The sequence below is a fragment of the Pseudophryne corroboree genome, chromosome 1 (genome assembly GCF_028390025.1).
Source record: "Pseudophryne corroboree isolate aPseCor3 chromosome 1, aPseCor3.hap2, whole genome shotgun sequence".
NCBI classification, from domain to species: domain Eukaryota; kingdom Metazoa; phylum Chordata; class Amphibia; order Anura; family Myobatrachidae; genus Pseudophryne; species Pseudophryne corroboree.
In genome coordinates this window covers 547463289-547607467 of record NC_086444.1, presented here as the reverse complement: position 1 = coordinate 547607467, position 144179 = coordinate 547463289, and the positions used below count along the sequence as shown (strand labels likewise).

The 144179-nt window shown below is 46.6% G+C and overlaps 1 protein-coding gene across 3 annotated transcripts; it reads right to left on the bottom strand.

Annotated features, from left to right (window-relative positions):
* Nucleotides 1-24689: 24689 nt before the first annotated feature.
* C9orf72 (C9orf72-SMCR8 complex subunit) lies at nucleotides 24690-137488 on the bottom strand. 3 transcript variants are annotated; one of them, XM_063914091.1, is made up of 10 exons: nucleotides 137187-137486; nucleotides 118502-118979; nucleotides 105109-105204; nucleotides 97611-97675; nucleotides 97040-97112; nucleotides 93268-93384; nucleotides 92074-92309; nucleotides 91404-91461; nucleotides 87859-87968; nucleotides 24690-25539 (listed from the first exon to the last, which is right to left on the bottom strand). In XM_063914091.1, the coding sequence occupies exons 2-10, from the start codon at nucleotides 118943-118945 to the stop codon at nucleotides 25353-25355; spliced, it is 1386 nt and encodes a 461-aa protein (XP_063770161.1). In that variant the 5' UTR covers nucleotides 118946-118979; nucleotides 137187-137486; the 3' UTR covers nucleotides 24690-25352. The 3 variants fall into 3 exon arrangements, with proteins under 3 accessions (XP_063770161.1, XP_063770160.1, XP_063770162.1); XM_063914090.1 differs by having other exon boundaries at nucleotides 137273-137485; XM_063914092.1 differs by lacking the exon at nucleotides 87859-87968 and having other exon boundaries at nucleotides 25423-25539; nucleotides 137273-137488.
* Between the last annotated feature and the right edge of the window lie 6691 nt (nucleotides 137489-144179).

Sequence of the window (144179 nt, the reverse complement as noted above, 5' to 3'; positions counted from 1 at the left end):
GAGATTGTGCTACGGTGTCTAGCTGAGCGCTGTAATAGGCTACCGGCCTGCTGGCATCACCATGTTTCTGGGTTAAAACACCTGCCGCACACCCAGCACTTTCCGTTCCGTAGAGTTCAAAGGGTTTCCCATAATCTGGCATACCTAATGCTGGTGCCTGCGATAGGCACTGTTTGAGTCTCTCAAATGCCAGTTCGGACTCATCTGAGTGCGAAATCCGATCTGGTTTGTTTGATGAGACCATCTCTTGTAAAGGTAAGGCTAGTATGGAAAACCCTGGGATCCAGTTGCGGCAGTACCCACACATTCCTAGGAAAGTGCGGATCTGTTGCTGGGTTTGTGGCAGAGTCATGTCGCGAATCGCCTGTATTCTATCAGCGGTGAGGTGTCTCAGTCCTTGTGTCAAACAATGTCCCAAATATTTTACCTTGGTCTGGCATAACTGTAACTTATCCTTTGAAACCTTGTGTCCCGTATTAGAAAGATGAAACAGAAGCTGTTTCGTGTCTCTCAAGGATGCTTCGAGTGAATCAGAACACAGCAGTAAGTCATCTACATACTGTATTAATACTGATCCGCTCTCAGGTTGAAAGGATTGTAAACAATCATGCAAAGCCTGTGAGAAAATACTTGGGCTGTCTATGAAACCTTGTGGTAAACGAGTCCAGGTGTACTGTACTCCTCTGTATGTAAATGCAAACAAGTATTGGCTGTCAGGGTGCAGAGGAACCGAAAAGAAAGCGGAGCAGAGGTCAATAACAGAGAAAAATTTCGCAGTGGGAGGGATTTGCATTAGGATGACAGCTGGATTTGGCACTACGGGGAATTGGCTCTCAACTATTTTGCTGATCCCCCTTAAATCCTGCACTAGTCTGTAACCCGTCCCCCCACTCTTTTTCACAGGGAAGATGGGACTATTGGCAGTGCTGGACGTCCTAACCAGAATGCCCTGTTGTAGTAAGAGCTCTATTACTGGGTAAACTCCTAACTCCACCTCTGGTTTCAGAGGATACTGTGGGATTTTTGGAGCTATCCTACCATCTTTAACTTGAACTACTACAGGAGCTACATTTGCCATCAATCCAGTGTCTTGTCCATCCTTGGTCCAAAGTGACTCCGGTATCTGGGAGATCATTTCCTCTACCTTGGATGGACACCTGTTTGTAACAGCAGTGTGTGACATTAACCTTTGAGGGGAGTCTAGCATATCCTGCACTTCCTGAGCGTGATTCTCGGGTATATCTAAGAACACACCTCCAGGTGTACAATATATGACACACCCCATCTTGCACAGTAAATCTCTTCCAAGTAGATTAGTCGGAGCCGATGCAGCTAGCAAAAAGGAGTGCTTGGTCTGCAAAGGCCCTATCGTAATCTCTGCTGGTTTGCTTAAAGGGTAGTGTTGTACTACTCCTGTTACTCCCATGGCTGGAATTGTTTTACCAGTGGTTTTCATACCCACTGTTGAATTTAACACTGACCTGGCCGCCCCCGTATCTACAAGGAAAGGTAGTGATCTACCAGCTACATCAATTGTGACCTCGGGTTCACTTCCAAGGCTCGCAATTAATTTCACTGGCTGCAGACTACAGGTGTGGCCTGACCCCTATTGTAAGTTGTGGCCCTCCCGCAGCGCGTTGGCAGCTACAATATGTGAGGGGGGTAACAGAGAAATTTCAGAGACCTGCCAGTCTCTTTTTGGTGGGTACCTTTTGGTTTCCCCTGCATGTGGCTCATAACTCCTCCTCTGCGGTCCCTGATCCCAATTACGTGTTTCGTGTTGTTGTCTAGGGGGTTGATATACCTTATGTGGGTTTCTATAGGTGCAGTGTCGTGCAAAATGTCCTTCCCTCTGACAGTTATAACATTTCACCACATACGACTTACCGTCAGGGGTCTGGGGCTTAGGATGAGGTGGCCTTGTTGTAAGGGCCTGTATACTCACTGCCATCAGTTTATCGCCCTGTGACTCCATGTGTCTAATGATGTTCCGATCATGCCCGACAACGGTCTCTCTCAAAGCAGCCACCGACATACCTCTCCAGTTTGGTTGAGTGGTTTGTGTCCTATTTCTCAACACTTCCTTTAAACCGTCCATTAATACGGACACCGCTACCTCTCTATGGTGCACATTTTCTTCAATGTCTACAACTCCAGTGTACCTAGCCATTTCCTCTAATGCCCTATGGAAGTAGTCAGAAGCATTTTCCCCTTCTTTTTGTCTTATGGAGAAAATTTTGTTCCACTTGACAACAGTTTGGAAATATACTCCTAACTGCAGGTTGATCTGTTTAACATTTTCCTGATTGTAAGCATCAGTGAGGGGTTTCTCTTCATCTAACTTACAATCAGTAATGAATTTCAAAGGGTCAATGGTAGAGGGCAAGCATGCCCGCAGTACTGTCCGCCAATCCTTGTTAGTGGGTTCGGCGACGTTACCTAGTTCTTTAATGAACTTTTGGCATGCGGCTAGATCTTTCCTTGGATCTGGAAATTCAGACATAATTGTCCTCAATTCTGTCCGGGAGAAGGGACAATGCATTGCAATGTTCCTGACGGGAGTGACTCCCAGAGCATCAGTCTTTCCATTTGGGACTGCGATCACCCTGACAGGATTGAGTTCAATTACATCACTCTGTGTTTCTTCTACAATGCGAGGTGTAATTGTTTCCGCATAATGTACAGTTCCGTACTTACCCGTGGACACGACCTCACCTATCCCTCCACTAGGGGCCTTCGCTACTCCTCTTACTGGTTGGGCCGTGCCTACTGTAGTCTCTTGTATGGTGGCTGCTAAAGAGAGTGCTGATATCGTTGTGGGCTCATCTTCCTGGTCGCAGTCCTGAGAGAAGTTTAGGATGGGATATAACTTGCACGGGTTAGCATTAGCATCAATACACTTATCTACTTTACTCTTATCACTAATACATTTATTAAGTGCACTTATATCATATACCAGTATGCCATTCTCTGTAGCCATTTTCTCTCCTGTTATGTATGGTGGTGGTGGTGCTGTGGCTATCAGTTTTCTGATAGGGTTGGAACCAGCTGCTTGAGCTAATCCCCTTTGTATCTCACCTTCCTGTTGCCATAACTGTAAATAATCATAATGTCTAATCCGTTGCTTTCCGGATTTAATCAGACATATCCTTCTCCTCAAATTTTGCAAAACCTCAGGATTAAAACTGCCTACCCTGGGGAACTGTTCCCCATCGTTCACAGTCATACGTTCCCACTCATTGCACAAGACCTCTGCGTGTGATCCATATTTCTCACACATTATGTACCTCGCCGACCCTTTGGGCCGACAAATATCAACGTGAACCCTTGTTGATCGTCCCCTACTTGAGCAAGTGGCCCCCATTCTTTGCAGGTATTGCCTTCTCAGCGAACCCTTACAAAAACCAACTTACTCAGTGGTAAGGCGACGGTGAAAGTTCTCCGAGCACTTTCACCCACTCACGCCCCTGTTGGCCTATACACCAGCCCTGTGTCCGTAACCAGTTGCCAGTGCCAGTAGTACCCAACCTCGGGATCTTTTATAACCTCTATTTACTGAGAGAGTGTGGGAGTATGCTACCCCTCCCAGTAAATATCAGTTGTTGGAGATTTCCTGAGTGAACAGCGAAACTCCCTTAAAATAAAAAAAACCTACACAAATCACGTTTACCTGTACAATTAGCGTCTATGATCCCGCAGCAAATTTAGTGGGTATCAAGGTGAACTAACTAATGTACACAGTAGCGTGCGGTCCAGTCGCGCTGCGTATAAGTAACTATTACTTATCCACTGCACGACCAACGGAATCGGTTGTTTAGGCTGCGAAACCTCAGCCGGAGCGTATTCTCAGAACGGGCCTATATGGGTACTACGCAAACCCCCGGGGCTGCGCTCACTACCTCTGACTTTTCTCAAGTCAAGGTTTTCAGAACTTCGCTAGGTGCCTTTAACGATTTTTCTGACTTCGCCGACCTTTTGGTCTGCTGTATTGCTACCTTGCTCCTTTATACCTTATACAATGTTAACGTGATAAAGCCACTCCCACGCCACCAAGTGTCCACTCACCTGATGTGGTCTCCGACGGGATCCCGAATTATGGGTTCACAAAAAACTTTATTTTTCACACTCACTCCTGCTCACTCATATGCACTTTGATTTTTCTGTACAGAAAATTACTTTCATTCAGGTAAAACAGGCTAATCCCAGAGGTGATGCAACAAGAGGAGGATCTTTTAAACTAAAATTTTGGAAACTGAACAAAATTTGTGCTATTATCGCTTGCCTTCCGTATCACTTAAACTAAAACAATGTTATCGTGTGATTTGTATTTAGTGGGCGTATCCATACGCACGTTGCGTAATTTACGCCACGTGTGTAGGCCTTTGCGTTGCGTACGCTGTCTCGCACTCGGTCAGAGACACGTGTACACAGGCCGGATACGTCCGCAATAACACAAAATAACACGCTTCTATAAATGCAAACGATATTTAACTATAATCGTTTACCAAGCACCACACAGTATCTCCTGTTATAACCTTTATAACTGGGTCAGGCTGCGTGTGTGCTTTACAATTACTCCCTTAAATATTAATCTTACTTTTAACTAAATAGCAACAAATTTTCTCAGCACGTGATCAATGCTAATGGCAAACAGAAAGCTAGATATGTGAAAATACACAAATGAAAATACAGGTGTGTGCGTGTGTTGCGTGTGCAATTTGCACCAATACAGAAATTAAAACAGATTTAAAAGACAATAGCTTAACGTTCTTACCTTTCGGATCCGGATCCCACCAGCATCCCTACAAACCAAGCGGAGCAGACGCTTATCTAATCAGCACTACCGTATCCCCGACCACCGAACGGTTAACAGGGGATACTACCTTCCCGCCCTTTGCTGATGGATAAAGTCTGCCTTGTCCCGCTAGGCTGTGGATATGAGGAGGCCCGGACGATGCCCCCAATTGATAATGACAATTATTACCTTTAAACATGAAGCTATATACTATTTACGGACTAAGTACGCTATTGGCGCACAGAGTACCGTAAGGGTACGCACTTAGCGTAGCAGGCGCTAGGCCGTGGGCGCGACGCACGAGCGACACGTACGCTCACAGACTCACGCTTAGTATCGAACACGCTAAAGGCGTCCTGAGTACCGTAATGCTACGCTATCGGCGTAGCGGACGCTGCGCCGTGCGAGTGAGACACGAGCGGCGCAGACGCTCACAGAATGACACACAGTAAACCTTGTTAACAACACACAGTAAGGGTATGCTTATACTCGAAACCTTAGCAATGTAATACTACAATGATGTAACGCTTATTAACCTTGATAATATGAAAGCTGTTTGAGCGATTGAGACGCTAAGAAAACCCTTTACAGTAATTAGTGAAAACACAAGACCTGGTTTGGATTTAAAAACCACTCCGGCTCTAACACCTTCGTGGATGATTCTTTAGAGTAAAAAGGGAAAAACAGTACAGCTTATACACTACAAAACTAACATCAAAATCTAAACAGAATAACAAGGAATAATATGAACAATAGCATACAATTACAAACACAAGCAAACAGAATGAGAATAAATGGCAAACACTAAGGATAATAAAATGGCTACAGAGAACAATACATACGTGGGAATGATTCGCAAGCGCGTCCTAGATCCAGCCCTCAGCATTCAATGAGAAAGCCTTTCAGAGAGAGTGAGTGACTGGCCCAGGCAATGGTGGTCCTTATATACACAGCATACAGTAACAATACAATGGTCCCTATAATCTCATTGTTCATTGGACACAGGAATGTGTCTCTGCATTATAACAAAAGGTCATAGGTGGGTCTGAACAGGTGGGCTGTGTCTTTCTCCAACTGCTCAGGTGGGAGGTATCCTCAGGATTCCCGCCGCATGGATAATGAACAGCAAATACAGTAAATGTCCATAAACTACTTTTGTACATAACTATACGCAGGAGCGAGCAATCTTTTCCTAACCAACACCGAAATGTTACCATTAAAATACTCTACAGCTGGATACTAGACACCACTGTTCAACCTTTATCTGACCCTTCCTATCATGCAAAGAGGGATCTCTCTGTCCAAGAACCGTTTAAACTAAACATACTTGCTGACATTGTTAAGGGGAATATTATCTATAAAACACACTATATGGGTTAAATATGTTGCGATCGAGTCGCTCGCTAGACGCTTACAAACTCCGCCGTAAATACACATCTCCATGCGCAGGAGACGTTGGAGCGTCCCCTACGCAACCTGAGGGGATGCGTACGCACGGGGGAGTGGGTGCACGAGCAGCGGGCATGTGCATTGGGGTTAGTACAAGGCATGTGAATCATATTTTTCGACTTTGACATCCTGTAATCCATTTATCACATTCATTTAATATCAATCATTATCCTAACCATCACTGTCCCCATAATATTCATATATATATCAGCATATACTCAATAGTAAAATGACATCTAATGTGAGAAGTACCTATGTACTCCTCCAGTGTATAGCTTACTTTTTTTTTTTATATACAAAATGGTTTGTGTCCCTCATGTGAGATTCTAGAGCTATCAACCATGGCTATAAAAGAGGGTCTAAATAAAAAGAAAGATTTGAAGTAAGTGAATTTACCCCAGAAATTATAGGACCCACAGGAGGTACTGTGATGGATTTGTGCAATTTTGGTAAAAAATAAAAAATAGGAATTGTGGGATATGGGTTAAATACATATCTACGTTCTTACCTGGATATTGCCCCTTTTTCCAATGCTGTTTCCAAAATATTTAGACATTCCTAGAAGGTTCTGATGGGATTATTAGAGTAATTTAAAATTTATTTTTTATACCGTAGCTGTTGTAAGGAACCTTTGGTGTAGTCTAATGTATTCTAAACAACTTGTCCTCTGTCTTTATCAGCTTATTTTATCATGGTCAAACTGTCTTTTGTAAGGTTCCTTAGTGCGCTCTTTTTCCAACTATTAAGATTCTATTTGTTGAGTTCCCCTGTTGTTGTACAAGTTCTTAAAGTCTTCCACTGTAGCTTTATAGAAGCTACAATGGAAGACTTCAAGAAATTTTTTTTGAGGAAAATAATTCAGATTTATTATTAAATCTGTCTTTCTTATTGACGTTGAACAAAGGCACTAAAGAGTCCCGTGGAGGGGTAGAGATGGAGATATCCTCAGAGGTACCAGACTCCTCTTGGAGATCTGTAATGAGCTTTAGAATATGAGAATCTTTTTGATCAAGCACTGTGGGTATTGCATCTTACTTATTTTTCTTGATATTCTTATTGGAAAAATACATTTTACGGCAGAGTGTTCTTAGAAAACTGTTGAGCTCTACAAAGGGTCAAGCAGATTACGTTCTGCAGTAAGAGACAATTTGAGACTTTTTCCAAAAAAGGAAAGTTCATCTGTACTTACATTTTTTGGATGATACTGTAGTTTGAAAATACCCAAACTATTTCTCTTTAATAAATGTATGTTCTTTTCCTATTGCAGCTTTCTGCCACCTCTGGATCTTCATAATTTCTCTAACGTCCTAGTGGATGCTGGGGACTCCGTAAGGACCATGGGGATAGACGGGCTCCGCAGGAGACATGGGCACTTTAAGAAATAATTTAGGTTCTGGTGTGCACTGGCTCCTCCCTCTATGCCCCTCCTCCAGACATCAGTTTGATACTGTGCCCAGACGAGCTGGATGCTGTTCAGTGAGCTCTCCTGAGTTTGCTGAGAGAAAGTATTTTGTTAGGTTTTTTATTTTCAGGGAGCTCTGCTGGCAACAGACTCCCTGCATCGTGGGACTGAGGGGAGAGAAGCAGCCCTACTCTCTGAAGCTAGGTCCTGCTTCTTAGGCTACTGGACACCATTAGCTCCAGAGGGATCGTACGCAGGATCTCACCCTCGCCGTCCGATCCCAGAGCCGCGCCGCCGTCCCCCTCCCAGAGCCGGAAGACAGAAGCCGGGTGAGTATGAGAAGCAAAGAAGACTTCACAGGCGGCAGAAGACTCCGTTCTTCACTGAGGTAACGCACAGCACTGCAGCTGTGCGCCATTGCTCCCACACACCTCACATACTCCGGTCACTGTAAGGGTGCAGGGCGCAGCGGGGGGGGGGGGGGGGGGGGGGGGGGCGCCCTGGGCAGCATTTGGGACCTCTTTTGGCAAAAGTTAAACATATATACAGCTGGGCAGTGTATATATGTATGAGCCCCCGCCAAAAAATTGCATATTTAAGCGGGACAGAAGCCCGCCGCCGAGGGGGCGGAGCTTCTTCCTCAGCATTCACCAGCGCCATTTTTTCTCCACAGCTCCACTGAGAGGAAGCTCCCCAGGCTCTCCCCTGCAGATACACGGTAGAAGAGGGTAAAAAGAGAGGGGGGGCACATAATTAGGCGCAAAAAAAAAAAAATATAAACAGCAGCTACTGGGTTAACATTAAGTTACTGTGTTATTCCTGGGTTTATAGCGCTGGGGTGTGTGCTGGCATACTCTCTCTCTGTCTCTCCTAAGGGCCTTGTGGGGGAACTGTCTTCAAAAAGGGCATTCCCTGTGTGTGTGGTATGTCGGTACGCTTGTGTCGACATGTCTGATGAGGAAGGCTATGTGGAAGCAGAGCGGGAGCAAATGAATGTGGTGTCTCCGCCGACGGCGCCGACACCTGATTGGATGGATATGTGGAAGGATTTAAATGATAATGTTAATTCCTTGCATAAAAGGTTAGAAAAAGCTGAAGCCTCAGGACAGTCAGGGTCCCAACCCGTGCCTGATCCTATGTCGCAGAGGCCGTCAGGGTCTCAGAAGCGCCCACTATCCCAAATTGTTGACACAGATACCGACATGGATTCTGACTCCAGTGTCGATTACGATGATGCAAAGTTACAGCCAAAATTGGCTAAATCCATCCGTTATATGATTATAGCAATTAAGGATGTGTTGCACATCACAGAGGAAATCCCAGTCCCTGACAAAAAAAACAAAAAAACTGCAGATTTCCAAAAGGATTCTTATGGCGTATCCTTTCCCGCCAACGGACAGGTTACGCTGGGAATCCTCCCCTAAGGTGGACAAAGCTTTAACACGCTTATCCAAGAAGGTAGCCCTGCCGTCACAGGATATGGCTACCCTCAAAGATGCTGCGGATCGCAAACAGGAGGTTACCCTGAAGTCCATTTATACACATTCAGGTACCTGAGGCCGGCGATCGCGTCGGCCTGGGTGTGTAGTGCTGTAGCAGCATGGACGGATACCGTGTCTGAGGAAATTGATTTGATACCTTAGACAAGGATACTATATTGTTGACCTTGGGGCATATTAAAGACGCTGTCCTATATATGAGAGATGCTCAAAGAGACAGTCTACTGGGTTCTAGAATAAATGCTATGTCAATTTCTGCCAGAAGGGTCCTGTGGACTCGGCAATGGACAGGTGATGCCGACTCAAAAAGGCATATGGAGGTTTTACCTTACAAGGGTGAGGAATTGTTTGGGGAGGGTCTCTCGGTCCTGGTCTCCACAGCTACTGCTGGAAAGTCAAATTTTTTGCCATATGTTTCCTCACAGCCTAAGAGAGCACCGTATTATCAAATGCAGTCCTTTCGATCACAGAAAAACAAGAAAGTCCGAGGTGCGTCCTTTCTTGCCAGAGGCAGGGGCAGAGGAAAGAAGCTGTACAACACAGCTAGTTCCCAGGAACAGAAGTCCTCCCCAGCCTCTACAAAATCCACCGCATGACGCTGGGGCTCCACAGGCGGAGCTAGGCCCGGTGGGGGCACGTCTTCGAAATCTCAGCCACAAGTGGGTTCACTCCCAGTTGGATCCCTGGGCAATAGATATTGTGTCTCAGGGATACAAGCTAGAATTCGAAGGAGATGCCCCCTCACTGATACCTCAAATCGGCCCTGCCAGCTTCCCCCCATGAGAGGGAAATAGTGTTAACTGCAATTCACAAATTGTATCTTCAACAGGTGGTGGTCAAGGTTCCCCTCCGTCAACAAGGAAGGGGTTATTATTCGACCATGTTTGTAGTCCCGAAACCGGACGGTTCGGTCAGACTCATATTGAATTTAAAATCCCTGAACATATACCTGAAAAGGTCAAGTTCAAGATGGAATCGCTGAGAGCGGTCATCGCAAGCCTGGAAGGGGGGGATTTTATGGTGTCTCTGGACATAAAGGATGCATACCTTCATGTCCCCATTTATCCACCTCATCAGGCGTACCTCAGATTTGTGGTACAGGATTGTCATTACCAATTTCAGACATTGCCGTTTGGTCTCTCCACAGCACCGAGAATATTTACCAAGGTAATGGCGGAAATGATGGTACTCCTGCGGAAGCAAGGAGTCAAAATTATCCCATACTTGGACGATCTCCTCATAAAAGCGAGATCAAGAGAGCAGTTGCTGATCAGCGTAGCACTTTCTCTGGAAGCGGTACGGCAACACGGCTGGATTCTAAATATTCCAAAGTCGCAGTTGGTTCCTACGACTAATCTGCCTTTCCTGGGCATGATTCTAGACACAGACCAGAAAAGGGTTTATCTCCCGATGGAGAAAGCTCAGGAACTCATGACACTGGTCAGGAACCTATTAAAACCAAAACAGGTGTCAGTGCATCACTGCACTCGTGTCCTGTAAAGATGGTGGCATCATACGAGGCCATTCCCTTCGGCAGGTTCCATGCGAGGACTTTTCAATGGGACTTACTGGACAAGTGGTCCGGATCACATCTTCAGATGCATCGGTTAATCACCCTATCCCCCAGGGCCAGGGTGTCACTCCTGTGGTGACTGCAGAGCGCTCACCTTCTCGAGGGACGCAGATTCGGCATTCAGGACTGGGTCCTGGTGACCACGGATGCAAGCCTCCGAGGTTGGAGTGCAGTCACACAGGGAAGAAATTTCCAAGGTCTGTGGTCAAGTCAAGAGACTTGCCTTCACATCAACATCCTGGAACTAAGGGCCATATACAACGCCCTACGTCAAGCAGAGACCCTGCTTCGCGACGAACCGGTTCTGATTCAGTCAGACAACATCACCGCAGTGGCTCATGTAAACCGCCAAGGCGGCACAAGGAGCAGAGTGGCGATGGCGGAAGCCACCAGAATTCTTCGCTGGGCAGAGAATCACGTAAGCGCACTGTCAGCAGTGTTCATCCCGGGAGTGGACAACTGGGAAGCAGACACGACCTCCACCCGGGAGAGTGGGGACTTCATCAGGAAGTCTTCGCACAGATTACAAGTCGGTGGGAACTGCCACAGGTGGACATGATGGCATCCCGCCTCAACAAAAAGCTACAGAGGTATTGCGCCAGGTCAAGAGACCCTCAGGCGATAGCTGTAGACGCCCTGGTGACACCGTGGGTGTTCCAGTCGGTCTATGTATTTCCTCCTCTTCCTCTCATACCCAAGGTGCTGAGGATAATAAGAAAAAGAGGAGTGAGAACAATACTCATTGTTCCAGATTGGCCACGAAGGACTTGGTATCCAGATCTGCAAGAAATGCTCACAGAGGACCCGTGGCCTCTTCCTCTAAGACAGGACTTGTTGCAACAGGGGCCCTGTCTGTTCCAAGACTTACCGCGGCTGCGTTCGACGGCATGGCGGTTGAACGCCGGATCCTAGCAGAGAAAGGCATTCCGGATGAGGTCATTCCTACGCTGATAAAGGCTAGGAAGGACGTGACAGCGCAACATTATCACCGTATATGGCGAAAATATGTTGCTTGGTGTGAGGCCAGGAATGCTCCTACGGAGGAATTCCAGCTGGGCCGTTTCCTTCACTTCCTACAGTCCGGAGTGAATTTGGGCCTAAAATTGGGTTCCATTAAGGTCCAGATTTCGGCCCTATCCATTTTCTTTCAAAAGGAGTTGGCTTCTCTACCTGAAGTTTAGACGTTTGTAAAGGGAGTACTGCATATTCAGCCCCCTTTTGTGCCTCCAGTGGCACCTTGGGATCTTAACGTGGTGTTGAGTTTCCTGAAATCCCACTGGTTTGAACCACTCAAAAGGGTGGAGTTGAAATATCTCACATGGAAGGTGGTCATGCTATTAGCCTTGGCTTCGGCTAGGCGTGTGACAGAGTTGGCGGCTTTGTCACATAAAAGCCCCTATCTGGTTTTCCATGCGGATAGAGCAGAATTGCGGACCCGTCCACAATTTCTGCCGAAAGTGGTTTCATCCTTTCATATAAACCAACCTATTGTGGTGCCTGTGGCTACTACTGACTTGGAGGATTCCGAGTTACTTGATGTGGTCAGGGCTTTGAAGGTTTATGTAGCCAGAACGGCTAGGGTCAGGAAAACAGAGTCTTTGTTTATCCTGTATGCTTCCAACAAGCTTGGTGCTCCTGCTTCAAAGCAAACTATTGCACGATTCAGCAGGCGCATTCTGCGGCTGGATTGCCGCTGCCAAAACCGGTTAAGGCCCATTCCACTAGGAAGGTGGGCTCTTCTTGGGCGGCTGCCGAGGGGTCTCGGCATTACAGCTTTGCCGAGCAGCTACTTGGTCAGGTTCAAACACTTTTGCAAAGTTCTACAAGTTTGATACCCTGGCTGAGGAGGACCTTGTGTTTGCTCAATCAGTGCTGCAGAGACATCCGCACTCTCCCGCCCGTTTGGGAGCTTTGTTATAATCCCCATGGTCCTTACGGAGTCCCCAGCATCCACTAGGACGTTAAAAAAAATAAGATTTTACTTACCGGTAAATCTATTTCTCGTAGTCCGTAGTGGATGCTTGGCGCCCGTCCCAAGTGCGGACTTCTTCTGCAATACTTGTATATAGTTATTACTTCAATAAGGGTTAAGTTATGGTTGCATCAGGGTTTGACCTGATGCTCTGTTATTTGTCATACTGTTAACTGGTTGTTATCACATGTTATACGGTGTGATTGGTGTGGCTGGTATGAATCTTGCCCTGGATTAACAAAAATCCTTTCCTTGTACTGTCAGCTCTTCTGGGCACAGTTTCTCTAACTGAGGTCTGGAGGAGGGGCATAGAGGGAGGAGCCAGTGCACACCAGAACCTAAATTCTTTCTTAAAGTGCCCATGTCTCCTGCGGAGCCCGTCTATCCCCATGGTCCTTACGGAGTCCCCAGCATCCACTACGGACTACGAGAAATAGATTTACCGGTAAGTAAAATCTTATTTTTTCTTGTTCTTTTTGAGGATCCTAGATTTTGGTATGGATTTGGACGAGTCTAATTCCTTCAGTTTACTTCTGTCTTGGAGCTAAATAAAAAAAGGGAGTGGTACGGGTTCCACGGTTATAACGGATGTTTTTTGGGCGTGCATCAAAATCTGTCCTAGAATAAGAGCTCGGAGATTCAAAGTGTTCAGTCCTATTTTGTGCTTTCCTATTGGGGGGGTGGGGGGTTTGTAAGAAAGAATCTCAAGATCTGTTGTAAGTAGTTTTTTGGGGGCTTTTATTAGCGTTGATATTAAGTTGGCCTAGGGTGGGAATAAGTCCTTGGGGCTTTTTTTCATATGATCTAGTTTCCCCTCTTCTATAGTCCTCATGGTCGCTGAGGAAATTCATCTGTTTACTTTCTACCAGTGATCTTTCATATTCTTCCACCCTTTTGTTAATTAGCAGGTCCCTTTCCTTATAACCTTCCTGATTCTTACAAAAATCCAGCTTGTTTTGAGAGCATCAATTTCATGTTCTAATTTAACGTTGTAGCTTCTGTATTTCACTAGAAGACCCTTAAGTTTTAAGGAGTAGTTATCTAATACTTGATTCTATTCCTCTAATAAATCTCTATTAAAAGAGACTGGTTAGTCTCAGACCCCTCGGGATCATTTTGTTATCAATGTATTTTTTGAGGTTAACACTCACTCAGTGCATTTACACTTTTAAAAGGTAGATAAAAATCCTTAGAGGTCTGAGGAATATCCAGATTTTCCATTAGGTGTATTTGAGATCAGAAGATATTTATACATTTGTCTCCAACTGTTCCTATATATAATATGCCTGAAATTGGAATACATATGATATCCCGGAGTCCGGGATGCTGGCTATCAATATACTCACCTTTCCCGCAGCCTAACCCTCCCCATTGGTGCCTAACCCTAACTCCCTCCCCAGCAGCCTAACCCTATCCCACCCCGGGGGTGCCTAACCTTAACACCCCTACCCGCAGCCTAACCCTAACCCTCCCAGCCTAATCCTAAACCTCCACCCGTATCTTAAACCTAAGTCCCCCCATCTGCGGCTTACCAGCAGTGAAGTCTGCGCGATCAGGATTCCAGTGTTCAGCATCCCGGTGCCGGCATTTTCAATTGATGTTGGGATGCCAGCGTCGGCATTTCCGATTAGTGTCAGGATTCCGGTATCAGCATCCCAACTGGACGGATGCCGGGAGCCAGTATCCCCTCAAATGGCCTATGAATGCTGCCACATAAAGGAGTAAAAAAGTGTAGCTGAAATTATAGAATAAAACCTGCTGGCGCTGTGGGGTCTCTTAGGTTTTATATATATATATATATATATATATATATAAATTTCCCAAAATTGCCCCGTCACTCCTCCAAAGCAGCTGGCTGTGGTGCCCTTCCTTGTGGACCAGCCGGCCCACCAATGTAGAATCGAAGAAATCAGGTGGCACTCACAGACTTGTAGCTTGTAGTGAAAACAAACTTCACTCCGTGAAGATATTTATTGTGAAACAGGTAACGTTTCGGGGACGTATCCCCTTCCTCAGACAATTCAACAAAGCAAAATACAGTGTATAAATACCATAAAATGACCCCACTTACCCCCACCATCACGACTCCCAGCTGCGTGGACCACGGCGTGTCTCGGCGTCTCCCGGCCCGCACTTCCGGCTTCGACGTCACCGCCCGACCGGATGTGACTCATTCAGGCTTCGCCAGTCACCATGGCAACGCGCTGGGAGCACTGTGAATACAATCAAAACACGGCACGAGTCCATTAGTATTAGAAAACTGAACATGTGTAAAAAGTGACACACTTCTCAAAGGCGCTCACTTGGAGCTGGAGTGTGTCAATAAAAGCGTGCATATAATAATCAAACATATCACAATAAGACAAACATCTAAAATACTTGAGAATTATTTAAAACCAACTTTACAACACCCAGTCTAGTGCAGATGGACATGGTATATAATCAACACCCACGTGTAACAAATTCATAAATAAAAACAACATTCGCTGGGGGTCACAAGACATGGATGGCTCTATTAATGGGGGAACCATGATGGCTATCAAAAGCTATACTCCTGAACATTACCCCACCGAGTGTAATGATTATACTAGAACCATTTGATCAGACTGAGCAGGGCATTCTCACTCTAGGACCTAATTCATTGGCAGGGGCTGATTTTTTGTTAAGAACATTTAAAAAAAAACATCTTTAAAAAAACATTTTTCCAAAAAAAATGTGAATTGATGTATGGACTCACATATGTCTTTGATGACCTAGAGGAAATTGATTAGTCCTAAGGAATCGTTTAGTCCTCTGGGGGCTAGGCAATCCAGGCGAAAAATCCACCTGGATTCTAGCTGTAACAATTTTTTCCCCCGGTCACGACCCCTTATGGACGCTGGAACGTGATCAATGGCCCTATACCTTAAGCTTGCCAACGTATGGTGCTGTATGGCAAAATGCCTAGCCACAGGTTGGTAACTGGTCCCTGCTAATAGGGCTGCCCGAATGGCAGACCTATGTTGGGTTAATCGGACCTTCAATTGGCATTCAGTTTTGCCCACATAATAGAGCCCACAAGGGCACACTTATGTAGACCACAAATCGGGAAGTGCAGGTGAGTGGCCACCTAATTTTCAATCGTTGGCCCGTATGTGGATGAGGAAAGGTCTCGCCAACTAAAAAGAATGAACAAGTCGTGCACCCCAGACATTTAAAACAACCGTTTTTCTTACTTAAAAAATGCTTGGGTGCACTCTTGGCGTCAAAGCCCGTGATATCGGTCTTGACAACTAGGTCCTTCAAGTTTTTCCCTCTCGCAAAGCTCGCCATGAGTCTGCTATTTTGGAAACATTTTAAGTCGGGGTCAGTGGTGACCATTTGCCACATACCCCTGACTTGCTTAACCAGAGCAGGACTATTGGCGTTATACTCCGTCACCCATGGAATAGTCTCCCTGGGCAGTGTTTTATGGCGCTGCTTGGTGTGTTTCTGAAAATTATTCAGAGCTCTATCTCGTGCTTTTTTTAGTTCTGGTAATGCATACCCTCTCTCACTGAATTTCATTATCATCTCCTCTAGCTGCACCTCCCGTATGGTGGGATTGGTGTTATTCCTGCAAACCCTAAGCAGTTGAGAATAGGGCAAACTGCGGATCATCGCTTTGGGGTGGGTGCTCTCTGCCCGAAGCACGGTATTCCGATCCGTGGGTTTTTTATAAAGGGCTGTCTCAACCCGCCCCTCTACCAGCTGAATCCGAACATCTAGATAGCAGATGTCAGTTTTGCTCAATGCCCAAGTCAATTTAATGGGACCATTAGTGTTATTATGTTTCATAATGATCTCTATTAATTTTTGTATGTCATCATTCCACAGGATCAGGAGGTCGTCGATGTAGCGGAAATATAATAAAATTTTACTTGAAATACTCATGTCTACATAGAACAAATCCCTCTCCACCTCCCACATAAAACAGTTGGCAAACGATGGGGCCACCGGGGACCCCATCGAGCAGCCCGTTAGTTGTCTGTAAAACTTCCCGTTAAACAAAAAGAAATGATGCGTCAATGTGAAGGTAAGAAGCTCAATAAACAGATCAATGTCAGGACCCAAATAGAGGCCATTGCCCGTAATCAGCCGTCTAACCGCCTCCAACCCAGCCTCATGGGGGATACATGTATAGAGGCTGGTCACGTCCAACGTCACCATGGTGGTTTCACTAGGGACTAATCCCAACCCTGCTAATCTCTCTAACAACATGTTCGTATCCTTTAAATAAGAGAAGGTGGCTTTAATACATGGCTGCAGGAATGTGTCAAGAAACACAGCCACTGGCTCGCACAGAGACCCCCGGGCAGAGATGATGGGTCTCCCCGGTGGTCTCTGTGCGTCCTTGTGGATCTTAGGCAGGGTATAGAATAATGGCACCACAGGCCATTTTGTGGATAACTTGTCACAAATTACCTGTGATATCAAACCCTTCATCAACCGCTCGTTTCAATAACAAATCAAGCTTCTGTTTAAAGACCGGTGTGGGGTCATGATCAAGCCGACAGTATGTCTTGCTATCACTAAGTAATCTATCACATTCTGCGACATAAGAGGACGTGTCCTGAATGACTACTGAGCCGCCTTTATCGGCGGCCCTGATGATGATGTCAGTCCTCTGTTGTAGATTTTTCAATGCTTGTCGTTCATCACTGGACAAATTATGCTTCACCGCTGGTGCTCTAATTCCAGTAGCGCCATCCATTAACCTATGGAAGGTTTTCAGGGTGGCGTTGTTGGACTGTGGGTCAAATCTGGAACGATTCCCCAGTTTGGAGATGCGGCTAGGTAGTGCTGGTTCAGTATTCACCATGGGATGTTTGAAGAAGTGTTCTTTGATTTTTAGTGAGCGTGCCAATTTAAACGATTCCACTTTCCATTTAAATGGATCCATGTAATTGGTGGGAATAAAAGGGAGTCCCTTACTGAGCAGTCGTTGTTCAGAGTCCTGAAGGGTATATGAGGACAGATTAAAATTAAGTGGCTCTGTTCTTGGGTGGTCTTCCCACTGTTCTGCCTCCTCGTTTGGCCTCCCCGTCTGGTTTTGGTCTTCCCCGGGTAGAGGCCACCGCCCGGGTGTTTGCCGCTAAAGGGGTCGCGGTATGTCTAGCTTCAGTACCCGTGACTCCAATTTCATCATTATCGCTTGCAGAGGTGCTCGAGAAGCGGACCCGTTGTGGTCTTCTCAAGTTGCCGGCACCCCGGCCACGTCCACGGGTCTGATTGCCCTGCCCAAGCCAGGTGTAAACTCGGTGTTGAGCATAATCAGTGACCACCTTCCTGTGTTTTTCTTTCTTGTATTTCACCAAGTTATTTTTGTATTCGTCCAGTTGGGTCTGTAATTTGGATACCCAGTCTATGGACTTGTCAGATGTCATAGTAGTCAGATGTTCCTTTTCGAATGCGCCGATCTTCTCTGTTGTTGATCTTAGCTCCCTCGTGGATTCCTCAATGACCAGCAACATGAGGTCCATGGAGCATTTATTGAGAATTGATATCCAGCGCTTGCAAAAGATGGTGTTGTATCGACCAATCGTTGGTATATTATGGACCCTGAACCCCCGGGGTATTTGTTTTGCCCGGTAGTAATCAGATAAGGTGCGACTGTGGTAGAGAAAATCCATTTCTCTTTTTTTCATTTTAAATAATTCACGGTATACGTCAGCACAAGAATCCACATAATCTTCAGACAATGCCCTGTCTTTGTGTAAAATTTTCTCAGCATCTATATCTGAGAAACTGAGAGTCTCATAGATGTCACATTCTAGTAGGAATGATGTAAAGTCTCCTTCACCTTCTGAAGTGGCCATCCTTTGTCTCTGTGACCATCCAGATGCTGCGCCAGACCGAGTGTATGTTGTAAGTGTCACCGACATGCCCAATACGTGCAAATAAAGTGCTCCAAGTGAATTAATAAAATCAGTTTAAAACTCCGAGGGAGGAGGTCTTGTGGGAGGGTGCCATGGGCTGGTTCGACGAACTTATCCACCGCAGCAGGGCGTGGAACCAAATATTTTCCAAAATTGCCCCGTCACTCCTCCAAAGCAGCTGGCTGTGGTGCTCTTCCTTGTGGACCAGCCGGCCCACCAATGTAGAACCGAAGAAATCAGGTGGCACTCACAGACTTGTAGCTTGTAGTGAAAACAAACTTCACTCCGTGAAGATATTTATTGTGGAACAGGTAACGTTTTTATATTTATGAATTTGTTACACGTGGGTGTTGATTATATACCATGTCCATCTGCACTAGACTGGGTGTTGTAAAGTTGGTTTTAAATAATTCTCAAGTATTTTAGATGTTTGTCTTATTGTGATATGTTTGATTATTATATGCACGCTTTTATTGACACACTCCAGCTCCAAGTGAGCGCCTTTGAGAAGTGTGTCACTTTTTACACATGTTCAGTTTTCTAATACTAATGGACTCGTGCCGTGTTTTGATTGTATTCACAGTGCTCCCAGCGCGTTGCCATGGTGACCGGCGAAGCCTGAATGAGTCACTTCCGGTCGGGCGGTGACGTCGAAGCCGGAAGTGCGGGCCGGGAGACGCCGAGACACGCCGTGGTCCACGCAGCTGGGAGTCGTGATGGTGGGGGTAAGTGGGGTCATTTTATGGTATTTATACACTGTATTTTGCATTGTTGAATTGTCTGAGGAAGGGGATACGTCCCCGAAACGTTACCTGTTTCACAATAAATATCTTCACGGAGTGAAGTTTGTTTTCACTACAAGCTACAAGTCTGTGAGTGCCACCTGATTTCTTCGGTTCTACATTGGTGGGCCGGCTGGTCCACAAGGAAGGGCACCACAGCCAGCTGCTTTGGAGGAGTGACGGGGCAATTTTGGGAAATATTTGGTTCCACACCCTGCTGCGGTGGATAAGTTCGTCGAACCAGCCCATGGCACCCTCCCACAAGACTTCCTCCCTCGGAGTTTTAAACTGATTTTATTAATTCACTTGGAGCACTTTATTTGCACGTATTGGGCACGTCGGTGACACTTACAACATACACTCGGTCTGGCGCAGCATCTGGATGGTCACAGAGACAAAGGATGGCCACTTCAGAAGGTGAAGGAGACTTTACATCATTCCTACTAGAATGTGACAACTACGAGACTCTCAGTTTCTCAGATATAGATGCTGAGAAAATTTTACACAAAGACAGGGCATTGTCTGAAGATTATGTGGATTCTTGTGCTGACGTATACCGTGAATTATTTAAAATGAAAAAAAGAGAAATGGATTTTCTCTACCACAGTCGCACCTTATCTGATTACTACCGGGCAAAACAAATACCCCGGGGGTTCAGGGTCCATAATATACCAACGATTGGTCGATACAACACCATCTTTTGCAAGCGCTGGATATCAATTCTCAATAAATGCTCCATGGACCTCATGTTGCTGGTCATTGAGGAATCCACGAGGGAGCTAAGATCAACAACAGAGAAGATCAGAGCATTCGAAAAGGAACATCTGACTACTATGACATCTGACAAGTCCATAGACTGGGTATCCAAATTGCAGACCCAACTGGACGAATACAAAAATAACTTGGTGAAATACAAGAAAGAAAAACACAGGAAGGTGGTCACTGATTATGCTCAACACCGAGTTTACACCTGGCTTGGGCAGGGCAATCAGACCCGTGGACGCGGCCGGGGTGCCGGCAACTTGAGAAGACCACAGCGGGTCCGCTTCTCGAGCACCTCTGCAAGCGATAATGATGAAATTGGAGTCACGGGTACTGAAGCTAGACATACCGCGACCCCTTTAGCGGCAAACACCCGGGCGGTGGCATCTACCCGGGGAAGACCAAAACCAGACGGGGAGGCCAAACGAGGAGGCAGAACAGTGGGAAGACCACCCAAGAACAGAGCCACTTAATCTTTAATCTGTCCTCATATACCCTTCAGGACTCTGAACAACGACTGCTCAGTAAGGGACTCACTTTTATTCCCACCAATTACATGGATCCATTTAAATGGAAAGTGGAATCGTTTAAATTGGCACGCTCACTAAAAATCAAAGAACACTTCTTCAAACATCCCATGGTGAATACTGAACCAGCACTACCTAGCCGCATCTCCAAACTGGGGAATCCTTCCAGATTTGACCCACAGTCCAACAACGCCACCCTGAAAACCTTCCATAGATTAATGGATGGCGCTACTGGAATTAGAGCACCAGCGGTAAAGCATAATTTGTCCAGTGATGAACGACAAGCATTGAAAAATCTACAACAGAGGACTGACATCATCATCAGGGCCGCCGATAAAGGCGGCTCAGTAGTCATTCAGGACACGTCCTCTTATGTCGCAGAATGTGATAGATTACTTAGTGATAGCAAGACATACTGTCGGCTTGATCATGACCCCACACCGGTCTTTAAACAGAAGCTTGATTTGTTATTGAAACGAGCGGTTGATGAAGGGTTGATATCACAGGTAATTTGTGACAAGTTATCCACAAAATGGCCTGTGGTGCCATTATTCTATACCCTGCCTAAGATCCACAAGGACGCACAGAGACCACCGGGGAGACCCATCATCTCTGCCCGGGGGTCTCTGTACGAGCCAGTGGCTGTGTTTCTTGACACATTCCTGCAGCCATGTATTCAAGCCACCTTTTCTTATTTAAAGGATACGAACATGTTGTTAGAGAGATTAGCAGGGTTGGGATTAGTCCCTAGTGAAACCACCATGGTGACGTTGGACGTGACCAGCCTCTATACATGTATCCCCCATGAGGCTGGGTTGGAGGCGGTTAGACGGCTGATTACAGGCAATGGCCTCTATTTGGGTCCTGACATTGATCTGTTTATTGAGCTGCTTACCTTCACATTGACGCATAATTTCTTTTTGTTTAACGGGAACTTTTACAGACAACTAACGGGCTGCTCGATGGGGTCCCCGGTGGCCCCATCGTTTGTCAACTGTGTTATGTGGGAGGTGGAGAGGGATTTGTTCTATGTAGACGTGATTATTTCAAGTAAAATTTTACTATATTTCCCCTACATCGACGACCTCCTGATCCTGTGGAATGATGACATACAAAAATTAATAGAGATCATTATGAAACATAATAACACTAATGGTCCCATTAAATTGACTTGGGCATTGAGCAAAACTGACATCTGCTATCTAGATGTTCGGATTCAGCTGGTAGAGGGGCGGGTTGAGACAGCCCTTTATAAAAAACCCACGGATCGGAATACCGTGCTTCGGGCAGAGAGCTCCCACCCCAAAGCGATGATCCACAGTTTGCCCTATTCTCAACTGCTTAGGGTTTGCAGGAATAACACCAATCCCACCATACGGGAGGTGCAGCTAGAGGAGATGATAATGAAATTCAGTGAGAGAGGGTATGCATTACCAGAACTAAAAAAAGCACGAGATAGAGCTCTGAATAATTTTCAGAAACACACCAAGCAGCGCCATAAAACACTGCCCAGGGAGACTATTCCATGGGTGATGGAGTATAACGCCAATAGTCCTGCTCTGGTTAAGCAAGTCAGGGGTATGTGGCAAATGGTCACCACTGACCCCGACTTAAAATGTTTCCAAAATAGCAGACTCATGGCGAGCTTTGCGAGAGGGAAAAACTTGAAGGACCTAGTTGTCAAGACCGATATCACGGGCTTTGACGCCAAGAGTGCACCCAAGCATTTTTTAAGTAAGAAAAACGGTTGTTTTAAATGTCTGGGGTGCACGACTTGTTCATTCTTTTTAGTTGGCGAGACCTTTCCTCATCCACATACGGGCCAACGATTGAAAATTAGGTGGCCACTCACCTGCACTTCCCGATTTGTGGTCTACATAATAGTGTGCCCTTGTGGGCTCTATTATGTGGGCAAAACTGAATGCCAATTGAAGGTCCGATTAACCCAACATAGGTCTGCCATTCGGGCAGCCCTATTAGCAGGGACCAGTGACCAACCTGTGGCTAGGCATTTTGCCATACAGCACCATACGTTGGCAAGCTTAAGGTATAGGGCCATTGATCACGTTCCAGCGTCCATAAGGGGTGGTGACCGGGGCAAAAAATTGTTACAGCTAGAATCCACTGGATTTATCGCCTGGATTGCCTAGCCCCCAGAGGACTAAACGATTCCTTAGGACTAATCAATTTCCTCTAGGTCATCAAAGACATATGTGAGTCCATACATCAATTCACATTTTTTTGGAAAAATGTTTTTTTAAAAGATGGTTTTTTTTTAAAATGTTCTTAACAAAAAATCAGCCCCTGCCAATGAATTAGGTCCTAGAGTGAGAATGCCCTGCACAGTCTGATCATATGGTTCTAGTATAATCATTACACTCGGTGGGGTAATGTTCAGGAGTATAGCTTTTTGATAGCCATCATGGTTCCCCCATTAATAGAGCCATCCATGTCTTGTGACCCCCAGCGAATGTTGTTTTTATTTATGAATTTGTTACACGTGGGTGTTGATTATATACCATGTCCATCTGCACTAGACTGGGTGTTGTAAAGTTGGTTTTAAATAATTCTCAAGTATTTTAGATGTTTGTCTTATTGTGATATGTTTGATTATTATATGCACGCTTTTATTGACACACTTCAGCTCCAAGTGAGCGCCTTTGAGAAGTGTGTCACTTTTTACACATGTTCTGTTTTCTAATACTAATGGACTCGTGCCGTGTTTTGATTGTATTCACAGTGCTCCCAGCGCGTTGCCATGGTGACCGGCGAAGCCTGAATGAGTCACTTCCGGTCGGTGACGTCGAAGCCGGAAGTGCTGGCCGGGAGACGCCGAGGTCCACGCAGCTGGGAGTCGTGATGGTGGGGGTAAGTGGGGTCATTTTATGGTATTTATACACTGTATTTTGCATTGTTGAATTGTCTGAGGAAGGGGATACGTCCCCAAAACGTTACCTGTTTCACAATAAATATCTTCACGGAGTGAAGTTTGTTTTCACTACAAGCTACAAGTCTGTGAGTGCCACCTGATTTCTTCGGTTATATATATTATTATTTTTTTTTTATTTGTACCACAAGCAGATACTGTACATTTTCTTTTACAACTTTATGGGCCAGTTGTTCCCAGCATCTTAGATTGTAAAATTATTTTGTCACTGCCGTCTTTAGATTCGGTTTCACGTCATTGTACATACTGTTTGTGTTATATGCAGTTAGAAATGTTATAAAAAAAACATAATATAACGAAAGTCAGCAGCTACCCTAAGTATAACTATGTGAGCAGAGCGGACACTGTATAGAAAGAAGTGGCTGTTATAAAGATAAAAGACATGTGAAGAGCTGCAGTCCACCTACTGTACCTGCACTGGAAGTGGGGGAGTATTTCTCAGCCTCATACAGCAGACTCCAAGTACAAGGGCTCTCTCAGGACAGTGCATTGAAGCCCATGGCAGGATCATGTGCCAACATGGTATTAGTACTTACTAAGACCCTTTTCAGACAAAAATCCCGGCAATTAACTGGCATTTCAGTGCCAGGTCGTGTTGCCGGGCTCTGTCTGACCCCCCCTTTAACACAGAGAAGTAAATTACCGGGTCAAGAATTTCTACCTGGTAATTTGTGGATCAAAACAGGTATTTTATTTGTGTGAAAGGGTCAACCTAGGTTGAAATTCCCGGGTCTCCAACCCTGGTAATTTCCTGGGTCGAGGTCCCGGGAATTTCAACATGGGCTGACCTTTTGTTGAGGTTCAGTGAATGATTCAACACTGAGTAATAAATGATTTAACTGTGAATGTATTTTTATTTTGAAACTGCATGCATTTAATAATTTTGTTATATTATATGTCTGTTCCCTTTGGTACTGGATATATCCACCATAACCAGAGCAACAGCAGGATATTGATACTAATGAGCTGAAAAATACACATTTGGTATTATTACCAACCAGTTCTAGTTCGCTGGTTGCAGTTATGTCTCCTTTTCATATGCAACAGAGTAGATACCAATAAAATAATCAGAATTTCCATCAAATTAACAGCATGGACTCCAAAGTCCTATTTTTATTTTAAATGATAATTTGGAACATGGTCATGTCAAATAAATGGCAAATAAATAATTGTACAGCAGAGAACAGTGATTTGGGAAACGTGATTTGTAAACTTAGGGAAACCGTTCTCATTTTGCTCATATAAAGAATCATCAAGGCTTGTGAGGCAAGGCTTAGTTGGGATAAGTCGTGTATTGCATATGGTGGAATAATCCATAAGCCCCAAATAATAACCTCCAAGCCTGTCAAGAAATTCAAAAGGTATCAACATTTTATCATTACACAAAACTAGTGACAAATATGAAACACACCTGTGTAAGAAAAGACACTTTCTGGGGTGAGTAACACAATGTACAGCCTAACACTTCACAAAATATTTAAGTATATTAGCAAATTCTGGTTTAAATGTAAGCACACACATACACGTAAAGATTTCAAGTTAGTAAACCAACAAAGATTTATAATCAGACTTCCCATAGTAATGGTAACTAGAACACAAATAAACAGGACTCATTATTTTAAGGTCCAGTGTGGAGCAAGTTAGAACAGGCATCAAAACTAATGGCCTCTGATCTCTCTGCAAAGTCTTTAGAGCTTGTATTTACGTGAAATCATCCAATAGATATAGGTATTCAGGAGGTCCAATGTTAAAATGTCATTAGTACATCCCGCTCTTGTACACTGGTGTGAAAAGGTTTCCCAAAAATAAAAGAGTGAAGTCCTGGTTTGATCTTTTCAGCCAAAGACATAATTATGTTGAGATCGCCCTCTGCTGTTAGATCCAGATCCGTTTTCAGGCTACGCAGAGATTTAAACATTTTCTTGCCCTTTTGTCTAGGGGAAAAAAAATTGAAAATGTTCTGTATGTAAACATTTCACACATAAACAATGCTACTGTCCGCATTTATTTTTGCATTACTAATGGAGTAATGGAATAACTTCTACTTTTATTACTTTCAGAAGAAAGATGAAAACATCAAATCGCCATAATGCCAATGTAATATTCTCTTGGGGCTCCTGCCAACTTGTAGACACAACCCTTTCATGTAGAAGATGTGTACAGATGTAAACAATTTACAGTTGTATCCTTTCAATATTTAAGTTTAACACAAACATAACATTTGTAAAACTGTGATTTATAAATACTGTTTCTATTTCGTCCTAGAGGATGTTGGGCCGCTCAAAGAACCATGGGGTATAGATGGGATCCGCAGGAGACATGGGCACTTTAAGACTTTCAAAAGGGGCGTGACCTGGCTCCTCCCTCTATATCCCCCACCAGACTCCGTTTTAGAAATGTGCCAGGACGAGACACAGGGCACTAGGAGGAGCTCCTAGAGTTTCTCTGAAAGACTTAATGTTAGGTTTTTTTATTTTGGGGAGATCTGCTGGCTACAGACTCCCTGCTTGGTGGGCAAGAGGGGAGAGCAGTCTGGACCCAATTCTGATGAGTTCCAGGGCTCTGCTGCTGCTGACAGGATGTCTTCAGCTCCTGAGGGGAGACGAACGCCGGGCTCTCCTGGATGCTCCCTCCCACAGCTTGCCGTCCCCCCCTCTTCAAGCCAGAAGTCAGAAGACAGGCGAGTATAAGAAGAAAGAAGACTTCTCTTCATCTTTCAAGGTGGCATTGTAGAGGTACCGCACAGCGGCTATGCACAGTGCGCGCCATGCTCCCGCTGGGTGCAGGGCATGGGGGGGGGGGGCGCCCTGAGGAGCATATATTACCTCATATATAAGGCTGACATAATCCTATAGTGCCCTGGCACTGCCCGCTAACCCCCGCCGGCAAATAATTAAATAATAAAAGCGGGAAGAAGCGCGCCATGTTGGGGGCGGAGCTTCTTCCTCACTGCTCACTGGCGCCATTTCCTCCTCCACAAACTGAAGTCGCTGGTCCTTCCTCTCCGCAGCAAGTACCAGGGGGCTAAAAAGACATAGAGGGGGCATATTTATTTATGTAAAACAAGCGCAGACAGCTCTGGGACATCTTTGGTGTTCACAGACCTGCCTATTTGGCGCTGGGGTGTGAGCTGGCTTTTTCCCTTTGTGTTGCCTCACTGCTTGGTGTGTGTGCTGTTTCTCAGGTGTCGACATGTCGCAGGCTGATTACTCCTCTCCGGGGGACGATTTGTTGGGGACACCAAATGTTTTGGGAGTGGCCATGTCGGCACCGCCAACTGCAGATTGGTTAAATACTTTGAATGCTTTGCATGCTAGTGTCACATCATTAAATCAAAAGTTTGAGTCTGCGTCTCAATCCCAGGTGTGGAAGAGAACAGTAGAGGACGCTTTATTACAGTTGCAAGACCCTGCAGGGTCACACAAACGTAGTTTTGACCAATTAGTTGACACAGGTACCGTCACGGACTCTGATGCCGATGTCGATTATGCTGATTCCAGATTAGATCCAAGATTGGCTAAGAGTATTCAGTATATGATTGTAGCTGTTAAAGATATCTTGAATATTAATGAGGACCCTATTACACCTGAAACCAGGGTCCTGATTTACAAGGAGAAAAAGCGCTCGGTTACTTTTCCTCCTTGTTTTGAACTGAACGCTCTCTTTGATAGCATTGGAAATAACCCTGATAAAAAGTTTCAGATTCCTAAAAGAATCAACGTGGCATACCCTTTTCCAGAGTCGGATAGGGACCCGTGGGAGAATCCCCCCACTGTAGACAAAGACCTGGCGTGTTTGTCAAAACAGGTAGCCCTCCCTGCAGCTCAGTCGACGGCCCTTAAGGAGCCGGCGGACCGTAAGCAGGAGGCTACCCTGAAGGCTATTTTCACTACTACAGGGACGTTGCTCAGGCCTCTTATTGCGTCCGCGTGGGTCAGTAGTGCTATTGAAAAGTGGGCAGACACTTTATCTTCTGATTGGGAGAATCTAGATAGAGATTCCATCCAGGTGACGCTGGGTTATATGAGAGATGCAGCTGCATACTTGAAAGAGGCTGTACGTGACGCTGGCCTCCTTAGTGCTAAGGCGAATGCTATGTCCATTGCGGCTACACGTGCGCTTTGGACTTATCAGTGGAATGCTGACGCTGATTCCAAAAGGAATATGGAATCCCTTCCCTTCAAGGGAGGAGAACTTTTCGGTGAAGACCTTGCTGATTTAGTGTCAGCAGCTACCGCGGGTAAATCTACCTTCTTGTCCTCGGTTCCTACGCAGCAAAAGAAACAGCCAAATTATCAAATGCATTCCTTTCGGCCCAACAAGTATAGAAGGGGCCGAGGCAACTTCTTTCTGGCTACCAGAGGTAGAGGAAAAGGGCACCCGCCTCCTCGGGTGTCCAGGAGCAGAGGTCCTCCCCGGCTCCTCCTAAACCCACCGCATGACGCCGGGTCCCCATTACAGGGACCCGCTAAGGTGGGGGCACGTCTCAGGTTTTTCAGTCAGGTCTGGGTTCGCTCGGGTCTAGACCCTTGAGTGTTGAAGATTGTATCCCAGGGGTACACACTGGAGTTTCAAGACGTGCCCCCTCGCCGGTTTTTCAAATCAGCCTTGTCAGCTTCACTGCAGGAAAGGGAACTAGTCTGCGGTGCAGTACAAAAATTGTGTCTAAATCAGGTTGTGGTCCCGGTACCCCTAAATCAGCAGGGGCAGGGCTTTTATTCAAGCCTGTTCGTGGTGCCGAAGCCAGACGGCTCGGCGAGACCTGTTCTCAACCTGAAATCTCTCAACTTATTCCTAGAGAAATTCAAGATGGAGTCTCTCAGAGCGGTGATCTCCAATCTGGAGGAAGGAGAGTTCATGGTCTCCTTGGACATAAAGGACGCTTACCTTCATGTCCCCATTTATCCTCCTCACCAAAGATTTCTGAGGTTTGCTATCCAGGATACGCACTACCAGTTTCAGACGTTGCCGTTTGGTCTGTCCACGGCTCCGAGGATTTTTACCAAAGTAATGGTAGAAATGATGGTTCTCCTGCGAAGGCAAGGAGTTACAATTATCCCGTACTTGGACGATCTCCTGATAAAGGCGAAGTCCAAAGACAAGTTGTTACAGGACATTGCACTGTCCATGTCAGTTCTGCAACAGCACGTCTGGCTCCTGAACTTACAAAAGTCACAGTTGATCCCGACAACCCGTTTCGCGTTTTTGGGCATGATTCTGGACACGGTCCAGCTGAAGGTTTTTCTCCCTGTGGAGAAAGCTCTGGAAATTCAGAGTTTGGTAAAACTCTTATTGAAACCGAAAACGGTTTCCATTCATCAATGCATTCAATTGCTGGGAAAGATGGTGGCGGCATACGAGGCCCTTCAATTCGGGAGGTTCCATGCCAGAGTGTTTCAGTGGGATCTGTTGAACAAGTGGTCCGGATCCCACCTGCGTATGTACCGGAAGATAATTCTATCTCCCAACACCAGGATCTCCCTCCTGTGATGGCTGAACAGCTCTCACCTCCTTGCAGGACGTCGGTTCGGGATGCAGGACTGGATCTTAGTGACCACGAATGCAAGTCTCCGAGGTTGGGGGGCAGTCACTCTGGGGGTGACCTTCCAGGGAAGATGGTCAAGTTCAGAAACTCATCTTCACATCAACGTTCTGGAACTGAGGGCCATTTACAACGGCCTTCTACAAGCGGAACATCTTCTTCGAGACCTGCCGGTTCTGATTCAATCGGACAATGTCACGGCAGTAGCTTACATAAACCGCCAAGGCGGCACAAGAAGCAGAGCGGCAATGGCAGAAGCCACAAAGATTCTTCGCTGGGCGGAGGCGCATACAAGCGCTCTGTCTGCAATATTCATTCCGGGAGTGGACAACTGGGAAGCGGACTTCCTCAGCAGACACGACCTAAATCCAGGAGAGTGGAGCCTCCATCCGGAGGTCTTCACGCTGCTGACAAAGCGATGGGGGGTTCCCCATATAGACATGATGGCGTCTCGCCTCAACAAGAAACTTCCGAGGTATTGCTCTTGGTCCAGGGACCCTCAGGCGGACGCGGTGGATGCACTAACAACACCCTGGGTGTTCCCCTCAGTGTATGTGTTCCCTCCGGTTCCTCTCATCCCAAAGGTGCTGAGGCTTCTAAAAAGGACAAGCATTCCGGCGATCCTTGTGGTCCCGGACTGGCCAAGGAGAACTTGGTACCCGGATCTTCTGCCGTTACTGGTCGACGATCCCTGGCCTCTTCCTCTGCGCGAGGACCTGCTGCGGCAGGGGCCGTTCGTCTATCAAGACTTACAGCGGCTACGTTTGACGGCATGGCGGTTGAACGCCAGATTTTAGCCCAAAAGGGTATTCCCAGTGAAGTCATACCTACTCTTATCCTGGCCAGGAAGGGTGTGACGTCGAAGCACTATCACCGTATTTGGAGGAAATATATTTCCTGGTGCGAGTCCAAGAAAGCTCATGTGGAGAAATTTGACCTTGGCCGTTTTCTCCATTTTCTACAAAATGGTGTGGATGAGGGCCTTAAATTGGGCTCTATTAAAGTACAGATTTCTGCTTTGTCCATTTTCTTTCAGAAACAACTGGCCTCACTTCCTGAGGTGCAGACCTTTGTGAAAGGGGTGTTGCATATCCAACCTCCTTTTGTGCCCCCTGTGGCACCTTGGGACCTTAACGTGGTGTTATCATTCCTTCAGTCACATTGGTTTGAACCTTTACGTAAAGTGGAGTTGGAATTCCTCACTTGGAAGGTTGTCATTTTATTGTCATTGGCATCCGCTAGGCGGGTGTCAGAGTTGGCGGCCTTGTCTCACAAGAGCCCTTATTTGATCTTCCATGAAGATCGTGCCGAGTTAAGAACTCGGCAACAATTTCTGCCAAAGGTGGTTTCCTCTTTTCATATTAACCAACCTATTGTGGTGCCAGTGGCTACTGGCGCTTTGGCTGCGGATAAGTCTCTGGATGTGGTCAGAGCCTTGAAAATCTATGTAGCCAGAACGGCTCAATTGCGGAAAACAGAGTCTCTGTTTATTTTATACGCTCCCAATAAGATTGGATGTCCTGCTTCCAAGCAGACCATTGCACGCTGGATTTGTCAAACAATTCAGCAGGCTCATTCCGTGGCAGGCTTGCCGTTACCGAAAACGGTGAATGCCCATTCCACTAGGAAGGTGGGCTCCTCCTGGGCGGCTGCCCGGGGTGTCTCGGCATTGCAACTTTGCCGAGCTGCTACTTGGTCGGGGTCAAACACGTTTGCTAAGTTTTACAAGTTTGATACCTTGGCCGATGAAGACCTTAGTTTTGGTCTATCGGTGCTGCAGAGTCATCCGCACTCTCCCGCCCGTTTTTAGAGCTTTGGTATAATCCCCATGGTTCTTTGAGCGGTCCAACATCCTCTAGGACGAAATAGAAAATAGGATTTTGAATACCTACCGGTAAATCCTTTTCTATGAGTCCGTAGAGGATGTTGGGCGCCCGTCCCAGTGCGTACTGTATCTGCAGTGTAGTTCTGGTTAAACACAGTTGGTGTTATGGTTTTTTCAGCTTCTTGCTGAATCTTGTTCATGTCCGTTGACATGTGTTCAGTTATCTGCCATGTTGTACGGCATGCTTATGGCGTGAGCTGGTGTTGTGCTCACCTTTGTGGTTAAATCCTTTCCTCGAAATGTCCGTCTCGCCGGGCACAGTTCCAAACTGAGTCTGGTGGGGGATATAGAGGGAGGAGCCAGGTCACGCCCCTTTTGAAAGTCTTAAAGTGCCCATGTCTCCTGCGGATCCCGTCTATACCCCATGGTTCTTTGAGCGGCCCAACATCCTCTACGGACTCATAGAAAAGGATTTACCGGTAGGTATTCAAAATCCTATTATTACAGAAACACTGAGAGGCACTTTTCAGATGGTACCGAGCAGCCTCAGACCTATTCCAGTTCCACCCTTGAACCAAAACGTGCATATGTATCTGGCATCAGTGCCTTTAAGATCAATGAAAGGGCCCTGCAGTGATGGTAACCATCTTAAAAAAGGTGTCAGCTTCTGGTTCCCTCCAATGTGCGAGTCCTCCGTTCCCATGGAATGTTTTTAGGGACAAATCTCGTACACATGGAAGAAAAATAAAAAAATATCCAAAATACAGAAGTATAGCAATTAATCTTATCATTCCGGAAATCAATATTTTCTGTTCTATGTGTTTTTTGAATAATTTTTTATCATTCTGGAAGTTTATAATAAATGTGGACGTATCCTTACATGCTACACTATATTTTTTACATATATATTTATCACTTACAAACATATGGTAAGCCACGGCAACGCATCTGCTCTGGAGGTCATACACTTCATAATAGGACCACTTTTGGTCATACATGTAATCCCTAAATTAAGAGCCAACTCACCAGGATTCACCAATATGGCACTACAAGTATCAACATACCGTGGAAGAGAGTATTGTAATTTGGTTGTTCTCTTCCCTATTCTGTTTCCCCAGAGCTAACCGTCTTAGTTCTGCTCTAAGTTATCCCACCATCTCCAACTTGATTTAGAGTTTGGAATAGTGTGAACACAAAAGTCTAATAGACTCCATCACATGCACCATTTATTCAATAATAAGGATTTTCTACTAGGTTGTAACCTTTCAGACTCAGAACCATGGCTGACATAAGAGAGGTGGAGGGGGTGAATTAAATACCATTAATCAATATTTCCTAATACTCTACCTCTCCCCCCTTTTCTGACATGTACCGAACAAGCTTTCCTTTCAATACCTGTAAATACAAAAATGTCATTCCTTCATGAAGACTAGACTTCACTCCAGACCTCTCACCACTTTCAAAACCTTTCATTTCAGAAAATCTTCCATTAATGGGCAGGTGTGCTTCTTCAGACTGGGACCCCCATAAAGAAGTCTAGGAGAGACGTGGGAGGATTCGGAGGAAATTAGACTAAACACAGCATCAAGTTCTATGATTGTTAGGACAAAGAAATGCTTACAACTGTTGGTACCTTGTTCCCTTCAGACTGGCCATGTTTTCTCCTCCCATTCCAGACAGCTTTGGAGATGCTTGTTGAGTGGGTACATGTAAGTACATTTGGAGGCATTGCCCTAAATGGTTGCCCAGTCTCCAAGCTCTTAAATTTTGATGCTCTTCTCTCCCCCAAGTTCAGCGACAAGAATTTCTCTTTTGCCACTAAACATCAGAACAAATAAATTTGGCATATTGCCCCAGTGACCACCACATGCCAAAGTGCTAATGAGAGTCAGTCACTGACTCTGTCCATGCAAGCAATTACGAGGAGTGTGCACTAAAATTCTGGATACAGAAAAAGTATTATGTTTACAAACAAAGAGAACATTAAATTTTCTCTTACGTCCTAGAGGATGCTGGGGACTCCAAAAAGGACCATGGGGTATAGACGGGATCCGCAGGAGCTTGGGCACACTAAAAAGTCTTTGACTGGGTGTGAACTGGCTCCTCCCTCTATGCCCCTCCGCCAGACCTCAGTTAGACTTTGTGCCCAGGAGTGACTGGACACACACTAGGGGAGCTCTACTGAGTTTCTCTAGAAAGACTTTTGTTAGGTTTTTTTATTTTCAGGGAGACCTGCTAGCTACAGGCTCCCTGAATCGTGGGACTGAGGGGAGAGAAGTCAGACCTACTTCTGCTTAGTTAAGGGCTCTGCTTCTTAGGCTACTAGACACCATTAGCTCCAGAGGGTTCGATCACTTGGTTCGCCTAGCTGCTTGTTCCCGGAGCCGCGCCGTCACCCCCATCACAGAAGACAGAAGCCGGGTGAGTATTAGAAGATCCGAAGACTTCAGTGACGGCAGTAGACTTCAGTAACGAGGTACAGCGCGGCGGTAGCGCTGCGCTCCATGCTCCCACACACACCACCAACAGCACTCACAGGGTGCAGGGCGCTGGGAGGGGGGGGGGGGGCGCCCTGGGCAGCAGTTACTGAAGTTTTTAAAACTGGTGAAAGCCATATTCGGTGCCCAGGCACCGTATATAAGAGCCCCGCCAGTATAAAAAATTAAATTTGAGTGGGACTGCAGCGCGCCGGGAAGGGGCGGGGCTTAGCCACACAGCTCCACCAGCGCCATTTTCTTCTCTCCACAGCCGCTGCAGAGAACGCTGGCCCGGACCTCCAGGCTCCTCGCAAGTAACAGGGAGCAAAACGGGGGGGGGCACAAATAATTTTGGTGCTTTTATTGTTATTATACAGCGCTACTGACATATATTATTGTGGTGTAGTATATGGGCGCTGGGGTGTGAGCTGGCATACTCCCTCTGTGTTTCTCTCTCCGGGCTTCCCTGTAGGCTGTCCCCTTTTTTTTTGGCCAGTGTGTGTGTTGGGTGTCGGCATGTCTGAGGCTGAGTGTTCCTCCCCGGAGGAAGTTACTGGGGGCGCAGAAAAGGAGCTGGAAATGGCTCTGTCGGCACAGCAGACTGCTGATTGGTTTGCTATGTTGAGTACACTTAATGCTAATGTGGCTTTGTTGTCTAAGAGGCTTGACACTCAAGGGTAGTTAAGAGTATTCAGTACATGGTTGTGGCTATTAAAGATGTCTAACGTATCTCTGATGAACCGGCTGTTCAGGAAACAAGGATTTGCCTTTTTAGAGGGAAAAAACCTGAGGTGAAGTTTCCCCCCTCTCATGAAATGAATGCTCTTTGTGAAAAAGCTTGGGAGTCGCCGGACAAGAGGTGGCAGATTCCCAAGATAATTTTTATGGCGTATCCTTTCCCCTCTGATGACAGGGAAAAATGGGAGTCGTCTCCGAATGTCGACAAGGCTCTATCCCGTTTGTCCAAGAAGGTGGCGCTTCCGTCCCCTGACACGGCTGCTCTCAAGGATCTGGCGGATCGCAAGCTGGAGATGTCTTTGAAGGCCATTTTTGTTAATACTGGTGCACTGCTCAGCCCTGCTGTGGCGTCGGCATGGGTGAGTAGTGCTATTGCTAAATGGGCTGATAATTTAGCTTCTGATATGGATACCCTTGATAAAGATAATATTCTTTTGACTCTTGGTTATATCAAGGACGCTGCAGATTACCTAAAGGATGCGGCGAGGGATGTTGGCCTCTTGGGATCAAGAGCCAATGCCATGGCGGTCTCGGCCAGGAGGGCGCTGTGGATCCATCAATGGAATGCTGATGCCGACTCCAAGAAAAATATGGAAGCTCTCCCCTTCAAAGGTAGTGTCTTGTTTGGTGACGGCCTGGCTGACCTGGTGTCTACCGCTACTGCGGGTAAGTCATCTTTTCTTCCTTATGTTCCCACACAACAGAAAAAGGCACCCCATCAACAGATGCAGTCCTTTCGACCTAATAAATACAAACGAGGTAAAGGCTCGTCCTTCCTCGCTTCAAAGGGTAGAGGAAGGGGAAAGAAGTCGCCTGCAGGAACAGGCACCCAGGACTAAAAGTCCTCCCCCGCCTCTACCAAGTCCACCGCATGACGCTGGGGCTCCCCTGCGGGAGTCCATGCCGGTGGGGGGCCGTCTCCGGATCTTCAGTCACGTCTGGTTTCAATCAGCCCTGGATCCTTGGTTCTTAGACATAGTGTCCCAAGGGTACAAGCTGGAGTTTCAGGAGATGCCCCCCCCCCCCCCCCCCGCCGCTTTTTCATATCGGCCTTGCCAGTTTCTCTTCCAGAAAGAGAAGTAGTAAATGCTGCGATACAAAAGTTGTGTCAACAGAGGGTCGTTGTTCCCGTTCCCCCGTCCCAACGGGGGAAGGGTTCTATTCGAGCCTCTTTGTCGTACCGAATCCGGACGGCTCGGTCAGACCGATTCTGAACCTAAAATCCCTCAATCCATACTTGAAAACTTTAAAGTTCAAGATGGAATCTCTTCAAACTGTGATCTCCAGCCTAGAAGGGGGGGATTTTATGGCATCAGTCGACATAAAGGATGCCTACTTACACGTCCCGATTTATACTCCGCATCAGGCCTTCCTGAGATTTGCGGTGCAGGATTGTCATTACCAATTTCAGACGTTGCCGTTTGGGCTTTCTACGGCCCCGAGGGTTTTCACCAAGGTTATGGCAGAAATGATGGTACTCCTTAGCAAGCGAGGGGTCACAGTTATTCCGTACTTGGACGATCTCCTGATAAAGGCAAGGTCAAAGGAACAATTGTTAAATAATGTGGAACTCTCCCTGACAGTTCTGCAACATCACGGTTGGATTTTAAATTTGCCAGTCTCAGTTAATTCCGACGCCTCGGCTGCCCTTCCTGGGCATGATCCTAGACACGAAGCTTCAGAGAGTGTTTTTTCCAGAGGACAAAGCTCTAGAAATACAGACCATGGTCAAGGAGCTTTTGAGACCGACAAGTGTGTCGATTCATCAATGCACTCGAGTGCTAGGGAAGATGGTGGCGGCTTTCAAGGCCATTCCGTTTGGCAGGTTTCATGCGAGGGTGTTTCAGTGGGACCTACTGGAAAAATGGTCCGGGTCTCACCTACACATGCACCAGAAAATAAGTCTATCTTCCAGGGCCAGGATCTCTCTCCTGTGGTGGCTGCAAAGCTCTCACCTCCTAGAGGGACGCCGTTTCGGAATTCAGGACTGGGTCCTGCGCACCACAGATGCAAATCTCCGAGGCTGGGGCGCAGTCGCGCAGGGAAGAAGTTTCCAGGGAAAATGGTCAAGCCAGGAATCTTCTCTCCACATAAATGTTCTCGAGTTAAGAGCCATTTACAACGGCCTCCTGCAAGCGAAGAGCTTTCTTCAGGGTCTCCCTGTACTGATCCAGTCGGACAACATAACAGCGGTGGCGTATGTAAACCGCCAAGGCGGAACAAGGAGAAGGGCGGCAATGGCGGAAGCCACAAGGATTCTCCACTGGGCGGAACAGCACGTGAGCGGTCTGTCAGCAGTCTTCCTCCCGGGCGTGGACAACTGGGAGGCAGATTTTCTCAGCAGACACGATCTCCATCCAGGAGAGTGGGCTCTTCATCAAGAGATATTTGCAGAAGTGACAAGGCGTTGGGGAACTCCTCTGATAGACATGATGGCGTCTCGCCTCAACAAGAAACTTCTGAAGTATTGTTCCAGGTCAAGAGACCCCCAAGCCTGTGCAGTGGACGCCCTGGTAACTCCGTGGGTGTTTCAGTCGGTGTATGTTTTCCCTCCACTTCCTCTCATTCCAAAAGGTGTTGAGGATCATAAGGGTTCGGGCAATACTCGTCGCTCCAGATTGGCCACGGAGGGCCTGGTACCCGGATCTTCAGGAATTACTAGTGGAAGATCCCTGGCCGCTTCCTCTAAGAGAAGACATCGTTTGACGGCGTGGAAGTTGAACGCCAGATTTTAGCTCGGAAGGGTATTCCCGGGGAGGTCATCCCCACTCTCCTTAAAGCTAGGAAGGAGGTCACGGCGAAACATTATCACCGTATTTGGAGAAAATATGTGTCGTGGTGTGAAACCAAAGCAGCTCCTGTGGAGGAGTTTCACTTGGGTCGTTTCCTCCATTTCTTGCAGGCAGGCATGGATGCAGGCCTGAAGTTGGGTTCTATGAAAGTGCAGATTTCGGCCTTATCTATTTTCTTTCAAAGGGAATTGGCCGTCCTTCCTGAGGTTCAGACTTTTGTTAAGGGAGTGCTGCATATCCATCCTCCATTTGTCCCACCAGTGGCGCCGTGGGATCTTGAAGTGGTGTTGCAGTTTCTTATGTCTCACTGGTTTGAGCCTTTGCGTAAGGTTGAGTTAAAGTTTCTCACTTGGAAAGTGGTCATGCTTTTGGCTCTGGCGTCTGCCAGACGAGTGTCCGAGTTGGCGGCCTTGTCTCACAAGAGCCCATATTTGATTTTTCATTTGGATAAAGCGGAATTGAGGACTCGTCAACAATTTCTGCCGAAGGTGGTCTCTTCGTTTAACATAAACCAACCTATTGTGGTGGCTGTGGCTACGGATGCTGTGGCGGTCCCAAAGTCTCTTGATGTTGTCAGAGCTTTGAAAATTTATGTCGCCAGAACGGCTCTTACTAGGAAGACAGAGGCTCTGTTTGTCCTGTATGCTTCCAACAAGATTGGAAATCCTGCTTCTAAGCAAACTATTGCACGCTGGATTTGTAGTACGATCCAGCAAGCTCATTCTTCGGCTGGGCTGCCGAAGTCAGTAAAGGCCCATTCTACCAGGAAGGTGGGCTCATTTTGGGCGGCTGCCCGAAGGGTCTCGGCGCTTCAACTTTGCCGAGCAGCTATGTGGTCGGGTTCAAACACTTTTGCTAAATTTTACAAGTTTGATAACCTAGCTGATGATGACCTCATGTTTGCTCAATCGATGCTGCAGAGTCGTCCGCACTCTCCCGCCCGTTCTAAAGCTTTGGTATAGACCCCATGGTCCTTTTGGAGTCCCCAGCATCCTCTAGGACGTAAGAGAAAATAGGATTTTAATACCTACCGGTAAATCCTTTTCTCCTAGTCCATAGAGGATGCTGGGCGCCCATCCCAGTGCGGACTGTTCCTTGCAGTTGAGTTGATACTGGTTATTTTCGGTTACACATGGTTTGTGTATCAGCTATGTCAGCTTGTTGCTGTGGTTAGTTCATACTGTTGTCTGGTTTCATGCTACTCCAGTTGTACGGTATGTTTGTGGTGTGGGCTGGTATGTTTCTTGCCCTTAGTTAACAAAATCCTTTCCTCGAAATGTCCGTCTCTCCTGGGCACAGTTCCTATAACTGAGGTCTGGGGGAGGGGCAAAGAGGGAGGAGCCAGTACACACCCAGTCAAAGTCTTTTTAGTGTGCCCAAGCTCCTGCGGATCCAGTCTATACCCCATGGTCCTTTTGGAGTCCCCAGCATCCTCTATGGACTAGGAGAAAAGGATTTACCGGTAGGTATTAAAATCCTATTTTTTTCAAAGTATTCACCAGAGGAGTCTATGCAAAGTTGCATGCGCTCAAACCGCTTAGTGAAGCAGCTGAAATGGTCTGATCTGAAGCAGGTATGTCTTCTGCATGCTGGATGAAGGTCTCCTCTGCAGCTTCTGATGATTTAAAACAAATTCCATGCATCTTGCACTTGATTTGTGGGGACATGCAGAAGTCGCAGGGGGCCAAGTCTTGACTGTATGGCGAATGACCAAGCTCTTGGATGCGTTCAAGGGCCAGAAAATCCACCACTTGTGGGAAGGCAAACTGTCATGATGGTGCCACAAGTTCTTGGATGGCACCTGGAAATGGCTTTCAGCACTTGCAGCAGGCATTGGTTTGCATACCAACACCCAGTGATGGTGCACGAATGGTACAGTAGCTACATGACTAGTCTTGCCCACAAAAACAACCACCATCTTCTTGGCCAATCTGCACTCATGTTGAAACTTCTGTGGCAGTACAATTCCAATTGGGGTTCACAGGGCTGACTAACTGGTCTCAGGGTCGAAACTGTAGATCCAGGATTCATCGCCACTGATGATCTCCCACAGAGTTTGAATGGCCACCATCAAAGCAATGATGGGGAGAGAGCATTAAAAGTGGACTATTTCCTTGCTTCTAAAAAAATTCTGAAATGCATATGCTGGGAGGGGTATGGCTAAAAGATGTCCTTGCGGGTCCAAGCCAGTGGTTCTCAAACTGTGTGCCGTGGCGCCCTGGGGTACCACAGGACACTTGCAGGGTGCCTTGGATTGGTGGTCCAGGACCAATTCAAATTATTTATGGTCAATGTAATAGGAAAAAACAATGCTGATGGCTGCCAATTATCAAATATGTGGACAAACAGAAGCAAATCTTGTTCCTCACCACACATCTGAACCCAAGAATGACATATAAACACAATTTGCTTAATTTAATATTTATTTCTAAATGTCTCAATAAGAAACTTTTGGCCTAGGGTTGCCGTGAAATAAATTCTGATAATCTAGGGGTGCCGTGACTCAAAAAAGTTTGTGAACCTCTGGTCCAAGCAATAACAACTGCAATGAGGAGAACTTTTAGGTAATTCCCTCTCTCCACATTTGAACCACTGCAGTTCATGTATCCTTAGCTGCAAAAGGTTTAAAAAGGAGTCAAATTCTTTTATTTATTTTATATGTTTGAACTGAAAGGATATACAGATAATTCTTAGGTTCCAAATAACAATGTATCCTGTGCACAGGTTGGCTCTACTATAAATAGAAATACCAGTACTCCTGGATTTATTTTACACAAGATGTGACCTTTCTCTTCATCCATGTCTTAAGAATAGATAGAATAAAATATAATATGTATGTGTTTTTTTAACACATTATTAACATTCTTAAGTCAGCGAAATATAGAAACATAGAATTTGATGGCAGATAAGAACGACTTGGCCTATCTAGTCTGCCCATGTACACACACTTACATACTATGATAATTTTTTGTCGGGAGCCAAATAACCTACCAGTATATATTTTGGACTGTGGGAGGAAACCCATGCAAATTTGTGGAGAATATACAAACTCCACACAGTTAAGGTCATTGTGGGAATCAAACCCATGACCTCAGTCCTGTGATGCAGTAATGCTACCCATCACATCATCGGTACTGCGTGAGTATCACAGATTTCTATTCACGCCCTCCTGAGGTGCGAACAGAAATCCACATAAGGTTTGGCCATTGGGGCTGCTTTGGGCTGATGCTTTTTGGTATTTCATGTCTCCGGAGTATGCCGAACTCTGCTGCTGAACAGGAGAATTGTGTGCTGGTGGAGGATGGGAATATATGGATCCGGTGTGTGAACTGCAATCAGTAAGCAGGCAAAAGAATTCAATTTGGACACAAATTAAAATAGCAACCCTTGTTAACAAATGAAATAATTATTCCATACCTAAGTCACCGTTTACGTCATTAAGGCTGGTCTAGACATTTTCAGTTGCATGACTGCGTGCAATTTATTATGCAAGACAAAAAATTATGTACAATCAACAGATCAAAATAAAACCAGGTAGACAGGCAACTAGTGTAGAGATTAATAAGTTCGAAACTGCAAGACTGCAGCCCAAATAAACTTGGTAGGCATGTTAATTAACATTTTTAAATGAGGCACTCCAGTGGGCATGACTTTACAGGGAAGAGCATAGACATCAGAATCTGCAGGGGTGTTTGTTATACCATATGACAGGAGTAGAACTCCTGCTCCTTCTAGACGGTAGCCTCTTCACACTTGTGTTTCTGGAATTGCTGACAGGTTGGAAGGATTTTCTCTCCCTGACTGGTTAGTATTGGTCTATACCATGGATGGGGAACCTTTGGCCCTCCAGCTGTTGCTAAACTACGCATACCAGCATGCCTTGCAACAGTTTTGCAATTTGGCCATGCTAAAACTATTGCAGGGCATTCTGGGATGTGTAGTTCAACAACAGCTGGAGGGCCAAAGGTTCCCCATCCCTGGTCTATACCAACCTGCGAGCAGAGCCCTCTTTCCTCTTGGTCTGTCTGTTATTACCCAGTCTGGTTTTATTAGTATTGTGTTCCCAACTGCAAAGCTCTATCGAAATGAGCCTAAAATAACCAATGGTGTCATAATACATAATATTTTGCTACAACAGCCTCCCAATGCCCTCTACCTAAGATGCAAGTGGCTGCCATACATAACCATTTTCTTTGAATTCAATATTTTAAGTACTGCATTAAATAAAAGACTACATTTAATATAATTAGTAGCATCTCCAATGTTTCAAAATGATCTATATCACCAAGACCCAAATTACTGTAATCCAACAATACAGTAAAACCGATCCCATGCATTTTTAAGCATTTGGGCAGATCTGACTGCTCAGTGCTGATACCAAGCGTAAAAAAATATGTTGCATGCAAATATCAAGCGTCTGACAGCCCAAAAATGTCATACTGTACATTTTTCTGATTTTTCTAAGGCACTCCATGCATTTTGGGGAAGGGGAAAACACAGGCAGTAATATGTGGCAAATCTCTGGCATAACACTTTTTTCCAGCGACATGCATGTAATTATCACGGTATTTGTAGCACAAAAAAAATAAGAATTTACTTACCGATAATTCTATTTCTCGTAGTCCGTAGTGGATGCTGGGAACTCCGTAAGGACCATGGGGAATAGCGGCTCCGCAGGAGACTGGGCACAAAAAGTAAAAGCTTTAGACTAGCTGGTGTGCACTGGCTCCTCCCCCTATGACCCTCCTCCAAGCCTCAGTTAAGATACTGTGCCCGGACGAGCGTACATAATAAGGAAGGATTTTGAATCCCGGGTAAGACTCATACCAGCCACACCAATCACACCGTACAACTCGTGATCTGAACCCAGTTAACAGTATGATAACCGTAGGAGCCTCTGAAAAGATGGCTTCCAACAATAAACAACCCGATTTGTTTGTAACAATAACTATATACAAGTATTGCAGACAATCCGCACTTGGGATGGGCGCCCAGCATCCACTACGGACTACGAGAAATAGAATTATCGGTAAGTAAATTCTTATTTTCTCTGACGTCCTAGTGGATGCTGGGAACTCCGTAAGGACCATGGGGATTATACCAAAGCTCCCAAACGGGCGGGAGAGTGCGGATGACTCTGCAGCACCGAATGAGAGAACTCCAGGTCCTCCTCAGCCAGGGTATCAAATTTGTAGAATTTAGCAAACGTGTTTGCCCCTGACCAAGTAGCTGCTCGGCAAAGTTGTAAAGCCGAGACCCCTCGGGCAGCCGCCCAAGATGAGCCCACCTTCCTTGTGGAATGGGCTTTAACAGATTTTGGCTGTGGCAGGCCTGCCACAGAATGTGCAAGTTGAATTGTACTACAAATCCAACGAGCAATCGTCTGCTTAGAAGCAGGAGCACCCAGCTTGTTGGGTGCATACAGTATAAACAGCGAGTCAGATTTTCTGACTCCAGCCGTCCTGGAAACATATATTTTCAGGGCCCTGACTACGTCCAGCAACTTGGAGTCCTCCAAGTCCCTAGTAGCCACAGGTACCACAATAGGTTGATTCATGTGAAACGCTGAAACCACCTTAGGGAGAAATTGAGGACGAGTCCTCAATTCCGCCCTATCCGAATGAAATATCAGGTAAGGGCTTTTATAGGATAAAGCCGCCAATTCTGATACGCGCCTGGCTGAAGCCAGGGCCAACAGCATTACCACTTTCCATGTGAGATATTTCAAATCCACTGTGGCAAGTGGTTCAAACCAATGTGATTTTAGGAACCCTAAAACTACATTGAGATCCCAAGGTGCCACTGGAGGCACAAAAGGAGGCTGTATATGCAGTACCCCTTTGACAAACGTCTGAACTTCAGGCACTGAAGCCAGTTCTTTTTGGAAGAAGATCGACAGGGCCGAAATTTGAACCTTAATGGATCCTAATTTTAGGCCCATAGACAATCCTGCTTGCAGGAAATGTAGGAAACGACCCAGTTGAAATTCCTCCGTAGGGGCCTTCTTGGCCTCACACCACGCAACATATTTTCGCCAAATGCGATGATAATGTTTTGCAGTTACATCCTTCCTGGCCTTGATCAGGGTAGGGATGACTTCATCTGGAATGCCTTTTTCCTTCAGGATCCGGCGTTCAACCGCCATGCCGTCAAACGCAGCCGCGGTAAGTCTTGGAACAGACAAGGTCCCTGCTGGAGCAGGTCCTTCCTTAGAGGTAGAGGCCACGGGTCCTCCGTGAGCATCTCTTGCAGCTCCGGGTACCAAGTTCTTCTTGGCCAATCCGGAGCCACGAGTATCGTTCTTACTCCTCTCCTTCTTATGATTCTCAGTACTTTTGGTATGAGAGGAAGAGGAGGGAACACATATACCGACTGGAAAACCCACGGAGTTACCAGAGCGTCCACCGCTATTGCCTGAGGGTCCCTTGACCTGGCGCAATATCTGTCCAGTTTCTTGTTGAGACGGGACGCCATCATGTCCACCTTTGGTTTTTCCCAACGGTTTACAATCACTTGGAAGACTTCTGGATGAAGTCCCCACTCCCCCGGGTGGAGGTCGTGTCTGCTGAGGAAGTCTGCTTCCTAGTTGTCCACTCCCGGAATGAACACTGCTGACAGTGCTATCACATGATTTTCCGCCCAGCGAAGAATCCTTGCAGCTTCTGCCATTGCCCTCCTGCTTCTTGTGCCGCCCTGTCTGTTTACGTGGGCGACAGCCGTGATGTTGTCCGACTGGATCAATACCGGTTGACCCTGAAGCAGAGGCCTTGCTTGACTTAGGGCATTGTAAATGGCCCTTAGCTCTAGGATATTTATGTGAAGAGACGTTTCCATGCTTGACCACAAGCCCTGGAAATTTCTTCCCTGTGTGACTGCTCCCCAGCCTCTCAGGCTGGCATCCGTGGTTACCAGCATCCAATCCTGAATGCCGAATCTGCGGCCCTCTAGAAGATGAGCCTTCTGTAACCACCACAGGAGAGATACCCTTGTCCTTGGAGATAGGGTTATCCGCTGATGCATCTGAAGATGCGATCCGGACCATTTGTCCAGCAGATCCCACTGAAAAGTTCTTGCATGGAATCTTCCGAATGGAATCGCTTCGTAAGAAGCCACCATTTTTCCCAGGACTCTCGTGCACTGATGCACTGACACTTGTCCTGGTTTTAGGAGGTTCCTGACTAGCTCGGATAACTCCCTGGCCTTCTCCTCCGGGAGAAACACCTTTTTCTGGACTGTGTCCAGAATCATCCCTAGGAACAGTAGACGTGTTGTTGGAATCAGCTGTGATTTTGGGATATTTAGAATCCACCCGTGCTGACGTAGCACTACCTGAGATAGTGCTACTCCGACCTCTAACTGTTCCCTGGACCTTGCCCTTATCAGGAGATCGTCCAAGTAAGGGATAATTAATACGCCTTTTCTTCGAAGAAGAATCATCATTTCGGCCATTACCTTGGTAAAGACCCGTGGTGCCGTGGACAATCCAAACGGCAGCGTCTGAAACTGATAATGACAGTTTTGTATCACAAACCTGAGGTACCCTTGATGAGAAGGGTAGATTGGGACATGGAGATAAGCATCCTTGATGTCTAGAGATACCATATAGTCCCCTTCTTCCAGGTTCGCTATCACTGCTCTGAGTGACTCCATCTTGAATTTGAACCTTTTTATGTAAGTGTTCAAAGATTTTAGATTTAAAATTGGTCTCACCGAGCCGTCCGGCTTCGGTACCACAAACAGCGTGGAATAATACCCCTTTCCCTGTTGTAGGAGGGGTACCTTGATTATCACCTGCTGGGAATACAGCTTGTGAATAGCTTCCAATACTGCCTCCCTGTCGGAGGGAGACGTTGGTAGAGCAGACTTCAGGAACCGGCGAGGGGGAGACGTCTCGAATTCCAATTTGTACCCCTGTGATACTACCTGCAGGATCCAGGGGTCCACTTGCGAGTGAGCCCACTGCGCGCTGAAATTCTTGAGACGGCCCCCCACCGTGCCCGAGTCTGCTTGCAGAGCCCCAGCGTCATGCTGAGGACTTGGCAGAAGCGGGGGAAGGCTTCTGCTCCTGGGAAGAGGCTGCATGGCGCAGTCTTTTTCCCCTTCCTCTGCCCCGGGGCAGGAATGAGCGGCCTTTTTCCCTCTTGCCTTTATAGGGACGAAAGGACTGGGTTTGAAAAGACGGTGTCTTTTTCTGCTGAGAGGTGACCTGGGGTAAAAAGGTGGATTTTCCAGCCGTTGCCGTGGCCACCAGGTCCGATAGACCGACCCCAAATAACTCCTCCCCTTTATACGGCAATACTTCCATATGTCGTTTGGAATCCGCATCACCTGACCACTGTCGCGTCCATAACGTTCTTCTGGCAGAAATGGACATCGCACTTACTCTAGATGCCAGGGTGCAAATATCCCTCTGTGCATCTCGCATATATAGTAATGCATCCTTTAAATGCTCTATAGTTAATAATATACTGTCCCTATCCAGGGTATCAATATTTTCAGTCAGGGAATCCGACCAAGCCACTCCAGCGCTGCACATCCAGGCTGAGGCGATCGCTGGTCGCAGTATAACACCGGTATGTGTGTATATACCTTTTAAGATATTTTCCAGCCTTCTATCAGCTGGTTCCTTGAGAGCGGCCGTATCAGGAGACGGTAACGCCACTTGTTTTTATAAGCGTGTGAGCGCCTTATCTACCCTAGGGGGTGTTTCCCAACGTGCCCTAACCTCTGGCGGGAAAGGGTATAGTGCCAATAATTTATTAGAAATCAGCAGTTTTTTATCGGGGGAAACCCACGCTTTATCACACACCTCATTTAATTCATCTGACTCAGGAAAAACTACTGGTAGTTTTTTCACACCCCACATAATACCCTTTTTTGTGGTACTTGTAGTGTCAGAAATGTTCAATGCCTCCTTCATTGCCGTGATCATGTAACGTGTGGCCCTACTGGACATTACGTTTGTCTCGTCACCGTCGACACTGGATTCAGTATCCGTGTCAGGGTCTGTGTCGACCATCTGAGGTAACGGGCGTTTTAGCGCCCCTGACGGTGTCTGAGACGCCTGAACAGGCACTAATTGATTTGTCGGCTGTCTCATGTCGTCAACAGTTTTTTGCAAAGTGCTGACATTGTCACGTAATTCTTTAATTACTACCATCCAGTCAGGTGTCGACTCCCTAGGGGGTGACATCACTAACACAGGCAATTGCTCTGCTTCCACATCATTTTCCTCCTCATACATGTCGACACAATCGTACCGACACCCAGCACACACACAGGGAATGCTCTGATAGAGGACAGGACCCCACTAGCCCTTTGGGGAGACAGAGGGAGAGTTTGCCAGCACACACCAGAGCGCTATATATATACAGGGATAACCTTATATAAGTGTTACTCCCTTTATAGCTGCTGTATTATAATAAGAATTTACTTACCGATAATTCTATTTCTCATAGTCCGTAGTGGATGCTGGGGACTCCGTAAGGACCATGGGGAATAGCGGCTCCGCAGGAGACTGGGCACATCTAAAGAAAGCTTTAGGACTATCTGGTGTGCACTGGCTCCTCCCCCTATGACTCTCCTCCAAGCCTCAGTTAGGATACTGTGCCCGGACGAGCGTACACAATAAGGAAGGATTTTGAATCCCGGGTAAGACTCATACCAGCCACACCAATCACACCGTATAACCTGTGATCTGAACCCAGTTAACAGCATGATAACAGAGGAGCCTCTGAAAGATGGCTCACAACAATAATAACCCGATTTTTGTAACAATAACTATGTACAAGTATTGCAGACAATCCGCACTTGGGATGGGCGCCCAGCATCCACTACGGACTATGAGAAATAGAATTATCGGTAAGTAAATTCTTATTTTCTCTAACGTCCTAAGTGGATGCTGGGGACTCCGTAAGGACCATGGGGATTATACCAAAGCTCCCAAACGGGCGGGAGAGTGCGGATGACTCTGCAGCACCAAATGAGAGAACTCCAGGTCCTCCTCAGCCAGGATATCAATTTTGGAGAATTTTACAAACGTATTTGCTCCTGACCAAGTAGCTGCTCGGCAAAGTTGTAAAGCCGAGACCCCTCGGGCAGCCGCCCAAGATGAGCCCACCTTCCTTGTGGAGTGGGCATTTACAGATTTTTGGCTGTGGCAGGCCTGCCACAGAATGTGCAAGCTGAATTGTACTACAAATCCAACGAGCAATAGTCTGCTTAGAAGCAGGAGCACCCAGCTTGTTGGGTGCACACAGGATAAACAGCGAGTCAGATTTCCTGACTCCAGCCGTCCTGGAAACATATATTTTCAGGGCACTGACAACGTCTAGCAACTTGGAGGCCTCCAAGTCCCTAGTAGCCGCAGGCACCACCAATAGGTTGGTTCAGGTGAGACGCTGAAACCACCTTGGGGAGAAACTGAGGACGAGTCCTCAATTCCGCCCTGTCCGAATGGAAAATCAGATAAGGGCTTTTTCAGGATAAAGCCGCCAATTCTGACACGTGCCTGGCCCAGGCCAGGGCCAACAGCATGACCACTTTCCATGTGAGATATTTTAACTCCACAGATTTAAGTGGTTCAAACCAATGTGACTTTTGGAACCCAAAACTACATTGAGATCCCAAAGTGCCACTGGAGGCACAAAAGGAGGTTGTATATGCAGTACCCCTTTTACAAACGTCTGAACTTCAGGGACTGAAGCTAGTTCTTTTTGGAAGAAAATTGACAGGGCCGAAATTTGAACCTTAATGGACCCCAATTTCAGGCCCATAGACACTCCTGTTTGCAGGAAATGTAGGAATCGACCCAGTTGAATTTCCTCCGTCGGGCCTTACTGGCCTCGCACCACGCAACATATTTTCGCCAATTGCGGTGATAATGTTTTTGCGGTTACATCCTTCCTGGCTTTGATCAGGATAGGGATGACTTCATCCGGAATGCCTTTTTTCCTTCAGGATCCGGCGTTCAACCGCCATGCCGTCAAACGCAGCCGCGGTAAGTCTTGGAACAGACAGGGTCCTTGCTGGAGCAGGTCCCTTCTTAGAGGTAGAGGCCACGGATCCTCCGTGAGCATCTCTTGAAGCTCCGGTTACCAAGTCCTTCTTGGCCAATCCGGAACCACAAATATAGTGCTTACTCCTCTTCATCTTATCAATCTCAGTACCTTGGGTATGAGAGGCAGAGGAGGGAACACATACCCTGACTGGTACACCCACGGTGTTACCAGAGCGTCTACAGCTTATTGCCTGAGGGTCCCTGGACCTGGCGCAATACCTGTCGAGTTTTTAATCATGTGGAAGACTTCTGGGTGAAGTCCCCACTCTCCCGGGTGGAGGTCGTGCTGAGGAAGTCTGCTTCCCAGTTGTCCACTCCCGGAATGAATACTGCTGACAGTGCTATCACATGATTTTCCGCCCAGCGAAGAATCCTTGCAGCTTCTGCCATTGCTCTCCTGCTTCTTGTGCCACCCTGTCTGTTTACGTGGGTGACTGCCGTGATGTTGTCCGACTGGATCAACACCGGCTGACTTTGAAGCAGAGGTCTTGCTAAGCTTAGAGCATTGTAAATGTCCCTTAGCTTCAGGATATTTATGTGAAGTGATGTCTCCAGGCTTGTGAGAAGGGTAAATTTTGACATGAAGGTAAGCATCCTTGATGTCCCGAGACATCATGTAGTCCCCTTCTTCCAGGTTCGCGATCACTGCTCTGAGTGACTCAATCTTGAATTTGAACCTCTGTACGTAAGTGTTCAAAGATTTTAGATTTAGAATCGGTCTCACCGAGCCGTCCGGCTTCGGTACCACAACAGTGTGGAATAATACCCCGTTCCCTGTTGCAGGAGGGGTATCTTGATTATCACCTGCTGGGAATACAGCTTGTGAATGACTTCCAAAACTGTCTCCCTGTCAGAAGGAGACATCGGTAAAGCCGACTTTAGGAAACGGCGAGGGGGAGACGTCTCGAATTCTAATTTGTACCCCTGAGATATCACCTGAAGGATCCAGGGGTCTACTTGCGAGTGAGCCCACTGCGCGCTGAAATTCATTGAGACGGGCCCCCCACCGTGCCTGATTCTGCTTGTAAAGCCCCAGCGTATACGGAGGGCTTGGCAGAGGCGGGAGAGGGTTTCTGTTCCTGGGAACTGGCTGATTTCTGCAGCCTTTTTCCTCTCCCTCTGTCACGGGGCAGAAATGAGGAACCTTTTGCCCGCTTGTCCACGAAAAGACTGCGCCTGATAATACGGCGTCTTCTCATGTTGAGAGGCGACCTGGGGTACAAACGTGGAATTCCCAGCTGCTGCCGTGGCCACCAGGTCTGAAAGACCGACCCCAAATAACTCCTCCCTTAATAAAGCAATACTTCCAAATGCCGTTTGGAATACGCATCACCTGACCACTGACGTGTCCATAACCCTCTACTGGTAGAAATGGACAACGCGCTTAGACTTGATGCCAGTCGGCAAATATTCCGCTGTGCATCACGCATATATAAAAATGCATCTTTTAAATGCTCTATAGGCAAAAATATACTGTCCCTATCTAGGGTATCAATATTTTCAGTCAGGGAATCCGACCACGCCAACCCAGCACTGCACATCCAGGCTGAGGCGATTGCTGGTCGCAGTATAACACCAGTATGTGTGTAAATACCTTTTAGGATACCCTCCTGCTTTCTATCAGCAGGATCCTTAAGGGCGGCCATCTCAGGCGAAGGTAGAGCCCTTACAAGCGTGTGAGCGCTTTATCCCCCCTAGGGGGTGTTTCCCAACGCACCCTAACCTCTGGCGGGAAAGGATATAATGCCAATAACATTTTAGAAATTATCCGTTGTTATCGGGGGAAACCCACGCATCATCACACACCTCATTTAATTTCTCAGATTCAGGAAAACTACAGGTAGTTTTTCCTCACCGAACATAATACCCCTTTTTTGGTGGTACTCGTATTATCAGAAATGTGTAAAACATTTTTCATTGCCTCAATCATGTAACGTGTGGCCCTACTGGAAGTCACATTCGTCTCTTCACCGTCGACACTGGAGTCAGTATCCGTGTCGGCGTCTATATCTGCCATCTGAGGTAACGGGCGCTTTAGAGCCCCTGACGGCCTATGAGACGTCTGGACAGGCACAAGCCGAGTAGCCGGCTGTCTCATGTCAACCACTGTCTTTTATACAGAGCTGACACTGTTACGTAATTCCTTCCAACAGTTCATCCACTCAGGTGTCGACCCCCTAGGGGGTGACATCACTATTACAGGCAATCTGCTCCGTCTCCACATCATTTTTCTCCTCATACATGTCGACACAAAAGTACCGACATACAGCACACACACAGGGAATGCTCTGATAGAGGACAGGACCCCACTAGCCCTTTGGGGAGACAGAGGGAGAGTTTGCCAGCACACACCAGAGCGCTATATATATACAGGGATAACCTTATATAAGTGTTTTTTCCCTTATAGCTGCTGTATAGTTAATACTGCGCCCAATTAGTGCCCCCCTCTCTTTTTTTAACCCTTTCTGTAGTGTAGTGACTGCAGGGGAGAGACAGGGAGCTTCCCTCCAACGGAGCTGTGAGGGAAAATGGCGCCAGTGTGCTGAGGAGATAGGCTCCGCCCCTTTTTCGCGGACTTTTCTCCTGCTTTTTTATGGATTCTGGCAGGGGTTAAATGCATCCATATAGCCCAGGAGCCCAAGGTGTTTTTATTGCGTCTCAGGGCGCCCCCCCCCCCCAGCGCCCTGCACCCTCAGTGACCGAAGTGTGAAGTGTGCTGAGAGCAATGGCGCACAGCTGCAGTGCTGTGCGCTACCTTGTTGAAGACAGGACGTCTTCTGCCGCCGATTTTCCGGACCTCTTCTGCCTTCTGGCTCTGTAAGGGGGCCGGCGGCGCGGCTCTGGGACCCATCCAAGCTGGGCCTGTGATCGTCCCTCTGGAGCTAATGTCCAGTAGCCTAAGAAGCCCAATCCACTCTGCACGCAGGTGAGTTCGCTTCTTCTCCCCTTAGTCCCTCGATGCAGTGAGCCTGTTGCCAGCAGGTCTCACTGAAAATAAAAAACCTAATCTAAAACTTTCACTAAGAAGCTCAGGAGAGCCCCTAGTGTGCACCCTTCTCGTTCGGGCACAGAGATCTAACTGAGGCTTGGAGGAGGGTCATAGGGGGAGGAGCCAGTGCACACCAGATAGTCCTAAAGCTTTCTTTAGATGTGCCCAGTCTCCTGCGGAGCTGCTATTCCCCATGGTCCTTACGGAGTCCCCAGCATCCACTTAGGACGTTAGAGAAATATTAGCTGCCAATAGTGCCCCCCCTCTCTTGTTTTACCCTGTTTCTGTAGTGTAGTCTGCAGGGGAGAGTCAGGGAGCCGTCCTTCCAGCGGAGCTGTGAAAGAAAATGGCGCTTGTGTGCTGAGGAGAAAGGCTCCGCCCCCTTCACGGCGGCCTTTTCTCCCGCTTTTTTCAGGAAACTGGCAGGGGATAAATGCATCCATATAGCCCAGGAGCTATATGTGATGCATTTTTTTTAGCCATATAAGGTTTTTATATCGTTTTTATTGCGTCTCAGGGCGCTCCCCCCCAGCGCCCTGCACCCTCAGTGACCGGAGTGTGAAGTGTGCTGAGAGCAATGGCGCACAGCTGCAGTGCTGTGCGCTACCTTATTTGAAGACAGGAACGTCTTCTGCCGCCGCTTTCTCCGGACCTCTTCGCTCTTCTGGCTCTGTAAGTGGGCCGGCGGCGCGGCTCCGGGACCCATCCAGGCTGAACCTGTGATCGTCCCTCTGGAGCTAATGTCCAGTAGCCAAGAAGCCCAATCCACTCTGCAGTCAGGTGAGTTTGCTTCTTCTCCCCTTAGTCCCACGATGCAGTGAGCCTGTTGCCAGCAGGACTCACTGAAAATAAAAAACCTATTTAAACTTTTACTTCTAAGCAGCTCAGGAGAGCCACCTAGCTTGCACCCTTCTCGTTCGGGCACAAAAATCTAACTGAGGCTTGGAGGAGGGTCATAGGGGGAGGAGCCAGTGCACACCAGCTAGTCTAAAGCTTTTACTTTTTGTGCCCAGTCTCCTGCGGAGCCGCTATTCCCCATGGTCCTTACGGAGTTCCCAGCATCCACTAGGACGTCAGAGAAAAAGGACTAATACACTCAGTAAATAGAGAGGTACATAAAATGTATGTGTGTGTTATATTTCTTACATGGTAAGGGAATAAACCAATTACACGTAAACATAAATCAGTAAAAACAATGTAGACGAAACTATGAAATGTTCGACAGACTCATACATGAATGTATCCTACAGGCAATATAATAGATGGGAGGGGACGACCTTGGACTGCACACCCTAATTCCAAACATAATGGGAGGTGCTATCATGCTAAGACTTCTAGTTCCACACAGAAGAAAAAAATGCAGATGAACACTTTATAATACTACTTGCGGCAGCGAACTAAGCCGCAAGTGTCGGGTGAAAGGGCTGACTGACGGCGGTCCTCTTCAATCATTGTGGGTGAGCAACATTAAAGTACAAACAGGGCATAGCGTACCTGGCTGAAAGCCAGTTGAAAGTCTGGGACATTGTTTAAGCAGGATTGCTACTAAGTTGCTTGCTATTAAAATGGACAGTAATCAGATACAAATAAGCATTACAGACATCAAAACTTTTTAAAACTGCATCTATACCAGTCCAACTACTGATATTGGGATTTTATTATATTTGATCTTTAATACTGCATGTTAATTTATATATTTAAATTGTTCTTTTTTTTATTTATTCATTGAAAAAAGCGCTCTTTTTTATTGCTGTATAATCAAGTAACAAAATATTATACTCTATTATACTAGGCGCTGGTAATCAGAAAACCTGTAATAAACTCTGTAATCTAACATATAGCAAAATGGAGGTTCTTAGAATCATTTTTGGCCATAACACATATATACTACCTATAAAGACTTATTAAATCTTTGTGGAAAGAAATTTTCAGCCGCAAATCCACTTTACATAGAAAGAGAAGGAGGAATGGTATGGATCCATTACTTTATTTTCATCTAATTATCTCTCAGATTAATTAAATATTCTCTCTACTTTTCTATCATTTATTTTAAACATATTCCCTTCATTATAGGGCGCTAAAGTGACCTTTTATATTTTCACCAATTTTCATCACTTTTTGAATTACCTAGAATGTTACCAGTAACTCATTTGCATAAATAACGCATCACAATCATCTTGCCATGTTACAATTCCTGTGCAAGCGGTGAAAACATCTGAGTGCTACTTACTGGAGTTAGTTGCTGTCTAATTTACCAACGCGCAGCTTCATTCACAATGTGCTAGAAACAGACCATGACTATTGGATTGCTTTCTGCAGTCAGAGCCACCACAGATCACAGATTCCGGATTTGCTTGCAGGTGCCATAAAGAACAGGAGCTTGAATAGGAATGTGAAACGGATCACTATTCCTGTGCTGCCGCACAGTGAGATGGCCTGATGAAGACTCATCAAGTGGGGCCAAGGGCACTGCTGTCCAGACTGGAAATCTGTTGAGAGTAATTTGCTGCAAGTGTGGTCACCTCCAAAATGCACGATGATGCAGCGTTCCACCAGCAAGCTGCTGAGCTGTCTTGCAGAGTTCATCTGTCGCAGGTGTAAGCAGTTCCAGCATCTATCACCCACAGCTATTGCTTTATTGCTGACCAGTATAGACAAGTCCCTCACTGGATCCTGGAAGACAGTCGGCTTGATTACTCCGGCCAATGTAAAGTTTCTCTACATGTTCTGCTGAGAGGTCATTTCATCCGAGCTGGTCACTGTACAGGAACTACTGGCATCTCTGTCAACATGTCTGTACGTATCCTACGCATATGTTGGCAATAAGCCCCCCTACCGACTGAGGCCTTTCCTATTCGAAATCTCAAACAAAGCCTTTTGGAGCCGTTGCATCTATGTTATCAACCTAATGAGTGCAAAATGTTCTGCTTCCATGCTGACCTCCAGTATTTCACCCAAGGCTTTAATGATCTTAGAACAGAGGCTGGACAGCAGGACATAAAATCAGTGGAATAGCCTCCCACCTGAGGCGGTAGAGGCTAATACAGTAACTGTGGTGACCACTGACAAAACATTTTCTGTTGCAACAGCTCTGGCTTGGGGACCAGAAAGAAACTCAAATTCAGGCTTGGGATCCTATGGCAAAGAAACCCTATTTCAGGCTTGGGAACCTGAGGCAAAGAAACCCACCATCCGTGGCTGTTACTGCATGGTTACTGGGTGTGGCCCCTTAAAAAAAGTCTACATGTGCTGTCAATATTTGTATTTTTTAACAACTTTCAGCTTCATTTTGTCAAAGTCAGAAAAATATCTCTATGCACACTACCATATTTGCACCTCACACAGGTCCGTGCTGCGCATGCGTACGCTCTCCCGTACGTGCGCATACTCACAGTCGCGGGCACCCGCAGGCGCATGGTATGCGTATTTACGGTAGAGTTTATGCGATCATAGCGTGCGACTCAATCATTACATATTTTCACTAATAATGTATTTTGTAGATCATGGTCCCTTTGATAGATTCTGAAAGTTTGGTTAATATAGAATGTTTATGAACAGAGGAATCCCTCTTTGTTTGATACGAAGGGTCAGATAGGAGTAATACAGTGGTGTTTAGTACCCATCGGAAGAATATTTAATTAGAAATATTCCGGTGTTGGTTTGAAGCAGATCAATCGCTCGTGCCAATAGTTATGGACATAAGAAGTTTATGAACATTTACTTTATTTGCACTTTATTACCCATGCGGCGGGAAACCCAGTTTCCCTCCCACCTGAGCAGTTGGAAATAGTCACAACCCACCTGTATGAATCAACCTATGACCTTTTGTTATAATGCGAAGCCGAATTCCTGTGTCCAATGAACAATGAGATTGTAGGGACCATTGAATTGTATTGTGTGTGGGGCATAAATAGCAGGCCGACCATATCCAACTTCACTCTCTTCAACGGTTCTCATTGCTGATAATCGGGAGCTGGATATCGAGGCGCATGCGATCGTTCCCCTTGTGCGTAAGTTCTCTCCGTAATCATATGGTCTTACTGTGAGCCATTTCTCTCTCTCCCTCTCTTCTCTTTCTCTCGTATTTTTCCCTTGATTAGATTTAATTGTATTGTATTGTATTTCCTGTGTAGTTATCTGGTTAGTTGGTTTATGTTATATTGTAGTGTATGCTTTGTACTGTGATTCTTTTTGCAAGTATAATAGTCATAATACATATAATAGGTTTCGGACCCTAAGCCCAGGTATCTGTGTATTCTTTTTAGTGTTAAGTATTCCCTGAGCGTCGGTGACGCTCAAGCAGCTTTGTAGTTAATTAGGTTACACAAGGTTGCACTTACACTTTGTCTCTACACTAAGGTTTGCTGTGTATTTCATTGCCAAAGGTATAGATATAAAGGTTTAACGTTGTGAGCGTCTGCATCGCTGGTGATCTCCTCGTGGTCCCGAGCGCTGCTACGCTATAGCGAATCATTACGATAAGTCAACAGCCAATAGTCTGCCTGCCTGCGATCACTTGGCCGTGAGTGAACGTGACGCCTGAGCGTCTCGATCACGGCTAAGCGATCGATACGCAACTTGCGTACCCTTACGGTACTTCTTACGTAGATAGCGTACGTTGTTCTTAGACCTCATAAAGGGTTATATACACGATAAATATTTAGCTTTATCAATTGGCGGCTCGTCCTGTCCTTCACATATCTGCACTAGGTAGATCAGCAGACATTATCCCTCAGCAAAGGGCGGGAGGTTGTCTCGTAGTGCTGACGGGATAAGCGTCTGCTTCGCTTAGATAAAAGAGTGCTGAAGGAATCCGGGAACCGGAGGTAAGAACAAAACGCTAGTGTCTTTTAAAACTGTATTTTTCTGTCTTGCGTACACACGCACGCACACATATATATCTGCATTTCTTTTTCTTTTTCATTTTCGTATATCACTCTCCTGTCTGCCAGTTTTATAGTCGATAGAAGTGCTAAAAAAAGATTTGCCGTTATTTCATAGTTTAAGAGTAAAGGTAATATAGTTAAAAGATAGACAAACACACAGTTTTGCCTGGGAGATAAGGCGAAGTCAGTGTGTTGTGTGGTAGATGACCAGGGATCATCTACATTGATAAAAATATAAATTGTGTTACGGTGGATCTTTGCTTTGCGTACACGTGTCCCTAACAAAAGACTTGTGTACGCAATCCAAAGGCAGACGCACGCAGCGTACATTACGCAACGGAGCATCCGGTTACGCCCACGTAGCTCAAGTCACGATAAGTTGATTTTTAACGCAACGCGATAAGTAACGCAAAGCGGTAAATAGCGCCACAGGCGATAAATAACGCAAGTCTATTTTTGGAAATCCAAAATTTAAATTAACAGATCCTGCTCCTAATTGGTAACACAGCTGGGCTAAAGAAAAATTTCTGCGCAGAAATAGAAATAGAAGCAAAAGTGTACATGTGATGAGTGAGTGTTTTTGTATTACATAAGTTTATATAACTTAAAGGTTGAACCACAAGAAAAGTCGAGTACTCGTGAGGTACACGCGTGTAAGTGACGTGCACGGTGGCTAGGGAGGCATCCTTGGTTAAACATAATATTTGAGCATTAGAGTATAGCGGACCAGTATAGAACAAGACCAGGAGGTCAGACCAGGAGGTCGTACAGAACAAGACCAGGAGGTCATAGTAGACCAGCAGGTCCAGGTACAGTAAACAGGGAAGTCCGCTATACAGTTCAGAGGCACAACACCAAGAGAAGGGTTGGTGCAAGACCCATATAGGCCGTACAAGCTCTGGCTGAAGGAATTCGCAGTCGTAAGTTTCGATTCCATTGGTCTTTCCGTACACAAGCTTAGTTGTTTGTGTACTGAACGACTGGACCGCACGTAATTGTGTACAGTAGTTAGTAATCTGACCTAGTACCATTAGAGTAAAGGGGTCACAAACGCTATTTGTACATTCTGACGTGATTTGTGTAATTTTTTATTTTTCAAGAAGGGACGTTCGCTGGTCACTCAGGAACTATCTGACAAACCTCACCTTTACTGGAAAGAGTAAGTGTTCTGCGGATAACCCTCGCATGTTCCAGTAAACAACGGTTTTTATAGGTGCCCTGGGTCGAGTGCGCCAGCACCATATCGGTGTGATCAGGTCGCATTGGTCGGCGTGGGCGAGTGAGTGGGGTACTCGGTAAACCGCCACCGTCAGCCTATTGTGAACAATCTGGTTTTCTGTAAGGGTTCGCTGAAGACCTTGATATAGAGATCAGAGGTAGAGCAAGCAACGCCTGCAGAGTTATGGGGGCCAGTTGTTCAGGTAGGGGGCGATCAACCTCGGTTCGGGTTGATTCAGTGGTCCGACCAATTGGGTCGGCCAGGTATATCATGTGTGAGAAATATGGAAGTCACACAGAGGTTTTATGTGATGAATGGGAGAGAATGACGGTACAAGACCGGGAGAAATTCCCAAGAATAGGTAGCTTCAGCCCAGAGGTGTTACAAAATTTAAGGAGGAGGATATGTCTCATAAAATCAACAAAGAGACGAGTTCAGCATTATGATTATTTACAGTTGTGGCAACAGGAAGGTGAGATACAGAGAGGTTTGGCTCAGGCGGCGGGATCTGGCTCTAACAGAAAACTGATTGCCACGGCCCCGCCGCCACCATATATATCAGGAGAGAAGTTGATTACGGAGAAAGACGCACTAAGGTGTAACACAAAATCACTTAGTAACTGTGTAAATGTTAATGATAATGTTAACCCATTAACCCATGCAAGTATTAACCCGTGCAAGTTGTACCCTGTTTTGAACTTTCCTCAGGAGTGTGATCAAGAGGACGAAGCGACAACGATTTCAGCGCTCTCTCTAGCAGCCACCATAGCAGAGACCACAGTAGGCACAGCAACACCCACGAGATTAGTAAAGGCCCCTAGCGGAGGGATAGGTGAGGTCGTATCAACTGGTAAGTACGGCACCATGCATTATGCTGAGACTATTTCACCACAAGCTGTAGAATCTACACAGAATGAGGTTGTTAGAATTACTCCTGTTAGGGTAATAGCAGTTCCCAATGGGAAAACAGATGTATCAGGAGCCACTCCCATAAGGAACATTGCCATGTACAGCCCATTTTCCCGAATGGAATTAAGGACCATAGTGTCTGAATTCCCTGACCCTAGAAAAGATTTAGTTGCCAGCCAAAAATACATCACAGACTTAGGAAACACTTTAGAGCCCAATAATAAAGATTGGCAGATATTGCTAAAAGCTTGTTTACCCTCCAATGTCGACTCAGCTCAATTTTTAGCTGATTGTGGACTAGATCTGGATGTACCTCTTACAGATGTGTACAACAAAGATAACGTAAGAAGGATAAACTTACAGTTAAAGGAGCATTTCCCAGCAGTTGTTAAATGGAACAAAATATTTTCCATTAAACAAAAAGAGTCAGAAACAGCTGCAGAATATTTCCACCGGGCACTATTAGAAATGGCAAAGTACACTGGTATAGAGGACATTAGGACAAATCCAAACCATCGAGAAGTAGCAGTATCTGTACTAATGGATGGTTTGAAGGAAACATTAAAGGCAAGGGTACAGACCACGCAACCATGTTGGCGAGGTCTGTCAGTGTCCACTTTGAGAGAGGCTGCTATTGATCACGACCGAAACATCACCAGACACAGGGAGTCACAGAGTGATAAGCTAATGTCAGTAAGTATACAGGCTCTGACCACAAAGCAGCCTGCGTATGTACCATCCAACCCTGTGGGTAAGTCAACTATGATAACATGTTATTCTTGTCAAAGACAGGGACACTATGCACGAGACTGTAGAGCGAAAAATTCGCAAAGATCATACCAACCCCCTAGACAACGACACGACACACGACATTGGGAGCAAGGTCCGCAGAAACGGAGTTATGAGCCACATACGGGGGAAACAAAAAGATATCCCCCAAACAGAGACTGGCATGCCTCTGGTAGTTCCCAACTATCTCCCTCACAAATAGTTGCTGCCAGCGGGATTCAGGGAGGTCACCATACCCAATAGGGGTGTGGCCACACCTGTAATCTGCAGCCAGTGAAATTGATTGCCAACCTTGAAAGTGAACCCGAGGTCGCAATCAATGTAGCTGGTAAAACTTTGAACTTTCTTGTAGACACAGGGGCGGCCAAGTCAGTGATAAATTCGACAGTGGGCATGAGGACCACTGGTAGGACAATTCCAGCCATGGGAGTAACAGGAGTAGTCCAGCACTACCCTGTTAGCAAACCAGCCGAGATTACAATAGGGCCTTTGCATACCAAGCATTCCTTTTTGCTGGCTGCATCGGCACCAACCAATCTCCTGGGAAGAGACTTACTGTGTAAAATGGGGTGCGTCATTTATTGTACTCCTGAAGGTGTATTCTTGGACATACCTGAGAAACACGCTCAGGAAGTGCGAGACATGTTAGACTCCCCATCAAAATTAATGTCACATACCATTATGACAAATAGGAATCCATCCCAAGTAGAAGAGATGACATCTCAGATACCAGAGTCACTTTGGACAAAAGACGGACAGGACACTGGATTAATGGCAAACGTAGCTCCAGTAGTTGTACAAGTAAAAGATGGTAGGATAGCTCCAAAAATCCCACAGTATCCTCTGAAGCCAGAGGTGGAGTTAGGAGTTTACCCAGTAATAGAGCGCTTGCTACAACAGGGCATTCTGGTAAGAACGTCCAGCACTGCCAATAGTCCCATCTTCCCTGTTAAGAAGAGTGGGGGGAGGGGTTACAGGCTAGTGCAGGATCTAAGGGGGATTAACAAAAAAGTTGAGAGTCAGTTCCCCGTAGTGCCAAATCCAGCTGTCATCCTAATGCAAATCCCTCCCACTGCCAAATTTTTCACTGTTATTGACCTCTGCTCCGCTTTCTTTTCGGTACCTCTGCACCCTGACAGCCAATATTTGTTTGCATTCACATACAGAGGAGTCCAATACACGTGGACTCGATTGCCCCAAGGTTTCATAGATAGTCCAAGTATATTTTCTCAGGCTTTGCATGATTGTTTACAGTCTTTCCAACCAGACAGTGGATCAGTATTGATACAGTATGTGGACGATTTATTACTGTGTTCAGATTCACTGGAAGCATCTCTGAAGGATACGAAACAGCTCCTGTTTCATCTTTCAGACACCGGACACAAGGTGTCCAAAGACAAGTTGCAATTATGCCAAACTAAGGTAAAATATTTGGGACACTGTCTAACACAAGGACTGAGACACCTGACCGCTGATAGAATCCAAGCAATTAGAGACATGACCCTGCCACAAACCCAGCAACAGATCAGAACGTTTTTAGGAATGTGTGGGTATTGCCGTAATTGGATCCCAGGGTTTTCCATTTTAGCGTTACCTTTGCAGGAAATGGTCTCCTCGAACAAACCTGATAGGATTTCGCATACAGACGAGTCCGAAACAGCATTTGAGAGACTCAAACAGTGCCTAACGCAGGCACCAGCACTAGGTATGCCAGACTATGGGAAACCCTTTGAACTATACGGAACAGAAAGTGCTGGTTGCGCGGCAGGCGTACTAACCCAAAAACACGGTGATGCCAGCAGGCCAGTTGCATACTACAGCGCTCAGCTAGATACGGTAGCGCGATCCCTCCCCACATGCTTGCGAAGCGTTGCTGCGATAGCATTGCTAGTGACAAAAAGCGAAGATGTCGTGCTAGGCCACAACCTCACAATCCATACGCCACATGCGGTATCAGCCTTATTGAATTCTGCCCAAACCAGACACGTCTCATCAGCGAGGTTTACAAGATGGGAATTAGCACTAATGGCCCCCGTAAACATCACCATAAGGAGATGCAGTGCATTAAATCCTGCAACATATCTCCCAGGTGTGCCTGGTCAGGCACAAAGGGTGGAAGGTGAGAGTGCTGGGGAAGGAGGATTTAATACAAAGGAAGATACACATGATTGTATGGAATATTTGACCCAAAATTTTACCGCAAGGCCTGACATCAGTGACAACCCACTGGAAGATGCAGAACTCACGTTCTACACGGACGGTAGTTGTCACAGACAGTCAGACTCGGGAGACTTGTGTACTGGATACGCAGTCGTAGATGACCAAGACACCATAGAAGCGGAACCGCTAGGCCCACCTCACTCAGCCCAGGTTGCTGAACTGGTCGCCCTAACCAGAGCATGTGAATTGGCTAAGGGTAAGTCAGCCAATATCTACACCGATTCTAGATACGCATTCGGGGTAGTCCATGATTTCGGAGCCCTATGGCGCCTCAGAAATTTCATGACGGCAGCTGGTACACCGGTAGCGCATGCAGCTCACATAAAAAGGCTTCTAACAGCGATACAGGAACCCGACAGAGTGGCTGTTATCAAATGTAAAGCACACACATATAGCCAAGACCCGGTATCACTTGGTAACAGCCGAGCAGACGAAGCTGCTAAGTTAGCAGCTGCTACCCCCATACAGACAGACACCACACAACTGATGGTATTCAATACCATCAACACACAGAAGTTGTGTAAAATGCAAAATTTGTGTTCCACACAGGAAAAGGCAGTCTGGAAGGCAAAGGGATGTGGCCAAGAGTCCTCAGGACTCTGGACGGATGGACATGGTAAACCAGTGGCCCCCAGAGCATATCTTCCATGTCTGGCTGAAGCAGCTCACGGGCTGACTCATCTAGGCAAGGAGGGAATGTGCAAATTGGTAAGAGCCTATTGGTGCGCCCCAGGATTCTCCTCTCATGCGAGTAAAAGAGCAATGTCATGCCTTACCTGTCTGAGAAAGAATATTGGAAAGGCAATACCTACAGAACCATCCCATATCCCACCTGCCGGCGGCCCTTTCCAGGTAATACAAATTGACTTCATTCAATTACCCCCTTGTCGGAATTTGAAATATGTACTTGTTTGTATAGATGTTTTCTCGAATTGGGTCGAAGCATTTCCTGCAGCTACAAATACCGCTATGTTTACAGCTAAGAAAATTGTGCAGGAATTTGTATGTAGATATGGTATCCCTAGAATAATCGAAAGTGATAGGGGTACCCATTTTACAGGTGATGTCTTTCAAGGAATGTGTAAGTTGATGGGAATTGATAGCAAGCTGCACACTCCGTACCGTCCACAGGCGAGTGCGAAGGTCGAAAGAGTGAACAGCACTATTAAAAATAAATTGAGTAAAGTGATGGCAGAGACAGGATTGACATGGCCAGAAGCTTTACCCATTGTATTGTACAGTATCAGAACCACTCCCAGGTCCCCTCTTAATCTGTCCCCCTTTGAAATCTTATTTGGTCGACAACCGCATGTCATGATTAACCCTCAGGATGATTTGAAATGTAACAATGAAGTAACTGTAAAGTACTTGATTAACATGAGTAAACAGTTAAGGAATCAAAATGATAATCTAAAGTTGGTGATTCCTGATCTACCTGATAGTAATTGTCATGACATTGAACCTGGGGATTACGTAATGATACGAAATTTTCTACGCTCAGGTTGCCTTATTGACAGATGGGAAGGACCATACCAGGTCTTATTGACTAGCACTACAGCATTGAAGGTTGCTGAGAGAGAGACTTGGGTCCATTCATCCCACTGCAAGAAGGTTGCTGATCCAGAGAAGTCCCGTGATAAGGAACAGACGGTAGAGGTTGTATCACTGGAGTGTCTGTTCCAGGAGGACTGAGGCGGCACCTGAGCCTTGAAGACCGAGAGCTGTTGTCGACTCCCCACTCCCTTTTATTGTTTTTCTTCCACTTCCCATCCCCTCTCCCTCAAATGTATTTTTCCTCCTTCTCATTCTTCTTCGTCTCCTCCTCAAAGATGGACTTGCCCCAAGAGACTGTGATCCGGATTTTCCTGTTGACCATGATGTTGACCAGAGCAGTCTGTTCCGGCGAGAGTACCATGGAGGTCGATAGAGGTTCTGGAATGGGTTCTGATGATAAAGATGGAGGCGTAGTTTTCCAAGATCAACCTAACCAACTAGCAAAGGCGAGTATCAGAAAACGATCCGATAGCATTGACCATAGAAGAAATTGTGACGGATTGTTAGCTGAAGAAAATTGTATCTGTAGGCTCTGTAACAATGTCATTGAAGATGGGTGCATTAAGAAATGCCAATCCAGTTTTAATATCCATATGGACCGGCATCCATTGAGTGATTATCACTCCTTAGTGGGTAATGTATTAAACAAAACAGATTGTTGGGTATGCTCTCAAGTACCTCAGGGTCATAGCAAATCAGGGCTAGTACCATTTCCTTTAACGATAGGGGAGGTACTTGAGTTAAATGGTGGGAGACCGGTGGACCGGAGGTTTAATATCTCCAGCCCTCCTAGTTTGAAGCTCCACCAATACCACGTGGATAGGTCCCTATTATGTTTTAACATCTCCAATCCCAGAAAGCCGGGAAATTGGGAAGTATCATGGAGTAACCACACCATGACCTTTTCACATAGAGCAGATAGAATGCCTACAGATACAGAGCTTGTACGCCACATAGCCAGTAGAGGAAAATCTTTCCGGTATAGATACACCTTAGGAAATAGGATTACTAGAGTTGGAGAAGTATCACCAGGATACTGTGCACATATCGTACAACCTGATACGTGCATTAAGCAGATGGAAGAATTAGGGCTAGGAGATTTCACCTGGAAGGTGTGTAATATGGTAATGTCTTTCTCCGTCCCATATGTTCTCCCCGATGATGCATATTTCATATGCGGGAGAAAGGCGTACAAGTGGCTTGCCCCAAACTCTGAAGGATTGTGTTATATTGGAAGAGTATTGCCTGAAGTAATGACTGTAACCCATGATAAAATGAAAGACATACACCGTGGTGCCCAAGCTCCTTATACTCACACTCATTACGAGCACCTCGTTAAAAGACAACTGTCAGAAAGGTTAGAGCATCCGGCCTCTGATCTGATCCATGAATCCACCGGGATTCAGGTTCTGGTGGCGTTAGATTTCACTCGCACCGCTCGAGGAGTGATGAATTATAGATACATTTCCGCACTCGCCAATTTGTTAGATAATATCACTGAAATGTATGATGACACGTTTAGATATACTGGAAGAGAACTTCAGGCTTATAAAACAGAACTGGTACAGCATAGAATGGTTCTTAATTACCTCACAGCAGTGACAGGCGGATATTGTGTTACATTGGCAACACAGTACGGCGTGAAGTGTTGCACGTATATCACAAATAGCACCGAGGATCCGGTAGAGGTCATAGACCAAAAGATGGACGATATTCTCCAATTAAAGTGGGAATTTCGCCGAAAACACAATCTCACTCTTGCTGCTGTAGGTAATGAGCTGACTGGTTGGGTGTCATGGTTGAACCCGCGAAATTGGTTCTCTGGTTTAGGAGACTGGGCTCAAGGAGTCATAATGGATGTTGGGAAGTTTCTACTATGTATCTTAGGTGTCGTTATATCGATTGGATTGATATTTAGATGCGGGCAGGCTTTAATGAGGTGCAAACAAAGTACCAGAGTGATGAGTTTGAGGAGTGAGGAAACTGTAATTAACCTGGATTTGATTTACGACCCAACGATAGAAACAATGATGTGATGAAAATGCGATTTCTACGGTCCGTTTCTTTCACCTGTTTTTCTGGTTTTTCTCCAAGATAACAAGACCCCCTTGGACGAGGAAGTTGATGAGACGCTATACAGACAACGGATAGACCAAAGAAGAAGTTTTGACCACTTGAGATATGGACACTTGATGAACTTTGCCATGGATCCCCAGTTTCCCTAGAATTCTTAAAATTACGCTAGCCCAACATTTTTTTTGTAAATCTAATGGCATTGACAAAGCTTATTGCTCACGCCTAATGAGCAAAACAGCGCAAAGAAGACGACTTTCAACTGATACCGACAAAACTTCAACCGACAGATGTACATTAACCTGACATAGAATACCACCGCATTTACCGTAATTATGTCTTTTCTTCATTTCTACAACCCTCAGGTAATGACACACATAGTATAGGGAATACAGGCACAGATATCAGCAATCACATATTCCCCCATTCATGTATCATCAACTAAAATGTGCTCCCCATTTTGTTCAAAATCCGAAAAGAGCTCGGTAAAGTTTGACAGCCCATCCACAGACCTGTACCACGGGATAAGAAGGAATTCAAATGTATACTTCGCAATACCTCGAAGCTTGATTTACAACACGTACGGCACGATGATACATGACCCCCCAAACATGGACTCATACACACATGCTTCTGCTATCTCACTAGGTCATACCCTCTTCCCACCTACTCCTCTCTCCTCCCTTACCCAACCATGGAAATGAATTAACCCCTGACATATATTTTTCTCCTTTTGAAATGTTTTCAGGAAGTGGCAGTTATTATTGACTGCCAAAGGGTGGACTGTCAAAGTCAGAAAAATATCTCTATGCACACTACCATATTTGCACCTCACACAGGTCCGTGCTGCGCATGCGTACGCTCTCCCGTACGTGCGCATACTCTCAGTCGCGGGCACCCGCAGGCGCATGGTATGCGTATTTACGGTAGAGTTTATGCGATCATAGCGTGCGACTCAATCATTACATATTTTCACTAATAATGTATTTTGTAGATCATGGTCCCTTTGATAGATTCTGAAAGTTTGGTTAATATAGAATGTTTATGAACAGAGGAATCCCTCTTTGTTTGATACGAAGGGTCAGATAGGAGTAATACAGTGGTGTTTAGTACCCATCGGAAGAATATTTAATTAGAAATATTCCGGTGTTGGTTTGAAGCAGATCAATCGCTCGTGCGAATAGTTATGGACATAAGAAGTTTATGAACATTTACTTTATTTGCACTTTATTACCCATGCGGCGGGAAACCCAGTTTCCCTCCCACCTGAGCAGTTGGAAATAGTCACAGCCCACCTGTATGAATCAACCTATGACCTTTTGTTATAATGCGAAGCCGAATTCCTGTGTCCAATGAACAATGAGATTGTAGGGACCATTGAATTGTATTGTGTGTGGGGCATAAATAGCAGGCCGACCATATCCAACTTCACTCTCTTCAACGGTTCTCATTGCTGATAATCGGGAGCTGGATATCGAGGCGCATGCGATCGTTCCCCTTGTGCGTAAGTTCTCTCCGTAATCATATTGTCTTACTGTGAGCCATTTCTCTCTCTCCCTCTCTTCTCTTTCTCTCGTATTTTTCCCTTGATTAGATTTAATTGTATTGTATTGTATTTCCTGTGTAGTTATCTGGTTAGTTGGTTTATGTTATATTGTAGTGTATGCTTTGTACTGTGATTCTTTTTGCAAGTATAATAGTCATAATACATATAATAGGTTTCGGACCCTAAGCCCAGGTATCTGTGTATTCTTTTTAGTGTTAAGTATTCCCTGAGCGTCGGTGACGCTCAAGCAGCTTTGTAGTTAATTAGGTTACACAAGGTTGCACTTACACTTTGTCTCTACACTAAGGTTTGCTGTGTATTTCATTGCCAAAGGTATAGATATAAAGGTTTAACGTTGTGAGCGTCTGCATCGCTGGTGATCTCCTCGTGGTCCCGAGCGCTGCTACGCTATAGCGAATCATTACGATAAGTCAACAGCCAATAGTCTGCCTGCCTGCGATCACTTGGCCGTGAGTGAACGTGACGCCTGAGCGTCTCGATCACGGCTAAGCGATCGATACGCAACTTGCGTACCCTTACGGTACTTCTTACGTAGATAGCGTACGTTGTTCTTAGACCTCATAAAGGGTTATATACACGATAAATATTTAGCTTTATCAATTTGCAATACAAATATTGGTCTGTAGCAATCCAGATAAAAGACACCTAAACACATGGTGTTTTGGCTCTTGTTGCTTTATAACAACAGCCATTGAGAAATGCCTTCTTTTCATAATATAGTTTCCACAAGCCATGAATGATAAATTTAAAGCTTGTTTTCTCCCTATAGTGGCAAAATGCCTATCCAGGAAAAAGTATGTAGTAGTTCTAAATGTGCTCTTTTTAATGAAAGTGGTTTTAAAAAAAGAGGATTTTGGTACTTACCGGTAAATCCTTTTCTCTTAGTCCGTAGAGGATGCTGGGGACTCCAAAAGGACCATGGGGTATAGACGGATCCGCAGGAGCTTGGGCACACTATAAAGACTTAAACTGGGTGTGAACTGGCTCCTCCCTCTATGCCCCTCCTCCAGACCTCAGTTAGAAACTGTGCCCAGGAGAGATGGACATTTCGAGGAAAGAATTTATAAACACGGTGAGTGTCCTACCAGCTCACACCACGAACATACCTCAGAACGTGGCCTTCAATAGAAAACCAGCCTACAGCATGAAAGACACAGCCACATGCTGAGAGAATACGTAACACAACCTGTGTGTCAACACAACCAATAATAAGACACCCCCATGCCCTGGCCTGAATATCGTCAGCAACAGCCTGACAGAAGAAACACCACTAAAGTATAACCAGACCAATAACTGCAGACACAGTACACACTGGGACGGGCGCCCAGCATCCTCTACGGACTAAGAGAAAAGGATTTACCGGTAAGTACCAAAATCCTCTTTTCTCAAACGTCCTAGAGGATGCTGGGGACTCCAAAAGGACCATGGGGTCAATACCAAAGCTCCAGAACGGGCGGGAGAGTGCGAACGACCCTGCAGCACGATTGAGCAAACAAGAGGTCCCCCACAACCTGAGTATCAACCCTGTAGAGCATAGCAAACGTGTCTGAACCCGACCAAGTATCCACTCCGCAGAGTTGAATCGCCGAGACTCCTCGGTTCTCCGCCCAGGAGGAGCCCCTCTTCCCAGTTAAAGGGCCTCCACCAACTTCGGGGACGGCAATCCAGGCGTAGACCGAACCTGCCCAATAGCATCACAGATCCAATGCGTAACCGACTGCATAGCACAGTCACCCAAACCATACTGGGAACACATCAGACAAACAGAGCCCCTGTTTCTCCAATCTGAACCAAAATGGCGACCTAAATATTCAAATCCCCAGCAACATCGAGTGAATTTGAATCAGCTAATGCCTAAGTAACCACCAACATTAAAAATAGGCCAAAATCTGCGAAACCCAGAAAACACCCTCGGCAAAATTACTAACCGAGTTCTCAATACCTTTCAATCCACATGAAAGATCAAACAAGGCTCTTGTGAGACAAAAACCACCACTTCCGACACCCGCCTTGCGGACGTCAAAGCCAAGAGCATGACCCCTTTCCAAGAGAGAAAGTCTTATAGAGAAATTATTAGGCCACACTCCCAACTCTAAACTGGCATCCACACCGGTTTGTAAAGTATGGATAAACCCGACCTAGCTGAAAGACTTCCATAGGACCCTTCCTGGATACACCCAAAACACAGTTACGCCCACTACAGTGGTAAAGCTTAGCCGTTACTTCTTTCTTAGCTTGACGAATTGAGGAAAGGTCTTCACTGGAACACCCTTTTAGCTTAGGATATGGCATTCCACCGCCACAACATCAGCCGCGGTAAGCCTTGAAACACGCCCTGATCTTGTTGTCACAGATCCTCACGTAGAGAAAGATGGCAGGAATCTCCTATGCGTAAGGCATGAAAACCTGGATAGCAAACCTTCCTTGGCTAGACCGGATCCAAGAGGCTCGCCTGAACCTTTGGTCATCCCACGTTTATCACCTTCAAACAAAAAAGGAAAGCGGAGAGGCCGCCTAGACCGACTAAAAACCGCGGTGTCACAAGGTTGTCCACTGCTATAGCTTAAGCGTCCCCTGACCTGGAACAATATCCCTGAGGCCTCTCCTGGAGGTGAGACGCCAACATATCCAATTTCGACAATGCTCAAAGACTAGTCACGCCTGTGAAAACTTCTTGACGACGACCAAATTTTTCCCGGATGGAGATCGCGTCAGCAGAGGAAATCTATTTCCCCGTCGTTCACCTCCGGAACGAAGACTGCTAATATAGCGTTGACCAGACTCTCCATCCAACGGCAAAACAGAGCATCTTCTGCCTTTGTCGCTGCGTTCCTTGTTCCGCCATAGCGGTTTACTTATGCCACTGCTGACAAGCCGTCTAACAGAACTAACACGGGCAGAACACGAAGACTACGTTTGTCAACACTAACACTCAGTTCAAGAAAGTTTATAACCGACAAGCTTTCCAACTCGGCCCTATCCCCTGGAAACACGTCTCTTGTAAGTACTGCTCCTCCGTCTCGGAGAACTGTATGCACGGACACTAGGATCTACCCCCGGAACCCGAACCTTCATCCCTCTAGAAGGAGAGAACCGAGCAGACACCACAGGAGTGATGTCCTGGCCGTTAGGATTATATACATGTGCGTGTGCAGGTGAGACCTGGACCACATTTTCAACTGGTCTCTTGAAAACCACTCTGGCAATAAAGCCTCTCACCAAAAAAGGCCTCTCCAGCCGCAGCCAACCAGGTAAGTAACTGAACACCTTGGTGAAGTGTCACAGTAAAAACCGATCCAACCCTGGATCTTCAGATGAAGTCTTCTGCCGTCACTGAAGTCTTCTTTTCTTCCAATACTCACCCGGCTTCTTTCTTCCGGCTTTTGTGAGGGGATTGACGGCGCGGCTCCGGGAACAAGCAGCTAGGCGCACCAAGTGATCGAACCCTCTGGAGCTAATGGTGTCCAGTAGCCGAGAAGCAGAGCCTTTAAACTAAGAAGAAGTAGGTCCTGCTTCTCTCCCCTCACTCCCACGCTGCAGGAAGCCTGTAGCTAGCAGGTCTCCCTGAAAATAAAAAACCTAACAAAAGTCTTTCAGAGAAACTCAGGAGAGCTCCCCTAGTGTGTGACCCATCACTCCTGGGCACAAAGTCTAACTGAGGTCTGGAGGAGGGGCATAGAGGGAGGAGCCAGTTCACACCCAGTTTAAGTCTTTATAGTGTGCTCAAGCTCCTGCGGATCAGTCTATACCCCATGGTCCTTTTGGAGTCCCCAGCAGGATGTACTTACCGATAAATCCTTTTCTCCTAGTCCGTAGAGGATGCTGGGGACTGCAAAAGGACCATGGGGTATAGACGAGATCCGCAGGAGCTTGGGCACACTAAAAAGACTTAATCTGGGTGTGAACTGGCTCCTCCCTCTATGCCCCTCCTCCAGACCCCAGTTATAAGAACTGTGCCCAGGAGAGACAGACATTTCAAGGAAAGATTTTTGTTTAAACTAAGGGCTACAAAACTACCAGCCCACACCACAAACATACCGTACAACCGGAGTAACTTTAAACCAGATAACAGTATGCATTAACACCAGCAACAAGCTGCAATAAACAATACACAACCCGTGTATAAACCAATTTAACCAGCAAGAAACACACTGCAAGTAATAGTCCGCACCGGGACGGGCGCCCAGCATCCTCTACGGACTAGGAGAAAAGGATTTATCGGTAAGTACCAAAATCCTATTTTCTCTTACGTCCTAGAGGATGCGGGGGACTCCAAAAGGACCATGGGGATTATACCAAAGCTCCAGAACGGGTGGGAGAGTGCGGACGACTCTGCAGCACCGACTGAGCAAACGCCAGGTCCTCATCGGCCAGGGTATCAAACGTCTAGAACTTAGCAAATGTGTTAGACCCCGACCAAGTAGCCGGTCGGCAAAGTTGTAACGCCGAAACGCCTCGGGCAGCCGCCCAAGGTGAGCCCACCTTCCTGGTAGAATGGGCTTTTACTGACTTCGGCACCGGTAGTCCGACCGAAGAGTGAGCCTGCTGGATCGTACTACAAATCCAGCGTGCAATAGTCTGTTTAGAAGCGGGATGACCAATCTTGTTGGCAGCATACAAGACAAACAACGCCTCAGTCTTCCTAGCAACAGCTGTCCTAGAAACGTAGATCTTCAACGCTCTTACAACATCCAGAGATTTTGGAATCGCCACCGCTTCCGTAGCCACCGGAACCACAATAGGTTGGTTAATGTGAAATGAAGAAACCACCTTCGGTTGACGAGTCCTCAATTCCGCCCTATCCGAATGAAAAATTAAGTACGGGCTCTTATGAGATAAAGCCGCCAACTCTGACACCCGCCTGGCAGATGCCACTGCCAAAAGCATAACCACCTTCCAAGTGAGAAACTTCAACTCAACCTTACGCAAAGGTTCAAACCAGGAAGACATGGGAAACCGTAAGACCACATCAAGGTCCCATGGAGCTACAGGAGGTACAAACGGAGGATTGATATGCATTACTCCTTTCACAAAGGTCTGAACCTCTGGGAGGGCAGCTAATTATTTTTGAAAGAAAATAGACAAAGCCGAAATCTGCACTTTGATGGAACCCAATTTCAGGCCTGCATCTACGCCCGCCTGTAAAAAGTGGAGAAAGCGACTCAAGTGAAAATCTTCCGCAGGAGCCATTTTAGACTCACACCAGGAAACATACTTCCTCCAAATACGGTGATAATGTTTCGCCGTAACCTCCTTCCTAGCCTTAATGAGAGTTGAAATGACCTCCCTGGGAATACCCTTACGAGCTAAGATCTGGCGCTCAACCTCCATGCCGTCAAACGCAGCCGCGGTAAGTCTGGAAACACGCATGGACCCTGCAACAACAGATCCTCTCTTAGAGAAAGCGGCCAAGGATCTTCCACCAGTAAGTCCTGAAGATCTTGGCCAGTCTGGGACGATGAGAATCGCCTGAACCTTTGCACGGCGAACGATCCCCAGTACCTTTGGAATGAGAGGACGTGGAGGGAACACATACACAGACTGGAACACCCACGGAGACACCAGGGCGTCCACTGCACTGGCTTGGGGGTCCCTTGACCTGGAACAATACCTCGGGAGCTTCTTGTTGAGACGAGACGCCATCATGTCGATCAACGGAATTCCCCAGCATTCTGTCACCTCTGCAAATACCTCTTGGTGAAGAGCCCACTCTCCCGGATGAAGATCGTGTCTGCTGAGGAAATCTGCTTCCCAGTTGTCCACCCCCGGTAGGAAGACCGCTGACAGTGCGCTCACGTGTTGTTCCGCCCAGCGAAGGATTTTTGTGGCCTCCGCCATTGCCGCTCTGCTCCTTGTTCCGCCTTGACGGTTTATATGTGCCACCGCTGTGATGTTGTCTGACTGTACCAGGACAGGACAACCCTGAAGAAGGCTTCTTGCTTGTAGCAGGCCGTTGTAAATGGCTCTTAACTCCATTTTCCCTGGAAGTTTCTTCCTTGGGTGACTGCGCCCCAGCCTCGGAGACTTGCATCTGTTGTCAGAAGTACCCAATCCTGGATACCGAATCGGCGTCCCCCTAGGAGGTGATGACCTTGTAGCCACCACAGGAGAGAAATTCTGTCTCTGGGAGATAAACTTATCTTCCGGTGAATGTGCAGGTGAGACCCGGACCATTTGCTCAGCAAGTCCCACTGAAACACCCGGGCGTGAAACCTGCCAAATGGTATGGCTTCGTACGCCGCAACCATCTTCCCCAGAACCCGAGTACAATGATGGATCGACACACTCGTCGGCCTCAGAAGTTCCCTGACCATCGTCTGCAGTTCCAGAGCCTTATCTTCTGGAAGAAATACCTTCTGTAAATCCGTGTCCAGAATCATGCCCAGAAAAGGAAGCCGAGTGGTCGGAATCAACTGGGATTTTGGCAAATTGAGCACCCAACCGTGCTGTCGCAGAAAACAGACAATGACAACTCTACACTTCTCAGCAACCGTTCCTTTGACCTCGCCTTTATCAGGAGATCGTCCAAGTACGGGATAATTGAAACCCCTTGTTTGCGAAGAAGAACCATCATTTCCGCCATGACTTGGGTGAAAATCCTCGGAGCCGTGGAAAGCCCAAACGGCAACGTCTGAAATTGGTAATGAGAATCCTGTATCGCAAACCTGAGCAAAGCCTGATGAGGAGGATATATCGGCACATGTAAGTAGGCATCCTTTATGTCGACTGACGCCATAAAATCCCCCCCCCCCCCTCCAGGCTGGCAATCACCGCTCGAAGGGATTCCATCTTGAACTTGAACACTTTCAAGTATGGATTGAGGGATTTTAGATTTAGAATTGGTCTGACCGAACCGTCCGGTTTCGGCACCACAAAGAGGCTCGAGTAGAACCCCTCCCCCCGCTGGGACGAGGGAACGGGAATAATGACCCTCTGTAGACACAATTTTTGAATTGCTGCTAGCACCACCTCCCTGTCCGGAAGAACTACTGGTAATGCCGAAATGAAGAACCGGTTAGGGGGCATCTCCTGAAACTCCAGTTTGTATCCTTGAGACACGATCTCTAACACCCAAGGATCCAGGTCTGATTGAATCCAGACCTGACTGAATATCCGAAGACGGCCCCCCACCGGTCCGGACTCCCCCAGGGAAGCCCCAGCGTCATGCGGTGGACTTGGTAGCAGCAGGGGAGGACTTTTGGTCCTGTGCGCCTGAGCCTGCAGGAGGTTTCCTTCCCCTTCCTCTACCCTTTGAAGCGAGGAAGGACAAACCTTTTCCACGCCTGTATTTATTGTGACGAAAGGACTGCATTTGCTGATGTGTTGCCTTTTTCTGTTGTGTGGGCACATAAGGAAGAAAAGAGGAATTACCCGCAGTCGCGGTCTAGACCAGGTCCGCCAAGCCGTCCCCAAACAAGACAGTACCTTTGAAGGGTAGTGCTTCCATAGACCTCTTGGAGTCGGCATCAGCGTTCCATTGATGGATCCACAAAGCCCTCCTGGCAGATATCGACATGGCACTGGTTCTTGAACCCAAGAGACAGACATCCCTCGCCGCGTCCTTTAGGTAATCTGCAGCGTCCTTAATATAACCGAGAGTTAAAAGGACATTATCTTTGTCAAGGGTATCCATATCACTAGCTAAATTCTCAGCCCATTTAGCAATAGCACTACTCACCCATACCGACGTCACAGCGGGTCTGAGCAAAGCCCCCGAATTAGCGAAAATGGACTTCAGGCACGTCTCCGTGTCAGGAGACGGAAGTGCCACTTTCTTAGACAAACGGGATAGAGCTTTATCAACATTTGGAGATGTCTCCCATTTTTCCCTGTCATCAGAGGGGAAAGGATACGCCATGTAAATCCTCTTGGGAATCTGCCATTTCTTATCCGGCGACTCCCAAGCTTTTTCACAAAGAGTATTCATTTCATGAGAGGGGGGAAACTTCACCTCAGGTTTTTTCTCCTTGAACAAGCAAATCCTTGTTTCCTGTACCGCAGGTTCATCAGAAATGTGTAAAACATCTTTTTTAGCCACAATCATGTACTGAATACTCTTAACTAACCGTGGATGTAAAACTGCCTCAGTGAAATCGACCTCGGAATCAGAGCCCGTGTCGGTATCAGTCTCTACCACTTGAGTAATGGCCTCTTATGGGACCCGGATAGGGTCTGTACCTGAGACAAAGCCTCTTCCATAGACTTTTTCCACACCTGCGTCTGTGACTCAGACTTATCTAACCTCTTTGATAAGGAAGCTACATTGGAATTTATCGTATTGAGCAGTGCTAGCAAATCAGGTGTCGGCTGCGTCGACAGTCCCAATTCTAGCCCCGCATCCACACCCCCAATAACCTCCTCTGGTGAATAACATTCAGCCTCAGACATGCCGACACGTAGTACCGACACACCCCAACACACAGAACGTCCCAGCTAGGTGACAGGCCCACAATGAAGCCCAGAGAGAGGACACAGAGGGAGTATGCCAGCCCACACCCCAGCGCCCATATATCGACACAAACGATATATGTACCCAGCGCTGCCTTTGTTAAATTCAAGCACCACACTGCGGCCCCCCTTTGGAAATGCCCCCCGTTACTTTGTAGAGAAGCGTGGAGGTCCCGGCAGCGTCTATCTCTCAGCCGCGTGTAGGGAGAAAATGGCGCCCGTGAGCTGCGGGATGAAGCTCCGCACCCTTCCCGGCGGGCTTCGGCCCGCCAATTTCAAAATTGAAAGAAAATGCCGGCGGGGGTCTGTAAAGGGTGCCGAGGCACCTACAATCTCTTTATGCCGCCCTCAACTCCAGTAACATGCCGCCCAGGGCGCCCCCCCCTCAGCGCCCTGCACCCAGTGAAAATAAGATTTTACTTACCGATAAATCTATTTCTCGTAGTCCGTAGTGGATGCTGGGACTCCGTAAGGACCATGGGGAATAGCGGCTCCGCAGGAGACAGGGCACAAGAATAAAAGCTTTAGGATCAGGTGGTGTGCACTGGCTCCTCCCCCTATGACCCTCCTCCAAGCCTCAGTTAGGATACTGTGCCCGGACGAGCGTACATAATAAGGAAGGATATTGAATCCCGGGTAAGACTCATACCAGCCACACCAATCACACTGTACAACCTGTGATCTGAACCCAGTTAACAGCATGATAACAGCGGAGCCTCTGAACAGATGGCTCACAACAATAATAACCCGATTTTTGTAACAATAACTATGCACAAGTATTGCAGACAATCCGCACTTGGGATGGGCGCCCAGCATCCACTACGGACTACGAGAAATAGATTTATCGGTAAGTAAAATCTTATTTTCTCTGACGTCCTAGTGGATGCTGGGACTCCGTAAGGACCATGGGGATTATACCAAAGCTCCCAAACGGGCGGGAGAGTGCGGATGACTCTGCAGCACCGAATGAGAGAACTCCAGGTCCTCCTCAGCCAGGGTATCAAATTTGTAGAATTTAGCAAACGTGTTTGCCCCTGACCAAGTAGCTGCTCGGCAAAGTTGTAAAGCCGAGACCCCTCGGGCAGCCGCCCAAGATGAGCCCACTTTCCTTGTGGAATGGGCTTTCACAGATTTTGGCTGTGGCAGGCCTGCCACAGAATGTGCAAGTTGAATTGTACTACAAATCCAACGAGCAATAGTCTGCTTAGAAGCAGGAGCACCCAGCTTGTTGGGTGCATACAGGATAAACAGCGAGTCAGACTTTCTGACTCCCACCGTCCTGGAAACATATATTTTCAGGGCCCTGACAACGTCAAGTAACTTGGAGTCCTCCAAGTCCCTAGTAGCCGCAGGCACCACAATAGGTTGGTTCATGTGAAAAGCAGAAACCACCTTAGGGAGAAATTGAGGACGAGTCCTCAATTCTGCCCTGTCAGAATGAAAAATTAAGTAAGGGCTTTTATATGATAAAGCCGCCAATTCTGACACACGCCTGGCTGAAGCCAGGGCTAACAGCATCGTCACCTTCCATGTGAGATATTTTAAGTCCACAGTGGTGAGTGGTTCAAACCAATGTGACTTAAGGAACCTCAAAACAACATTGAGATCCCAAGGTGCCACTGGAGGCACAAAAGGAGGTTGTATATGCAGTACCCCTTTTACAAATGTCTGAACTTCAGGTACTGAAGCCAGTTCTTTCTGGAAGAAAATCGACAGGGACGAAATTTGAACCTTAATGGACCCTAATTTTAGGCCCATAGACAGTCCTGTTTGCAGGAAATGGAGGAAACGACCCAGTTGAAATTCCTCTGTAGGGGCCTTCTTGGCCTCACACCACACAACATATTTTCGCCAAATGCGGTGATAATGTTTTGCGGTTACATCCTTCCTGGCTTTGACCAGGGTAGGGATGACTTCATCTGGAATGCCTTTTTCCTTCAGGATCCGGCGTTCAACCGCCATGCCGTCAAACGCAGCCGCGGTAAGTCTTGGAACAGACAAGGCCCCTGTTGGAGCAGGTCCTTTCTTGGAGGTAGAGGCCACGGGTCTTCCGTGAGCATCTCTTGAAGTTCCGGGTACCAAGTCCTTCTTGGCCAATCCGGAACCACGAGTATCGTTCTTACTCCTCTCCTTCTTATGATTCTCAGTACTTTTGGTATGAGAGGCAGAGGAGGGAACACATACACTGACTGGTACACCCACGGTGTCACCAGAGCGTCCACCGCTATTGCCTGAGAGTCCCTTGACCTGGCGCAATATCTGTCTAGTTTTTTGTTTAGACGTGACGCCATCATGTCCACCTTTGGTTTTTCCCAACGGTTTACAATCAGGTGGAAGACTTCTGGGTGAAGTCCCCACTCTCCCGGGTGAAGGTCGTGTCTGCTGAGGAAGTCTGCTTCCCAGTTGTCCACTCCCGGAATGAACACTGCTGACAGAGCTATCACATGATTTTCCGCCCAGCGAAGAATCCTTGCAGCTTCTGCCATTGCCCTCCTGCTTCTCGTGCCGCCCTGTCTGTTTACGTGGGCGACTGACGTGATGTTGTCCGATTGGATCAATACCGCCTGATCCTGAAGCAGGGGTTTCGCTTGACTTAGGGCATTGTAAATGGCCCTTAGTTCCAGAATGTTTATATGAAGAGATGTTTCCATGCTTGACCACAAGCCCTGGAAATTTTTTCCCTGTGTGACTGCCCCCCAGCTTCTCAGGCTGGCGTCCGTGGTCACCAGGACCCAATCCTGAATGCCAAATCTGCGGCCCTCTAGTAGATGAGCACTCTGCAGCCACCACAGAAGAGACACCCTTGTCCTTGTCGACAGGGTTATCCGCTGATGCATCTGAAGATGCGATCCGGACCATTTGTCCAGTAGATCCCACTGAAACGTTCTTGCATGGAATCTTCCGAATGGAATCGCTTCGTAAGAAGCCACCATTTTTCCCAGGACCCTCGTGCACTGATGCACTGACACCTGGTTTGGTTTTAGGAGGTTCCTGACTAGCTCGGATAACTCCCTGGCCTTCTCCTCCGGGAGAAACACCTTTTTCTGGACTGTGTCCAGAATCATTCCTAGGAAAAGTAGACGTGTCGTTGGAATCAGCTGCGATTTTGGAATATTTAGGATCCACCCGTGCTGACGTAACACTACCTGAGATAGTGCTACTCCGACTACTAACTGTTCCCTGGACCTTGCCCTTTTCAGGAGATCGTCCAAGTAAGGGATAATAAGATTTTACTTACCGGTAAATCTATTTCTCGTAGTCCGTAGTGGATGCTGGGGACTCCGTCAGGACCATGGGGATTAGCGGCTCCGCAGGAGACAGGGCACAAAACTAAAGCTTTAGGATCAGGTGGTGTGCACTGGCTCCTCCCCCTATGACCCTCCTCCAAGCCTCAGTTAGGATACTGTGCCCGGACGAGCGTACACAATAAGGAAGGATATTGAATCCCGGGTAAGACTCATACCAGCCACACCAATCACACCGTATAACTTGTGATCTAAACCCAGTTAACAGTATGACAAACGTAGGAGCCTCTGAACAGACGGCTCACAACAAATAACAACCCGATTTTTTTGTAACAATAACTATGTACAAGTATTGCAGACAATCCGCACTTGGGATGGGCGCCCAGCATCCACTACGGACTACGAGAAATAGATTTATCGGTAAGTAAAATCTTATTTTCTCTGACGTCCTAAGTGGATGCTGGGGACTCCGTCAGGACCATGGGGATTATACCAAAGCTCCCAAACGGGCGGGAGAGTGCGGATGACTCTGCAGCACCGAATGAGAGAACTCCAGGTCCTCTTTAGCCAGCGTATCAAATCTGTAGAATTTTACAAACGTGTTCTCCCCCGACCACGTAGCTGCTCGGCAGAGTTGTAATGCCGAGACCCCTCGGGCAGCCGCCCAGGATGAGCCCACCTTCCTTGTGGAATGGGCCTTGACAGATTTAGGCTGTGGCAGGCCTGCCACAGAATGTGCAAGTTGAATTGTGCTACAAATCCAACGAGCAATCGTCTGCTTAGAAGCAGGAGCACCCAGCTTGTTGGGTGCATACAGTATAAACAGCGAGTCAGATTTTCTGACTCCAGCCGTCCTTGAAATGTATATTTTCAATGCCCTGACAACGTCCAGCAACTTGGAATCTTCCAAATCGCTAGTAGCCGCAGGCACCACAATAGGCTGGTTCAGGTGAAACGCTGACACCACCTTAGGCAGAAACTGAGGACGCGTCCGCAGTTCTGCCCTGTCCGAATGGAAAATCAGATATGGGCTCTTATACGATAAAGCCGCCAATTCTGATACTCTCCTGGCTGAAGCCAGGGCCAGTAGCATGGTTACTTTCCATGTAAGATATTTCAAATCCACCGATTTGAGTGGCTCAAACCAATGGGATTTGAGAAAATCCAAAACTACATTCAGGTCCCACGGAGCCACTGGGGGCACAACCGGGGGCTGTATATGTAGTACTCCTTTTACAAAAGTCTGGACTTCAGGAACTGAAGCCAATTCTTTCTGGAAGAAAATCGACAGGGCCGAAATTTGAACCTTAATGGACCCCAATTTGAGGCCCATAGACAATCCTGTTTGCAGGAAATGTAGGAATCGACCCAGTTGAAATTCCTCCGTGGGGGCCTTCCTGGCCTCACACCACGCAACATATTTTCTCCAAATGCGGTGATAATGTTGTGCAGTCACCTCCTTCCTGGCTTTAACCAGTGTAGGAATGACCTCTTCTGGAATGCCTTTTTCCTTTAGAATTCGGCGTTCAACCGCCATGCCGTCAAACGCAGCCGCGGTAAGTCTTGGAATAGACACGGTCCCTGCTGAATCAGGTCCCGTCTTAGAGGTAGAGGCCACGGATTTTCCGTGAGCATCTCCTGAAGTTCCGGGTACCAAGTTCTTCTTGGCCAATCCGGAGCCACGAGAATCGTTCTTACTCCCCTTTGCCGTATAATTCTCAGTACTTTGGGTATGAGAGGCAGAGGAGGAAACACATACACTGACTGGTACACCCACGGTGTTACCAGAGCGTCCACAGCTATTGCCTGAGGGTCTCCTGACCTGGCGCAATACCTGTCCAGTTTTTTGTTGAGGCGAGACGCCATCATATCCACCTTTGGTTTTTCCCAACGGTTCACAATCATGTGGAAAACTTCTGGATGAAGTCCCCACTCTCCCGGGTGTAGATCGTGTCTGCTGAGGAAGTCTGCTTCCCAGTTGTCTACTCCCGGAATGAACACTGCTGACAGTGCTATCACATGATCTTCCGCCCAGCGAAGAATCCTTGCAGCTTCTGCCATTGCTCTCCTGCTTCTTGTGCCGCCCTGTCTGTTTACGTGGGCGACTGCCGTGATGTTGTCCGACTGGATCAACACCGGCTGACCCTGAAGCAGGGGTTTTGCCAGGCTTAGAGCATTGTAAATTGCTCTTAGCTCCAGTATATTTATATGAAGAGACATCTCCAGGCTTGACCATACTCCCTGGAAGTTTCTTCCCTGTGTGATCGCTCCCCAAGCTCTCAGACTGGCATCCGTGGTCACCAGGACCCAGTCCTGTATGCCGAATCTGCGGCCCTCTAACAGATGAGCACTCTGCAACCACCACAGAAGAGACACCCTTGTCCGTGGCGATAAGGTTATCCGCTGATGCATCTGCAGATGCGATCCGGACCATTTGTCCAGCAGATCCCACTGAAAAGTTCGTGCGTGGAATCTGCCGAATGGAATTGCTTCGTAAGAAGCCACCATCTTTCCCAGGACTCTTGTGCATTGATGCACAGACACTTTTCCTGGTTTTAGGAGGTTCCTGACAAGTTCGGATAACTCCTTGGCTTTCTCCTCCGGAAGAAACACCTTTTTCTGAACCGTGTCCAGAATCATTCCCAGGAACAGCAGACGTGTTGTCGGGGTCAACTGAGATTTTGGAAAATTCAGAATCCACCCGTGTTGTTGCAGCACTACTTGGGTTAGTGCTACTCTGTCCTCCAGCTGTTCTCTGGACCTTGCCCTTATCAGGAGATCGTCCAAGTAAGGGATAATTAATACGCCTCTTCTTCGCAGAAGAATCATCATTTCGGCCATTACCTTGGTAAAGACCCGAGGTGCCGTGGACAATCCAAACGGCAGCGTCTGAAACTGATAATGACAGTTTTGCACCACGAACCTGAGGTACCCTTGATGTGAAGGGCAAATTGGGACATGCAGGTAAGCATCCTTTATGTCCAGGGACACCATAAAGTCCCCTTCTTCCAGATTCGCTATCACTGCTCTGAGTGATTCCATCTTGAACTTGAATTTTTGTATGTACAGGTTCAAAGATTTCAGATTTAGAATAGGTCTTACCGAGCCGTCCGGCTTCGGTACCACAAATAGCGTGGAGTAATACCCCTTTCCCTGTTGTAGGAGGGGTACCTTGACTATCACCTGCTGAGAAAACAGCTTGTGAATGGCTTCCAATACCGTCGCCCTGTCTGAGGGAGACGTTGGCAAAGCAGACTTTAGGAACCGGCGAGGGGGAGACTTCTCGAATTCCAACCTGTAACCCTGAGATACTACCTGCAGGATCCAAGGGTCCACCTGTGAGCAAGCCCACTGTGCGCTGAAATTCCTGAGTCGACCCCCCATCGCTCCTGAGTCCGCTTGTACAGCCCCAGCGTCATGCTGAGGGCTTTGCAGAACCCTGGGAGGGCTTCTGTTCCTGGGCAGGGGCTGCTTGCTGCCCTCTCTTACCCCTTCCTCTGCCCCGGGGCAGATATGACTGTCCTTTTGCCCTCTTGTTCTTATAGGACCGAAAGGACTGCGGCTGAAAAGACGGTGTCTTTTTCTGTTGGGAGGGGGTCTGAGGTAAAAAGGTGGATTTTCCGGCAGTTGCCGTGGCCACCAGATCCGATAGACCTACGCCAAATAATTCCTCCCCTTTATACGGCAATACTTCCATATGTCGTTTGGAATCCGCATCACCTGACCACTGTCGCGTCCATAAACTTCTTCTGGCAGATATGGACATCGCACTTACTCTCGATGCCAGAGTGCAAATATCCCTCTGAGCATCTCGCATATAAAGAAAAGCATCCTTTAATTGCTCTATAGTCAATAAAATACTGTCCCTATCCAGGGTATCAATATTTTCAGTCAGGGAATCCGACCAGACCACCCCAGCACTGCACATCCAGGCTGAGGCGATGGCTGGTCGCAGTATAACACCAGAATGTGTGTATATACTCTTTAGGGTAGTTTCCAGCCTCCTATCAGCTGGATCCTTGAGGGCGGCCGTATCAGGAGACGGTAACGCCACTTGTTTTGATAAGGGTGTGAGCGCCTTATCCACCCTAGGGGGTGTTTCCCAGCGCGCCCTAACCTCTGGCGGGAAAGGGTATAATGCCAATAACTTTTTTGAAATTAGCACTTTTCTATCTGGGTTAACCCACGCTTCATCACATACATCATTCAATTCCTCTGATTCAGGAAAAACTACAGGTAGTTTTTTCACCCCCCACATAATACCCCTTTTTGTGGTACTTGCAGTATCAGAGATATGCAAAGCCTCCTTCATTGCCGTGATCATATAACGTGTGGCTCTACTTGAAAATACGTTTGTTTCTTCACCGTCGACACTAGATTCAGTGTCCGTGTCTGGGTCTGTGTCGACCGACTGAGGTAAAGGGCGTTTTACAGCCCCTGACGGTGTCTGAGACGCTTGGGCAGGTACCAACTGGTTTTCCGGCCGTCTCATGTCGTCAACTGATTTTTGTAATGTGCTGACATTATCACGTAATTCCATAAACAAAGCCATCCATTCCGGTGTCGACTCCCTGGGGGGTGACATCACCATTACCGGCAATTGCTCTGCCTCCACACCAACATCGTCCTCATACATGTCGACACACACGTACCGACACACAGCAGACACACAGGGAATGCTCTTATCGAAGACAGGACCCCACTAGCCCTTTGGGGAGACAGAGGGAGAGTTTGCCAGCACACACCCAAGCGCTATAATATATATGGGAACAACCTTATATAAGTGTTGTATCCTTATAGCAGCTTAAATATATAAAATATCGCCAAAAAAGTGCCCCCCCCTCTCTGTTTTACCCTGTTTCTGTAGTGCAGTGCAGGGGAGAGTCCTGGGAGCCTTCCTCACAGCGGAGCTGAGCAGGAAAATGGCGCTGTGTGCTGAGGAGAATAAGCCCCGCCCCCTATTCCGGCTGGCTTTTCTCCCGTAGTTTGTAATATCTGGCAGGGGTTAAATACATCCATATAGCCTCAAGGGCTATATGTGATGTATTTTTTATCCATAAAAGGTATTTACATTGCTGCCCAGGGCGCCCCCAGCAGCGCCCTGCACCCTCCGTGACCGTTGGTGAGAAGTGTGTGACAAACAATGGCGCACAGCTGCAGTGCTGTGCGCTACCTTCAAGAAGACTGAAGAGCCTTCTGCCGCCGGTTTCTGGACCTTCAATCTTCAGCATCTGCAAGGGGGGTCGGCGGCGCGGCTCCGGGACGAACCCCAGGGTGAGACCTGTGTTCCGACTCCCTCTGGAGCTAATGGTGTCCAGTAGCCTAAGAAGCCAATCCATCCTGCACGCAGGTGAGTTGAACTTCTCTCCCCTAAGTCCCTCGATGCAGTGAGCCTGTTGCCAGCAGGACTCACTGAAAATAAAAAACCTAAAAACTTTTTCTAAGCAGCTCCTTAAGAGAGCCACCTAGATTGCACCCTGCTCGGACGGGCACAAAAACCTAACTGGGGCTTGGAGGAGGGTCATAGGGGGAGGAGCCAGTGCACACCACCTGATCCTAAAGCTTTAGTTTTGTGCCCTGTCTCCTGCGGAGCCGCTAATCCCCATGGTCCTGACGGAGTCCCCAGCATCCACTTAGGACGTCAGAGAAAATTAAGATGCCTTTTCTTCGAAGAAGAATCATCATTTCGGCCATTACCTTGGTAAAGACCCGAGGTGCCGTGGACAACCCAAACGGCAGCGTCTGAAACTGATAATGACAGTTTTGTACTACAAACCTGAGGTACCCTTGGTGAGACGGGTAGATTGGGACGTGGAGATAAGCATCCTTGATGTCCAGAGACACCATATAGTCCCCTTCTTCCAGGTTTGCTATCACCGCTCTGAGTGATTCCATCTTGAATTTGAACCTCTTTATGTAAGTGTTCAGGGATTTTAGATTTAAAATTGGTCTCACCGAGCCGTCCGGCTTCGGTACCACAAACAGCGTGGAATAATACCCCTTTCCCTGTTGTAGGAGGGGTACCTTGATTATCACCTGCTGGGAATACAGCTTGTGAATGGCTTCCAAAACTGCCTCCCTGTCGGAGGGAGACTTTGGTAGAGCAGACTTCAGGAACCGGCGAGGGGGAAACGCCTCGAATTCCAGTTTGTACCCCTGCGATACCACCTGTAGAATCCAGGGGTCCACTTGCGAGTGAGCCCACTGCGCGTTGAAATTCTTGAGACGGGCCCCCACCATGTCTGATTCTGCTTGTAAAGCCCCAGCGTCATGCTGAAGACTTGGCAGAAGCAGGGGATGGCTTCTGCTCCTGGGAAGCGGCTGCATGGTGCAGTCTTTTTCCCCTTCCTCTGCCCCGGGGCAGGAAGGAATGGCCTTTAGCTCGCTTGTACTTATGGGAACGAAAGGACTGAGTTTGAAAAGACGGTGTCTTTTTCTGCTGATGTGAAGTGACCTGGGGTAAAAAGGTGGATTTTCCAGCCGTTGCCGTGGCCACCAGGTCCGATAGACCAGCCCCAAATAACTCCTCCCCTTTATACGGCAATACTTCCATATGTCGTTTGGAATCCGCATCGCCTGACCACTGTCGCGTCCATAACGCTCTTCTGGCAGAAATGGACATAGCACTTACTCTTGATGCCAGGGTGCAAATATCCCTCTGTGCATCACGCATATATAGTAATGCATCCTTCAAATGCTCTATAGTTAACAGTATATTGTCCCTATCCAGGGTATCAATATTTTCAGTCAGGGAATCCGTCCACGCGACGCCAGCACTGCACATCCAGGCTGAAGCGATTGCTGGTCGCAGTATAACACCAGTATGTGTGTATATACTTTTAAGAATATTTTCCAGCCTTCTATCTGCTGGTTCTTTGAGGGTGGCCGTATCAGGAGACGGTAACGCTACTTGTTTAGATAAACGTGTGAGCGCCTTATCTACCCTAGGGGGTGTTTCCCCAACGTGTCCTAACCTCTAACGGGAAAGGATATAGTGCCAATAATTTTTTAGAAATTAGCAGTTTTTTGTCGGGGGAAACCCACGCTTTATCACACACCTCATTTAACTCATCTGACTCAGGGAAAACTATTGGTGGTTTTTTCACACCCCACATAATACCCTTCTTTGTGGTACTTGTAGTGTCAGAAATGTTCAATGCTTCTTTAATTGCCGTGATCATGTAACGTGTGGCCCTACTGGACATTACGTTTGTCTCCTCACCGTCGACACTAGACTCAGTATCTGTGTCTGGATCTGTGTCGACCCACTGAGGTAACGGGCGTTTTAGGGCCCCTGACGGTGTCTGAGACGCCTGGACAGGCACTAATTGATTTGCCGGCTGTCTCATGTCATCAACCGTTCTTTGCAAAGTGCTGACATTATCACTTAATTCTTTAAATACGATCATCCAGTCAGGTGTCGACTCCCTAGGGGGTGACATCACTAACCCAGGCAATTGCTCCGCCTCCACATCATTTTCCTCCTCATACATGTCGACACACACGTACCGACACACAGCACACACACCGGGAATGCTCTGATAGAGGACAGGACCCCACAAGCCCTTTGGAGAGACAGAGGGAGAGTCTGCCAGCACACACCAAGCGCTATATATATATATACAGGGATAACCTTATATAAGTGTTAATCCCTTATAGCTGCTGTTTATATAGTTTTTAGCTGCCAATAGTGCCCCCCCTTCTCTTTTTTACCCTGATTCAGTAGCAAGTCTGCAGGGGAGAGTCAGGGAGCCGTCCTTCCAGCGGAGCTGTGAGGCAAAATGGCGCTTGTGTGCTGAGGAGATAGGCTCCGCCCCTTCACGACGTCCTTATCTCCCGCTTTTTCTGTAAAAAATGGCAGGGGTTAAAATACATCCATATAGCCCCAGAGCTATATGTGATGTATTCTTTAGCCAATCTAAGGTATATCATGTTATATTGCGTCTCAGGGCGCTCCCCCCCAGCGCCCTGCACCCTCAGTGACCGGAGTGTGAAGTGTGCTGAGAGCAATGGCGCACAGCTGCGGTGCTGTGCGCTACCTTAGTCTGAAGACAGGATCGTCTTCTGCCGCCGATTTCACCGGACCTCTTCGCTCTTCTGGCTCTGTAAGGGGGCCGGCGGCGCGGCTCCGGGACCCATCCAGGCTGAACCTGTGATCGTCCCTCTGGAGATAATGTCCAGTAGCCTAAGAAACCCGATCCACTCTGCACGCAGGCGAGTCCGTTTCTTCTCCCCTTAGTCCCACGATGCAGTGAGCCTGTTGCCAGCAGGACTCACTGAAAATAAAAAACCTAAAATATACTTTTATTCTAAGCAGCTCAGGAGAGCCACCTAGCCTGCACCCTTCTCGTTCGGGCACAAAAATCTAACTGAGGCTTGGAGTGGAGGAGGGTCATAGGGGGAGGAGCCAGTGCACACCACCTGATCCTAAAGCTTTTATTCTTGTGCCCTGTCTCCTGCGGAGCCGCTATTCCCCATGGTCCTTACGGAGTCCCAGCATCCACTAGGACGTCAGAGAAATACCGTTGGTGATGTGTGTGGGAGCATGGAGCACAGCGTTGCCGCTGTGCTGTATCTTTACTGAAGTCTTCTGCCGTCCTGAAGTCTTCTGTTCTTCTCATACTCACCCGACTTCTGGCTTCTGTGAGGGGGCGACGGCGTGGCTCCGGGAACAAGCAGCTAGGCGCACCAAGTGATCGAACCCTCTGGAGCTAATGGTGTCCAGTAGCCGAGAAGCGGAGCCCTTAAACTAAGAAGAAGTAGGTCTGCTTCTCTCCCCTCACTCCCACGCTGCAGGGAGCCTGTAGCCAGCAGGTCTCCCTGAAAATAAAAAACCTAACAAAAGTCTTTTTCTAGAGAAACTCAGTAGAGCTCCCCTAGTGTGCATACAGTCACTCCTGGGCACAAAGTCTAACTGGGGTCTGGAAGAGGGGCATAGAGGGAGGAGCCAGTTCACACCCAGATTAAGTCTTTTTTAATGTGCCCAAGCTCCTTTTGGAGTCCCCAGCATCCTCTAGGACGTAAGAGAAAATAAAAATGATTATGATCTTTTTTTGCTAGTGGACTTCAAAAATAGGCAGAGCTCCTTCAATATTTGTGCGAGCAACTTTAGATAATGTTATCACAGGCACTAAAGGAGTTTGGAGTCTGATATTTAGCAGTGTAATGGTGTCCACATAGGGAATTAGTTGTATTGATGTCATACTAAAATAATATTTTCCTTTGGTGATATTAACAGCTGAAATCAAAATGACATTTTACACAACAGATTTTTGACTACTTTGGCTTCATGCTGAGAAAAAAATAAAATGTTTGATTTTTTTTTTAAAATCATGTCAAATTACACAACTTTTACTTCTCTAAGAGGTATTGTTTAAGACCTCTGTTCCTCAACCAGTAGCAATAAGGCATTACACCCTATTCAGGTGTATGCATGTGACTACTAAAGGAGTACCAATGGCTTCAGGGAATTTAACTCTGTATTTTAACACTTCACATTTCTTGTCCAGCCGAAGAGTTACTTGCGTATTTTGAAATACACATTTTAGATACTTGCCGTCTTCATTTTTATCCTGGCAGACTGACCCACAAAGAAAGCTGAACTGAAAGCTTACATCTATAAAATGATATGGTCTAGGGCAGGTATCAAATAAGTAGTCCTACAGGGAGCAACTATGCAAGCAGAAAGGACCCAAATAATGCATTACTCTTGGAAAACTCATTAGAAAAGCATTAATTTGAATGGTGCTGATGTTTCTTTCATACATGACCGTTTTTGCATTGATTTTGTAACCTTTTTCCAGAATAATGAGAATATTGATATAATAATATTATTATAATAATACAGTAATATTATGACTAAACATTGAGTAGCTAAGCCAGAGTAGGACGAAATAAACATGCATAAAACCAAGAACTTACGTGTCATCTTCAATATATTTTATTAGGGTCAGGGCCTTTCTATGAAGTATCAGCAAAAACTGCGCCAAAAATGTGCTCCTTAGGGACAGGTTTGGCTTCAACTGGAATACCTGAAAAACAATGAAACTACTATGTAGAACAATGGTGGCCAAAACGTTGATCGCGATCTACAGGTAGCTCGTGGAGCTCACGCCGGTAGATCGCAACTAAGTTCTTTGTGTACTTGCGGCCGCCGCTGCGCTCCGAGGCAAGAGCGTTCCCAGTGATGCATTGCGAGGGTGACCTCATGATGTCACCCAATGCATAATTGGGAATGCGATGTGAGGAGCGCAGCGGCGGCAGGACAGCGGGAAGCAGTGTGAGCAGGCACCAGGTAGCAGGGAGCCAGCCAGGGGAAACCCAGCCAGCCAGCGGGGAGCCAGCCAGCCAGCCAGGGGAAACCCAGCCAGCCAGAGAGGAGCCAGCCAGCCAGCCAGCAAGGAGGCACTCAAGCCAGCCAGCATGAGTTGTTCACAGGGGTCTATTATGCACCGGGAGGGGGTTCTGCACACAATCATGACAAGATTGTGTTTATTAATATTAATGTATTTTTTGTAATGTGGACACTACTATTGGTGGTGTTATTTGATGGCGTCATTACTAATGCTATTTTTAAATGTGCGCGTTCTTATTGGTGGTGTTATTTGATGGCGTCATTACTAATGCTATTTTTAAATGTGCACGTTCTTATTGGTGTTATTTGATGGCATCATTCTTAATGCTATTTTTAAATGTGCGCGTTATTATTGGTGGTGTTATTTGATGGCATCATTCTTAATGCTATTTTTAAATGTGCGCGTTATTATTGGTGTTATTTGATGGTGTCATTTCTTAATGCTATTTTTAAAAGTGTGCGTTATTGGTTTTGTTATTTGATGGCGTCATTATTAATGCTATTTTTAAATGTGCGCGTCAGTATTGGTGTTGTTATTTGATGTTAGTAGATCACCGGTAAGTAAGTGAACAAAGAGTAGATCCCAGGCCCCAAAAGTCCGGCCACCCCTGATGTAGAACATATCAAGGCGCTTAACACTGCTACAGCATGTACTGCAAGTGCCAGTTTCTCAGTGCAGATGTGGCAACTTTAGCACATCTGCGATCAGTTTCTCTGACATACGAGAGGGGAGGGACGCCCATCTCAGCGCTAGACCGCCCTGCATGTCAGGCCCTACCCCACTCCGCGTGGGTGCAAAAGCATTGCATGGCGGCGATGCAGTCGCACCCGCCAAGTAGCTCTCTAACTGCATAGCAAGTTTGTGTAGAAGAACTACGCTGATTTACCATGCAGCCTTACAAGCTGGTTGGGATCGATTCCGCTCTGCACAGCGCCCGGAAGCAAGGAAGCTACAGTGACGGGACTTCTGCCTGCAGGCAGCACCACTGCTACACCGCTGAAGCCTCAGCAACAAAGTGACTGCATTCCCCGGTACGTGAACCTCAACACAGGAGTCCACTGTGAAAACGGTAGGACTTATATTCATTCTATACTGCACTTCTACTTTTGAAGCAATCAGCACTCATAAAAAGGACACCAGTATCCAGAGGCAGTAATATTACTCCAGCCCAAAGAAATCAATTACATCCATGTGGGGTAAACCGCTCATAGTGTACCCACAGGATTTTGTCTTATATGTTTGTTTGTTTGTTTATATGTTGCATGTTTGTAAAGGCCCGTACACACTGGTCGATGTATCGGCCGTTCTCTTGAACGGCCAATACATCGCGGGACCGTCGGCCAGTGTGTACGGGCGATACGTCTGTGAACTCCGTCGTTCACAGACGTATCGCGTCGGCCGCGCAGCACAGCCGACAGCCAATATATCTAACGATATATTGGCCCGTCGCTGTGTGTGTATGGGGCGGTCGTCCGACCGCCCGTACACATGCTGCGGCGGCCGGCGGTGATTGACAGGTGAACTGGGCGGGCGCGAGCGCCCGCCCGCCCAGTTCATGACGTCAGTCCCCCGACGGATCGGGCTGTGTGTATGCACAGCACACTGCCCGATCCGTACATAGATATATCTGCAGATCAATTGATCTGCAGATATATCTAATAGTGTGTACCCACCTTAAGTCTTATACCGGTATTAAATTTATCAATTTTTAAACAATAATTTATTCTTAAAATAAATACATTTATTTTACACAGTATACGGTGTGTTCAATTTTTATTTATATATTGTGTAATAATTTATCATACAACTACCAATATAATTCTTTCATTAATTACGATACAAGCTAGGGGTGCGCTGAACCATCCTCTGCAAATGTATTCCCTAACTGCATAGCCTGGCTGCGCTGTCAGGCGGTTACGCGCCCTGTGACGTGACATCACGCAGCCGCCCCCGCAATGGTCCAGACACACCTGCACTGTCCAGACCGCGCCCCACCAACGGCGTTCTAAGGCCGATGGCAAGCACCCTCCGGCCCTGCAACTGCATCTCACTGGGTGCGCAGGTGCAGTGCAGCCGCTGCGTGTGCGCACTCCAGAAAGTGCTACAGACTGCGATAGCTGCTCCTGCAGAGGTCGGGACTGAATTAGGCCCTTTACTTACAGAGGTGTGCAAATTAAGACACAACGCTAGTTTTTTCATTTTCATAATTTACTGGCCACAAAATTAAAACCGTAAAGCTGTTTAGCAATGGAATGATTTTTTTTCATGTTACCGAAGATCCTAGGTCCTCTAAAGAAAACATTTGTAGGAAAATGTTGTTTTTGTTTTTTGAAGGTGGCATCCTTTCATTTTGATGTCCTTCCCTGGCCAGGTAACAGCCCAGCTGCAAATCCAATTAAGAATCTTTGGGCAACTCAAAAGAAAAAACTCAAGAAGAGAACGACCACCACCAAGGCTGGCCTCATAGAAGAACTTATCTGAATATGGCATAGGGATGAAGACATCATGGGGATCTGGGAAATGCTCATGAAAAGCCTGCCAAACTGTATCAAAATTATTATAAACAAATAATATAAACACATGGGGGAATATTCAATTACAAGCAGTAATTTACCACACAGTAAAAACAGGCTTTTTAGTACATTAGTACTATTGAGCTATCCAATTACAGCCCATTTTTACTGTGCGATAAATGACCAGTTATCGGCTGATAACAAATGGGATTGGGGATAAGTTCCAATGGGTTATCGTCCTAATACGGGTCTCCTGGGGCTTATTATCTGGGATTCTGCTTCGCGTGCCTCATAAGTGCAAGGCTACGGGACTAATAGGATAGCCCCAGGGAAATCCATTAGCTGCGGTAATTCACGTATAAAAGTATTAATAGTTGTAAAAAGTGTTTCAATAAAATAAATTTCTAGAAAAAAAATTTGACTTTGTTTAAAATTCCTGTTTCAATTTCCTGGTGTGAGTCTAGTAATTTGTACTCCTCTATAAAAATGGAAAAATGTTCTTAGAAAAGGACATTAACTGCGCCCCCCCCCCCCCCCCCCCTTCCTCCCAAACACGCACCCCACACCCCCATTGTCAGCATTCAATGATATACAATACCTGTTCTAAAAAGTTTTGGACAAATGTGTCTCTGTGCAGAATATCTTGGAAAATATTCCTGGAACAAAGAAATAAGTGCATATAACTAAAACATGAAAGACTATAATAGAATAAAATAAAATAGCATTTTGATTATGTTATACTTCAAGTCCTGTAGAATTCACACAGCCTACAGGACAGAAATTGGCAGGTATATATGTAATTTTATTTGTTAACAATAAAATCCCTGAACAGTTATTTTACATTTACCTACAGTGTGTAATAAAAATGTGTTTAAATCATCCAAGCCTACTGCATCTCGATGACTAGACAAGTTAAGGCGGCTGCTTTAGTATAAGAGAATTGGAGATTCTGAGGCGATAATGAAATGGCCATTTCACTGGGCCCTTGCTTACTCCCAGCACCTCTGCTGCACTTATTCGTTCATATGCTCTACTAAGCAGCTAACTGCACTTTTCAGCTATCTATTAATACTATTTTCCAGAATGTCTTTGAAGACATCCAAATTAGCTTTCATACACTTAAGATGTCACTCAGTGTGTATATTTTAGACAACTAGAAAAATTTAGTTTGACACGTATTCACAGCAGGAGCTCTATTTATTAAAGAAAATGCTGGGAAAAGAAAATTATTAATAAGACAATTGACATGTAACACAGGCTTTGCTTACAAGTTAGGGGTGAAACTTTCATCTGTGTGTATGACTGAATCTCCTGCCAGTTCTTCGTCTGATGTGGCCTTCCACAAAGCTGCCAGCTCTGCCCGCATGTACCGTCGCTGATTGTACGTGTGTTCATGGCATGGGGGCATCTGCTTAACGGTGTTTACATCCACATCAATATGAGTGGCAGGATACGGAGCATACATGACCTGACGGAACGGCAGCACAAAGCTCCCAGTAGCATCCTGAGTGGGACAATAAACTCCGCTGTCATTTTTCACAATTACTTAATACATCGACTTCTACTAATATTAAAGAGTTTGTTTTTTAATTTGATATAATCTGTTTAGTATTTAGGGAGGTATATATATATCAAAGTTTAGCAATAGATACAATTGTGAGATATAGTGGTCTATTCAATTGAAGTCGGAATTGCCGTCAAGTCGGAAAGACGGCACTTTCCAACTTTTTTAGGTCGAATCAGAATTCGACCTATTCAACTCAGTTGCCGTTTTTCCAACTTGTCCGGATTAGCCGTGGATCCACGTATTTTGTCGAACTTGCGGCCATTTCCGACAGGAATTTTTTTTTCCATTTTTGGCAAACCTGTCGGAAATGCCAAAAAAGTCGGAGCAGCATTGTCGAAAATGGGCAAAACCTGTCGGAAATGCCCGCAAATTGAATACTGAACTGTTGGATCCCGTTGAAAGGATCCGACAGGAATTTAATAGACCCCATAAAGTACAAACCAATCAGCTTTTGTCATTTTTTAAACACAGCCCATAACATGCAAATTAGGAGCTGATTGGTTAGTAATTTATCTCTCACAATTTTATCTCTCTCCAAACTTTAAATAGACCCCTAAGTCCTCATTTTACATTGATATATATATTGCAAGCTTGATGCAAACAAACCGGCAGTATGATGTACATTTGTAAAAAAGAATTACAGTAAGTTTAATAAATGACTTTCACATTTTGCACAACACAACTAATATATACAGTATGGTACATGGTACAGTATGCTGGGAGTAAGAATAAGTGGGTGGCCAGTAAGAAGACATGGGCTTTAATGCTACCACCTTAGCTATCAGCAGGTAAGAGCAACAGATATAGATAAAGGGACTACTAACTTAAATGACACTGGTTCAGTTATGGAGCTTTTCAGTCATTGATCATTTAGCCCTGCTGTACACACACTGACCTTCAGCAGCCCTTGCACAAAGAGCCCAGATTCATACTTGAACGATGTCTCTGATCTACACATCCTGGAGCACTTCCGCTCTGCAGGAGAAAGGAAAAGGCACAGCGTCCTCACCATCTTTACCAAGGGGGGAAAAAAAGACAATGGTTTGGCTACATTCAGTTTAACGGCATATTTTACTTTACAGATTCAAAATATAAAATGAAAAAGAAAAAAGCTATCAAAACATAATGAAAAAGCTGTGGGTTTTGGTACATAAGCTTCACTGGGAAAAACACTGTTTCTTTTTTTTGTTTTTACCTCAAACCAAGTATATTTTGATGGTTTGAGAACAGACAGAGCTTTCTGGGAGCATATTGGAATACACATAATTCTATTTTAACTGTGATATACAAACAAACACTGACTTAACCCAGTGGTTCCCAAACTTTCTTGAAGATGCCATAGAGTATCATCAATTTTTTTTCACGACAGTCACAGCATCCTTAAACCAAAAGTTTCTTATTGAGAAATTCCGAAAAAAAATTATGATTACTGTGCTTACAGATCAGCTTTAGGTTCAGTTCTATAGTGGCGGACAGGGTTGCACTTCTGTTTGTCCATATATTTTATGATTGGCAGCCACCAGCACTGGTTTTGCTTATCACATTGACCATAAATAATTTGATTTGGTCTTGGATCACCAACCCATGGCACCCTGCAGGTACCCTTTGGGACCACTTTGTATTTATTTATTTATTTATTTTCCAGCATAAGGAAACAGATTTGTAGTTTTACAAAATAAACTTCACAGCCTCTAGACTGGATACCCATGCTAAGCTTCACTCAGGTGTGCAGGCACCATCTTTAAGCAAACTTCTAGACAGCAATAAGGACATATGGCATCCTCATTTTGTAAATGGCCATAGACTAAGTAGGGTAAATACAAGGGGGTGGGCATGCTGAACACAGCTCTATTCTGCCCTCTGTACAGCTTGCAAGAAAAGTTAAGGTTGCAAGAGTCCCTTTTCCTGCATGTGGTCATAATTCCTGTTCCTATGATCTGGCAACCCCAATATCATCATTCCGTGCCCCATCCTACTGTTCTGAGGGTGATCTAAGGGATTTGTAAGGCAATTTCATGACAGTTGGACTACAATGATAGCACCTTAGTAGAAGTTAGTCAGTATAATATATCACAACCATTCATGTGCTAAGACCTAAAGCAGACTGACAGAAAGTAAAATGACTGTTTGTAAAGTTAAAGTAAAATTGATGAAACAACTGGCCCCCAACATCTGCTTCAAAGTGGAATCATAGTTAAAATAATATACAGGTTGAGTATCCCTTATCCAAAATGCTTGGGACCAGAGGTATTTTGGATATCGGATTTTTCCGTATTTTGGAATAATTGCATAATGAGATATCATGGTGATGGGACCTAAATCTAAGCACAGAATGCATTTATGTTACATATACACCTTATACACACAGCCTGAAGGTCATTTTAGCCAATATTTTTTGTAACTTTGTGCATTAAACAAAGTGTGTCTACATTCACACAATTCATTTATGTTTCATATACACCTTATACACACAGCCTGAAGGTAATTTAATACAATATCTTTAATAACTTTGTGTAATTAACAAAGTTTGTGTACATTGAGCCATCAAAAAACAAAGTTTTCACTATCTCACTCTCAGTCAAAAAAGTCCGTATTTCGGAATATTCCGTATTTCGGAATATTTGGATATGGGATACTCAACCTGTATACGAGACGAAGTCTGTCCATCACGTCGCTATTCATTTTAAGAGCTACAGTTACCAATTACAAACAGCTGAAAATATACTTGTCAAATACTTTTTGTGCTTGTCTAGCTGCCCTCAAGCTTGGGTAGCTTTGTGCTTGTCTAGCTGCCCTCAGCTTGGGTAGCTTTGATTGCTATAACAAATAAATCAGTCTTTTGTGAGAGTATGTGTAAAGCGCTTTTTAAAAAAACTGGTCTCCTTTCTACTGTCCATATTTAATTATCTGCTATGTTATGATGGATGACAGAGCACACACAAAAGGAAGCAATGGGAGAGACATACTGTAAATTTTTGCAGCAAATAATAACATAAAATGTTATATTGTCAAAGCCAGAAACAGATTCCCTAGTTGTTTTCCCTAATAACCTCTATGGTGCCCACACATGAGCACATAATCAGTTCTGAGTTATAGGCCCTACACACATGCCGATATTCTGAAAGATATGAACGATCTCGTTCATAAATGAACGAGAACTCGTTCATATCTTTCAGTGTGGAGACTCCAGCGATGAACGATGCGCGGCCCCGCGCTCGTTCATCGCTGATCTCCCGTCGGCTGTGCATGCAGGCCAATATGGACGATCTCGTCCATATTTGCCTGCACTTCAATGCAGCCGGGTGACGGGGGGAGTGAAGAAACTTCACTCCCCCCCCGCCGCCGGGTCGCTCGTCGGCCGTATCGGCCGTCGGGCACCTCGGCGGCGCATCGCCGAGTGTGTAGGGCCCCTTAAGCTCAGGGTGCATGAATCCGGCAATTAAGACAGGAACACATGAGGCTGAGCGCGGGGACATAATCAGTCAACCACCTGAACAAATAGACCAAACTTTTTGAAAGGCAAAAACATGGCCACTATTCCTGAACAAAGTTTACATGAAGTCTCAGCAAAGCAGAAAAAAATACAAGCATTGCAAAAAGGCACAGAGGCAGCCAACCAGAGCTATCCATTTAGTAGTATAGGAGAGACAAGCACTCTGGCAGAGGATTCCTTTATTTTCTGTATCTACAGTAACTAGAGTAGAGAGTTTATCTCCTGTTTGCCTATGCATACCCTATTTTAAAGGTAGGGATTAAATTACATGAAAACAGAGCATGCAGAGCAGCACAGATACTGCAGTTTCAGGAGAAGAGTGTGATGATCTTGTGGAAGGCTGTGACCTGTCCACTTGTGTGGCTTTGTGGACAAGACAGTGTCAGGATTTAAGTAGGAGAAAGGAGGTAAGATACAAGTAGCAGAAAGAACAGAGGGAAGCAGAGGGGTAAATGTATTATAGCAGCATGTATCATTACCAAGGTGAAGCAGGAAGGGACATTGACAAGATGTATAAACATCTTGTCTGCCGACTTCCCCCTGCGGTGATGCCCCCGAGCACACAGGCTGTGTCTCCCTGCCCGGCTGGCTGTACTGCACGAGCGGGATTTCGCTACTCACACGAGATCCACTGCGCAGTCCGGAGCCAACGCCTGCCACAGCTCTATCCCTGCTGTGGAGATAGGGCATCTGCGGGCATCGGAACGGTCAGCATACATAGCCCCATCATATCGTCCTACTATCTGTTAGATAGCCACACCGATATGGACAAGGGTGCATAGCGCACCCGTCGCTGAGCCGGCACCGCAGCTGTAATACATGGGGGAGAAGCAGTATCACTGCACATAACGTGCGCTGATGCTGATTCTCCCCCATAATGGAGGGTAATACATTTACCCCAGAATCTCTTAACAGTGATGTAAATACACAGCAAAAACATTTTTAAAACTTGACTGGAGAATAAGTGCTTCCAGTGTTACCCCAACCAACTGCAGCATCAATTTATCATTCCAGGTCTATTTACAGAATACAGATTGACATTTCAAAACTAGAAACCTAGTGAAGAATGGCAAAGGCAAGACTCTTATCAACAGCACCCAAAATACATGGTATTGCCTTTACATGGCCAAGTCCACTTGTATCAACTAATAAGTGATCTTAAGATTTGTATTACCTTATTGACTTTCTCTGCGCTGCTACCCACCACCACAGAGCAGCCACACGTCTGCAAGTGTGAGCTGATGGCACTGTTGAAGAAATAGAACATAAGCTTAACCTAGTGTAAATTAAAAAGGACACAAAGCAGCTTCTGTATCATATAAAGTGTGGTGCTAACTATATACTAAAATGAAACCTACTGCATTCATGTCTGGGTAGACATAATCTATAGCATGGATAACTATACACAAGTATAATGCAGTCACTGATCGGATTCTATTTTTCAATATTAGTATCGCAAAGAGAGATAGATGAAGCACAAAGGCAAAGTCCTGCTTGTTAGGCATAGGTAATAGACATTGATCCTTATTCTCTCTATATAAAACACGTAACAGATCTTGGTTACAGTAAAAATAATGCAAACTGTATAAAAGGATTCAAGAACAGACCAAAACAAAACAATATTAAAATTACATTTAAAGTGCAGACAAAAATGAGGGTAAGCTGTTATACTACAATTTCATAACAATATTTTAGGAGCACAGCCTTAACTAAGTAAATGAGTGTAAAAGTATTTGTAACATTACTTGCTGAGGAAACCTTCATGGCAGCTGTCACCAATGTCATCGTCATTAAGGACAGTAGTAGCAATCTGGAAAATAAATTTGAGGATTAACAAAAGAGGAAATCTCTCATAAACTGCTAAGGTTAAATGCTGACTAAATATAATGAATATTTAAATACATATTTAAACACTAAAATGGAAGATGGATTTGGACACCAATTGTCTCATAACATTTATGCACTTCATTTGAGAGCTCTTTGCCATTTAGTTACATTTTTCTTTATTTTAAATCACACGTTTCTTAGCAGTCATACACAGGACCTTCTGTCACAGCCTCCTTTATTTAATGCACACATTTCAAAATACTATCATATACAGGATTCAAACCCATGACCTTCAATATTACAGCCAGACTCCTTACTCATAAAGCTATTTGCTCCTGTATGAGAAGTATTAGAGTATTTTGAAATTCATGCCTTAAATAAAGGAGTGTGTGACTGAAGGTGCTTAGAGACGTGAGGAGGAGGTGGGGGCGGCGAGGTGATGGAGGAGATCAGAGAGGAGGAAGTTGCAAGTGAGACTAATCAAAACAGATAATTGATAGGTGCTGCATAACAGTGCCCCCTGCCACGGGCTGGTACATGCTGCACCACTCTAGTTATAGCTCTGGTAATTAGTATTTCATTGGCCAGAAAACCATGTATGCAGTCAAAAGTACTGAAAGCCACAATGGACACATCTAGATTACAACATCATGGTATCTGACTTTCCATAGAAGTCTATTCAAATAGGTTCAACAAAGTAATAGGACATTAGAGACACAAACACTGAAAATAATGATTCTTTAGTTCAGCGACACACACCTAAAATAAGAATTTACTCACCGGTAATTCTATTTCTCGTAGTCCGTAGTGGATGCTGGGTACTCCGTAAGGACCATGGGGAATAGACGGGCTCCGCAGGAGACTGGGCACTCTTAAAAGAAAGATTAGGTACTATATCTGGTGTGCACTGGCTCCTCCCTCTATGCCCCTCCTCCAGACCTCAGTTAGGGAAACTGTGCCCGGAAGAGCTGACATTACTAGGAAAGGATTTGGAATCCAGGGTAAGACTCATACCAGCCACACCAATCACACCGTACAACTTGTGATAACTATACCCAGTTAACAGTATGAACAATCGCTGAGCCTCATTCAACAGATGGCTCAGAACAATAACCCTATAGTTAAGCAATAACTATATACAAGTATTGCAGAAGTCCGCACTTGGGACGGGCTCCCAGCATCCACTACGGACTATGAGAAATAGAATTACCGGTGAGTAAATTCTTATTTTCTCTGACGTCCTAGTGGATGCTGGGTACTCCGTAAGGACCATGGGGATTATACCAAAGCTCCCAAACGGGCGGGAGAGTGCAGATGACTCTGCAGCACCGAATGAGCAAACTCAAGGTCCTCCTCAGCCAGGGTATCAAACTTGTAGAATTTTGCAAACGTGTTTGACCCCGACCAGGTAGCAGCTCGGCCAAGTTGTAAAGCCGAGACCCCTCGGGCAGCCGCCCAAGAAAAGCCCACCTTCCTCGTGGAATGGGCTTTGACTGATTTAGGATGCGGCAGTCCAGCCGCAGAATGTGCAAGTTGAATCGTGCTACAGATCCAGCGAGCAATAGTCTGCTTTTAAAAGCAGGAGCACCCAGCTTGTTGGGTGCATGCAGGATAAACAGCGAGTCAGTTTTTCTGACTCTAGCCGTCCTGGAAACATAGATTTTCAGGGCCCGGACTACGTCCAGCAACTTGGAATCCTCCAAGTCCCGAGTAGCCGCAGGCACCACAATAGGTTGGTTCAAATGAAACGCCGATACCACCTTAGGGAGAAATTGGGTACGAGTCCTCAATTCTGCCCTGTCCATATGGAAGATCAGATAAGGGCTTTTACATGACAAAGCCGCCAATTCTGACACACGCCTAGCCGAAGCCAAGGCCAAAAGCATGACCACTTTCCACGTGAGATACTTCAACTCCACGGTCTGAAGTGGCTCAAAACAATGTGATTTTAGGAAATCCAACCCTACGTTGAGATCCCAAGGTGCCACTGGAGGCACAAAAAAGGGGCTGAATATGCAGCACTCCCTTAACGTCTGAACTTCAGGCAGCGTCTTTCCTAGCCTTTAACAGCGTAGGAATCACTTCATCTGGAACGCACTTTTCCGTTAGGATCCGGCGTTCAACCGCCAAGCCTTCAAACGCAGCCGCGGTAAGTCTTGGAACAGACAGGGCCCCTGCAGTAACAGGTCCTGTCTGAGAGACAGAGGCCATGGGTCCTCCGAGATCATTTCTTGTAGTTCTGGGTACCAAGTTCTTCTTGGCCAAACCGGAACTACGAGTATAGTTCTTACTCCTTTCTTACTTACTATCCTCCGTACCTTGGGTATGAGAGGAAGAGGAGGGAACACATAAACAGACTGGTACACCCACGGTGTCACTAGTGCGTCCACAGCTATCGCCTGAGGGTCTCTTGACCTGGCGCAATACTTTTTTAGCTTTTTGTTGAGGCGGGACGCCATCATGTCCACCTGTGGCCTTTCCCAATGATTTACAATCTGCGTGAAGACTTCTGGATGAAGTCCCCACTCTCCCGGGTGGAGGTCGTGCCTGCTGAGGAAGTCTGCTTCCTAGTTTTCCACACCCGGAATGAACACTGCTGACAGTGTTAGCACGTGATTTTCCGCCCATCGGAGAATCCTTGTGTCTTCTGCCATCGCCATCCTGCTTCTTGTGCCGCCCTGTCGGTTTACATGGGCGACCGCCGTGATGTTGTCTGACTGAATCAGCACCGGCTAGTTTTGAAGCAGGGGTTTTGCCTGACTTAGGGCATTGTAAATGGCCCTTAGTTCCAGAATATTTATGTGTAGGGAAGCCTCCAGACTCGACCATTGTCCTTGGAAGTTTCTTCCCTGAGTGACTGCCCCCCAACCTCAGAGGCTTGCATCCGTGGTCACCAGGACCCAGTCCTGTATGCCGAATCTGCGGCCTTCGAGAAGATGAGCACTCTGCAGCCACCACAGCAGAGACACCCTGGCCCTCGGGGACAGGGTAATCAGCCGATGCATCTGAAGATGCGATCCGGACCACTTGTCTAACAGATCCCACTGAAAGATCCTTGCATGGAACCTGCCGAATGGAATTGCCTCGTAAGAAGCTACCATCTTTCCCAGGACTCGCGTGCAGTGATGCACCGACACCTGTTTTGGTTTTAGGAGGTCTCTGACCAGAGATGACAACTCCTTGGCCTTCTCCTCCGGGAGAAACACCTTCTTCTGTTCTGTATCCAGAATCATACCCAGGAACAGCAGACGCGTCGTAGGAACCAGCTGCGACTTTGGGATATTCAGAATCCAGCCGTGCTGTTGTAGCACTTCCTGAGATAGTGCTACTCCGACCAACAACTGCTCCCTGGACCTCGCCTTTATAAGGAGGTCGTCCAAGTACGGGATAATTATAACTCCCTTCTTCCGAAGGAGTATCATCATTTCGGCCATTACTTTGGTAAATACCCTCGGTGCCGTGGACAGACCAAACGGCAACGTCTGGAATTGGTAATGGCAGTCCTGTACCACAAAACGGAGGTACACCTGGTGAGGTGGGTAAATGGGGACATGCAGGTAAGCATCCTTGATGTCCAGTGATACCATGTAATCCCTCTCTTCCAGGCTTGCAATAACCGCCCTGAGCGATTCCATTTTAAACTTGAACTTCCTTATATAAGTGTTCAAGGATTTCAAATTTAGAATGGGTCTCACCAAACCGTCTGGTTTCGGTACCACAAACATTGTGTAATAGTAACCCCGTCCCTGTTGAAGGAGGGGAACTTTGATTATCACCTGCTGGAGGTACAGCTTGTGAATTGCCGCCAGTACTACCTCCCTGTCCTGGGGAGTAGCTGGCAAGGCTGATTTGAGGTAACGGCGAGGGGGAGACGTCTCGAACTCCAGCTTGTATCCCTGAGATACCACTTGTAGAACCCAGAGATCCACCTGTGAGCGAACACACTGGTCGCTGAAGTTCCGGAGACGGGCCCCCACCGCACCTGGCTCCACATGTGGAGCCCCAGCGTCATACGGTGGACTTAGTGGAAGCAGGGGAGGATTTTTGTTCTCGGGAACTGGCTGTATGGTGCAGCTTTTTCCCTCTACCCCTGCCTCTGGGCAGAAAGGACGCGCCTCTAACCCGCTTGCCTTTCTGAGGCCGAAAGGACTGTACTTGATAATACGGTGCTTTCTTAGGCTGTGAGGGAACCTGAGGTAAAAAAGTCGACTTCCCAGCCGTTGCTGTGGATACGAGGTCCGAAAGACCGTCCCCAAACAATTCCTCACCCTTATAAGGCAAAATTTCCATGTGCCTTTTAGAATCAGCATCACCTGTCCACTGCCGAGTCCATAATACTCTCCTGGCAGAAATGGACATTGCATTAATTCTAGATGCCAGCCGGCAAATGTCCCTCTGTGCATCTCTCATATATAATACTACGTCTTTAATATGCTCTATGGTTAGCAATATAGTGTCCCTGTCAAGGGAATCAATGTTATCAGACAGGGAATCAGACCACGCTGCTGCAGCACTACACATCCATGCTGAAGCAATAGCAGGTCTCAGTATAGTACCTGAGTGTGTATACACAGACTTCAGGATAGCCTCCTGCTTTCTATCTGCAGGCTCCTTTAAGGCGGCCGTATCCTGAGAAGGCAGTGCCACCTTTTTTGATAAGCGTGTGAGCGCCTTGTCCACCTTAGGGGATGTCTCCCAGCGTAACCTATCCGTTGGCGGGAAAGGGTACGCCATTAGTAACCGCTTAGAAATTACTAGTTTCTTATCTGGGGAACCCCACGCTTCTTCACACAATTCATTTAACTCATCAGATGGGGGAAAAGTCACTGGCTGCTGTTTCTCCCCAAACATAATACCCTTTTTTGTGGTAACCGGGTTAATGTTAGAAATGTGCAACACATTTTTCATTGCCGTAATCATGCATCGGATGGCCCTAGTGGATTGTATATTTGTCTCATCCTCGTCGACACTGGAGTCAGACTCCGTGTCGACATCTGTGTCTGCCATCTGAGGTAGCGGGCGTTTTTGAGCCCCTGACGGCCTCTGAGATGCCTGGGCAGGCGCGGGCTGAGATGCCGGCTGTCCCAAAGCTGCGTCATCGAACCTTTTATGCAAGGAGTTGACACTGTCGGTTAATACCTTCCACATATCCATCCACTCAGGTGTCGGCCCCCCAGGGGGCGACATCACACTTATCGGCACCTGCTCCGCCTCCACGTAAGCGTCCTCATCAAACATGTCGACACAGCCGTACCGACACACCGCACACACACACAGGGAATGCTCTGACTGAGGACAGGACCCCACAAAGTCCTTTGGGGAGACAGAGAGAGAGTATGCCAGCACACACCAGAGCGCTATATAACGGAGGGATATACACTATACACAAAGTGAATTTTCCCCCTATAGCTGCTTATATCACAATTTGCACCTAAATTTATGTGCCCCCCCCTCTCTTTTTTACCCTTTCTGTAGTGTATACTGCAGGGGAGAGCCTGGGGAGCGTCCTTCCAGCGGAGCTGTGAAGAGAAAATGGCGCTGGCTGTGCTGAGGGAGATAGCCCCGCCCCTTCAACGGCGGGCTTCTCCCGCTTTTTATAACGTTAATGGCGGGGGTTTCTGCACATATACAGTGTTAAACACTGTATTATGTGCTTTTTATTGCCAAAAGGTAAATTAATTGCAGCCCAGGGCGTCCCCCCCCCAGCGCCCTGCACCCACCAGTGACCGGAGCGTGTGGTGTGCTGTGGGAGCAATGGCGCACAGCTGCAGTGCTGTGCGCTACTTTATTGAAGACCGAAGTCTTCAGCCGCCGATTTCCTCCGGTTTCTTCCGTCTTCTGGCTCTGCAAGGGGGACGGCGGCGCGGTTCCGGGAACGGACGATCGAGGTCGGGCCCTGTGTTCGATCCCTCTGGAGCTAATGGTGTCCAGTAGCCTAGAAGCACAAGCTAGCTGCAAGCAGGTAGGTTTGCTTCTCTCCCCTAAGTCCCACGTAGCAGTGAGTCTGTTGCCAGCAGATCTCACTGAAAATAAAAAACCTAACAAATACTTTCTTTCTAGGAAGCTCAGGAGAGCCCCTAGAGTGCATCCAGCTCTGGCCGGGCACAGATTCTAACTGAGGTCTGGAGGAGGGGCATAGAGGGAGGAGCCAGTGCATACCAGATATAGTACCTCATTTTTCTTTTAAGAGTGCCCAGTCTCCTGCGGAGCCCGTCTATTCCCCATGGTCCTTACGGAGTACCCAGCATCCACTAGGACGTCAGAGAAAGGATTTTGCCATAAATTTGGACTACAAACAGGAAAAAAAGTTTAAAAATGAGAAGAGTTTCTCTATCCTGTAACCCTGCTCACAGTGACTATAGGAATATTCACTCAGTGATCATGTCTCTGTGTAGAACATCACTAAGGCATATTTCAGTAAGAATTGCATGCTGGGGGTCGCCCATCACTGGGCAAGGCTGCCCAGCATGCTGACTGGCGTCACCCCCAGTTCAACAAGCAGAAATTGCGAACGCATTGCAATTTCTGCTTGTTAGCAGAAACTGGGGTAGCCTCCTGCCGGCGCAGCTTAGCTGCGTCTGCAGAAGGCCCGCTGTCATCATCCCTATCGCGGAGTCTGTGTGTGATGCCACGCAGGTGCCGTGATCACGCCCCCGTTTTGCCGCCTCCGCCCCCCGTTCGCTCCGCACCCTCCCCGCAATGCTCCGTCTCCTCCCTGGAAATGGAGCATTATCGTTCCCCCCCTCTGTCTGATTGACAGGCAGAGGCGATAGCCCCTCCCCCGCAGAAAATAATTTACGGTTGGATCGCACATCCAACCTGAATTAGGCCCTATATGAATTACACACCTTTCCCCCCTTTTTTGGGAGCTTGTGTATACTGGTATAGCTTGTTCCCATTGGGATTTTCTAGTCTCATTTTAGTTTCTCTTCTGAAAGCATATGAAGGTACATGTTCGATTTTCCCTGTACAAGCAGCGCACAACCTACTGTCACTTCTCCATAGATATAAAAGAAGACCAGAATGGTGGAGAGACTGAATATACAATAGCATGTACAAGGCTGCATAAAGACTAGGCGTAATAGACTATACAGCAAAACGTCACTGATACTACTAGCAGTCTCACTGCCCACATGCTGTAGTGAATGCAGTTATTGTGCTGTCATTTCACATGCCATGCAGTATTTGGAAACCTAGAATCTGCAAGAAAGTAATTCTATTATAAATATTTCTATATATTCACAGTATGCAAGGGATTGTTATTGCATCTACTGTATCACAGCAGACAAAGCAGAGGGCAGCAGAGAGCTACACAGCACTTCCTAAGAAATGAGAGATGTGAGAGGTGACACCAGAATACATTAAATGCTATACTGACAGACAGATTTGGAGAAAAAGGCTGATTTAAAGGCTTACATCTATTTCTTCAGGAACGCCATGTGACTTCATAGATGACAGCAGCTCCATTATAGGGATAACTTCTCCAGTCAACATGGAAATGATGCTCTGGCCCTGTTCAAAAATAGAGGGGAAGGATCAGAAAGGGCAATTTAACAGCATGTTACAACCAGAGAATGGAATATAAATGAGATGCAACATCTGGAGCATAAGAGGGAGGTGGGGGGGGATTGTATGCATAGTAAACAGAAACATTCAGAATAGTCTCTTGCAGTTACCGCCATATTAGAGGGGGTGTTTGCATTAATAAAAAGAGAATCTTCTGACACAACAATTCAGGACTGTACACACCCACCTGGTAACTGTTAAACATTGGATTTTACTGGAAAAAGAATATAAAAATAAAATTTTTGCTTGCAACATACACTATATAGCATTATCGAAAAGATCTGGTACATACACTTTGTTACAATACACTACAGCATACTTAGGCAATGCAAGTTAAAGGCAAAAACTGAAGAAAAATAAATAATCTAGTCGCCAGACCAAATTTTCAGAGCCAGGCAAAAATTGTGACCTGCATACATTGGATGTAATGTAAATCATAATTATGTTGCTCCCAAACTATATGCATGAATATAAAAAAAAATATACTGTAGTTTGCAATTGTACTGTGCTCCCCTTGCTGGGTGTCTATACAAATGTGCGCCTGACGGATCGATTCTGTACGGGCGCCCATAGCCGCGGGAGAAGAGGGAGAGGGGAGTTCGGCAGATGACATTAATTCTTAGTCTCCTGAGGTGTGAGAAGAAAGGTATGCAAAGTCCATTATTTGGGTGCTCTAACCACTTCTATAGATGAGTTAACTGCTTAGCGCGGCTAAACCACGATGCTCTTAGGTGCAAGTAAAGAGAGACAATTGAATTGCTCCGACGTGCGCCAATTCATATAGGAGGTGCACCCAGAATCATTAAATAGTCACCAATGAGTATGTCCTCTATATGTATGCCTGGTTTGCTACTAGATAGAAACTGCACGGTGCAATTCCTCATATACGGGCCGGGATGTAATGAAGTCAGAGTTCGGTGGCCGTGTGGGATTCCGGCCGAAGTCAGACATTTTTTTTAAAAGGGCAATCATGTACAAGGCATCGCTTAGCCTTTTACATGATTGCCCTCTGTAAAATGACGTCCAAGTTCGGCCAGCATTCCAAACGGCCACCGAACTTGGACTTCATTACATCCAGTAAGTTCTCACTACCTAATCTCCTTTTCTGGACTTGTAAGGCAATATTTATTGCACTGGGCCATTGCAGTGCAAGGACATAAATTAAAGACTAGTATTGCAATTTTTGGTCACTTACGGTTAAATCTTTTTCTGTGAAGCAGGCTGTGGGACACTGGACTGTGGGATTGCAGGTTGGGTTGGGAGTGTGACATTTAAACTACTGTAACTTTAATTGTAAGCTCCTGCCCCCTGCAACCACATCAAGCCAGTACTTTTTTAAATAGTCCAAAAAGGAGTAGCAGTAACCTAGTGAAACTGTTAAAACAATGTAACAAAACAATAGGGAATAGACTGTCAAGGACCAAAACATTGCACGACGTGAGGGAGAGCAGTGTCTCACACCCTACTTCAGAGAAAAGGATTAATCTGTAAGTGACCAAAAATCCTATTTTCTCTTTCCTCAAGGCTGATGGGACACTGAACCATGGAACGTTCACCAGCCGCCCCCAAGGGAGGGAACGCTCAGGCTGCATGATCGGAGAATTGTACCCCCACAGTATGTGTCACCAGAGGCAAAAACATGAAAATGGTAAAAATTAGTAAACGTGTGGACAGAGGATCAGGTAGCTGCACGACAGACCTGTCCTGCTGAAGCCCCATGTTGCGCACCCAGGAAGTCACCACCCCCATAGTGAAATGCGCTGACATCCGGCTTAGTGCCGGTCATCCAGCATAAGCTCAAGTGATAACTGGATCCAACGCACACTGGCCCTCATTCCAAGTTGATCGCTCGCTAGCTGCTTTTAGCAGCAGTACAAACGCTAAGCCGCTGCCCTCTGGGAGTGTATCTTAGCTTAGAAGTGCGAACGAAAGGATCGCAGAACAGGGTTATTTTATTTTCAAGCAGTTTCAGAGTAGTTGCAGACCTACTCCTTCCTAGCGATCACGTCAGTCTGTTTAATTCCTGTTTTAACGTCACAAACACGCCCTGCGTTCGGCCAGCCACTCCCCCGTTTCTCCAGGCACGCCTGCGTTTTTACCTGACACGCCTGCGTTTTTTAGCACACTCCCGGAAAACGCTCAGTTACCACCCAGAAACGCCCCATTCCTGTCAATCACTCACCGATCAACAGAGCGACAGAAAAGAGTCACTCGCCCTTGTGTAAAACTGCATATTGTTATGTGAAAGTACGTCGTGCGTGCGCACTGCGGCCCGTACGCATGCGCAGAAATGCAGATTTTTTTGCCTGATCGCTGCGAACAACGGCAGCCAGCGATCAACTCGGAATGACCACCAATGGTCTACTAGATAGACGGCCAACCGAGTTTATATGCGTTGAAAAGAACAAGCAAAGAATCAGTGCAACAGACAAAAGAAGTCTTGTCCAAGTAAACCTGCAGACCTTGAACTAAGTGCAGTAGAGTCAGATTATCTCAGTCTCTGGATGTAGTTGAAGGATAAAACACTGGAAAAACTAAAATGTCTTGGTTTAAGTGGAAAGCCCAAAAAAAACCTTCAGCTGGAATGCAGGAACTGTACAGAGAACCGCTCTATCATCATGGAAGATCAGAAAAGAAGGCTTGCAAGACAAAGCCCCTAACTTGGAAACATGCCGTGCAGAGGCGATAACAATTAGGATGACCAACTTCCAAGTAACAAACTGTAGATTTGCAGAATCTAAAGGCTTAAAGAAGCCCGTTTGAAAGCAGATACGACCAAATTAAGACCCCATTGAGCTACCAGTGTACAAACGGTGGTTGAATAAACAGTACACCCTGTAAAAAGGTTCAGACCTACAGATGGAGTCGCGCTCGTCTGAGGCGGCTCCATCGCAGGCGTGCCCTCCCGAATAGGAGAGCGTCTCCATCCGTGCTGAAAACAGACAGGGCAGAAATCTAATTTCAAGGAATATTTTAAACCAGCTTTCAAACCTTCCGGGCTCGCAGCATTGAACAAACCACTGAGGGAAAAACCCTTTAGCTTTAAAAAGCTTGGTTTCAAAAACCAGGCCATTAAAGCCAACCAAGGAATGTCCTTGTGTTGAAACAAACCTTGTTGTAGCAGGTCAGGACGAAGTGGAAGACGCCACCCTGAACCTGCCGACATTTTGAGAATGTCGATGTACCACGACCTGCATTCTAGTCCAAAGCCACTAGGATTAGAGTCACCCGTTGATGTTTGATGCGCTTGAGTTCCTGAGGCAACATCGGTGTCAGAGGAAAGAGGTACGCTAGATAAAATTCACACGGAACCATCATGGCATCTAATGAGAAAGCCAATGGGTTCCAGCACAAAACTGTGGAATCTTGAAGTTGTGTTGAGAGACCATGAGATGCACTTGCGGAAGGCCCTACTTCTGAACTATCTGTTGAAAAACTGCTGAGGAAGTCTGCTTCCCAATTTTCCACACCCGGGAACACCGGAGATAACGCTGGAACATAAGTCTCCTCCCAGAAAATATTTTGGGCTGCCTCTGCCATCGCTGCACAATCTTTGTGCCTCTTTGATGATTTACATATGTCATCACCATGGCGATGTCCGACTGAATACGAACAGGCCGGCCAGGACTGACTGAGCTTTCAAGAGAGCCAGAAAGATGGCTCGGAGCTCGAGCACATTGAAGGGTAGAGCCGTCTCAGTGGACAAAAAAGGCCCTGGAGCCACAGTACTCCATCCAAGGAGACTTGCTTCCATGGTCACAATGAATCAATTTGGAGTGATCAGATGGACCTTGGAGGAGATGATCAGGAATATCTTATCCGGCACCTCCCAGACTTCCTCGATGAGATTGGACAGATCAGAAGAAAACAGGAAAGTAACAACCTCCTTGCACTGATGCATGAAAGGACCCATAGTCTCTGCCTTGAAATCTACCTCTAAGCAGTTGAGAGATTGGTGCACAGTCACAATGAGGTCTTCCACGCCATTACAAGAGGAAGACTCTAGACCCTCACCATGGAAGGAGGAAGCCGCTTATGCGCCATAGGCAGCTAAGAAGCCTCAAAACATAATTACAAATAAGAGGAAACCCTGACGCCATACGCTCCATGGTACAGAGCCAAGGTGAATCAGATACTCACTGGGAAATCGTCCTGCCAGAAGCCAGCGACTTGGAACCACATATCAAGGGAGCATGCGCAGCAGCTGTCCTAGCCTGATCTTCCCGTTGAAGCACTACAAGCTTAACCAAGTCAGAAACTGGTCGAACCATTCTGGCTCCACAAGGGCCACAGACACCTGCGTAACACTAGGGCCTACTTGACCATCTGCACACATTGCCCAGAGTCCACACAGTAATGTAACATTACATCAGGCACAAGTGAAAGACACAGCCATAGTAGCAGCCTCCCAAAACATGCCCTATCTCCACAAGTACCAAAAGAACACTAGCTTCACGAAGTTGCAGGGGGAAGGAGTTTACAATTAAAGTTACAGTAGTTTAAGTGTCACACTCCAACCCAACCTGCAATCTCATTGTCCAGTGTCCCACCATCTTTGAAATAAATAAATAAATAAATAATAAACATAAACCATGGTTGGGACTGTAATTCCCCAAGACCTATATAAGCAGTACTTTGTTTTTTTTACTTCTACTGTATATAACTTCTCAAAAGCAACATGCTGAGGCAAAACTGAAAGCAATATTGCTGAGATGTAATACCAACAGGCATGCGCAAGATCTTACAAACATTGTGAGATCTCATGGGCAGATGGACTGCCATGAAGACCGACACAGGATAGAACACAGGTAGGTAAGCTTGCCAATATCTGAAAAAAATTATAGGCCACAAGAGTGAGCTTATTGTTTTTTGGAGTGCGCTTATTGTTTTTTTGAGTAACATATGCATGATTTCCAGCGCCATACATTCGTATACAGAAGGCTAAATCTTTAAATGTTTGCAGATTCTGTAGAGCAGGCATTCCAAACCTTGTTCCTCGAGGTACACTAACAGTCTAGGTTTTAGTGATATTCATGCTTGAGCACAGGTGACTTCATTAGTACCTCAGTTCTCTTGATTTAACCATCTGTGCTGAAGCCTGGATATCACTAAAACCTGCACTGTTAGTGTGTCTTGAAGATCGAAGCTGGGAATGCCTGCTGTAGGGAAAAGTGATTTTCTCTATGTTACTTACTTTCATACATGTGGATGTCTGATTCAAGTGTCAAATAGCACTGGTTATAGGGCAATTGACACTTACTAACTCTTCATACATCGCCTTCTTTATGTGGTGGCAAGCTGTTGGTTTTTTTTTTTTTACATATTCTCTATTCAATAATAGCTTGTGACTTAGTTATCTCATACTCAATCTTCTGTACCATTTATAACAAAGGCAACATGGCTCGGGAAAAAACAGAGGGAGGGGGCAATAATCAACAACTTAAGGAAACAGAAGACTGACTAGCGCAGAGGTAATATAAGCTATGGGCATAGGACTCGGGGTGAAGGGCTTGGACTAGATGGTGTCTGCTCCCCCACAAAAAGTAAGTAGGATTGTGGTGTCTGGGTCCAATCTTATCAAGTTTTCCCACTGAGATAGTGACCTAATGCATTAAATCACCAATCATTAATGAATGAATGGAAGCATATCTTAATAAAGGCATGAGAAGGTGAATTTTCATATGACTAACAAACCTTTCTTAAACTTATCACATGTAAAGTTTGTTTTACTAAAAGGTCTAGAAGGTAGAAACATCTCAGATAAACATCTTAAAACAAAAACCAGAGGTTTTAACTCTCTACTTCCCCATAGGCTGACTGCCAATTCCAAAATACTGTAGGGACAGAAAAGTAGGAGGAGGACAGGCAGTGTAAAGCACTGCAGATCCCCAACCAATGATAGGATAACCAGTTATTAGTAGAATAGGGCTTGTGTGAATACTTCTACTGTACTATATACAGCCAGCACTACACTTACAAGACAAAATCAGGGTCCACTGATCACCAGAGAATGTTTTTTGACCATCCATGCTCTTGGTACACAACTAACATACAGTACAGAATGGACTAATAATACAGACCCTCCAACATGACCTGCCCCACTAGGTACAAAATGCTCTGTTTTTGGACTTCCCTCTTAATTTATGCTTTCCATCACTTGTGTTGAACTAGTTAAATAATAAGAAAGCCGTTTCTTCACAGGTGATGGCAATAATAAATTAAGAGGGAAGTCCAGAAACAGAGCATTTTGTACCTAGTGGGGCGGGTCATGTTGGATGGTCTGATAATACCCCTTTCAGACTTACAGAGCCGGGTCACACCCGGGACGCATCTTACTGCATCAGACCTGGGATTGACCCGGGACAGCCCCATTCACACTGATCCCATAAAATCCCTGCAAATGCATATGTATGTCATTAGAAATGGACATTTTTCTGGCCAGCCCCACTCTCTTTACGGTTGTTGTCATGCACCTTCAAGAACTGCTTCTTTAGAGTCTTTATCTTATTTACAACTTGCTGTTGTGTACATATAATGCCTCTTGCTTCAAGCAGCTTTGCAATATTTTTATAAATGACTGCATCCTTCACTGTGCCTGTGATCTGTTTTTTTAATCTCCTCCTCACCCCTTATGCTGAGCAGCTCTCTCACCTCCTGATCTGTCCAGGTCGCCATGACTGTCTCCTCCGCTTCCTGGACGCTTCCCCGGGTTCTGGATGATGACATCATCTTTTCTGAGCCTGGGGAAGCTCCAATGAGAGGCCTTTTAGCAGTCCCGGGTACTGAATACCGGGTAGGGCCCATTCACACTACACTGCATCCCAGGACGGTCCCGGATTCAACCCTGGACGAGACCTGGGATGAAATCCAGGGACGCTTGTCCCAGGATGTAGGGGGTAATTCTGAGTTGATCGCAGCAGGATTTTTGTTAGCAGTTGGGCAAAACCATGTGCACTGCAGGGGAGGCAGATATAACATGTGCAGAGAGAATTACATTTGGGTGTGGTGTGTTCAATCTGCAATCTAAATTGCAGTGTAAAAATAAAGCAGCCAGTATTTACCCTGCACAGAAACAAAATAACCCACCCAAATCTAACGCTCTCTGCACATGTTATATCTGCCTCCCCTGCAGTGCACATGGTTTTGCCCAACTGCTAACAAAAATCCTGCTGCGATCAACTCAGAATTACCCCCATAGTTCCTGTACCCTTTCACAGTGAGCAATTTCCCGGGTTGATGCGCGTTCATGTGCTATAACCCGGGAAATTTTTGTCAGTCTGAAAGGGGTATTCGCTACAAAGAATAGTGTAATTGACAGTGTCCTTCAGCAACCAGATGCACTATGAAATATAACTGACATGAATCAGATATGACAAACATAAAAATAAGATTTTACTTACCGATAAATCTATTTCTCGTAGTCCGTAGTGGATGCTGGGACTCCGTAAGGACCATGGGGAATAGCGGCTCCGCAGGAGACAGGGCACAAGAATAAAAGCTTTAGGATCAGGTGGTGTGCACTGGCTCCTCCCCCTATGACCCTCCTCCAAGCCTCAGTTAGGATACTGTGCCCGGACGAGCGTACATAATAAGGAAGGATATTGAATCCCGGGTAAGACTCATACCAGCCACACCAATCACACCGTACAACTCGTGATCTGAACCCAGTTAACAGTATGATAGAACGAAAAAGAGCCTCTGAAAAGATGGCTCCCAACAATAATAACCCGAAGTTTTGTAACAATAACTATATACAAGTATTGCAGACAATCCGCACTTGGGATGGGCGCCCAGCATCCACTACGGACTACGAGAAATAGATTTATCGGTAAGTAAAATCTTATTTTCTCTGACGTCCTAGTGGATGCTGGGACTCCGTAAGGACCATGGGGATTATACCAAAGCTCCCAAACGGGCGGGAGAGTGCGGATGACTCTGCAGCACCGAATGAGAGAACTCCAGGTCCTCCTCAGCCAGGGTATCAAATTTGTAGAATTTAGCAAACGTGTTTGCCCCTGACCAAGTAGCTGCTCGGCAAAGTTGTAAAGCCGAGACCCCTCGGGCAGCCGCCCAAGATGAACCCACTTTCCTTGTGGAATGGGCTTTTACCGATTTTGGCTGTGGCAGGCCTGCCACCGAATGTGCAAGCTGAATTGTACTACAAATCCAACGAGCAATCGTCTGCTTAGAAGCAGGAGCACCCAATTTGTTGGGTGCATATAGGATAAACAGCGAGTCAGATTTTCTGACTCCAGCCGTCCTGGAAACATAAATTTTCAGGGCCCTGACCACGTCAAGCAACTTGGAGTCCTCCAAGTCCTTAGTAGCCGCAGGTACCACAATAGGTTGGTTCATGTGAAATGCAGAAACCACCTTAGGTAGAAATTGAGGACGAGTCCTCAATTCTGCCCTGTCAGAATGAAATATTAAGTAAGGGCTTTTATACGATAAAGCCGCCAATTCTGACACACGCCTGGCTGAAGCCAGGGCTAACAGCATCGTCACCTTCCATGTGAGATATTTTAAGTCCACAGTGGTGAGTGGTTCAAACCAATGTGACTTTAGGAAACTCAACACAACATTGAGATCCCAAGGTGCCACTGGGGGCACAAAAGGAGGCTGTATATGCAGTACCCCTTTTACAAATGTCTGAACTTCAGGTACTGAAGCCAGTTCTTTTTGGAAGAAAATCGACAGGGCCGAAATTTGAACCTTAATGGACCCTAATTTTAGGCCCATAGACAGTCCTGTTTGCAGGAAATGGAGGAAACGACCCAGTTGAAATTCCTCTGTAGGGGCCTTCCTGGCCTCACACCACGCAACATATTTTCGCCAAATGCGGTGATAATGTTTTGCGGTTACATCCTTCCTGGCCTTGACCAGGGTAGGGATGACTTCATCTGGAATGCCTTTTTCCTTCAGGATCCGGCGTTCAACCGCCATGCCGTCAAACGCAGCCGCGGTAAGTCTTGGAACAGACAAGGCCCCTGCTGGAGCAGGTCCTTTCTTAGAGGTAGAGGCCATGGTTCGTCCGTGAGCATCTCCTGAAGTTCCGGATACCAAGTCCTTCTCGGCCAATCCGGAACCACGAGTATAGTTCTTACTCCTCTCCTTCTTATGATTCTCAGTACTTTTGGTATGAGAGGCAGAGGAGGGAACACATACACTGACTGGTACACCCACGGTGTTACCAGAGCGTCCACCGCTATTGCCTGAGGGTCCCTTGACCTGGCGCAATATCTGTCTAGTTTTTTGTTTAGACGGGACGCCATCATGTCCACCTTTGGTTTTTCCCAACGGTTCACAATCATGTGGAAGACTTCTGGATGAAGTCCCCACTCCCCCGGGTGAAGGTCGTGTCTGCTGAGGAAGTCTGCTTCCCAGTTGTCCACTCCCGGAATGAACACTGCTGACAGTGCTATCACATGATTTTCCGCCCAGCGAAGAATCCTTGCAGCTTCTGCCATTGCCCCCCTGCTTCTCGTGCCGCCCTGTCTGTTTACGTGGGCGACTGACGTGATGTTGTCCGATTGGATCAATACCGCCTGACCCTGAAGCAGGGGTTTCGCTTGACTTAGGGCATTGTAAATGGCCCGTAGTTCCAGAATGTTTATATGAAGAGATGTTTCCATGCTTGACCACAAGCCCTGGAAGTTTCTTCCCTGTGTGACTGCTCCCCAGCCTCTCAGGCTTGCATCCGTGGTCACCAGGATCCAATCCTGAATGCCGAATCTGCGGCCCTCTAGAAGATGAGCACTCTGCAACCACCACAGGAGGGACACCCTTGTCCTTGGTGACAGGGTTATCCGCTGATGCATCTGAAGATGCGATCCGGACCATTTGTCCAGTAGATCCCACTGAAACGTTCTTGCATGGAATCTTCCGAATGGAATTGCTTCGTAAGAAGCCACCATTTTTCCCAGGACCCTCGTGCACTGATGCACTGACACCTGGCCTGGTTTTAGGAGGTTTCTGACTAGCTCGGATAACTCCTTGGCCTTCTCCTTCGGGAGAAACACCTTCTTCTGGACTGTGTCCAGAATCATTCCTAGGAACAGAAGACGTGTCGTTGGAATCAGCTGCGATTTTGGAATATTTAGTATCCACCCGTGCTGACGTAACACTACCTGAGATAGTGCTACTCCGACTTCTAACTGTTCCCTGGACCTTGCCCTTATCAGGAGATCGTCCAAGTAAGGGATAATTAAGATGCCTTTTCTTCGAAGAAGAATCATCATTTCGGCCATTACCTTGGTAAAGACCCGAGGTGCCGTGGACAACCCAAACGTCAGCGTCTGAAACTGATAATGACAGTCTTGTACTACAAACCTGAGATACCCTTGGTGAGAAGGGTAGATTGGGACGTGGAGATAAGCATCTTTGATGTCCAGAGACACCATATAGTCCCCTTCTTCCAGGTTCGCTATCACCGCTCTGAGTGACTCCATCTTGAATTTGAACCTTTTTATGTAAGTGTTCAAGGATTTCAGATTTAAAATTGGTCTCACCGAGCCGTCCGGCTTCGGTACCACAAACAGCGTGGAATAATACCCCTTTCCCTGTTGTAGGAGGGGTACCTTGATTATCACCTGCTGGGAATACAGCTTGTGAATGGCTTCCAGAACTGCCTCCCTGTCGGAGGGAGACTTTGGCAGAGCAGACTTCAGGAACCGGCGAGGGGGAAACGCCTCAAATTCCAGTTTGTACCCCTGCGATACTACCTGTAGAATCCAGGGATCCACTTGCGAGTGAGCCCACTGCGCGTTGAAATTCTTGAGACGGGCCCCCACCAAGTCTGAGTCTGCTTGTAAAGCCCCAGCGTCATGCTGAAGACTTGGCAGAAGCAGGGGAAGGCTTCTGCTCCTGGGAAGCGGCTGCATGGTGCAGTCTTTTTCCCCTTCCTCTGCCCCGGGGCAGAAAAGAGTGGCCTTTTGCTCGCTTGTATTTATGGGAACGAAAGGACTGAGTTTGAAAAGACGGTGTCTTTTTCTGCTGATGTGAAGTGACCTGGGGTAAGAAGGTGGACTTTCCAGCCGTTGCCGTGGCCACCAGGTCCGAAAGACCAGCCCCAAATAACTCCTCCCCTTTATACGGCAATACTTCCATATGTCGTTTGGAATCCGCATCCCCTGACCACTGACGCGTCCATAACGTTCTTCTGGCAGAGATGGACATAGCACTTACTCTTGATGCCAGGGTGCAAATATCCCTCTGTGCATCACGCATATATAGTAATGCATCCTTCAAATGCTCTATAGTTAACAATATATTGTCCCTATCCAGGGTATCAATATTTTCAGTCAGGGAATCCGACCACGCGACTCCAGCACTGCACATCCAGGCTGAAGCGATTGCTGGTCGCAGTATAACACCAGTATGTGTGTATATACTTTTTAGGATATTTTCCAGCCTTCTATCAGCTGGTTCTTTGAGGGTGGCCGTATCAGGAGACGGTAACGCTACTTGTTTAGATAAACGTGTGAGCGCCTTATCTACCCTAGGGGGTGTTTCCCAACGTGTCCTAACCTCTGATGGGAAAGGATATAGTGCCAATAATTTATTAGAAATTAGCAGTTTTTTGTCGGGAGAAACCCACGCTTTATCACACACCTCATTCAATTCATCTGACTCAGGAAAAACTATTGGTAGTTTTTTCACCCCCCACATAATACCCTTCTTAGTGGTATTTGTAGTGTCAGAAATGTGCAACGCCTCCTTCATTGCCGTGATCATGTAACGTGTGGCCCTACTGGACATTACGTTCGACTCATCACCGTCGACACTAGACTCAGTATCTGTGTCTGGGTCTGTGTCGACCCACTGAGGTAACGGGCGTTTTAGGGCCCCTGACGGTGTCTGAGACGCCTGGACAGGCACTAATTGATTTGCCGGCTGTCTCATGTCGTCAACAGTTTTTTGCAAAGTGCTGACATTATCACTTAATTGTTTAAATACGATCATCCAGTCAGGTGTCGACTCCCTAGGGGGTGACATCACTAACGCAGGCAATTGCTCCGCCTCCACATCATTTTCCTACTCATACATGTCGACACACACGTACCGACACACAGCACACACACCGGGAATGCTCTGATAGAGGACAGGACCCCACGAGCCCTTTGGAGAGACAGAGGGAGAGTCTGCCAGCACACACCCAGCGCTATATATATATATATATACAGGGATAACCTTATATAAGTGTTATTCCCTTATAGCTGCTGTTTATATTGTCATTTGCTGCCAATAGTGCCCCCCCTCTCTTTTTTTACCCTGATTCTGAAGAAGGACTGCAGGGGAGAGTCAGGGAGCCGTCCTTCCAGCGGAACTGTGAGGGAAAATGGCGCTTGTGTGCTGAGGAGGTAGGCTCCGCCCCTTCACGACGTCCTTATCTCCCGCTCTTTTGTGTAAAAATGGCAGGGGTTAAAATACATCCATATAGCCCAGGAGCTATATGTGATGTATTCTTTTGCCACCTAAGGTATTATCATTTATATTGCGTCTCAGGGCGCTCCCCCCCCCAGCGCCCTGCACCCTCAGTGACCGGAGTGTGAAGTGTGCTGAGAGCAATGGCGCACAGCTGCGGTGCTGTGCGCTACCTTAGTCTGAAGACAGGATTGTCTTCTGCCGCCGATTTCACCGGACCTCTTCGTCTCTTCTGGCTCTGTAAGGGGGACGGCGGCGCGGCTCCGGTGACCCATCCAGGCTGTACCTGTGATCGTCCCTCTGGAGCTAATGTCCAGTAGCCTAAGAAGCCCAATCCACTCTGCACGCAGGTGAGTTCGCTTCTTCTCCCCTTAGTCCCACGATGCAGTGAGCCTGTTGCCAGCAGGACTCACTGAAAATAAAAACCTAAATTAAACTTTTATTCTAAGCAGCTCAGGAGAGCCACCTAGCCTGCACCCTTCTCGTTCGGGCACAAAAATCTAACTGAGGCTTGGAGGAGGGTCATTGGGGGAGGAGCCAGTGCATACCACCTGATCCTAAAGCTTTTATTCTTGTGCCCTGTCTCCTGCGGATCCGCTATTCCCCATGGTCCTTACGGAGTCCCAGCATCCACTAGGACGTCAGAGAAATACTATTGAACAGAACAGTGTATTATAATCACTGCGTGTGAACTTTCTGACATTTCTCTTGTAAATGAGGTTTTTGTATTTTACAGTAATCTATACAATTCAAGCCCTCTGTATAAAATATAACAACACATGTTTAAATGTATTTCAATATAACTAGAACTGCCTCGTACTTTGTGCATCCATATTCGTCCTTTTCTGATGATATGTGACAGACGAGCCACGCAGACCCTGTGTAGAGGCAAGTAGAAACACAGCTCACTTTGTGGTAAGATTATAGAGAGGCCGTAAGTGCTCCGATCACCATTCCAATTCCCATCAAATATAAGGGACACAATTATCACTCCTTTTTCTGCGAGCACAAAGAATTTGACATCAATGGCCCCGCTCTCTGCATTTCTCAAAATCTCGCCATTCAGAGTGTGATTTGCCAAGAACGTAACCTCTCCATCACTGAGGATCACTTCATCAGTCTTTGGGGCCCAGATATGCCTCACTCGGGGGCCTAGTATGTTGTCCCAATAAGCAAATGTAGCAGCAAGAAGTGGCGAGTAGCCATCGATACTGATCAGAGTTTTGGCCACAGCTGGAGAAGGTGGAGGGCAAAGAGCTGCCATCTTTTCATTTCAATGGCAGAACTCTGAAAACTACCTGCAGTAATAAAAAAAAAAAAAAGACCTTAATTCACATTTTGTTGCTACAATACAAATACGGTGCAATCGGAAAGTATTCACAGCGCTTCACCTTTTCCACATTTTGTTACGTTACAGTCTTATTCCAAAATGGAATAAATTAATTTTTCCCTCAAAATTCTACACACAATACCCCATAATGACAATGTGAAAAATGTTTTTTGGAGATTTTTGCAAATGTATTAAAAATAAAAAACTAAGAAATCACATATACAGTAAGTATTCACAGCCTTTTCGCAATACTTTGTTGTTGCACCTTTGGCAGCAATTACAGCCTCAAGTCTTTTTGAATATGATGCCACAAGCTTGGCACACATATCTTTGGGCAGTTTCGCCCATTCCTCTTTGCAGCACCTCTCAAGCTCCATCAGGTTGGATGGGAAGCGTCGGTGCACAGCCATTTTCAGATCTCTCCAGAGATATTCAATCGGATTCAAGTCTGGGCTCTGGCTGGGCCACTCAAGGACATTCACAGAGTTGTCCTGAAGCCACTCCTTTGATATCTTGGCTGTGTGCTTAGGGTCGCGGTCCTGCTGAAAGCTGAACCATCACCCCAGTCTGAGGTCAAGGGCGCTTTGGAGCAGGATGTCTCTGTACATTGCTGCATTCATCTTTACCTCTATCCTAGTCTCCCAATTCCTGCCGCTGAAAAACATCCCCACAGCATGATGCTGCCACCATCATGCTTCACTGTACAATATATGGCGGTGCGTTCAGACGCAGCGGCTGCAGCTCCTATGCTGAGGAGGACTCACCGGGCGCTATTTGGACTGCTTCCGGTGCTATGGCATGTGCTGGCCGCTGCTGTGCTCCCACCGTGTGCAGGGAGGATTGTGTACTCCAGGGAGGACATGTTGCGGGTACCTGGAGAGGCTGAGAGGGCTGGCGTGCGGCTCTCTTGGCAGTTGCCGTGGCGATGCGTCTCTGGTTGATGACGCTGGGGCTGCCAAGTCTGTTAACTGAGCTGTGCTGGAGGCTGCATCTAACTGGGATTTGTTTCTGGAAGAGGCAACAGTGGATTTGAATGTTAACGTAGATCTTATTGCCTCTTCGGTTCTATTGTATTTTAGATGCTGTATAGAAAGTGTTACCAGAAGGAAGGTAGTTCGTACATTTCCAAATGATAAGTCATGGATGAATAGTGAGGTCCGTTCCCTGTTGAGGATTAGGGATAGGGCATTTAAATCCAAGGATAAAGCAGCGTATAAAATTTCCTGAGTACATTTCAAAAAGGTTATCCATTTGGCAAAAGTAGCTTATTCACAAAAAATGTAAAGTCAGTTTAAGGAATCAGGAGATGTAAGGTCTATGTGGAAAGGTATTAAGTGCCTAACTGACTATTAGGGCTCAACTGCCGATAGGTTGAATAATCCTTCTGCTGATGAGTTTAATAAGTTCTATGCTAGGTTCGAGAATGGAAATTTGTCCCCTACTATGGGAATTGGTGGTTACTTATAAAGCGAACCTTTGATTTTGTTGGAATCGGAGGTCAGGCTTATGCTTAGGAAGACCAATTCTAGGAAGGTCCCGGGCCCGGATTGTATTCAGGGAAAAGTTCTACGTGTATGTGCCGATCAATTGGCTGGTATTTTAAGAAAATGTATCCTTAGCACAATGTATTGTCCAACGTTGTTTCAAGACAACTACTACTGTTCCCATTCCTAAGTCTTCTGTAGTAACTGGTCTGAATGATTTTCAACCGATTCCTCTCACTTCATTGGTTAAGAAGTGTTTTGAAAGGGTTGTTTTGAATAATTTAAAGGGCGGTATTTCATTGGGGTTCGACCCCTATCAGTTTGCCTATAGGCAAAATAGGTCAATTGAGGATGTGGCCCTTATGGTTCTTCATAGGGTTCTCTGTCACTTGGAGAACAGAGACTCCTATGTTAGACTATTATTTGTGGACTACAGTTCCGCTTTTATTACTGTTGTGCCAACAATGTTGATTAGTAAGCTTTTAAAGATAGGCTATGACACACATATTTGTAACTGGTTATTGGACTTCTTGACAAATCGTTCCACAGTCAGTTAGGATGGGCTCTGTTTTGTCGAGTTGACATTAAATGTAGGAGTCCCCCAGGGTTGTGTCTTAAGTCTTTATTTATATTCTATGTATACTTTCGATTGTACGTCTCATTCAGATTTAAATGTTATGGTAAAATTTGCGGATGACACTGCACTTGTGGGGTTGATTACTAAAGGAGAGGAGGATAGTTACAGGGAGGAAGTAAAGCAACTAGTTGAATGGGGAGAGAATAATAACCTGTTGTTGAACAATAAGAAAACAAAGGAAGTTGTGATTGACTTTAGAAAGTCTAGGAAAGCCCCTGTACATCCGCTTTTCATCAATGGTGAGGAAGTGGAAAAGGTTTCAGGAATAAAGTTTTTAGAAATTAATTTGTCTGAAGATCTGTCCTGGTCTTCGCATATCACTGCTGTGGCGGGAAAGGCTCAGCAACGCCCTTTTTTTTTGGCGTAGACTTCAAGCAGCGGGTTTGCAAAGAACGATTTTAGTTAATTTCTACTGCTGCATGATTGAGAGTCTGTTGACATATGCAATCACGGTGTGGTATGGTAATACTAAATGTGCTGATCGTAGTACATTGGGTAGGGTACATAAATCTGCGGAGAGGATTATTGGTTTATCCCTGCCTAAATTTGAGGAGATGTTTAATAAAGTGAGTGTGGCTAAGGCTAACAAGATAATTAGTGATTGTAATCACCCTTGTTACTCAATTTTTTTCTCTCTGGGAAGCGTTATACAGTAGGTGTCTTGGTTGCCATACTAGCACGATGAGAAACAGTTTTTTCCCTTCCATAATTGTTGGTTTGAATTCTCATTAGTCTATCGAAGCATAAGTATACTGTATTGTAATTTCACTTCTTCATTTTCTAATGTTTTTAGTGACAATAAACTATCTATCTATCGGGATGGTACTGGCCCAGTGATGAGCAGTGCCTAGTTTCCTCCAAACATGACGCCTGGCATTCACGCTATACAGTTCAATCTTTGTCTCATCAGACCAGAAAATTTTGTTTCTCATGGTCTGAGAGTCCTTCAAGTGCAAGTTGGAAATCTTCAGGCGGGCTGCCATGTGCTTTTTACTAAGGAATGGCTTCCGTCTGGCCACTCTACCATACAGGCCTGATTGGTATATTGCTGCAGAGATGGGTGTCCTTCTGGAAGGTTCTCCTCTCTCCACAGAGGAATGCTGTAGCTCTGACAGAGTGACCATCGGGTTCTTGGTCACCTCCCTGACTTTACAACAGGTGGACTCCAATTAAGCTGTAGGAACATCTCAAGGATGATCAGTGGACACAGGATGCACCTGAGCTCAATTTTGAGCTTCATGGCAAAGTCTGTGAATACTTATGTATATGTGATGTCTTAGTTTTTTATTTTTAATAAATTAGCATAAATCTCAAAAAAACTTGTTTCACGTTGTCATTATGGGGTATTGTGTGTAGAATTTTGAGGGAAAAAATTATTTATTCCACTTTGGAATAAGGCTGTAACATAACAAAATGTGGAAAAAAAAGTGAAGTGCTGTGAATACTTTCCAGATGCACTGTGACAACAATAAACAGGAAAGCAATTCTGAATTCAATAATCATTAAAAAATAGAAATAACATGTAATTATTTGCATGAGACACAAGATCCAGTGCTAAATAATGAATGGCATTATTGAGTTTTGGGACTGAATGCAACATATGTATTAATGCTAGTGGTAACATTCCCAAATATAAGGAGATTTATGGTAAGAACTTACCTTTGTTAAATCTCTTTCTGCGAGGTACACTGGGCTCCACAGGGAATAACATCGCAGTGTAGAGTAGGATCTTGATCCGAGGCACCAACAGGCTAAAAGCTTTGACTGTTCGCAGAATGCAGGAGCTCAGTTTTGTTAACCATTCCAATGCAGTAGCAGGTAAAAGAGACGACAACACTTAGTAGCCACGTTCACCACATTCTCACGACAGGAGAAGGTATAAGCGGCTAATGCCATACCAACCCAAAGAAGCCAAGTGCGTCAGGGCGGGCGCCCTGTGAAACCCAGTGTACCTCGCAGAAAGAGATTTAATAAAGGTAAGTTCTTACCATAAATCTCATTTTGTGCTGTGGCGTACACTGGTGTTCCAAAGGGAATAACATTTGGGATGTCCTAAAGCAGTTCCTCATTGGAGGGGATGCACTGTAGTGGGCACAAGAACCCGGTGTCCAAAGGAAGCATCTTGGGAGGCGGAAGTATCGAAGGCATAAAACCTTATGAATGTGTTCATATGAGTACCACGTCGCCGCCTTGCACAATTGTTCAAGGGTCGCACCACGGCGGGCCGCCCAAAAAGGTCCAACTGACCGAGTAGAATGGGCCTTGATAGTAGCAGGAGCTGGACGACCAGCCTGTACATAAGCATGTACAATCACCATTCTAATCCATCTGGCCAGGGTCTGCTTGTGAGCAGGCCAGCCACGTTTGTGAAAACCAAACAGGACAAAGAGAGAATCAGACTTTCTAACAGAAGCTGTCCTCTTCACATAGATACAGAGAGCCCGTACCACATCCACATCCAAAGACCGCTCTTTGGAAGACAATTCAGGAGAGACAAAGGCCAGAACCACAATCTCCTGATTATGGTGGAAAGAAGACACCACCTTAGGTAGATACCTGGGACGTGTTCGAAGAACCGCCCGGTCACAGTGAAAAATCAGATAGGGGGACCTATACGACAAGGCACCCAAATCCGATACCCGTCTAGCAGAGGCAATAGCCAACAGAAACAATACCTTGAGAAAGCCACTTAAGGTCTGCAGATTCAAGAGGCTCAAACGGAGACTCTTGCACTGCCTCCAGAACCACCGACAAATCCCAAGGAGCCACAGGCGGGATGTAAGGAGGTTGAATCCGCAACACACCCTGAGTAAATGTATGAACATCAGGCAGAGTCGCAATTTTTCTCTGTAACCATACCGACAAGGCAGAAATGTGAACCTTGAGGGAGGCCAGACGAAGGCCCAAGTCCAGGCACTGTTGTAGAAAGGCCAAAAGTTTGGCCGTACTGAACTTGTAAGCGTCATGATTGTTATCCGCGCACCAAGCAAAGTAGGAATTCCAGACCCTTTGGTAAATCCGAGCCGAAGCTGGTTTCCGGGCCTTCAACATGGTTTGAATGACTGCCTTAGAAAATCCTTTGGCCCTTAGAACTGAAGCTTCAAGAGCCACGCCGTCAAAGCCAATCGGGCCAAATCCTGATATACACAAGGGCCCTGAACGAGGATCTCTGGGCGCTGTGGAAGTAGAAGGGGACGCTCTATCGATAGACCCTAAAGGTCTGAGAACCAATGCCGTCTGGGCCACGCTGGGGCAATCAGAAGCAGGAGTCCTCCTTCTTGCTCGAACTTCCTTATTACCCTGGGCAGAAGTAACACCGGAGGGAACATGTACGGCAGCTGAAAGTTCCATGGAATTGCCAGTGCGTCCTCGAATGCTGCTTGACGATCCCTTGTCCTTGCTCCGTAGACCGGAAACTTGTGATTGTGTCGAGACGCCATCAGGTCTACATCTGGGAGACCCCACTTGTCCACTAGGAGTTGAAATACTTCTGGATGGAGGCTCAACTCTCCGGGCGTGTACGTCCTGATGACTGAGGAAGTCCGCTTCCCAGTTTAGGACCCCCATAATGTACACTGCCGATATGGCTGGCAGATGGCATTCCGCCCACTGAAGAATCCTTGATACTTCCCTCATTGCCATGCGGCTTCGAGTGCCGCCTTGATGATTTATGTACGCCACCGTGGTGGCGTTGTCTGACTGTACCTGAACAGGCCTGTTCTGTATTAAATGCTGGGCCAGGTTCAGAGCATTGAACACCGCCCGCAGTTCCAGAATGTTTATCGGGAGGAGAGACTCCTCCTTGGTCCACCGACCCTGAAGGGAGTGTTGCTCCAACACCGTGCCGCAACCTCTCAGACTGGCATCCGTCGTCAGGAGGACCCAGCTGGATATCCAGAAGGGACGACCCCTGCTCAATCGATGGTCCTGCAGCCACCAGCTCAGTGACAGACGGACATCCGGAGACAAGGAGATCATGTGAGACTGATCTGGTGAGGCAGGCCATCCCACTTGGCTACAATCAGTTTCTGTAGAGGGCGGGAATGGAATTGAGCATACTCCACCATGTTGAAAGCCGACACCATGAGACCTAGCACTTGCATTGCCGAGTGTAGCGACACTTGCAGACGAGATAGGAAGCATTGAATCCTGTCCCGAAGTTTCAGGGCCTTCTCCTGAGACAAGAACAACCTCTGGTTGTGAGTGTCCAACAATGCCCCTAAGACTTCTTCCAGTTGATGAGCCACCCGTGGACTTGCAGAAACTGGAGCATCAGATCCAGATAACGTAGGAGAATTTCTGGGGAAATTGCCAGGATCAACAAGTCGTCCAGATACGGGAGGATCCTGACCCCTTGACGGTGAAGTACAGCCGTCATTACCGCCATGACCTTTGTAAAGACACGTGGGGCCGTGGTTAAACCAAAAGGTAAAGCCCGAAATTGATAATGGAGGTTGCCAACAGCAAACCTCTGGTACTGCTGATGCGACATTGCAATAGGAATATACAGGTAAGCATCCTGTATGTCCAGGGAGACCATATAATCCCCAGGCTCCAAGGCCAGAACAATAGAGCGAAGAGTTTCCATACGAAACTTGGGGACTCTCACAAATCTGTTCAAGGACTTGAGGTTGAGAATGGGCCGAGAGGACCCATTCGGTTTCGGGACTAGGAACAGCGGTGAATAATACCACTTGCCTCTCTGAGCCAGAGGCACCTGTACTACCACTCCTGTGTCCAGGAGGGAATGTACCACCGAATGAAGAGTTTTTGCTTTCACCTGATCTTAAGGGACGTCTGTCAGGCAAAATCGATGAGGGGGACGATTCTTGAAGGATATGGTGTATCCGCGAGTGACGACTTCCTGTACCCAGGCGTCGGAAGTGGTCTTCAACCATTCCTGGGTAAAGCCTAGAAGTCGGCCTCCCACTCTGGGATCCCCCAGAGGGAGGCCCGCCCCGTCATGCAGCAGGCTTGTCAGTTTTGGAAGCAGGCTGACGGGCAGCCCAGGCTTAGCGGTTTTAGTAGTGCGTGCCTGTTTCGGGTACGCCTGACCTTTGGTTTTACCTGAAGGACGAAAGGAGCCAAAGGAAGTACTCTTAACCTTCGGCACCGAAGGAGCAGTGCTAGGTAGACACGCTGTTTTAGCAGAATCTAAGTCAGCCACTATCTTTTTGAGGTCTTCTCCAAAATGAATGTCTCCCTTAAAAGGGAGCACCTCCAGGGTTTTCTTAGAGTCCAGGTCCATAGGATCCGGCGAGCTAAAATGGACGTAGTAGAAGCCTTGGCCGCCAGAACACCAGCATCAGAAGCTGCCTCATTAATGTAATGAGATGCTGTGACAATATACGAGAGACACTGTCTATCATTATCAGAAAAGTTGGAAGGCAGCTCCGCTTCCACCTCCTGAGCCCACGCTTCAATAGCCTCTGCAGCCCATGTTGCTGCAATAGTGGGCCAATGCACAGGTCCTGCGAGGGTGTAAATCGCCTTTAAGCAACCCTCCACACGCTTATCCGTCGGTTCTTTCAGAGAAGTGACAGTAGATACAGGCAGAGCGGAGGATACGACCAGCCGCGCCACTTGCAAACTCACTGGCGGGGGTGTTTCCTAATTTTTACTTAGCTCCGCAGCGAGGGGATAGCGAGCTAGAATCTTCTTGTGAGGTGTGAATTTCTTTCCTGGATTTTCCCAGGATTCCCGACGTATGTCAACTAAATGGTCAGTGTGAGGTAAAACTTGTTAAACGACCTTCTGACGTTTAAACCTGTCCGGTTTCTTAGAGGTAGCATCAGGCTCTGGGCCATCAGTAATTTCAGAATCAGTCTGATAGCCTCCAATAAGTCAGGAACATCCACCTGTGAGACAGATTCCCCATCAGAAATATCTGGATCAGAGTCTGTGGGGTCAGTATACACGCCATCCTCATCAGACGAGGTATCTGGGATGTGGGTGGATTGTGAGGAAGTAATGGCCCGCTTAGAGGACCCCTTGGTCTTAGGCGGGCGAGGGTTAGATTTCTGTTTAGTCAATGAGTGGTTCAATTGCTGTAACTGAGTGGACAGTTGATCTGCCCATGGCGGATTAACCACAGGGACAATATGCGGTTGTACCGGCACGTGAGGTCCCATAGGGGGCGTAAGTCTAGTTACCAGCGTACTTAATAACGTGGAGAAAGTAGCCCAAGGCGGGTCATTATGAACCCCCATTGCTACAGACCCACTGGGGGGCAGAGAAACCCCAGAACCTGAACCCTCTGCTGCTATGTTTTCCTCTAATGTGTCTGCAGCGTCACCACCATGCACCATGCAGCCCCAGCACCGTCGCCCCTTGTAGCTGACATACTTGAAAGCTCAATTCTCAGGCAACCCAGTACAATATCAGCAGCCTAATACCTTAACAAGAACACTCCGTGCAGTGTATTAGCACAAACATAGAATTCAAGAGGTATATGGTGACTTAAAATCACAGACAAAAATACTCAATAAGTATATCCTGTGAAACACTTATATAAACTAATACACCTGACGCACTTAGCCCCCTCAGGTTATAGAACATAGGGATAGCAATCTGAGTGAGATACACGGAATGTAAGTCACGCAGCAGCTGTATATGCACACACACACAGTCACATATACAATGCAGAAATTATGACATGCAATAAAACTGCACTGGACTAGCAATATTGAGTAAAGCTATACAGATTAATAGATATATCAATGCACAGTAAAACACTGGATGTATATGACAGGGAACTTGTACTACATTACCCTGAATAAATGCACGGTTTCTTAACTAACACTGTCAACAGACATGTAGAATACATAAGTGTCCTGTAAAATGCACAGCGCTGACATGCAGGCAGCTTTACAGAGGAGGATTTGCTCAAACTGTCCCAGGATCAGCTCAGCTTGTCCTAATGGCGCCCAAACGCTGACAGGGAGTGAGGGGTAGAGCGAGATGCAGCTCCAGGGCGGGAACATTTACTCTAAATGGCGCCCTGGGGCTGGGAGAGGGGCTACAGGTCAGAGCCTTATCCCCTTGCTGGACTTCACCACCGGGTACTGTGGGCCATAGACAAACGGTCTTTAGTAAAACCGACATGTGGTCTAGTGGGGTCCCTGTACTGCCACAGTGTCCACGCCAGCACGCGGCCCGCCTCCCACCGGCCGCGCCGGATCGCAATTTCTAGCGGGACCCACCTGGGGGACCCACTTACCTCCTCCCGAAGTGTGAACACATGACCCTGGAGAGCTGCGGTGGTGTGTGTGTGCCTGACTGAATGAAACCGGAGCCTCCGCTGTAAGTACCCGGCAACCAGGGCGCGGGAGTATACAGCGCCGCTAGGGGAGGTGATGGAGCTGCAGCAGGAGATGTCTGACTGACATCGAACACTAACAGTGTCTCTGCTGCAGCCCTTGAAGTCTTCAAAATTTACTTAAAAAAGCTCTTCTGAGGGCTGCTGGAGCAGCCCTGCCCGTTGTCAACCCCAATGTTATTCCCTGTGGAACCCCAGTGTACCCCGCAGCAGAAATGTGCAATTTCTCTGAACTCGAGCTATCTGAGCTAAAGCAATTCTTGCTGGGGAAAAACCTATTCAAGTACTCTGCAGCTAAATTCACTATGAAGGCGATCTACTATAAGGCATATGCAGCCAAATGTTATCCAGATTATGAAGAGAAAAAAAACCTGATTGCCCACTTCATATAAATGCACACCTGCCAAACTGAGGGAAAATGTATTCCCGTAGGGGGTGGGGGGGTATTTATCAAAGCTTGAAAATAGATAAAATTGTGATAGCTAAACGAATCAGCTTCTGTCACTTTTCAAACACAGCTTGTAATATGTAAGGCAGAGGCTGATTGGCTAGTCCTTTATCTCTCACAATGTTATCTCTCTCTGAGCATTGATAAATACACCCTATGTACAGTACATGAAACACAGACGCAATTAAAATAAGAATTTACTTACCGATAATTCTATTTCTCGTAGTCCGTAGTGGATGCTGGGGACTCCGTAAGGACCATGGGGAATAGCGGCTCCGCAGGAGACTGGGCACATCTAAAGAAAGCTTTAGGACTATGTGGTGAGCACTGTCTCCTCCCCCTATGACCCTCCTCCAAGCCTCAGTTAGGATACTGTGCCCGGACGAGCGTACACAATAAGGAAGGATTTTGAATCCCGGGTAAGACTCATACCAGCCACACCAATCACACCGTACAACTTGTGATCTGAACCCAGTTAACAGCATGATAACAGAGGAGCCTCTAGAAAAGATGGCTCACTACAGCAATAACCCGATTTTTTGGTAACAATAACTATGTACCAGTATTGCAGACAATCCGCACTTGGGATGGGCGCCCAGCATCCACTACGGACTACGAGAAATAGAATTATCGGTAAGTAAATTCTTATTTTCTCTAACGTCCTAAGTGGATGCTGGGGACTCCGTAAGGACCATGGGGATTATACCAAAGCTCCCAAACGGGCGGGAGAGTGCGGATGACTCTGCAGCACCAAATGAGAGAACTCCAGGTCCTCCTCAGCCAGGGTATCAATTTTGTAGAATTTTACAAACGTATTTGCTCCTGACCAAGTAGCTGCTCGGCAAAGTTGTAAAGCCGAGACCCCTCGGGCAGCCGCCCAAGATGAGCCCACCTTCCTTGTGGAGTGGGCATTTACAGATTTTTGGCTGTGGCAGGCCTGCCACCGAAAGTGCAAGCTGAATTGTACTACAAATCCAACGAGCAATAGTCTGCTTAGAAGCAGGAGCACCCAGCTTGTTGGGTGCATACAGGATAAACAGCGAGTCAGTTTTCCTGACTCCAGCCGTCCTGGAAACATATATTTTCAGGGCCCTGACAACGTCTAGCAACTTGGAGTCCTCCAAGTCCCTAGTAGCCACAGGCACCACAATAGGTTGGTTTAGGTGAAACGCTGAAACCACCTTAGGGAGAAACTGAGGACGAGTCCTCAATTCCGCCCTGTCCGAATGGAAAATCAGATAAGGGCTTTTACAGGATAAAGCCGCCAATTCTGACACGCGCCTGGCCCAGGCCAGGGCCAACAGCATGACCACTTTCCATGTGAGATATTTTAACTCCACAGATTTAAGTGGTTCAAACCCATGTGACTTTTGGAACCCAAAAACTACATTGAGATCCCAAAGTGCCACTGAAGGCACAAAAGGAGGCTGTATATGCAGTACCCCTTTTACAAACGTCTGAACTTCAGGAACTGAAGCTAGTTCTTTTTGGAAGAAAATTGACAGGGCCGAAATTTGAACCTTAATGGACCCCAATTTCAGGCCCATAGACACTCCTGTTTGCAGGAAATGTAGGAAACAACCCAGTTGAATTTCCTCCGTCGGGCCTTACTGGCCTCGCACCACGCAACATATTTTCGCCAAATGCGGTGATAATGTTTTGCGGTTACATCCTTCCTGGCTTTGATCAGGATAGGGATGACTTCATCCGGAATGCCTTTTCAGGATCCGGCGTTCAACCGCCATGCCGTCAAACGCAGCCGCGGTAAGTCTTGGAACAGACAGGGTCCTTGCTGGAGCAGGTCCCTTCTTAGAGGTAGAGGCCACGGATCCTCCGTGAGCATCTCTTGAAGTTCCGGTTACCAAGTCCTTCTTGGCCAATCCGGAGCCACGAATATAGTGCTTACTCCTCTCCATCTTATCAATCTCAGTACCTTGGGTATGAGAGGCAGAAGAGGGAACACATACACTGACTGGTACACCCACGGTGTTACCAGAACGTCTACAGCTATTGCCTGAGGGTCCCTTGACCTGGCGCAATACCTGTCGAGTTTTTCCCAACGGTTTATAATCATGTGGAAGACTTCTGGGTGAAGTCCCCACTCTCCCGGGTGGAGGTCGTGCTGAGGAAGTCTGCTTCCCAGTTGTCCACTCCCGGAATGAATACTGCTGACAGTGCTATCACATGATTTTCCGCCCAGCGAAGAATCCTTGCAGCTTCTGCCATTGCCCTCCTGCTTCTTGTGCCACCCTGTCTGTTTACGTGGGTGACTGCCGTGATGTTGTCCGACTGGATCAACATCGGCTGACCTTGAAGCAGAGGTCTTGCTAAGCTTAGAGCATTGTAAATGGCCCTTAGCTTCAGGATATTTATGTGAAGTGATGTCTCCAGACTTGACCATAAGCCCTGGATATTCCTTCCCTGTGTGACTGCTCTCCAGCCTCGCAGGCTGGCATCCGTGGTCACCAGGACCCAGTCCTGAATGCCGAATCTGCGGCCCTCTAGAAGATGAGCCCTCTGCAACCACCACAGGAGGGACACCCTTGTCCTTGGTGACAGGGTTATCCGCTGATGCATCTGAAGATGCGACCCGGACCATTTGTCCAGCAGGTCCCACTGGAAAGTTCTTGCGTGGAATCTGCCGAATGGGATTGCTTCGTAGGAAGCCACCATTTTACCCAGAACCCTTGTGCATTGATGCACTGAGACTTGGCTCGGTTTTAGGAGGTTCCTGACTAGCTCGGATAACTCCCTGGCTTTCTCCTCCGGGGGAAAAGCCTTTTTCTGGACTATGTCCAGGATCAACCCTAGGAAACAGAAGACAAGTCGTCGGAACCAGCTGCGATTTTGGAATATTGAGAATCCAATCGTGCTGCCGCAACACTACCTGAAATAGTGCTACACCGACCTCCAACTGTTCCCTGGATCTTACCCTTATCAGGGAATCGTCCAAGTAAAGGATAACTAAAATTCCCTTCCTTCGAAGGAATATCATCATTTCGGCCATTACCTTGGTAAAGACCCGGGGTGCCGTGGACCATCCATACGGCAGCGTCTGAACTGATAGTGACAGTTCTGTACGATAAACCTGAGGTACCCTTGATGAGAAGGGTAAATTTTGACATGAAGGTAAGCATCCTTGATGTCCCGAGACATCATGTAGTCCCCTTCTTCCAGGTTCGCAATCACTGCTCTGAGTGACTCAATCTTGAATTTGAACCTCTGTATGTAAGTGTTCAAAGATTTTAGATTTAGAATCGGTCTCACCGAGCCGTCCGGCTTCGGTACCACAACAGTGTGGAATAATACCCCGTTCCCTGTTGCAGGAGGGGTACCTTGTTATCACCTGCTGGGAATACAGCTTGTGAATGGCTTCCAAAACAGTCTCCCTGTCAGAAGGAGACATTGGTAAAGCCGACTTTAGGAAACGACGAGGGGGAGACGTCTCGAATTCTAATTTGTACCCCTGAGATATCACCTGAAGGATCCAGGGGTCTACTTGCGAGTGAGCCCACTGCGCGCTGAAATTCATTGAGACGGGCCCCCCACCGTGCCTGATTCTGCTTGTAAAGCCCCAGCGTCATACTGAGGGCTTGGCAGAGGCGGGAGAGGGTTTCTGTTCCTGGGAACTGGCTGATTTCTGCAGCCTTTTTCCTCTCCCTCTGTCACGGGGCAGAAATTAGGAATCTTTTGCCCGCTTGTCCACGAAAAGACTGCGCCTGATAATACGGCGTCTTCTCATGTTGAGAGGCGACCTGGGGTACAAACGTGGATTTCCCAGCTGTTGCCGTGGCCACCAGGTCTGAAAGACCGACCCCAAATAACTCCTCCCTTTAATAAGGCAATACTTCCAAATGCCGTTTGGAATACGCATCACCTGACCACTGACGTGTCCATAACCCTCTACTGGTAGAAATGGACAACGCACTTAGACTTGATGCCAGTCGGCAAATATTCCGCTGTGCATCACGCATATATAGAAATGCATCTTTTAAATGCTCTATAGGCAATAATATACTGTCCCTATCTAGGGTATCAATATTTTCAGTCAGGGAATCCGACCACGCCAACCCAGCACTGCACATCCAGGCTGAGGCGATTGCTGGTCGCAGTATAACACCAGTATGTGTGTAAATACATTTTAGGATACCCTCCTGCTTTCTATCAGCAGGATCCTTAAGGGCGGCCATCTCAGGAGAGGGTAGAGCCCTTACAAGCGTGTGAGCGCTTTATCCACCCTAGGGGGTGTTTCCCAACGCACCCTAACCTCTGGCGGGAAAGGATATAATGCCAATAACATTTTAGAAATTATCAGTTGTTATCGGGGGAAAACCACGCATCATCACACACCTCATTTAATTTCTCAGATTCAGGAAAACTATAGGTAGTTTTTCCTCACCGAACATAATACCCCTTTTTGGTGGTACTCGTATTATCAGAAATGTGTAAAATCATTTTTCATTGCCTCAATCATGTAACGTGTGGCCCTACTGGAAGTCACATTTGTCTCTTCACCGTCGACACTGGAGTCAGTATCCGTGTCGGCGTCTATAACTGCCATCTGAGGTAACGGGCGCTTTAGAGCCCCTGACGGCCTATGAGACGTCTGGACAGGCACAAGCTGAGTAGCCGGCTGTCTCATGTCAACCACTGTCTTTTATACAGAGCTGACACTGTCATGTAATTCCTTCCAACAGTTCATCCACTCAGGTGTCGACCCCCTAGGGGGTGACATCACTATTACAGGCAATCTGCTCCGTCTCCACATCATTTTTCTCCTCATACATGTCGACACAAATGTACCGACATACAGCACACATACAGGGAATGCTCTGATAGAGGACAGGACCCCACTAGCCCTTTGGGGAGACAGAGGGAGAGTTTGCCAGCACACACCAGAGCGCTATATATATATATATATATACAGGGATAACCTTATATAAGTGTTTTTCCCCTTATAGCTGCTGTATCTTTAATACTGCGCTTAATTAGTGCCCCCCCCTTTCTTTTATAACCCTTTCTGTAGTGTAGTGACTGCAGGGGAGAGACAGGGAGCTTCCCTCCAACGGAGCTGTGAGGGAAAATGGCGCCAGTGTGCTGAGGAGATAGGCTCCGCCCCCTTATCGGCGGCCTTATCTCCCGTTTTTCAATGTATTTTGGCAGGGGTTAAATGCATCCATATAGCCCAGGAGCTATATGTGATGCATTCTTTTGCCATCCAAGGTGTTTATTATTGCGTCTCAGGGCGCTCCCCCCCAGCGCCCTGCACCCTCAGTGACCGGAGTGTGAAGTGTGCTGAGAGCAATGGCGCACAGCTGCAGTGCTGTGCGCTACCTTGTTGAAGACAGGACGTCTTCTGCTGCCGATTTTCCGGACCTCTTCTGCCTTCTGGCTCTGTAAGGGGGCCGGCGGCGCGGCTCTGGGACCCATCCAGGCTGGGCCTGTGATCGTCCCTCTGGAGCTAATGTCCAGTAGCCTAAGAAGCCCAATCCACTCTGCACGCAGGTGAGTTCGCTTCTTCTCCCCTTAGTCCCTCGATGCAGTGAGCCTGTTGCCAGCATGTCTCACTGAAAATAAAAAACCTAAACTAAAACTTTCACTAAGAAGCTCAGGAGAGCCCCTAGTGTGCACCCTTCTCGTTCGGGCACAAAGATCTAACTGAGGCTTGGAGGAGGGTCATAGGGGGAGGAGCCAGTGCACACCACATAGTCCTAAAGCTTTCTTTAGATGTGCCCAGTCTTCTGCGGAGCCGCTATTCCCCATGGTCCTTACGGAGTCCCCAGCATCCACTTAGGACGTTAGAGAAAATATGAGAAGTGAAACAACTCAATGGGATCATCCTATAGAATAAAAGGCTAACACAGCTCCTCACCTCTATGGGGTAATTCAAGTGTTTTGAGTGCTGACGGCCAGTAGATGCCGCCCGACGGAGCAATTAAATTGTTGCTCTGTTCGGGTGCGTAAAGCCACCAGTGCTGACATTTATGTTGTTCCGTCATTTTGACGGGCTGGCACCTAGTTGAGAAATTTTGTCTACCAGAACTAAATTTTTATTATTTTTTTAAAAGGCCAACTTGTTTCCTGCGTTATGATTTTCTTGGCTTGTAACTCTATTTGCCATATTTTTTGTACAACTGCAAATTTGGCGTTTCCATTATTTATATTTCCAATAAATATATTTCTATGCTACTGAACATCACTTGTAAAAGCAGTACCGGGCTTAGGGGGTCATTCCGAGTTGATCGTAGCTGTGCACAGCTACGATCATGAACTCAGACATGCGGGGGGACACCCAGCACAGGGCTAGTCCACCCCGCATGTCAGTGTCGCCGCCAGCAGAAGTGCAAAGGCATCGCACAGCGGCGATGCCTTTGCACTTCAAGAGTAGCTCCCGACCAATGCAGCTCCTGCGGCTGGCTGGGAGCTACTCATCGCTCCCCGGCCCGCAGCGGCTGCGTGTGACGTCATGCAGCCGCTGCGCGCCACTCCCCGCACGGTCCGGCCACGCCTGCGTTGGCTGGACCACGCCCACGAAACGGCGGCCAAACGCCGCGTTTCGCCCACTCCCACCCATCAGCCGCCTGTGCCTGTCAATCAGGCAGAGGCGGGGGTGGATTGGGAACAAAAAGCAGCCCTGGAAAAATTTGTACTAGTGGCCCCACATGGGCAGCACCAGAGGTGTAAGGTCTAGCCATGGGCCATGGCAGCAGCACCCTCCCCCCAAGACTTTCCAGATAGTGGGCATGTCCAGCATAAAGGGGGAAGTTAAAAAAAATATTAACTTAAATATTATGAGCACATTATATGATACACCTTCAGAATTTAGGAAACTATATAGTTCTTTAGAAAGATATTTTCTTGCTTATTACACCAACCGTATCCCAATCACTATTCACTCAATCTTATATGTCAGCCAAGCAGGCAAACAGAGTATACACTAGATCATCTGCAATCACAGGCTAAGTGGCAAAGTCATTTTCATATATGCAAATTATTTTGCATCTTATTAATTTTGTCTATAAAAAGGACCACATGTCCTCAAACTAAACAGGCCCCATGGGTGCGTCGGCCCACCGGGAATCTTCCCTGAAAACCCTATGGCCAATCCGCCTCTGGGCAGAGGCGATCGTAGCACAGCGACGGGCGGCCATGCGCCGGCCCACTGCGGAGCCGGCGCATGCACGGTTCTGACCCGATCGCTACGCTGTGAAAAACTGCAGCGTGCGATCGGGTCAGGATGACCCGTTAGTGAAATGTAATATGGATGTGACTCCCAAATGAAGAGAACCTAAACACTAATTGGTTAACAGCTACTAAAGTACAAAATAGGGAACTTATTTAGCATCAGTTGCAGTTTTGCTAATTTAACTGCTTGCGATTGCATGCTGGGGGCCGCCCAGAACAGCATGCAAGTGTCCGCCAGCGATGTGATCGCCATTCAATTGCATCGCTGAATTAGGGATACCTGCCTGTGTAGGCTGGCTGCGAAGGCAGGCGCACGGCAGCCATGTTTTCCATCACAGCGTCGCCCTGACCCGCCCCCCACAACGCTGTGTCGCTGCCCCCACCCGCCCCACAAATGCCTCTGCCTGTCGCATTAGTGAGATGTAATGGCATCTCACTGTATGCTCCTGCGCATGCACACATCATCAGTATGCGATCACATTGTTGATGCGATCCATCCTGAATAAGGCCCTGGGTCTGGTGCCCTCCTGCCTTTTAAAATCACCCAGTCTAGAAATAATCACAGTTCTCTTATTCACAAACTAACCACATGATTTTTGAGAAACATACAGTTTTTTTAAACTGCATTTGGCAACATGTTGCGATATAAGTTCCTATACTTCCTCTATTTTCTCTTGCTGAATGAAAGGAGTATGCTTATATATGTCTATAACGTCAGGGAAATGCAGAGATTTACATTTTTAGTGAAGACATACAAAAAAATCTTATGCTTTGTCATATGTCAGTATCATGCTGGGGAAGCTACGGTGTCATTAGTATACAGTACAACAGTTTGTTACAGACTGAAGGCTAAATATCTACTGTGATTGCATGCTTCATGTGTCATACATCCTGCCAATCTCTATTTATAAAACACTGTACTATCATGGTCATGAAACACTGCCTTTTAATGAGGTTCCACATTTATTCCCAGGGATACAAATGATAAATACAAACATGATGGGCACACCACCATCATTCGTCCCAGGGAGCAGTTACAGTACAGTATAACACATTTACTAACAAGGAGTCCCGGGGCACACACACATATAGCATGCCATTACCGGCTGTGTGCTCACTGCGAGACGTCATACAGGCACACTGTGTGTCCTGCCTGTGGGCATCAGACACGGGTAGGATGTATGCATACCTCCGAGTATGGGGGGGTGACAGCCGGTGACAGGCGCTCTGCCCCGGAAACCGCCGCTGCCTAGTAACGGGCTCTTACTATCCGCATTCCCCGGTAATCGCTGATCTGTCGCAGCGCTCACACGCTCAGCCAATAGCAGCGCGCTTCTCACTCCTAGTTATCGCTGCAGGTCAGAGACAACAACTGTAATTGGCTGTTGCTGCACTCGTTCCAGAGTGACGTGTATTTGCTCTCCGCTGTGTGGGTGTATAAAGATGGCGGAAGGGGAGTGGTTGGATAAAGATGGCGGATTTGGGTGACAGCCTTGCACTGTGCAATGGATTGCAGAACAGAATCGAAAAAATGTTTTGACATTGTTTTTTTTTTTTTTTTTTTGGGTACTACTGAGGTAAAGCGTACAGGTGTGTGTATAAGCTCAGCATGAAACGGTGGATGCTAGGAGTAGGTTCACGTTAGTGTTATAGAATTGTGCCCATAGCGAAGTCAGCAGTTTGAGAATATAGGGACAGATGTATTAAGCCTCAAGAAGTGATAAAGCAGTGATAAGTGCAAGGGGATAATGCACCAATCAGCTCAAATATCTAAATTGACAGGAGCTGATTGGCTGGTGCATTATCACTTTCCACTTATCACTGCTTTATCACTTCTCCAGGCTTAATACATCTGCCCCACAGTGCATTGTTGAATTAAAATACTTTCCGTTCATAACAAAGCAGGGAACGTGTTACAGTACATTCAGCGCGTCAGTATGAGTCTGTGTTTTTATATATGATGCAAGTTTAATGACATACTGTATGGGGAGATCTGGTGGTCATGTGCCTGGCATGTTGTGAGGTCTGATTAGCGCAGCCAAATGACTGCTCTGCCATTGATACTGTAGCTGAGATGAAGTCATACCACTATTGTTCCACTCAGACCCACTCCCACCACCTGACTGACCTGTTTCCAGCTGAGTCTCGCAGCTGGGATAAATTATATCAATGGTCCATACCATTGATTATTTTCTGTTGATGTTTTCATGGTAGCGTCTAGTTACCCTTCGTGGAGAGAACCTTTCCCATTAGCCCCTGGGTCCATGTCACCAACTATTTGGAATAGTAACCTGTGGCGAGTAGAGCAAGACACCGAGCACAAAGCGTGGCGAGCAAAGTGAGCCTGCGAGGGTCGAATGCTGCATAGATCACAAAATAACCTCAAACACACAGAGAATGGATTAAACAACGAGATTTATGGTAAGAATTTACCATTGTTAAATCTATTTCTGTGAGGTACACTGGGCTCCACAAGGATTAACATCGGGGTGTAGAGTAGGATCTTGGTTCGAGGCACCAACAGGCTCAAAGCTTTGACTGTTCCCAGAATGCACAGCGCTGCCTCCTCTATAACCCCGCCTCCGTGCACAGGAGCTCAGTTTCGTTAACCAGTCCAATGCAGTAGCAGGTACCAGAGACGACAATCGCTAGCAGCCACATACACCACACACTCACTACAGGAGAGGGTGTCAGCGGCTAATGCCATACCAACCCAAAGAAGCCAAGTGCGTCAGGGTGGGCGCCTTGTGGAGCCCAGTGTACCTCGCAGAAAGAGATTTAACAACAGTAAATTCTTACCATAAATCTCATTTTCTGCTGCAGGGTACACTGGGCTCCACAAGGATTAACATCGGGGATGTCCTAAAGCAGTTCCTTATGGGAGGGGATGCACTGTAGGGGGCACAAGAACCCGGTGTCCAAAGGAAGCATCCTGGGAGGCGGAAGTATCGAAGACATAGAACCTTATCAACGTGTTCACGGAGGACCACGTAGCCGCCTTGCACAATTGTTCAAGGGTCGCACTACGGCGGGCCGCCCAAGAAGGTCCTACGGACCGAGTAGAATGGGCTTTGATGGTAGCAGGAGCTAGAAGACCAGCCTGTACATAAGCATGTGCAATCACCTTTCTAATCCATCTGGCCAAGGTCTGCTTGTTAGCAGGCCAGCCACGTTTGTGAAAACCAAACCGTACAGAAAGAGAATCAGATTTCCAATGGAGGAGGTTCTCTTCACATACATACGGAGAGCCCGTACCACATTTAAATACCGCTCTTTAGATGACAACTCGGGAGAATTAAAGGCCGGAACCACCACCTTGGGTGAATAACCCGGACGTGTCCTAAGAACAGCCCGGTCACGGTGAAAAATCAGATGGGGGGACTTACAGGACAAGGCACCCAAGTCCGAGACCCTTCTAGCTGAAGCGATAGCCAGCAAAAACAACACCTTAAAGAAAAGCCACTTAAGGTCAGCAGACTCAAGAGGTTCAAACGGAGACTCTTGCAAGGCCTCCAGAACCACCTACAGATCCCAAGGGGCCACAGGAGGTACATAGGAAGGCTGAATCTGCAATACGCCCTGAGTGAAGGTATGAACATCAGGTAGGGCAGCAATCTTTCTCTGAAACCAAACCGACAAGGCAGAAATGTGAACCTTGAGGAAGGCCAGACGAAGGACTAAATCCAGGCCCTGTTGTAGGAAGGCCAACAGTTTGACCGTACTAAACTTGAAAACGTCATGATTAGGAGACGTGCACCAAGTAAAGTAAGAATTCCAGACCCTATGGTAAATCCGAGCAGAAGCCGGCTTATAGTTTGAACGACTGCCTCCGAAAAACCCTTGGCCCTCAAGACGGAAGCTTCAAGAGTCATGCCATCAAAGCCAGACGGGCCAAGTCCTGGTAAACACAAGGGCCCTGAAGGAGGAGGTCTAGTCGTTGTGGAAGTAGAAGGGGACGATATAGCGAGAGGCCCTGTAGATCGGAGAACCAGTGCCGTCTGTGCCACGCTGGAGCGATAAAAAGTAGGTTTCCTCCTTGCTTGAACTACCATATTATTCTGGGCAGGAGACCGGAACCTTGTGATTGTGTCGAGACGCCATCAGGTCCACATCTGGAAGGCCCCACTTGTCCACAAGAAGTTGAAAGACCTCCGGATGGAGGCTCCACTCTCCGGCGTGTACATCCTGACGACTGAGAAAGTCCGGTTCCCAGTTTAGGACTCCCAGAATGAACACTGCAGATATGGCCGGCAGATGGCGTTCTGCCCACTGAAGAATCCGTGATACTTCCCTCATTGCTGTCACGATCCGGGTACTGAGACACTATCTCTCTTCTGGTTGTACGCCCTCCGCGGCCTCCGCCGCCGTTCCTGTGTTTCCAGTATACGGACTTACCAGTGTAACGTCTCATGTCTGCCGCGGCCTCCGCTGTCATCCATGCGGTTCCAGTGTACAAGTTGCCAGTGTGGCGTCTCCTGCCCTCCGTGGCCTTCGCCGCCATTGCTGCTGAATCTCCACATGGTTTTCCAAACTAACTTTCCCTCCAAGTGCTAACATGGGCGCAGCCATCTTGGTTTCAGTCACATGCCTCAGTTTCCACCAATCCGCTGCCTCTGGAATCTGCATAATTTCCCAGCCAATGCCTGCCTTGCTGCAGGTATAAGTATCCTGTGCCTGGGTCAGGAAATCGTCAGTGCTTTCATTGTCATCTGTGATTCCAGCCTGCAAGCTTCACTACAGACTTTCTCCTGCAATTCCATTCTGCAGTTCAGCCTGACTTCCCTGGTGATAACACTCTGCAGTGTAACCCGACTCTCCAGTGTTAACCCTCTACAGTCTACTTTGGATTCCTGTGATTGAACTTTTGCTTTTCAGTAATCATCCTTCATTCCTCAGTTCCAGCGCACTCCAGCTTCTTTTCTCATCTTCCAACGAACCCCAGCTTCTTTACTCATCTTCCAGCGAACCCCAGCTTCATTTATTGTTTACAGAACTTTCTTCCATATTCCAGGTTACTGGTCTTTACCAATTGTGCACCTAATTATCACGTGTGACTTTCTATTATTCTTTTGCACGTTATTTGACTTTTTATTTAATAAAAGCACTTAAGGCATTTCCAGTTGTCGTGGTCACGCCCTCGGGCATTCATTGCTACTGTCATTACGCATGTCCAGGAGTCACATAGCTCCTCCTAAGTTCAAATACCCGTCAGCCCCTACAACTGAGGCTCCCAGTCACGGTCTCCAGCCCTCAGGTGTGACAGTTGCCATGTGGCTTTGAGTGCTGCCTTGATGATTGATGTACGCCACCGTGGTGGCGTTGTCCGATTGTACTTGAACAGGTCTGTTCTGTATCAAATACTGGGCCAGGTTCAGTGCATTGAACACCACCCGCAGTTCCAGAATATTTATCGGGAGTAGAGAGTCCTCCTCTGTCCACCGACCCTGAAGGGACTGTTGTTCCAACACCGCGCCCCAACCTCTCAGACTGGCATCCGTCGTCAGCAGGACCCAGTTTGATATCCAGAAGGGACGACCTCTGCTCAATCGATGGTCCTGAAGCCACCAGCTCAGTGACAGGCGGACCTCCGGAGACAAGGAGATCATTTGAGATCTGATCCGGTGAGGCAGGCCGTCCCACTTGGTAAGAATAAACTTCTGCAGTGGGCGAGAATGGAATTGAGCATACTCCACCATGTCGAAAGCCGACACCATGAGACCTAGCACTTGCATTGCCAAATGTATCGACACTTGCGGATGAGATCGGAAGCATCGAATCCTGTCCTGAAACTTCAGGACTTTCTTCTGAGACAAGAACAACCTCTGGTTGTGAGTGTCCAATAACGCTCCCAGGTGCACCATGCTCTGAGCAGGAACCAGTTGATTAGCCACCCGTGGGCTTTCATGAACTGGACAGTCAGATCTAGATGACTCAGGAGAATTTCTGGGGAATTTGCCATGATCAACAAATCGTCCAGGTACGGCAGGATCCTGACCCCTTGACGGTGGAGAACAGCCGTCATTACCGCCAGTACTTTGGTGAAAACTCGCGGAGCCGTTGTCAAACCAAAAGGTAACGCCCGAAATTGGTAATGAAGGTTGCCCACCACAAACCTCAGGTACTGCTGATGTGACATCACAATAGGAATATGCAGGTAGGCATCCTGTATGTCCAGGGAGACCATATAGTCCCCAGGCTCCAAGGCAAGAACAATAGAGCGTAGAGTTTCCATACGAAACGTGCGGTTTTCATAGTAATGGTGTATGAACAAAGATAGTGCACACTCTATAGGCGCTCACCAATGACCAATTAGCCCCATGTGTACTAAACAATTAGGTTATAAGTACAAATACATTCACCCTTATTGGGATGTTAGTCCTCAAAGGTAAACCACGATTTTTCTGTTTAAATTCTTTTCCTTCACATATGAAACTCAGGTCCAATTGATTGGTCCTTTGGAAGACCTGAAACAATATATACCTAGAAAGGTTAAAATATAACAGCATGTAAATATGACTCCATGGATCAAAACACGGATATATCACCCAGAGGGATCCGATGCCACAGATGTAGAACAGTGTGTGGTGCAAATAAGCTATCCGGAAAGCTTACAGCATACAGGATCAGAACTCCAGGCTGATGATGTATTCCGCAGATACCAGGGTCAAAGTCCAGGATAGAATAAACGGGTCACGCTTGACGCGTATCGGACATAAAGTCCTTCCTCAGAAGCATGACCCAATAGCTCCAGATTGCAGTTTATATAAGCCATACATTAGTGGTAACAGCTGATGTCTCCTTGTTTGCCGTCCCACTATCCAAACGTATGCTCCTTCCGCCGCCGGCTCCCGCCGGAACCGGAAGTGACTCGTGCGTTCCATATGCGTGTCACAGGGTAGTATTTGCGTTCCACTTATCCGGAAAACCCTGAGTTCTCTTTCTACATCCATAAAACGGAATAGATGCAGGTAGTATAGATAATCCAGAGCATATGGGCACGGATATTGTCTATAATAGAGTCCCGGACTAGTACATATATATGTAAAAAATAAAAAAACAAAATAAAAATTAAAAATTGATCGATAAATATATCACAATACAAGTGAAAGTGCATAATAGTGCAAGTGGTGCTCTTAGAATGATTTACTAGGCAAGAAAACATTTTAATTCGAAATCACCGTTTAGACCCTTAGGTGTAAGGGTACCTAAACGGTATATGTTTTTCATTTCAGCCTGTGCTAGTCTTTTTTCTAGATCTTTCGTCCTCCATTTTGGATGGACCACTTGTATACCCCAAAAATTTTTTAGGCAACAGGTATTGGAATTATGTACCCTTTTAAAATGAGAGGAAACATTATGGGTATCTAACCCCTTGCGAATGTTGTATATATGCTCGGCCCACCTAACCTTGGCACTCCTTCCTGTTCTGCCCACATATGCCAGGCCACAGATGCATTCGAGCACATATACAACATTTTTGGTATGACACGTGATAAAATCACGGATGGGGTGGGTCTTGCCATTCACAGTAAATTCAGTGAATTTTCTCACTGGTGACTTGACCGTTTTACACATTAGGCAGTCACCGCAACGGTGAAAGCCCTTGGTTCTAACACTCTGCCTGATCTCCATATCCAGACAACTTCTTACCAAATGATTTTTTAAGGACTGTGCCCTCCTGTAAATAAAGGGGCTTTTCTGGTAATGTGTCTCCTATTATGGAATCTTGTTTAAGAATATTCCAATTTTTGGTAATCTTTTCTATTCCTTTAAAAGACCTACTATACTGACTTATAAAGGCCCATTTATAATGATCATCATTGGACACTTTTTTCCTTTTTTTCCAAAAGTTTGACTCTATCAATGCCGCTTATTTTCTTTCTAGCTATATCGAGAGTCTCTGTTGAATACCCCTTTTGTACTAGACGATCAGAAAGGTCATCTAGCTGTTGATCACATATACCAGCGTCAGTGCAATTCCTTTTCACTCTTGTAAATTGGCTAAACGGTATTCCGTCTAGCCAATTGGTATGGTGTTGGCTTGTTCTATCGATGAAGCTATTTGAATCTGTGCTTTTCCTATATGTCTTAGATTC

Bases quoted from the DNA above. Each gene is read 5' to 3' on its own strand.
- C9orf72 (XM_063914091.1), bottom strand. From the start codon at position 118,945: ATGGCAGCTCTTTGCCCTCCACCTTCTCCAGCTGTGGCCAAAACTCTG. The intron at 93,385-97,039 runs GTAATACAAATC...CCCTTGGTAAAG, and splicing joins GCGCAGAGAAAGTCAATAAG to ATGGTGAGGACGCTGTGCCT. The intron at 92,310-93,267 runs GTCAGTGTGTGT...TGTCCCACTCAG, and splicing joins TTGTGCAAGGGCTGCTGAAG to GATGCTACTGGGAGCTTTGT.